Source organism: Salmo salar, chromosome ssa04 (genome assembly GCF_905237065.1).
Source record: "Salmo salar chromosome ssa04, Ssal_v3.1, whole genome shotgun sequence".
Classification (NCBI taxonomy): Eukaryota; Metazoa; Chordata; class Actinopteri; order Salmoniformes; family Salmonidae; genus Salmo; species Salmo salar.
The window spans coordinates 41,454,483-41,588,165 of NC_059445.1; the positions used below are offsets into that span (position 1 = coordinate 41,454,483).

Genomic DNA, 133,683 nt, shown 5'->3' on the forward strand with positions numbered 1-133,683 from the left:
CACGAGGGGAATGTAATAAACGGAGTGTGGACCCCACAACTCCACATTGCTCACATAAATTACCTCGAATTGCTGACAGCTGGCGGAGGCGTAGAAGCCCGACAAGCCGGCTGAGGTGTGGGAGCCTGGCGAGCCGGCTGAGGCATGGGAGCCTGACGATCCGGCTGAGGCGTGAAAGCCTGATGAGCCGGCTGAGGCGTGAAAGCCTGATGGGCCAGCTGAAGCATGACGTGGGGAGGGCGTCTGCCGAGCCAACCGGGGCAAGAAGACCTCTCAAGCCAGCTAAGGCGTGGAAGCCCAACGAGCTAGCTGAGGCATCCCCGGATCCATTGGCGACGGCACCTGGACCTGACGTCACCAACCAAAGCAAAACCCCAAAACTCCCTCATACTTCCTTTAGTGGTGAAAGTATTCTGTAAGGATCAGTGCTGGAGACGAGAAGTAGGTACAGGGAGTGAACATTTAATGAAACACGGACATGAAACCGAACAGGAACCGCATCTGGAAAGGGTGAAAATCACGACATCAATGCTGACACAGGGAACAAAGTGAGGAGCAGACAGATATAGAGGAGGTAATCAACAAAGTAATGGAGTCCAGGTGAGTCCAATATTGCGCAGCTGCGCGTAATGATGGTGACAGGGGTGTGCAATGAAGGGCAGCCTGGCGCCCTCGAGCGCCAGAGAGGTGTAGCGGGAGCACGCGTCACACACTGTATGGAAACAAGTGGTACATTTTTGAGAAGTGGTGTGACCAAAAATAGATAATTCCTTACAGTTTTAGGCTTTTTGCAAGACCTTATAACAGAGGGAAGACGATCTCCACTGTTAATGTCTATCTAGCCGCTATCTCAGCCTGTCCTAAAGGCTTCGACAATAACATGGTGGGAAAACACCCCTTGTTATGTCGTTTCATGAAGGGGTGCGTTGCTTACGTCTAGTTTCCAAGTCTTTAGTCCCATCATGGGATTTGTCTATTGCGATTGAGGCTATTTCACAGCAGTCTTTTGAGCTGCTGGAAATCATGGAGATTACATATCTCTCCTTTAAGACCTCTCCTTTAAGACCGCTTTACTGCAAAGCGAATGAGTTAGCTACATGCTCTGTCAGGTCACCATTGGTGCCTACAGTTTGCCCAGGTTTTTTTCAAGTTTTTATGTTGCCCAACCTTGCCTTTATGCCTAAGGTTAGCAGCAATTAAAATTGTCTCGCCTTGGAGCTTGTGGCTTTCCACCCGAGCCCTTCCCTTCTACTGAAGAAGAGCGGCTCCACCGTTTATGCCCAGTACGCGCGTTGTGCATACACTTGGATATAACGAAAGCTTTGCGCAAGCTCTACCAACTCTTTGTGTCCTGGGCACCTCCCTGCAAGAGGAGGCCCCTCTCTCGTCAACAGTTATCACATTGGATTGTGGAAGCTATTATTTTGGCCTATAATAGCAAGGATCTACAGCCTGCGGAGGGCCTGACAACTCATTCCACAAGAGGTATGGCTAACTCTTGAGCATTGTTCAAGGGCATCTCCTTACAGGAGATTTATTATGCGGTTTGTTGGGCATCCCCTCATACTTTTATGAAGTTCTACTGACTAGACGTCAATGCACCATACTGTCTCCGGTGTTTGGGCTTCTGAGGGTTGATACGTGGAGGCTGCATGTTGCAATACGGGAGTTGGCCATATCCACATATGAGATATCGGAACGAATAACTAAGGGAACTCAAGGTTAATTAAGTAACCCAGGTTCTCTGATATTATGAGTGCGATATCTCGCCACAATCCCCTACTCGCAAGAGTGTATGAAAGTTCGGCATGCTCGAGAATGACCAGAGGGCGGGCAAGTGGCTCCTTATAATGAGGGGATGGGCTCATTTACCACTCGACCTGTCTGTCTTCTTCGAGTTTCTGAGATTCAGGCGAATCCCACATGTGAAACATCTCACTCAAAATATCAGAGAACCTGGGTTACAGAAGTATAATGTATTCCATTCAATATGTGTGTGTGTGTGTGCTTTTATGTGGGTGTGTTTGTAGAGAGTAAATATTACATTTGGTTTACGACTTATATGTGTCATTGAGTGTCTGAGACAGAGGCCCGCTGACCTCATTCGATGCTTTATGTGTAATCTCTTTCATACCCATACACACTGACAGAGGATAGTTTGGTTCCCCTGCTAGTGAACATGGCTGCAGCATGGGTATCAGTCTCATGTGAGCGTGACAACATTGTCTGTTGCTGTACATGGGTAAGCCCAGACCACAATTTGGTGAGTTAATCTGTAGTGATAAAACAGTGTTAAAGCCTTAAAGACAAATCACTAAAATATCCACTTAACCCCCCTCTGGTTCTCCTCCATAATCCCTTGTATAGACTAGACTGGTAGCTCCAGCCCTGACTCCCACTGACCACACCGCACAGACCAGCTGCCCTGCATAGTATGACATCTACATATGGTATACAGTAGGTGTATAGAGTATGTGCATTATTATACTCAATACTATTACAGAGTTATTATACTATTTTGTCGACTTAAATAGTAGACATTTGATCTTTCTCTCACCCCAGCAACCCCCTCTCCTCCCAGATCTATGCTTCTGTCAGGCGTATATTTGGGTGAGTGGAGAAGTACTGTCATCAGTTGTCTTTTGAGAGCTTCTAATGATTGAGCCTAAAATGTTTGTGAGATGGAGGTAAATGTAGTTTTACTGTCACCAAACAACCCATTTACTCATCCTGGGTAAACACACTGAAATATAGATTTGTATGCTGCATATTCTCTGAGAATTGAGTCAAATCACACCGTGTAATTGATTATGTTTCCTGTCTCACCCAATTGACCATAGAATTACATATCAAATATGTTGATTTTGCTTGATCACATTGAGATGTTTATAGAATTCTGTTGTTATACTGTCTTCTACATATTACACTTCCATCTAGGCATTATACAGCCTCTGGCATGGATCCTACGAGGAAAAGGGGAGTGAGCCAGTTTTCCTAACCGTTCATTAGCTGTGTATGTCACCGTCTTGGAAATGAGCGGACCAAGGCGCAGCGGATGTTGAGTTCCACATATTTATTACAAAGTGAAACTTTAAGCAAAAGCAAATAAATCAATAAATGAACAACGAAACGTGACTACGTGGTGCACATGCAAAAACACAAAACAATATCCCACAATCACAGGTGGGAAAAATAGCTACTTAAATATGATCCCCAATTAGAGGCAACGATTACCAGCTGCCTCTAATTGGGAACCAAACCAAAACACCAACATAGAAATTTTAAACTAGAACACCCCCTCGTCACGCCCTGACCTACTACACCATAGAGAAACAAGGGCTCTCTATGGTCAGGGCGTGACAGTGTAAAGCATTTCAATGAAAGATTGAGAATGATCAAGGGTTTCAGTGATATCTAACCGGCCATGGTGAAAACACAGAACTCTACCCCACCTAAAGAGAGAAGAAGAAGCTTGTCTTTATTGTGTGAGGAAACTAGATTCCCTCCCATTCTCCCTATCATGCAAATACCTGGCCTCACCAGCCCTCCCCCTCCTCCTCCATCCCCGCATCCATGCAAATGAGGCAGGTTTTGGATTTAAGAGTGGCCTGCCCTGTGCAGCGGGAGAGCCTCAGACAATAGCCTTCCTCCATGCCACTGGGGAGTTAGTAGCAGTGTGGATGTGGCCCAGCCAGTAACGGCACAGTGTCCGTGTCTCATGGTTAAAACATGTAACTCTGTCAAAGAATTCCCCCTATCCTCCTGTTGGGCTGAGCTGACAGGCTGTAATGTTTGTAATCATATCAGTTTGAAGACACGTACACGCTTGACCTTTAGACCTGCAAGGGCCTGTAAGACCGATTTTTACCACGCATGTTGAATTTTTCACCGTTTGAATAATATGTACATAGCCGCTTATTCTGCAATACCACCATAGGTCCGGGTGTCAAAACCTTAACCTTTTTATCACACGTTTGTGTATTACGTATGTGTATAGTACTGATCATCTCTGTGACCGCACCTCTCTGACTCAGAGGGGTTGGGTTATTAAATGAGGAAGATACATTTCGGTTCAATGCATTCAATCAATGAAATGTATTTATAAAGCCATTTTTTAAAAAGGTATCTTTATTGGTGCAACTGACTAGTTCTCCCCTTTCTTTTATCTGAAATGGTCAATGTGCGAAAGTCTGTGTGGTGCAATCTGGGCAATGAGAAACCTATCCCTACATAGTAAGCCAACTTAAATAGAATAAATAATACATAATAATACAACAACAAAAAATGGATACAATTATTTTTGCACAAGAACTCAGCCTGGAAGATCTAAAAGTAAAACCAAGTAATTTTTTTTTTTTAAGTATGGGTAAAAAGGAACGTATGTGGTTTCTATAGGTAAGATGGTGACAGTGATTGAGAATGGGGTGAATAATGGGATATTCTTGATATGAACTTTCCTTGCAATTAATCTCAAATCGTTTTTGTCTTATGAAATCTAAATGGGATGTATTGTATTGATGCAAATTGTATCTTTTGATTTAAAAAAAATAGCTGAATATACAGGATATTGGAGAGAAAATATATAAAATAACCATATTAAGTATGGAATAAATATTTTTTTGCAAAACAACTGTCTGAAAGAGAAAAACAACTGAAAGACATGTATTTTATTTTAAAGGTAATTTTGTCAAAATAAATAAATATGCAAAGGGCATAGGCAGTAGATTATCCTACCCATTAAGCGGTAGATAGTAGTAGCCTGCATTAAACCCACTATGCTCTTTATTCATTTTACTTCCCATAATTCTCCTTGCCCGTAGAGGCTAAAATGAGGTCAGACACTCAGGACCTAATGGTCTGCTACCCTGCATTATTTCCCCATTACAAACTACTGCTACCGCTGCTACAAAATCATTCATTTCTATGGGACACGCCGATGACGCCGAGTATTATGTAGAAAAAAAACAACAGCTAAATATTGAATAACTCAACAACAGATTCATATTGTAGCCTATTGATACTAAATATAATATCACAATCATATTTTAATAGCTTTTCAGAATACTGTAATATTATTTTGGCCCAGCAAAGTAAATAATCCAGAGCGATTGCGTTTTACATCACTTAAGAAGGCTTTGATAGCATGGCTCCTCTTCCAGAATAACTCTGAAATAATTGAGTACCCCCCAGCGTGGGGTGATATTTTCAAACACACCATCGCAGAGCAGAGCAGGCTCTTCCCCAGACAGCTAAATATAGGCCCCAGTGGATCAGCAGGAGGCTATTACTTGGGGCAGAGGCAGTGGGAGTATAGTTCTGTAACACTGCAGTACCACAACAGTGCCCCGCTGTCCACCAGCAGCATATAACCAACATGACTGTGTCATTTACTGCAAATGACAGTTATTGCTCGTACAGTTATGTAGCAGTAACCCTGTACCACCTATTTAATAGTCTCGTCACAGTACAGGCTCTTGTACATTGGCAGGGGTGCAGTCAGTGCTACCCCAGCATCCACTATACTACATTACACTCTACTACAACCCTAGTGATGATAATATGGCCGCCTTGTGAGCAGAGGCAGCGGAGGGGTTACCATGACAACTTGCAGGATTCACTCTGGCTAGGTTGCAGGGGGGGGGTTAGTTAACAGTCTTCCTTAGCAGCGAATCAAGGAAATTCTGATGAGCGCGACAAAGTTAGAGGATATTTTTCAACGAAAATAGAGGACAGTAATGAACATACATACAGTATGAGGGCCAGGTTAGGTTGTCTCTTCCTCTCTGTAGTCCATCACCTCCACCAGGTAAGTTTGGTGGTGGTACACTTGCAATGGCTGCCTGGCATTGTGATGCAATAATTTCCATGGGAATGTAGAATGTTCATTCAAATGAGACTAACTGATGGGACTCATACAATGGAACGTATTTTTTGTTATAATAATAATAATAGTTTATTATATTTCTATAGCGCTTTTCATAGAATCTTGAAGCGCTTCAAGAGTAAAAAACAAACAAGCAACATATCATGAAAGGTCAACCAATAGAGGCCAAGTCTTTGAGTGCTGCATCCTCTGAAGATGGAGAGGGTCAGTTCATGGCTTGAGCAGAGAGAGTTGGTCATGTCAGTGGAGTTGATTCAACAAATCACAGCACAGATTGATGGGTCCACTTCCTGCTTTTACTTCCTGCCAGTCCACCCATTATGCCATTGTTGACTTGAATGGGGACGCCTGTTCTATTCATTCTATTTCTATGGTTGTTAGAGCTGTAGGTTTCTCCTCTGACTCCTCCTACATGGACTGTCACATGGTGGTGATCTAGTGACCCCCTCAGTGTTGTCATGATGTCATCCCTCATGCACTGTATCCTGGTGGCTGTGGTTCTGGCTGTTGGCAGTGTTCTGGCACTAGGTTTGAGGTGGAGGTGGTGTTTTGGCTCTGGTGTGAAGTACTTTAGGCTGTTGTGCCCTTGCTCTGGACTTGGATGTGGTACAGCTGATATAGATTTGGCTGCTGTGTGTCTGCTGTGTGTCTGCTGTGTGGCTGCTGTGTGGCTGATGGAGATTTGGAAGGTGTGTGGCTGCTGTGTGGCTGATGTAGATTTGGAAGGTGTGTGGCTGCTGTGTGGCTGATGGAGATTTCTTTGGCTGCTGTGTGGCTGATGGAGATTTGACTGCTGTGTGGCTGCTGTGTGGCTGATTGAGATGTGGCTGCTGTGTGGCTGCTGTAGATTTGGCTGTGGAGGTTGTGGAGGCTGCTGACAGAGGATGCCCTGGTGACTCGTAGATCTCGTAGAGCGGGCCAATTCCAGACAGCTGGTGCTCATTACTAAATGTCACCACAGAGGGAGATGGGCTCACTGAACTGTCTCATAGAGGATATTTATAGGTTTCATTGCATAAACCTGATCGGCAGCTCTGTGATGTGTGTGATGTGTGTTGCAGGCTGACCTGTCCTGACCACAGCTTTCACCACGCTCCTTCTCCAGACGCCGTGTCTCTAGTAGGGCTGGTCTTCTGCTCCGTCAGGTCCTCTGGGCTCACAGAGAGCCTGTGTGAAATATAATGAGAATTGTACAGCTCAATGGATGGGGCCTAATACAGTACAGCATATACACTGAGTGTACGAAACATTAGGAGCACCTTCCGAATATTGAGTTGCACTCCCTTTTGCCCTCAAAACAGCCTCAATTCATCAGGGCATGGACTCTAGAAGGTGCCGAAAGCGTTCCACAGGGATGCTGGCCCATGTTGACTCCAATGCTTCCGACAGTTGTGTCAAGTTGGCTGGATGTCCTTTGGGTGGTGGACCATTCTTGATGCACGCGGAAAACTATTGAGCGTGAAAAACCAAGTAGCTTTGCAGTTCTTGACACACTCAAACCGGTGTGCCTGGCACCTACTACCATACCCATTCAAAGGCACTTCAATCTTTTGTCTTGCCCATTTACCCTCTGAATGGCAGACATACACAATCCATGTCTCAATTGTCTCAAGGCCTAAAAATCCTTAAAAATCTCCTCCCTTTCAGCTACATTGTTTTGAAGTGGACTTAACAATCAAGGCGGAATAAGATGGTTGTGGACGGAATTGCAGAATCTCCACATGAGACCTTGACGGAGTCTGAGGACAAAGTGAGGGAAATGATTGTTGAGAAATTGAAGATAGTGTCACGACTTCCTCCGAAGTCGGTCCCTCTCCTTGTTCGGGCGGCATTCGGCGGTCGACGTCACCGGCCTTCTAGCCATCGCCGATCCATTTTTCATTTTCCATTTGTTTTGTCTTTGTTTTACACACCTGGTTTCAATTCCCCAATTACATGTTCATTATTTAACCCTCTGTTTTCCCCATGGTTTTTGTGCATGATTGTTTTATGTATGTTCGGTCCGTTATTGTGGGCTCGGTATTACGACATGTTATTGGAATATTTGAGTAAAGTTACTTGTGTTACTCATCTCTGCTATCCTGCGCCTGACTCCTCTGCACCAGCTACACCCAGACCACTACAGATGGACCACAGGAAGATTGAGGTGGAGCGTGCCCACTGGACTGGAAAACCCACCACTGGCCCAGGTGACAGGCCCAGGCTGATAGTGGTCAAGTTCCTGAGATTCAAGTACAAAGTAGCTGTTCTGGAAAGAGCCAAGAACTTGAGAGGAACGTACTGTATATCTTCCTTAACGAGGACTATCCTGAAGCTGTGCGCCAGAAGAGGAAAGAACTTCTCCCAGCCACGGAAGCTGCCAGAGCGCGTGGGGACATGCTTACATCCTCTATGACTCATTGTCCACCCTCCCTCCCAGAAGCCTGGAAGGGATGAGAGAGCCAAGCTTATGGGTTCATAGCTTCAACCCTGCAGCACACACCCACACACACACCAATTGATTAATGGACTGCTGAATGTATATATTCTTTTATCTTGCTTTGTTTTCTCTTTTCCATATTATGTATATCTCTGATAAACTACCCAGGAAAGGGCTGAAAATGGCCCATATTAATATATGTAGCCTTAGAAATAAGGTTCATGAAATCAATAACTTTATAACATACGATATATTAGTCATTTCTGAGACTCACTTAGATACTTCATTTGATGATACAGAAGTAGCAATATAACATCTATAGAAGAGACAGAAATGCTTATGGGGGAGGTGTTGCTATATATATTCAGAGCCATATCCCTGTAATGCTTAGAGAAGATCTTATGTCAAGTGTTATTGAAGTATTGTGGTTGCAGGTTCACTTGGCACATCTAAAGCCTTTTCTTTTGTGGTGTTGCTATAGGCCACCAAGTGCTAACAGTCAGTATCTAAATAATATGTGTGAAATGTTTGATAGTGTATGTGATGTAAACAGAGAGGTCTACTTTCTTGGGGACCTGAATATTGACTGGTTTTCATCAAGCTGTCCGCTCAAGAGGAAGCTTCTCACTGTAACCAGTGCCTGTAATCTGGTTCAGGTTATTAATCAATCTACCAGGGTGTTTACAAACATTACAGGAACAACATCATCCACATGTATCGATCACATTTTTACTAATACTATCGAACTTTGTTCTAAAGCTGTATCCGTACCCACTGGATGCAGTAATCACAATATAGTGGCTATATCCAGGAAAGTCAAAGTCCCAAAATCTGGGCCTAAAATAGTGTATAAGAGATCGTTCAAAATATTTTGCTGTGACTCTTATGTGGATGATGTTAAAAGTATTTGTTGGTGTTATGTCATTAATAAGGAGCATCCAGATGCTGCACTTGATGAATTTATGAAATTGCTTCTTCCAATCATTGATAAACATGCACCTGTTAAGAATCTGAATGTTCGAACTGTTAAGGCTCCATGGATTGATGAAGAATAGAAAAACTGTATGGTTGAAAGAGATGGATCAAAAGAAGTAGATAAAAAATCTGCCTGCACATCTGACTGGCTGACATACTGGAAATTGAGAAATTATGTGACTAAACTTAACAAAAAGAAGAAGAAACTGTATTATGAAGCAAAAATCAATGATATAAAGAATGATGGAAATCAACTTTATAGTGTTTAAATGAAATTATGGGCAGAAAGACAAATTCAACTCCATTTAATTGAATCAGATGGCTTATTCATCACAAAACCATTTGATGTTGGCAATTATTTGAATTATTACTTCATTGACAAAGTGGGCAAACTTAGGCAGGAAATGCCAACAATGAACAGTGATCCATCGTGCTCCTGCATAAAAAAAAAATAACGAAAGAAAAGAATTGCAAGTTTGAATTTTGTAAAGTTAGTGTGGGAGAGGTGGAAAAAGTTTTGTTATCAATCAATATTGACAAACATCCTGGCATTGACATCTTAGATGGAAAGCTACTGAGGATGGTAGCTGACTCTATCTTGAATCTGAGCCTAGAGGAAAGTCTTTGTCCTCAGGCCTGGAGGGAAGCCAAAGTCATTCTGCTACCCAAGAGTGGTAAACCAACCTTTACTGGTTCTAACAGCAGACCTATAAGCTTGCTGCCAGCTCTTAGCAAACTGCTGGAAAATATTGTCTTTGACCAAATACAATGCTATTTCTCTGTAATGAAATGAACAACAGACTTTCAGCATGCTTATAGAGAAGGGCACTCAACATGTACTGCACTGACACAAATGACTGATGATTGGTTGAAAGACATTGATAATAAGAAGATTGTGGGAGCTGTACTGTTAGATTTCAGTGCAGCCTTTGATATTATTGACCATAACCTGTTGTTGAGAAAACATGTGTCATCAAATCAAATGTATTTATATAGCCCTTCTTACATCAGCTGATATCTCAAAGTGCTGTACAGAAACCCAGCCTAAAACCCCAAAACAGCAAGCAATGCAGGTATAGAAGCATGGTGGCTGGGAAAAACTCCCTAGAAAGGCCAAAACCTAGGAAGAAACCTAGAGAGGAACCAGGCTATGAGGGGTGTCCGGTCCTCTTCTGGCTGTGCCGGGTGGAGATTATAACAGAACATGGCCAAGATGTTCAAATGTTCATAAATGACCAGCATGGTCAAATATTAATAATCACAGTGGTTGTAGAGGGTGAAACAGCACCTCAGGAGTAAATGTCAGTTGGCTTTTCATAGCCGATCATTGAGAGTATCTCTACCGCTCCTGCTGTCTCTAGAGAATTGAAAGCAACAGGTCAGGGTTCCATAGCCGCAGGCAGAACAGTTGAAACTGGAGCAGCAGCACGGCCAGGTGGACTGGGGACAGCAAGGAGTCATCATGCCAGGTAGTCCTGAGGCATGATCCTAGGGCTCAGGTCCTCCGAAAGAGAGAAAGAAAGAAAGAGAGAATTAGAGAGAGCATACATAAATTCACACAGGACACCGGATAAGACAGGATAAATACTCTAGATATTACAGACTGACCCTAGCCCCCCGACACATAAACAACTGCAGCATAAATACTGGAGGATGAGACAGGAGGGTCAGGAGACACTGTGGTCCCATCCGATGATACCCCCAGACAGGGCCAAACAGGCAGGATATAACCCCACCCACTTTGCCAAAGCACAGCCCCCACACCACTAGAGGGATATCTTCAACCACCAACTTACCATCCTGAGACAAGGCCGAGTATAGCCCACAAAGATCTCCGCCACGGCACAACCCAAGGGGAGGCGCCAACCCAGACAGGAAGACCACGTCAGTGACTCAACCCACTCAAGTGTCATGGCTTTTCAACCTCTGCCATATCGTGGATTCAGAGCTATCTATAGAACTCAACATTTTAAAAAATGGAAGCTTCTCTAATGTGAAACATGTAAAGTGTGGTGTAATGCAGGGAAACTCTCTAGGCCCTCTATTCTTTTCAATATTTACCAATGACCTGCCACTGGCATTAAACAAAGCATGTGTGTCCATGTATGCTGATGATTCAACCATATACTGTATGCATCAGCAACCACAGCTAATAAAGTCACTGAAACCCTTAACAAAGAGTTGCAGTCTGTTTTGGAAAGGGTGGCCAGTAATAAACTGGTCCTGAATATCTCTACATCTAAGATCATTGTATTTGGTACAAAACATTCCCTACTGTAAGTTCTACACCTCAGCTGAATCTGGTAGTGAATGGTGGGCTGTTGAACAATTTGAGGAGACTAAATTACTTGGTGTTACCTTAGATTGTAAACTGTCATGGCCAAAACATGTAGATTGAATGGTTGTAAAGATGGGGAGAGGTCTGTCCGTAATAAAGAGATGCTCTGCTTTTTGACACCACACTCCAAAAAGCAAGTCTTGCAGGCTTTAGTTTTGTCTTATCTTGATTATTGTCCAGTTGTGTGGTCAAGTGCTGCAAGGAAAGACCTAGTTAAGCTGCAGCTGGCCCAGAACAGAGCGGCATGTCTTGCTCTTCATTGTAATCAGAGGACTGATATAAATACTATGCATTCCAGTCTCTCTTGGCTAAGAGTTGAGGAGAGACTGACTGCATCACTTCTTTTTTTAAGAAACATGAATCTGTTGAAAATCCCAAGTTGTTTGCATAGTCAACTTAGACACAGCTCTGACACACACATTTACCCCACCAGACATGCCACCAGGGGTCTTTTCACAGTCCCCAAAAGCAGAACAAATTTAAGAAAGCATACAATATTATATAGAGCCATTATTGCATGGAACTTCGTTCCATCTCATATTGCTCAAGTGAACAGCAAACCTGGTTTAAAAAAACAGAAAAAGCAATACCTCCCGGCACAACGCCTCTCATCTTTTTGACCTAGATAGTTTGTGTGTATGAATTGATATGTAGGCTACGTGTGCCTTTTGTAATTAAAACATGGTATGTAGTTCTGTCCTTGAGCTGTTGTCTATTAATGTTCAGTATTATGTCATGTTTCATTGTTTTGTGTGGACCCCAGGAAGAGTAGCTGCTGCTTTTGCAACAGTTAATGGGGATCCTAATAAAATACCAAATACCCCAAAAAAGGATCATAGCTTTCACCTGGATTCACCTGGTCAGTCTTTGTCATGGAAAGGTGTTTGTCATGTTTTGTACATTCTGTTTATTTGGCAGAATAATGCTGAATCAGTTAGATCAGGGCTGTATTGGAATCGTTTAGTCATAGTGGGAAATCAGGTGAAAGGGCTGTGTCTGTGGAGGAGTGGAGGAACACTTGATTCAGTGTGTGTCCATCTGTAACATACAGTGCTTTGAGGAGGTCATCAGTCTTGCTGAAGGTCACCCAATTCTCTTTAGTCTCATATTCGGTCACTCCTGTCAAAGATGGGAAGAGGAAATTGGTTTGGTTTGAGTCACGACATCTCAGATAAATGTGATGTGAACAATACAGAATGTATCATACACAACCAAGAAATATAAAATGCATGTGTTTGTTTTTTTGTGTAATGATGTTATATGCTGCATATTTGGGTGACTGTCTTTCCCAGCACCAGGGGAGATGGTGTGATGTGCTGATAATTAGCTGTCAGTGTAGTGGTCTCATTCTCTGTAATGTGCCATGTTTTCACTGTTAGAGTAAAGAAGAGTCCTCATTTTGTGCACAGTGAGTTTTAGCCCCATGATACTTAGATAGAAATAGTTTTAGCACTTATTTTCTGGTAGCAAAAACATTCCCCAGAGCACGATATAAACAATTTATTCTTGTTATAGTCTTATTTCATCAGGAAAAACTCTTATTTTGTCTCCATGCTGTCTGCTGCTGAAAAACACCTGTGTTGTCTTTCATGGAATCAAGCTGGGAACTGTCTCGTCACCAGCCATCTCTCAAAGGTACCCAACTCCTCATACCACATACCATACTCTTTCCCCTATAGACTTAACCCTCTCTTACACCGTAAGTCAGTTAACCACATCTCACTTTTTGGAAAAACGGTTTTGGTCAAGATAATTGTAATGCACCGCAGTACTTACTGACTGTCTGTCTGTCTGTCTGTCTGTCTGTCTGTCTGTCTGTCTGTCTGTCTGTCTGTCTGTCTGTCTGTCTGTCTGTCTGTCTGTCTGTCTGTCTGTCTGTCTGTCTGTCTGTCTGTCTGTCTGTCTGTCTGTCTGTCTGTCTGTCTGTCTGTCTGTCTGTCTGTCTGTCTGTCTGTCTGTCTGTCTGTCTGTCTGTCTGTCTGTCTAGTGCTGGGTTTGGTTACAGCTGGCTATAGGAGGTGACCGTGTGGATAGAGGGTGATGAGAGCTTAATAATTGAATCAATGAGACAACCATTACTTTGGTGTCAGGCACAACCAACAGAGTGGGAGTCCTGCATATACCCTAATGAAAGTAAGTTTTGCTGTGTCTCAGTGTCATTTCTCTGGGAGTTGGATTGATTGATTGTATCAATGTTATTATAATTCACAAGGGTGGTACAGTTCACATCAGTAACCCCTGTCGCAACTCTATACGTATGAACAAAAATGCATAGTGGATGGGAGTTTCAGTTGTGTAGTTTTAGTTTGATCGTTTTAAAATAACCTTCGTTGAGACTGTACGGAGACAGACTAAATTCCCTTCATCTCTCTGCATCAGTGCACTAAAATAAGTGTCTGGATGTTACTGTTAAATATAAATCAAACATGGGGTCTGGAATTTTCTCTCTGCTGCTTAGATGAATCAGCTCTGTTTTTAGTCTTTTGAAATACTGTAGCTCGTTGTAAAACAGAACCTAGTCAGTTAGTTTATTATTAGGTAGCAACCTAACCAGGATATAAGCGATGCAAATGATGTCACCGGCGTTTTCACTATGTCTATGTATCTCATTGTTGTCAGGATGATTGGGCTTATTCTCCAAAGAAAGCTCTCAGCTAGTTGACTTAATTTTCTACGTAAATCAATCGCCAAGGCCATAGAAAAAAAGCAGACTTTGAAAATACATTTCCTTCTCAATATCTATATTTAGAATCCATTTTTGTAGGTATGGATTTAGTCTGCTGCAGCTTATGTGTGATGTCAGTTATATTCCAACCATGTGATGCCAAACATAAACCTCAGCCCATGCTGTTGTTGTTTTGTAGAATAAATCCTCAAAATGTTCTTCATTCATATAATTAAAACCATACTTTCTGGGATTCTGATTTCACAAAATCATCATTTCTCCTCCACGCCCACAATGATCAATATAAATGATAAGGCCATCATGGAGATATGTTCTATTATGTCACACTGGAGGAGGTTTCCATAAGGCATCAGAAGGAAGAGGGGTCCTCCTCAAAGGCACTGTCCTCCATTTGAGTGAATACTGTCACAGAACAGCCATATTATTCTAGAGGAGGTTTCCATAAGGCGTCAGATTGAAGAGGGGTCCTCCTCAAGGGCTCTGTCCTCCATTTGAGTGAACACTGTCACAGAACAGCCATATTATTCTTCAATGAGGAATCGACATTACACGGGTTGTCACGACAACCAGCTGTGATTCAGAGTGCCTGGGATAGGTCTCCACCTCCAGCAAGAAGCACTAGCCTTGAGATCTGAGCAGATGCTGAGCCAGCCAGCCAATCACAGGTGAGCAAGGGGAAAAAGATGACATCATAGGCAAATTAGGGCAAATGGAGTGAGTCTGTGGTTTGTCATCACCGCCCATCCAGGAAGTCAGAGAGGGAGAAATGATTATCTACCTAATTATTATGTAATTATTACCTGCTTCACTTGCTTTGGCAATGTTAACATATGTTTCCCATGCCAATAAAGCGCATTGAATTGAATTGATAAATAGCATCTATCAGACTGGTGAGGCTGCAAAGAGAGAAAGCACAGTCTACATTAGCTGCCTTCCTCTGTCTGGGGGACAACTACAGTCCACTATGGTTATAGACCGTAAGACTGGCAGGGTCCAGGAACTGTGAGGGAACTGTAAATCAAATAGTCAACACATTTATGCAGCATGATATTGATAGCATTTAAATGAAACCTGGTATTGTGAAACTATTTCCAACTGAGTGTTAATCGATGTAGGTCTAATTCTTGTAAGAAATAACACAGAAATAATTGTGAAGGTATACAGGTATTGTTACTGTATGTCTATATGTAATGTGCACACCTCTGGGAAGTAGCACATGTAAATAAAGTTATAACTAGCAAAATTAGGAGGAATATGTTTTAGCCATTCAGACTTGAGAGTGGTAGATAAAAAGAGATAGATGTAGAAATATAATCCACCCTTCCTCCTGTCTCTCGCTGAGCTAGTTTGGTCTATGAAACAAAATACCAACTGTGTCTGCCTCTCTCTCCCTGTCTCCTCCCCCAGAGCTGCTGCCTTCATTAATATGCCACCTCCCAGCCAATGGACTGAGCAAGGCGGATGACATCATGAGCTAGGGAACAGTGAGCAGCCAGTGAAGCATCCGCCTGCCGAACAAGCCTGAGTTTAGGGTCAGGAACCGGTCTGACAAGAGAATGGCAATCCTGCCTGTGAACTGTCAATAGGACTGTACAGTTAAGGATGAACCTACCAGAACACTGGATCCAAAGGCGACACACCGAACAAGAGAATGTCAAGACATATTTCAGGTAATCCCTTGTCTGTGTATGCGATAGGATATGTGGATATGAGAGGGAGGTGGACTGTGCATGTGGGGGGTGCTTTCTAGCCTTATTTCCTTCATCCCTGCATTCTGCCTTGCTGGAGAGGAGGAGGAGGAGAAGGCAGCTGTGTTTATCTACGTTGTGTCTTATCACAGAGAGAGAGGAAATGGATGCCTGCATCTGTGTGGATTGGCTTTCAATGCCATTACTGGCCAGCTCAATGTTATCAACCCGCCATCCCCTCCCTCTTTTCCTGGATTTTATGGACCCCCCCACCCTTGTGTTTCCAAAAAAGCATCTTTGTTGATGTGAGAGCCTGAATCAGTGGCATTTGTTAGAGCCGTGTGTGTGTGTGTGTGTGTGTGTGTGTGTGTGTGTGTGTGTGTGTGTGTGTGTGTGTGTGTGTGTGTGTGTGTGTGTGCCAGCCCTGTAGCAAAGCAGCAGCTGCAGTGGCAACACGGTAACAAAAAGAGGAAATGCTATTTTGGGTGCTAAGGTGCAAGACTGTTCGAGGCTTTGCGAAGCTGTGCGAAGCTGTGCGAAACTGTGCGAAGCTCGCGGATGGATCTGAGCAGTAGATGCTGTGGATGGGGATGGGGAGTGATGGATGGTTATTATGTGCAAAGGGATGGCCCTTTGTTATCTCTGGGCTGTTGCCTCTGGGCCCACTGTTTTAGAGAGAGATTTTTTTGAGATGATTGATTTTTTTCCTCTCTCCACACATAGACACAGAGAGCTGTGTGTGACGAGGCTCTGTCTGTCTCCTGGTTTAAACATGTATGTGTGGAGTTCTTTCATGGCGGCCCTGCCGGCTGTGGTGACACAGGGCGATATACAGCGTCTGGTCACCTGACAGCGATGGGGATGGGGGCGGGGGGCTGCTCCTGTGGGAGCCTAGCGATCCTGCCTCAGTGAGGGAGGGAGTGGGATTGGGTCAGTCAGTCATCTATCCATTCTATCCATCACAATCGGCTGCTGTTCATTTACACGCTGGTGTCAGGGCAAGATAGAGTAGGGCTGAGAGGACGGGTGAGAGATTCCACCTCTTCCTGGACGCACAGTCATCCCCATGTTTGTGTGAAGCACAACCTTCTGGGAAAGCTGTTCTCTTTTAAAAAAGGATGCTGGGAAGGCATCTGGGTGACGGTGGAGTGAGGAAGAGGAGGATGTGGGAATGGGTGCTAATCCATGTGTGTGTTGGGCTGTAGTGATGATGCAGACATCAGGAGTGTTACATCTATTCAATATCCACCCGAACACCTGCTCCATCTCTCTCTGCTCCTCACTGACAACAATTACACAGAACTAGCACAGCCTCTAGCCCTCACATACCCTCATTGTTGCTATCAGCATGGCCCATAAAATGAGGAACCACTTCAGCTATTAAGAGGAGCTCTTCTTTTTTTGTGTGTGTGAAAGGTGCAAGTTCTCTCACCGCAAGTAAACATAGATCCAGCAGGCCATTCTAATTCCCTCTGTTTTCTTTAACCTATTCATGTAGAGGCATATAAACACTATGATTATACCAGCTATTTATCTACAGTATTGTCTAGGGAAACTGAAGACCTCTTGTTACAGTTGTCCTTAGGTGGTTGCTGGGTGACAGACAGACAGACAGACAGACAGACAGACAGACAGACAGACAGACAGACAGACAGACAGACAGACAGACAGACAGACAGTGTTGTTGGTGTGTGACAGAGGGAGAACAGACCGGAGGGGAGGCTGTGTAATAGTCCTTCAGAGAGGTTGTGTGTGTGTGTGTCTGTATCCACACCTTCCACTGTAGTGTTGGTCTGGAGTCACAGGGTGTTTCTCAGTTTGCATGCTACCGTGCTCCACACGCTTATGCTCCTGGTACAGTCTCCGAGGACGTTCTCTTGTGGAGAACGCATAAAACAATACATTTGAGAAGCACTCGTATTCTCCCTACTGTATTATCTCACTCTGCAGCTCCCATTCACTGAACCTTCTTCCAGCCTGGACAATGGCAACAATAGAGACGAAACAAAATATGCACAAAGCAAACGTTTCACAGAATAATTTTCAGCTAGCTATATGTGAATCGTAATAATCTAGCTAGCTTGCTAGTTAAACAGGCTAAAATGACCTAAAACTAATGTTATGCAAGGTAAATGTCAATTCTTCATGGGTAGCTAGCTAGCTAACTGTCAAAGCTAGCCAGTTAGCCCTATTGACTTACTATGGCTTGCGATCTACGCTCACTACAGTGCGTATTGTAGGCAGGTAAACATGCCGAAATTAACACAGCATGTATTTATTACCGTATCAAGATAAAATATTGTAGTCAGGCAACCTATGACATGTGAATGAGAATCATTTAATTCCGAAGTCAAAGTTTATTTTCTCTCGGTTCAGCTCAAATATTGGCTACCATTGAATTCGAAGAAATGTAGCGTAATTCTTTTTACCTGGTTGCGTCATTTGTCCGTGCATACTTTCCAGTAAAGCTTTTGTTGATGCATGCTTAAAAATATGTACAAATGGAGAACACGTTCGCATACTTTGATTTGGACCCGTACTCTGACCCTCCCGTGCTCCAATTTGTGTGCTCAGAGCCCAGTAGTATGTATTTTGAGAAACTCCCACAGTGTCTGATCCCAGGGAAATGCTGTAAATTACATATGTATTTGTATTTTGAAAGATGAGACGTTGATGATTATAATAAATGGCGCTTTGATGTCATATAAGCAAGCCAAACACCCGCGAGTCTAAATGAGCACTTCACATTTTCATATGTAATATAGTGTCAACGTTTACGATCACTATGTTTAATGTACAGTTACAAGATGACATGGCGTCATACCCTAGGTTGTCCTGACCAGAATGAGACAATGTTTGTTCAATTGTGATGAAAATTTGCCATGGAACAAGCATCGGAATGCACTTATGACTCCATTCTATGCACACCAAAATTACAATCTGCTTCTCTGAATTGCCTTGTGAAAGCCTAACAATGTAAGATCATATTTTATAATTTAGCTAGTCATGTTGGCAATAGAACACGATTACAAATTATGCCCATCTGACTCAGATTGCGATTTATAATGGAACGTTTTTGGATTGAATAAAGAACAACAGTAATTGTGTAAAGGCAGGGATGTAGTGCTGTGTTCCAAACAGAACAACTGCAAGTGTGCTTGCTGTAGTTCCTCAACGGCACCGCTAGGAGAGCTAAAAAAATGCACCTTATACTTTTATAACTCTTCTTTCGTTTTAATTTATAGGATTCAGATAATATTCAATAAATATAGTACCCAACATCCTATTTGGACTAAACTTCTTCCTACCAATGAGTAAGACATGAGGAATCCCCCCACAAAAATGTCAAAAGCCACCCACTTACCCCTAACACCCCATGCCAATCCCACCCTAACAACCAGTATACAGTATCAGTTCTCTATATTTGACAAGCAGTATGAAGCTGTGGCTTGGAGTATTGCTTCTCCATACTATGTCATGTATTCCTTGTGAATCTGGTGATGTTTTTTCGCTTGCATTATTTGCCATGTAGTGTGAACGTACCAGGTATTGGCCACTAAATGCAGCTGTTCCTGCTATACCGTCACAATATTTGATCCGTTGTGCTGGTCTCTTGTCTTTATTAAATAGATCACATTTCCTTTGCAACCTTGGTTAGAAAAACAATAGATTTGTCTCATTATGAAAATAAATGGTATGGTCCTCCTCACAATTCAAGCTAGTCCTCCATGAAATGACATGGAATGTTTCACAAGCTCTAGTATGTCAATGCTTTATATTTTACCCTAGTGTGAATAAATCCAAAAGCCATGGCTAATAATAATTTGTTTGACTGGTGTAGATCTGAATAATCATGCAAGAGCATGGCTTTCCTTTGCAGAGTAGAAGGACAAACAGTGATGAGGGGAGAATTTGTGTGTGTGTGTGTGCACATGTGTGCACGTGTATGACAGAGAGGGCTGTCATTATTGAAGAGTAGGACTGTGCGTGGTGCTGCTGAGGCTTATCCCCACAGGAGGGAGGCTGTGTAAACGGGGGCTTGATGAGGAGCTGGGTGTAGAGGAGTACACTGACAGTTTCTGCTTTGTGCTCAAGCCCAGGCTAGTGATCACTGAGCAGCAGTGACTATTTCCATCCAAATAAACACAACTTCTCCTGACACTAGAATAACAAGGCCCAGTGTTGCAGCTGTACAAAAAAAGTCCACTCTCTGGCTCAGGATGCAACACCTGTGATTGGATAAGGAGGTTGCAGGACACCTGTGATTGGATGAGGAGGTGGCAGGACAAGAATGGTGGTGGTTAACCTCCTGGAGGCAGAAGAGAGGAGACTGGCTGTTCACTTCACTTCCCCCGTGCAGCTCAATGTGTCTCACCCTCATTGACCCCTCACACCTCCAGGCCTGACTGAACACATTAACCACGTACTGTATGCTCCTCGTGACTTAAGACACAATTAATTCAGTAGTCTCTCGGACCAACAGAGGCAACCAGATTTAGATCAGAACATATCAAATTTTTTAGGTCAGTTATACGAGTGAAATAAGAGATGAGATCAGAATAAGAGCCGTGTGTATACTAGTCTATTCATAAATAAACAGGCTTGTCCGACCTAGCCTACTGGTGGGCTGTGGCCTGGCTGCTTGTCCAATCAGGGTTGTGTTGTGTGTGTGTGTGCTGTATAGCGCTGTGTTCAGTTTGCTGTGCTACCTCAGGACAGGACAGTATGGGGGTTGGTCGGTGAATGTAACCCAACACATGGGGCTTCTCTTACATCACCTCAGCCAACTGCTAACAAAAGCTCCAGAAGACCCAGCGCCTTGTCTCTGCCTGCTGCCTGTCAGCTGGCCATCTGAAATGTGATATTACATACAAATAGGCCTACAACCGTCTGCTTAGGATAGTAACGCAAAGCCTTATAACACTCTGGTGCTGACGACTGTTGGGCAGTGGGCAAAGTGCTCTGCCAGAGTGGAGTAGGTTAGTAGCGCTTTGGGCAGAGTGTAGTAGTGAAATGGCCTAGTCTTAAGAAGTGTGCTGTGCTCCAGTGGTGTAGTATAGTGTGTTGTGCTCCAGTGGTGTAGTATAGTGTGCTGTGCTCCAGTGTTGTAGTATAGTGTGTTGTGCTCCAGTGTTGTAGTATAGTGTGCTGTGCCACCAGTGTTGTAGTATAGTGTGCTGTGCCCCCAGTGGTGTAGTATAGTGTGTTGTGCTCCAGTGTTGTAGTATAGTGTCTTGTGCTCCAGTGGTGTAGTATAGTGTGCTGTGCTCCAGTGTTGCAGTATAGTGTGCTGTGCTCCAGTGTTGCAGTATAGTGTGCTGTGCTCCAGTGTTGTAGTATAGTGTGCTGTGCTCCAGTGTTGCAGTGTAGTGTGCTGTGCTCCAGTGTTGCAGTATAGTGTGCTGTGCTCCAGTGTTGTAGTATAGTGTGCTTTGCCCCCAGTGTTGTAGTATAGTGTGCTTTGCCCCCAGTGGTGTAGTATAGGGTGCTGTGCCCCCAGTGGTGTAGTATAGTGTGCTGTGCTCCAGTGTTGTAGTATAGTGTGCTGTGCCCCAGTGTTGTAGTATAGTGTGCTGTGCTCCAGTGTTGTAGTATAGTGTGCTGTGCTCCAGTGTTGTAGTATAGTGTGCTGTGCCCCCAGTGGTGTAGTATAGTGTGCTGTGCTCCAGTGTTGTAGTATAGTGTGCTGTGCTCCAGTGTTGTAGTATAGTGTGTTGTGCTCCAGTGTTGTAGTATAGTGTGCTGTGCCACCAGTGTTGTAGTATAGTGTGCTGTGCCCCCAGTGGTGTAGTATAGTGTGTTGTGCTCCAGTGTTGTAGTATAGTGTCTTGTGCTCCAGTGGTGTAGTATAGTGTGCTGTGCTCCAGTGTTGCAGTATAGTGTGCTGTGCTCCAGTGTTGCAGTATAGTGTGCTGTGCTCCAGTGTTGTAGTATAGTGTGCTGTGCTCCAGTGTTGCAGTATAGTGTGCTGTGCTCCAGTGTTGCAGTATAGTGTGCTGTGCTCCAGTGTTGTAGTATAGTGTGCTTTGCCCCCAGTGTTGTAGTATAGTGTGCTTTGCCCCCAGTGGTGTAGTATAGGGTGCTGTGCCCCCAGTGGTGTAGTATAGTGTGCTGTGCTCCAGTGTTGTAGTATAGTGTGCTGTGCCCCAGTGTTGTAGTATAGTGTGCTGTGCTCCAGTGTTGTAGTATAGTGTGCTGTGCTCCAGTGTTGTAGTATAGTGTGCTGTGCCCCCAGTGGTGTAGTATAGTGTGCTGTGCTCCAGTGTTGTAGTATAGTGTGCTGTGCTCCAGTGTTGTAGTATAGTGTGCTGTGCTCCAGTGTTGTAGTATAGTGTGCTGTGCTCCAGTGGTGTAGTATAGTGTGCTGTGCCCCCAGTGGTGTAGTATAGTGTGCTGTGCTCCAGTGTTGTAGTATAGTGTGCTGTGCTCCAGTGTTGTAGTATAGTGTGCTGTGCCCCCAGTGGTGTAGTATAGTGTGCTGTGCTCCAGTGTTGTAGTATAGTGTGGTGTAGTATAGTGTGCTGTGCTCCAGTGGTGTAGTATAGTGTGCTGTGCTCCAGTGGTGTAGTATAGTGTGCTGTGCTCCAGTGTTGTAGTATAGTGTGCTGTGCTCCAGTGTTGTAGTATAGTGTGCTGTGCTCCAGTGGTGTAGTATAGTGTGCTGTGCTCCAGTGGTGTAGTATAGTGTGCTGTGCTCCAGTGTTGTAGTATAGTGTGCTGTGCCCCCAGTGGTGTAGTATAGTGTGCTGTGCCCCCAGTGGTGTAGTATAGTGTGCTGTGCCCCCAGTGGTGTAGTATAGTGTGCTGTGCCCCCAGTGGTGTAGTATAGTGTGCTGTGCTCCAGTGTTGTAGTATAGTGTGCTGTGCTCCAGTGTTGTAGTATAGTGTGATGTAGTATAGTGTGCTGTGCTCCAGTGGTGTAGTATAGTGTGTTGTGCCCCAGTGTTGTAGTATAGTGTGCTGTGCTCCAGTGTTGTAGTATAGTGTGTTGTGCTCCAGTGGTGTAGTATAGTGTGCTGTGCTCCAGTGGTGTAGTATAGTGTGCTGTGCTCCAGTGTTGTAGTATAGTGTGCTGTGCTCCAGTGTTGTAGTATAGTGTGCTGTGCTCCAGTGTTGTAGTATAGTGTGCTGTGCTCCAGTGTTGTAGTATAGTGTGCTGTGCTCCAGTGGTGTAGTATAGTGTGCTGTGCTCCAGTGGTGTAGTATAGTGTGCTGTGCCCCAGTGTTGTAGTATAGTGTGCTGTGCCCCCAGTGTTGTAGTATAGTGTGCTGTGCTCCAGTGGTGTATTATAGTGTGCTGTGCCCCCAGTGTTGTAGTATAGTGTGGTGTAGTATAGTGTGCTGTGCTCCAGTGTTGTAGTATAGTGTGCTGTGCTCCAGTGTTGTAGTATAGTGTGCTGTGCTCCAGTGTTGTAGTATAGTGTGCTGTGCCCCCAGTGTTGTAGTATAGTGTCCTGTGCTCCAGTGTTGTAGTATAGTGTGCTGTGCTCCAGTGTTGTAGTATAGGGTGCTGTGCTCCAGTGGTGTAGTATAGTGTGCTGTTCTCCAGTGTTGTAGTATAGTGTGCTGTGCTCCCAGTGTTGTAGTATAGTGTGCTGTGCTCCAGTGGTGTAGTATAGTGTGCTGTTCTCCAGTGTTGTAGTATAGGGTGCTGTGCTCCAGTGTTGCAGTGTAGTGTGCTGTGCTCCAGTGTTGTAGTATAGGGTGCTGTGCTCCAGTGGTGTAGTATAGTGTGCTGTGCTCCAGTGTTGTAGTATAGTGTGCTGTGCTCCCGGTGTTGTAGTATAGTGTGCTGTGCTCCCAGTGTTGTAGTATAGTGTGCTGTGCTCCAGTGTTGTAGTATAGTGTGCTGTGCTCCAGTGTTGTAGTATAGGGTGCTGTGCTCCAGTGGTGTAGTATAGTGTGCTGTTCTCCAGTGTTGTAGTATAGTGTGCTGTGCTCCCAGTGTTGTAGTATAGTGTGCTGTGCTCCAGTGTTGTAGTATAGTGTGCTGTGCTCCAGTGTTGTAGTATAGGGTGCTGTGCTCCAGTGGTGTAGTATAGTGTGCTGTGCTCCAGTGTTGTAGTATAGTGTGCTGTGCTCCCAGTGTTGTAGTATAGTGTGCTGTGCTCCAGTGTTGTAGTATAGTGTGCTGTGCTCCAGTGTTGTTGTATAGTGTGCTGTGCTCCAGTGTTGTAGTTTAGGGTGCTGTGCTCCAGTGTTGTAGTGTGTGGAGCTGTAGTGTTGTGGTGCTAGGTGATATCAAGGCCATGGTCTGTGTACTGGATTAGCATGGAGGATTGAGAGCCATCTGGCCATTTTGCCTGAGAGAAGTGGGGGTAGAGGGAGGGTGTAGGATGCACACTCACACATTGACCCCCCCCAATCTTCATGCTCTCTGTCTGTTGCTGGTGGTTGGTGTGTGTTCACGTGCATGTCTGGGTGTGTTTGTGGTTTGTTGTACATTCATCTACAGTACCTACCTGCCACCCCTCTTTGTGTCATGCAAAGATAGTGCCTACAGTCTATGGTGTCTTTGAGGACAGGGCATGTTTAGTAAAGATCAGTCATCGGCCGCCATGGGAACCTGTGCAGCTTTAACCAATATCACATTTTACCAAACCATATCGGCCACACTGTGGTCAGACTACAAGCCTGCGAGGAGAGGACCGTTTGCATAGCACCTCACAGATGTAACCATGCCACCACCAGACTACTAGCTAACCATGCTATTCCGAAGCTCCCTTTTCATTTAAAAAACTACAATGATTGTTTCCTCTCATCGTGGTATTATGGGGAGGACTGGTGGCAGAGAAAAGTGGTGCTGGCCAATGACAGTATGGGGTTAATGAAGGATCGGCCCCAATCTGTTCCTGTACTACAGCAGGCCAGGCTGCGCGTGTCTGTCTGATCCCGATGACTGACTGACTGACTGACTGACTACGACGGCTTATATGGCGAGAGAGGGAAAGACTCCCATTAGCTTTAGGTCCACTCCACAAGACTTACTTTCATCCACCGACTGCCATGCGATTATATATACTACTACCACTAATAATAGACACAGCAACACATAGCACTCAAAATACCACAACAGTACTACTTTTAGGGTAACTTCTGTTACTAATACTGACATAAGACATATTAACACCATTCAATTAAAATGTGATGTTTCTAAACCGTAGCTAGCTCGTTGGTTAAGTAACCGATAATCAACGAGGGGCTACGTGTTCTATGGAAAATAATGAACGGCGTGGACCACAACGCGCTAGTGGAGTGGAACTGACATTACACAAAGTTGCATTATTTTCCAGAGAACGCATAGAGCCCCGAGTTGATTATCCCTTTTATACCATGGCAATAATTTAACACATTTGCCACTAGGAATGTGTTCATTTGCCAGTAGAAATGTTCAACATCCACTGAAGTAGCAAGCTATTTTAATATAGCTACAGTAGTTGCCTTGGTAACCAAACAAACAGACATGTTAGTTTAGCTAGCTAACCAAACCATCAATCCTAGCTTGCTATTATGAGAATCTAATTCAACAATACCAATATTTTTTTCAATTCGACTTTTGCTTTCAAAAGCAGCTCAAAGAAAACATGTAAGAATTAACTATAGCCATTGAATTCTACTGTGCCGATATACTGTGCATTATAGCAAAAAATGTAATATTCTCACTTTATGGTCCTCTGTAGCTCAGTTGGTAGAGCATGGTGTTTGGAACGCCAGGATAGTAGATAAAAAAAAACAGGAACCTTCCCGCTAGCCATGATTAGCTGAGATAATGGATTAGCTGGACATGCCATGTAGCATGCTTCTGTCTATAACATGACCTGCTAAGTATGTGTGGATAATCCTGTCTACCGTGCCTTTTTTTGAAAGATATCATGAAGAACTGAAAAAGTTTGGCTACTGCTCTCAACATTGCTGCCCTGAAGTTAATAACGCTATCGACAAAGCTAAGTGGGAAAACGTTGTGATGGAATTCTTTCTGAAGGATGATCGTGCCATGCTGACTCTCTCTGACTATGAAAATGAATCAAAGAGGAAATCCCTGATTTAGGTAAAAATCATTTTCATTGAACCAGACATTGTTAGGGAAAAAACTGTGTCGTTGTCACAAAAGAAGTTGACCAAGTTTTGAAATCAGTGAAATGCCCAGTGGAAGCAGAGAGATGAATTCCAAATGCAGAAAGAGTTCTAAAAGAGAACACAAAAAGAAGACTACTGTATAAACCACATTTCTCTGGATAACATCTTCAAACTAAGGGCAACCATGGCATCCATGACAGAGGGAGAAGCGTTCATCCATATATACACGGGTAAGAGTCTAGCTACATTTTCAGATATTATAGTTTCTAATTTTGTCAGAAAGTTGTTTTCATTGGAAGTTAAAGCGTACTGTTAACTCGCTCGCTAGCTAACTTCAGCTTGTGGCTCTTTAGCTAATATAACTGTATCCTGTGCATGTGACATATACACTTTAGATTTTATGTGTGTTTACCATAGATGGTAATGTGAAGAACAACATGACCTGCACCAAAGTCAGATTAGGATATAGGACAAGATCAAGTTTATTTTTACTATTACTTTTTGCTAGTACTTTCACTCATTTTTGTCATGGAATCTTTGGTTGTTTACTACACTGTGAATCCTTAAAGAGATGGGTGGGGCTAAGGCTTAAGAGGGTGTAAATGATGCTGAATGTGTGTAAACAAACAAGAGCTCTCCAGTATGTGTACCAAAACATTCACGGGCCATTTTCTCAAAAGTTTATTAACTTTCAAAGCATAATTACTTTCTCATTGTTCCTCAACTGCAGTGTATGATATACCATTTTCTAGCTTGGAGTCGCTACTTTTATCCAATGTAAAAAACACAATTTCAAATTTTGCTACATAGCACCGAATCCCGGTGGTGGGTCACATATTAGATTGGCGGTCATTTACCAGCATTTCGATTAGAAATTCGACTTTACTGAATTGGCTGGGCTCCTAGTCAGACTCAGGAAGCATGAATACCATCTACCACTTCCGAGTATATCACTCGCTAATGTTCAGTCCCTGGAAAATAAAGTAGACGGGCTCAGGGCGAGGATCTCCTTCCAGAGAGACACCAGTGACTGTAACATACTCTTTTACGGAATCATGGCTCTCTCCAGATATACTGTCAGCCAGTGGGATTCACCGTCCAATGTGCGGACAGGATGAAATAACTCTACAGGGGAAAGGAAAGGTGGAGGTGTATGTTGCATGATTAACTACCCATGGTGTGGTTGTGATAATGTACAGAAATTCAAGTTATTTTGTTCTCCCGATCTGGAATACCTCACCATCAAATGCATTACCCCTCCAGGTGTTAGTACGAAGCCGAGGAAGTTTACCGAGGTTACATTGAAGGCACTCTTTTCAGTCTTCACATAAGGAGCTGTTGAAGAACCTTGTACACATGCTGTATGTGTTCCTTCAGGGAGTAGGAGTAGATCAGGATGTCATCAATATAGACTATGAGAAAGCAGTTGAACATATCCTGGAAAACATTGTTCATAAAGGATTGGAAGATGGCGGGGGCATTTGTAAGGCATGACGAGGTATTCGTAGTGCCCTCGAGCGGTGATACAGGCCGTCTTCCATTCGTCACCTTCACGTATACGGACAAGGTTATATGCACTTCGCAGGTCGAGTTTAGTATAGATGTTGGTGCGGCCCACTTGTTCAAGGGTCGCTGGAATCAGAGGAAAATGGTTCTTGACCGTGACGTCATTCAGGGAACGATAATCAATACATGGACAAAGACCACCATCCTTTTTTCCAATGAAGAAGAAGCTGGACGCAGCCGGGGAAGAAGAAGGACGAATGAAACCGTTTGAGTGATTCATCAATGTAGTTCTCCATTGCCTCATTTTCCATGATAGATAGGGGGTAAACACGGCCCTTCAGTGGGGACACTCCAGGGAGTAAGTCAATAGCACAGTCTCCTGGGCGATGTGGTAGCAGAGTGGAGGCCTTGATTTTGCAGAAGACATTGCTGTACTGGGCGTATTCAGATGGTATGGTGGGTGGCACTACCGAGGCAGAGTCCTCAATGGTGTTGGCTCTGCAGGGTAGGCTGAGACAACTGGAGAAGCAGGTAGAAGACCAGGACAGTAGTTCACCTTGTTGCCACGAGATGGCAGGGTCGTGACGACAAAGACAGGGGTGTCCGAGGATGAGTGGCTATTTGGGGGATGAGAGTTCCATGAGTTGAATGGTTTTGGTGTGGAAGACTCCAATCTGGAGGGTGATGCTCTGTGTCAGGTGCATGATGAAGCCCGTGGCCAATGGCTGCCAGTCCAGGGTGTTAATCCTTAACGGAGGGGTGACAGGCGTTAGATCAATGTCAAGCTCTTGTACTAGCTGGTGATCGATAAAATGACCTGCTGCTCCCGAATCTATCAAGCCTTCTATGTACTTGGTAACCCCCTTCACGGCTATCAATACTGGGATGGAGAATTACTTCTGGGAGATATTTAGAAATAAGGACACGCACCTGTATGGCAGCGGGGGGACCCTTCACATCTCTCCATGGGGGACGAACAGGGCAATGGCTGAGTAGATGATCTTTCCCTCCACAGTATAGCCAGAGCCATTCTTGGATCTGCTTTTGACGTTTGATACACAGGAGAAGAGCATGGCCCAACTGCATGGGCTCAGAAAGACTCGGACGGGATGACGGAATCATGGAAAGAGAAGGTTTCAGGTTCCTGGGTGGCAGAGTTCTTCGGCGATGAGGTGGTCGATGGAGATGGACATACGAATGTATTGATTTAAATCCTGAAGGTCACCTCTATAGGTCAGCTCCGCCTGAAGTTCCCTGTTGAGCCGTCTTTGGTAGACGGTAAGTAAAGCAGCCTCATTCAATCCACTCCCTGCAGCCATGGTGCGGAAGTCGAGGGCATACTCGGCAGCTGAATTGCATCCTTGTTGAAGTTCTATGAGGAGGTCTCCTATAGGACGACTGAAGGGAGAATGATCGAATACCTCTTTGAAGAGGGTGTGGAAATGGGTCTCGGATCCGAGTTCTGTGCTGTTGGCAGTCCATATGGCAGTGGCCCAATCCAGGGCTTTGCCTGTGAGTAGAGACACAACAAAATCCACCCTGCTCTAGTCGGTGGCTAAGTTAATGGGGTTGTGCTCAATGTATTTGCTGCATTGCATCATAAATCCCTGACATTTCCCAGGTGAACCGTCATATTTTCCAGGCATGGATATGAATGAAGGAGGGCTATGGGTTACAGTACCTGGCATCGGAGGAGTAGGAATAGGCTGGCAGAGAAGATGGGAAATTTCCTCCATAAGCTCCTCTTCCTGGGTTAGGCGCCGCTGTAGCTCCGCTGAATCCAATCCATTATTGGGTGAGGTATTCTGAAATGAATACTCGGGGAGAAAAAGGTGTAGATTCATGCGCAGAGCGCGGCAGATGTTTATTAACAGGGTCACAGGCAGGCAATGGTCAAACACAGGTAGGCAGTCAAAAACAAACAATACCTCACAACTATACAAACAGAAAGATCTGATCTAAATAGGGAGCTGATGAGACCAGGTGAGAAATGAACACAGGTGAAATAAATGAACAAAAATGAAAGACAGGGCTACGTTCCAGAACACAAAGAAACAGTGCTACGTTCAAGAACACAAAGAAAAATATCACAAGGTAGACTAAGAAAAGAAAAGCAGAAACTTACACAAACTGGAAACCGCATATCCTGAGGCTGCATTTATTGTAGCTTTTATAAAGGAAATCTAAGGAAAATGCTACCGAAGTTCTATCACATCTCCTGTGCTATTCGCTCATCGAGAATTCTGGACCATTGCTTCTCCATCTTACAGGATGGCTAAAAGGCCCTTCACACCCTCCCTTTGGCAAATCAGATCATGCCTCCATTTTGCTCCTCCCCTCCTATTGGCAGAAACTTAAGCAGGATGTACCCGTGGTAAGCAATGTTCAACATTGATCTGACCAATCAGAATCTATGCTTCAAGATTGTTTTGATCACATGGACTGGGAAATACACTGACTAAGGGATAAAGTTCATCAGGAAGTGTAAAGAGGATGTTATTCCCACTGTGACGATTAGAACTTATCCAAACCAAAGACCGTGGATAGATGGCCACAAACTGAAAGTGCGAACTACCACGGCAAGGTGACTGGGAACATGGACTTGAACAAACAGACCAGCTATGCCCTCCGTAAGGCAATCAAAGAGGCAAAGCGACAGTACAGGGACAAAGTGGAATCACAATTTAACGGCTCAGACAGGAGATGTATTTGGCAGGGACTTCAGACAATCACATATTATAAAGGGAAATCCATCCACGTCGCGGACACTGACGCCTCGCTCCTGGACAAGTTAAACACCTTATTTGTCCACTTTGAGGAAAACACAGAGCTACCGATGTGGGCCACTGACGCTAACAAAGACTCTGAGCTCTCGTTTTCTGTGGCCAACTTGAGTAAGACATTTAAGAGTGTTAACGCTTGCAAGGCTGCCGGCCTCCCAAGCTGCGTCCTCAGAGCATGTGCAGACCGACTGGCTGGAGTGTTTACGGACATATTCAATCTCTCCTTATCCCAGTCTGTTGTCCCCACTTGCTTAAGATACCTGGACTGCCACCAGTCCTCCCTAGGTAACTGAACTAAATTACTATTGCCCTGCAGCACTCACTTCTGTCATCATGAAACGCTTTGAGAGGCTAGTTAAGGATAATATCACCTCCACCTTACCCGACACCCTAGACCCACTACAATTTGCATACCACCCCAACAGATCCATGGATGACACAATTGCCATCGCACTGCACACTGCCCTATCCCATCTGGACAAGAGGAATACCTATGTGAGAATGCTGTTTATCGACTACAGCTCAGCCTCCAACACCATAGTGCCCTGCAAGCTCATCACTAAGCTCAGGGCCCTGGGTCTGAACCCCGGCCTGTGCAACTGGGTCCTGGACTTCCTGACGGGCCGACCCCAGATGGTGAAGGTAGGTAACAACATCTCTGCTACATTGATCCTCAAAACGGGGGCCCCACAAGGTTGCTTGCTTAGTCCCCTCCTGTACTTCCTGTTCACACATGACTGCGTGGCCACGCATGTCTCCAACTCAATCAAGTTTGCTGACGACACAACAGTGTTAGGCCTAATTACCATCAACGAAGAGACAGTGTACAGGGAGGAGGTGAGAGCCCTGTCGGAGTGGTGCCAGGAAAATAACCTGTCCCTCAACATCAACAAAGGGAAGGAGCTGATCGTGGACTACAGCAGACAGAAGATAGAGCTTGCCCCCATCCACATCGATGGGGCCGCAGTGGAGAGGGTTAAAAGCTTCAAGTTCCTCGGTGTGCACATCACTGACAACCTGAAATGGTCCATCCACACAGAGCGTGTGGTGAAGAAGGCGCAACATAGTCACTGACACTGATCAATTTTAATAATGTTTATATACTGTTTTACCCACTTCATATGTATTCTAGTATATATTCTGTATTCTAGTCAAGGATCATCCTATATAACTACTGCTGTACACACCTTTTCTATATGTATACTGTCCATACTGTCTATACACACCATTATATATATACACACCATTATATATATATATATATGCATATATATACTACCGTTCAGTGGTTTAGGGTCACTTATAAATGTCCTTGTTTTTGAGAGAAAAGCAATTTTTTTGTCAATTACAGTGAGGGAAAAAAGTATTTGATCCCCTGCTGATTTTGTACGTTTGCCCACTGACAAAGAAATTATCAGTCTATAATTTTAATGGTAGGTTTATTTGAACAGTGAGAGACAGAATAACAACAAAAAAATCCAGAAAAACGCATGTCAAAAATGTTATAAATTGATTTGCATATTAATGAGGGAAATAAGTATTTGACCCCCTCTCAATCAGAAAGATTTCTGGATCCCAGGTGTCTTTTATACAGGTAACGAGCTGAGATTAGGAGCGCACTCTTAAAGGGAGTGCTCCTAATCTCAGTTTGTTACCTGTATAAAAGACACCTGTCCACAGAAGCAATCAATCAATCAGATTCCAAACTCTCCACCATGGCCAAGACCAAAGAGCTCTCCAAGGATGTCAGGGACAAGATAGTAGACCTACACAAGGCTGGAATGAGCTACAAGACCATCGCCAAGCAGCTAGGTGAGAAGGTGACAACAGTTGGTGCGATTATTCGCAAATGGAAGAAAAACAAAATAACTGTCAATCTCCCTCGGCCTGGGGCTCCATGCAAGATCTCACCTCGTGGAGTTGCAATGATCATGAGAACGGTGAGGAATCAGCCCAGAACTACACGGGAGGATCTTGTCAATGATCTCAAGGTAGCTGGGACCATAGTCACCAAGAAAACAATTGGTTACACACTACGCCGTGAAGGACTGAAATCCTGCAGCGCCCGCAAGGTCCCCCTGCTCAAGAAAGCACATATACATGCCCGTCTGAAGTTTGCCAATGAACATCTGAATGATTCAGAGGACAACTGGGTGAAAGTGTTGTGGTCAGATGAGACCAAAATGGAGCTCTTTGGCATCAACTCAACTCGCCGTGTTTGGAGGAGGAGGAATGCTGCCTATGACCCCAAGAACACCATCCCCACTGTCAAACATGGAAGTGGAAACATTATGCTTTGGGGGTGTTTTTCTGCTAAGGGGACAGGACAACTTCACTGCATCAAAGGGACGATGGACGGGGCCATGTACCGTCAAATCTTGGGTGAGAACCTCCTTCCCTCAGCCAGGGCATTGAAAATGGGTCGTGGATGGGTATTCCAGCATGACAATGACCCAAAACACACGACCAAGGCAACAAAGGTGTGGCTCAAGAAGAAGCACATTAAGGTCCTGGAGTGGCCTAGCCAGTCTCCAGACCTTAATCCCATAGAAAATCTGTGGAGGGAGCTGAAGGTTTGAGTAGCCAAATGTCAGCCTCGAAAACCTTAATGACTTGGAGAAGATCTGCAAAGAGGAGTGGGACAAAATCCCTCCTGAGATGTGTGCAAACCTGGTGGCCAACTAAAAGAAACGTCTGACCTCTGTGATTGCCAACAAAGGTTTTGCCACCAAGTACTAAGTCATGTTTTGCAGAGGGGTCAAATACTTATTTTCCTCATTTAAAATGCAAATTAATTTATAACATTTTTGACATGCGTTTTTTCTGGATTTTTTTGTTGTTATTCTGTCTCTCACTGTTCAAATAAACCTACCATTAAAATTATAGACTGATAATTTCTTTTGTCAGTGGGAAAACGTACAAAATCAGCAGGGGATCAAATACTTTTTTCCCTCACTGTATACAAATATCAGATTGATCAGAAATACAGTATAGACATTGTTAATGTTGTAAATGACTATTGTAGCTGGAAATAGCAGATTTTTAATGGAACATCTACTAGGCGTACAGAAGCCCATTATCAGCAACCATCACTCCTTTGTTTCAATGGCACGTTGTGTTAGCTAATCCAAGTTTGTCATTTTAAAAGGCTAATTGATCATTACAAAACCCTTTTGCAATTATGTTAGCACAGCTGAAAATTGTTGTTCTAATTAAAGAAGCAATATAACAGGCCTTCTTTACACTAGTTGAGTATCTGGAGCATCAGCATTTGTCGGTTCGATTACAGGCTCACAATGGCCAGAAACAAAAAGCTTTCTTCTGAAACTCGTCAGTTTATTCTTGCTCTGAGAAATTAAGGCTATTCCATGTGAAGAATTGGCAAAAAAACTGAAGATCTCGTACAACGCTGTATACTACTCCCTTCACAGATCAGCGCAAACTGGCTCTAACCAGAGTAGAAGGAGGAGTGGGAGGCCCCGGTCCACAACAGAGCAAGAGGACAAGTACATTAGAGTGTATAGTTTGAGAAACAGACGCCTCACAAGTCCTCAACTGGCAACTTCATTAAATAGTACCCGCAAAACACCAGTGTCAATGTCAACAGTTTAATGAAGCTGCCAGTTGAGGACTTGTGAGGCATCTGTTTCTGAAACTAGACACTCTAATGTACTCTCACGTCACCCCGCTCCTCCGCACACTCCACTGGCTTCCAGTTGAAGCTCGCATCTGCTACAAGACCATGGTGCTTGCCTACGGAGCTGTGAGGGGAACGGCACCTCCGTACCTTCAGGCTCTGATCAGTCCCTACACCCAAACAAGGGCACTGCGTTAAACCACCTCTGGCCTGCTCGCCTCCCTACCTCTGCGGAAGCACAGTTCCCGCTCAGCCCAGTCAAAACTGTTCGCTGCTCTGGCACCCCAATGGTGGAACAAGCTCCCTCATGACGCTAGGACAGCGGAGTCAATCACCACCTTCCGGAGACACCTGAAACCCCACCTCTTTAAGGAATACCTCGGATAGGATTAAGTAATCCTTCTAACCCTCCCCCCCCTACCCTCCCCCCCCAAAAAAAATATATAGATGTACTATTGTAAAGTGGTTGTTCCACTGGATATCATAAGGTGAATGCACCAATTTGTAAGTCGCTCTGGATAAGAGCGTCTGCTAAATGACGTAAATGTAAATGTAAATGTACTTGTCCTCTTGCTCAGTTGTGCATTGGGGCCTCCCACTCCTCTTTCTATTCTGGTTAGAGCCAGTTTGCGCTGATCTATAAAGGGAGTAGTACACAGCGTTGTACGAGATCTTCAGTTTCTTGGCAATTTCTCGCATGTATAGCCTTCATTTCTCAGAACAAGAATAGACTGCGAGTTTCAGAAGAAAGTTATTTGTTGGTAGTATATATATATATATATATATATATATATATATATATATATATATATATATATATATGTGTGTGTGTGTGTGTGTGTGTGTGTGTGTGTGTGTGTGTGTGTGTGTGTGTGTGTGTGTGTATATATATTGTTTATTTATATCCAGACTTTTATTTTGGGGATTTGTGTGTATTGTTTTGTATTGTTAGGTATTACTGCACTGTTGGAGCTAGGAACATAAGCATTTTGCTACACCTGTGATAACATCTGCAAAATATGTGTATGCGACCAATACATTTTCATTTGATTTGATTGATTTAGTAGCCCCACAGCTCTCAGTTCGTGGTCTGTGAGCAGACAAGGGTTTGATACAAATCCCATATAGCTAGGTCTGTTCTATCAATCAACACGCACTACGAAAGTTGGGGTGGCTATATTGAAATGAGACCCCTGAAAGCTGTATTCTTTCAACACCATAGCCAATTGTATAGGCAACCTACCAAGTAGGTTCACAGTGTGCTAAGAACACTGAATAATGTGTAGGGTCTTTAGATAACCAAAGAATACCCCACTCCTCCAAGAGGTACCGTAGGACTGTAATCGCTCACTCACTCACTCACTCACTCACTCACTCACTCACTCACTCACTCACTCACTCACTCACTCACTCACTCACTCACTCACTCACTCACTCACTCACTCACTCACTCACTCACTCACTCACTCACTCACTCACTCACTCACTCACTCACTCACTCACTCTCATGCACGCACGAGGGAAGATGCCTCTATCAGGATGGATGCTAGTGGGATGTTGGTCAGAGGACAAAGCCTTCATGTGAATTCTGTCTATTTATGGAAATGCAGGGTTTTATTTTTATTTTATTTCACCTTTATTTAACGGTAGGCCAGTTGAGAACAAGTTCTCATTTACAACTGCGACCTGGCCAAGATAAAGCAAAGCAGTGCGACAAAAACAACAACACAGAGTTACACATAAACAAACGTACAGTCAATAGAAAAATCTATGTACAGTGTGTGCAAATGTAGAAGAGTAGGGAGGTAAGGCAATAAATAGGCCATAGAGGCGAAATAATAACAATTTAGCATTAACACTGGAGTGATAGACCTGCAGATGATGATGTGCAAGTAGAGATACTGGGGTGCAAAAGAGCAAGAGGATAAGTAATAATATGGGGATGAGGTAGTTTGGTGTGCTATTTACAGATTGGCTATGTACAGGTACAGTGATTGGCAAGCTGCTCTCACAGCTGATGTTTAATGTTAGAGAGGGAGATATAAGACTCCAGCTTCAGTGATTTTTGCAATTCATTCCAGTCATTGGCAGCAGAGAACTGGAAGGAAGGCGGCCAAAGTAAGTGTTGGCTTTGGGGATGACCAGTGAAATATACCTGCTGGAGCATGTGCTACGGGTGGGTGTTGCTATGGTGACCAGTGAGCTGAGATAAGGTGGGAATTTACCTAGCAAAGACTTATAGATGACCTGGAGCCAGTGGGTTTGGCAACGAATATGTAGCGAGGGCCAGCCAACGAGAGCATACAGGTCGCAGTGGTGGGTAGTATATGGGGCTTTGGTGACAAAATGGATGGCACTGTGATAGACTACATCCAGTTTGCTGAGTAGAGTGTTGGAGGCTATTTTGTAAATGACATCGCTGAAGTCAAGGATCGGCAGGATAGTCAGTTTTACGAGGGTATGTTTGGCAACATGAGTGAAGGAGGCTTTGTTGCAAAATAGGGAGCCGATTCTAGATTTAATTTTGGATTGGAGATGCTTAATGTGAGTCTGGAAGGAGAGTTTAGTCTAACCAGACACCTAGGTATTTGTAGTTGTCCACGTATTCTAAGTCAGAGCTGTCCAGTGTAGTGATGCTAGTCGGGCGGCGTGTGCGGGCAGCAATCGGCTAGCCAGGAGATGGGCCTAGCTCAAGGCTAGCTCCAGGCTAACTGGTGCTTGCTTCGGGACAGAGACGTTAGCCAGGAGTAGCCACTCGGATAGCAGCTAGCTAGCTGCGATGATCTGGTGTAAGGGTTCTTCCAGCTCTTACTAAATGAATCTCCTCTCTGTGAATACCTACTTCCTAAACAGCTGTGTGTTTGTGTGAATACCAGTATGACGAGTGTACAGTATTACCCATGGAAAGAGATCACTTTAACACAACTGACCCAGAAGAAATGGCAGGAATGATTTTCCTGTTATTTTTTTGTGAACAATTTGAGCGGTCATTGAGTATAGACACAATAGTTCTATGCCTTTTTAGTTCATTTTGCATCAGATGAGCAAGTGGAACACTTCTAGTTGGTCAGCTGGTTAGGGTTATCGCTAAGATGAATACTCCACTTGCTTTGTAGTGAATGACCTTGGGTTCACTGGGATCTCAGAGTAAAAAAAATTACACACACACACACACACACAAACACACACACACACCACATCCCACCTGCCACCTGTTCTGAGCTGCAGTTGAACTGTGGCTCATTGTGAATCTAATGGAGGTCTAGCGGCTGTATGCAAAGCAGGCCCAGTATCCCAGCAGCACCTAGAGGAGGGGGGACTCAGGAAGGAACTCTGGGAGGAGGTGGAGCTTCTAGAGAGAAAGACTGATATATCAGTCAGAGGAACAGAAAGACAGATTATACAGAATCAGAATCACATAGAGTCAATTATCTTTTACATTTCTAAGGGAATTGAATGAAAGAAGTTTAAATCTAAGAGCTTTCTTGTTCATGTACATTTCCCTCTGACATGATTATCTATACATTATGGACATGAGTTAGCATTTACTGTACAAAAATACAACTATAGCCTATAGTTTGTACCCAGTGGATCAGTGTGGACCTCAGAGAGTTTTGGAGCTCTCTACCCTGAGACTGGTCCCTCTATTGGCCGTGGCTCCATCAAAGAGAGCTGTTGTTGTCAGCTGAACCCAGGACTGTTTTCTCTCTGTCTGTTCAAGTGAAGTGGATGATAAAATAATCTTTTCATTCCTTCAATTACTTCTGCAGAACAAATGTTTCCGTGGTGACCTTGACAGGGAAATCACGCGAGAGGTGAGGGTTTGGGCTTTAAAGAGATGACATCTGCTGTGGTTTGGCCTGTGTGTGGTGGTCTGCTCTCCGCTGTGATCAGGGTCTGTGCTGTGCGCCCTCCCCTGTGCTGTGAGGAGAGAGCGTATGGAGAAAAAGGCTGTTGTTTTGACACGTCATTTTATAGGCTTTGAAGTAACGTGTGTCCAAATACAAATGTACAAAATTACAATAGGGATTTATTGTCGTCCAACATTTTCAGAACTACGTAAAGCAATCCGAAATACTCCAATCCTGCAGAAACATTCTGCACAGCTTGTCATCCTAGTCTCAAGAGGTGATGATTGGTTATCCTAACAGCTCCCCCCTGTAACAGAGCAGAACTGGATATGCCTCTTCAACGTCCACAACAGACCCATTCCCCAGTTGGTCTGTCCCCCCCTCCCCTCCACCAGCCCTAATGCTACATAGAGCCATGAGCCTGAGCCAGATCTAGAGGCTGAGCCTGCCTATCCTGCTCAGTGAGGCTCAACTTAGGCAGGCTCCTACAGCCAGCCCTCCCCCATCCTCATCCACATCACCGGGCCAGCTCTAAATCACAGTCCTTCTACAGCTCCTCCTGCTTTAGCCAGGGAAATTCAGCATTAATGTTTGATCAGAGCCAAAGAGCAGGGAAGATAACAGCTCTTCATGGATGTAGTGATAGTTGAATAGGAAACATCCCCAGTAATATCTCAGATAATGGTGGGCCATGTACTGTATAGGCAGTAGGAAGTTGTGTGTGTGTGTGCTGGCTCCCTGTGGCTTTTTTGACACGTGTACAGTCCTGTTTCTGTCAAGACGGCATATTCTAATGTGGCAACCGTAATGCAAGCCCCGCCGAGCAAGAAGAGGAAGGGCAATTTAAGGCACGTTAGCCTCATGTCCCCGTTGCTACTTTTCTGCCTTTTTTTCACAGCTTGTGGTCTTAAATTGGCATCACGGTATCATTTTGATGATGCTGCATATCCACAGATGAATAATCCAACAGAATACATTTTTTTTTTAAATTAAGTATTGCGCTATTTATTGATGAATCACAGAGAGAAGTGATTCATCAATAAAGAGAGAGCGATTCTGTTTTCCCTCCTGGGCAGTTGACATATTTAAGCATTACAAAAACCTCTTGTTATCTAACCCTACCGTCGTGTACATAGGAAAAAAGAGTTGTTTGTTGCTTGCTGGTGCTGTTGTTTTTTTAATGTTGGATGGGATCAGAGATGGAGAAACAGGAGATGCTCCTTTAGGGGCAGTGCACTCATACAGTAAAAAGTACACTAACTGCCTCCCTGCCTGTCAGCCTGCTGACATTGCCCAATAAATAGGTCAGTGAAGGATAAGGAATGTATGGGCGCCTGTGATATGTCCATCTTTAGCGTTCCCTGTGGACACTGACCACTCAGCAGTACTAAAGCATCCATTAGTCATGTGACTAGCCAGAGGGCCACACCCATGGGGGAGGGAAAGGAAGGGAACTTCCTGCAGTCAACCTGCTGATGACATCATACGTGTACAGCAGAGATATAGTTAACTAACAGTGCAAATCCTTTTACTTTCTATGTACTTATCCTTTCACTTCTAGTGCATTGATTCTAGCTCCCAGTGCTTACAGTATAGTGTATTGTGCGTTCCCTGATGAATAGATAGAGTACTCATTGAGTGTGCTTTATATTACAGACCACAATGCCTGCGGGCGTTAACACAAATCATCATGTTCATGAATATGCCCCGTGGCCTACACGCAGATGATGTTGTCCTTGTAGAGGACCATGAGTCAGAGGTGCCATCGATGAAGCCCTGTGCTGTGGCCCTGTGGTCCTGTCTGTCTGTGGAGGAATAGTGGGATGCGTTCGCAAGTGTTGTTTTAATGACCTGCGAGCGGAAGGCTTTGAACTTCCTTTCACTTTGATTGGCTGACCAGATAGGGACCTGATTTGGTCTGTGTTATTACAGTAATGGTCACATAAGGCCTGCGTCAGGGCTCTGGATATGAACTGCAGTACAACACTTCTCTATTATAGTGACCTAATGAAAAGCACAACTGTTTTACCACAAGGTAGTGTAGACGGTCTCTCAACATGGTGCCTGTTGTTACGTAACAAGGGCCATGACTGATGACATCATGCTAACCACAGGATTGATATCTTTCTCAGAGGTTGGCTATTGAGTCTAGCATGGAATATTTAATGCTTAACTGGACAGAGATACAGGCCCTAAGTTCCTCCAGGAACGAAGAGGATAATGTAAATAAGTTAGGTTAGAGACATTGGAAATCAGTTGATCTTTTCTGATCAAAGATACCGGCTAGCGTTAGCCGCTTGTGATCAATCTAACAGCGTTTCTTGGGGGGGACAAACTGTTCAATTAGCTTCAAAGCTTAATTTCAGTATTTCAGCTATACTCTAAGCTGTTCCCAGATAGTGTGCAGGGTAACCATACTGCAGGGCGGGAGACAGACAGTCCTCTATTCTGTAAAAGTGAAACTAACGACCTCTCACTCCTCGTGGGGAGAGTAACACAATCTAACAGAAGCCCTCATGTGCATTCAGGTATATCCAGAAAAACTGCTTCAGATGTGGAATATACTGTTGCGTGACTCACCACACCCAAACAAGTGTAGGAACTAGCTTTGTGTTGACTGTTTCAGTCCCACCCACATTAAAAAAGACTATTGTTTACTAAATAACAAACTATAGTATATACTATAGTATTCACTGCAGTGTTTTTACATTACTGTAGTATTTACTATAGTGTTTTTGTTTTACTATCTTTGACATAGAACTGGGGCTTCCTCCTTGAGGAAACCAACTGGACATACGTATACTAAAAGAGGACATTTTCCATAACCTGTGGGCATCACAATATATGGTCTATACTTGGCATGTAGGTTTCTCACTCATGGGGGGCACAAATTGGGTTATGGGGGAGAGAAATGGGTGGGGTATATGCAAATTAAATATTAGCATATCGACACAGTCTGTACTATAGTATTCTACAGTATACTACGCTGAGTACTACATTATCGAGGGTTACTACAGTGTGTAGTATAGTATGTTGCAGTTTACTACTGAATTCTACAGTAAGTTCTACACATGATCGAGGGATACTACATTGTGTAGTATAGTATTCTACAGTATACTACAATTTACTACAGGTTACTACATAATTCCACAGTAAGTACTACACATGATCGAGGGATACTACAGTGTGCAGTATAGTATACTACAATATACTACAATTTACAAAAGTTTTCTACAGAATTCTATAGTAAGTAATGCACATGATCGAGGGATACTATAGTGTGTAGTATACTACAGTTTACTACAGAATTCTATAGTAAATACTGTAGTATTCTATAGTAAACTGTAGTATTTTTTCATGTGGGCAGGGACACAGCTACTTTAGTGTCTTTTCTCTGAAAACACACCCTCTCTTTCATTCACTTACACACACATATACTGTACATACACACACTGCAGCACTTATCTGCTTTATGAGGTGGAGTCAGCCCATCTCCCCACACTGTGAGTGAACCACCTCTGTCTACCTTTCTGACAGACATAAATCAGCGGTTTCTCATGGGAATGATCTGATTTAAATCTAACAAACTGTTTTCCCATGCTGAGGCTTGATGATGTAACAAACTCTCCACAAACATTTAAATAAAGGCTTCTAATCCACAAACACTCAAGCGCTCATGTACGCACACTACAGTAGGGATGGGCGCGGTTAATTGAATATCCGGATATACGAACCCATTTTAGTGTTCAAATACTTGGGGGTGGCAGGTAGCCTAGTGTTTAGGGCATTAGACTAGTAACTGCAAGGTTGCTAGATCAAATCCCTGAGCTGACAAGGTAAAAATCTGTTGTTTTGCCTCTGAACAAGGCAGGGGCAGTTTACCCGCTGTTCCTAAATCGTCATCAGGACTATTTTAAGAACGCAAAACACTCACCTGTCACGTCCTGACCAGCAGATGGAGCTGTTGTAGTAGTTTGGGGGTCAGGACGTGGCAGTCTTGCGTGTGTGTTTGATTGTTCTGTGTGTCTTGTGACTCCTGATCAGGAACAGCTGGGGATCGTTGTTCCTGATTGGGAGTCATATATGTAGGAGTATGTTTGTCACTGGGGTTGTGGGTGGTTGTTTTTGCACTGCGTTTATAGCCTGCAGAACTGTCACATGTTTGTGTTATTAAGTGGATGCTTTACTCCTTAATTTTAATTAAAGATGAGTATTCACATACCTGCTGCGCCTTGGTCCATTTATGAAGACAGCTGTTACAGAACCACCCACCAAAGGACCAAGCAGCAGAAGAGGAGGAAGCCACAGGAGAGTAAAATGGACGAATGGACTTGGGAACAGATCCTGGACGGAGAGGGACCATGGACTCAGGCTGGGGATTATTGCCTCCCGCAGTGGGAGATTGAAGCGGCGAGAGCGGAGAGGCGCTATTACGAAGAGAGAGAGCGCAACGAGCGTGAGAGGCACCCCCAAGAAATTGTTTTGGGGGGGCACACGGGTAGCTTGGCCAGGCCAGGGAAGAGCCGTAAGCCAGCTACCCGTGACTACAGGGAGGTGCATATGAGGTGGAGGGTGCCATGTTACGCTGAGGTACGCACCATCTCGCCTATACGGACGCACAGCCCAGTTCGCCCAGTACCAGCGCCCCGCAGGTGCCAGGGCAAGGTGAGCATCGAGCCGGAAGGGGTGATGCCAACCCTGCAATCAAGACCGCCAGCGCGCCCTTTCGGTCCGGTGTTTCCCGCTAGACGCACTAGCATGGAGGTGCGTGTCTCCAGGCTGGCACGTCCAATACCAGCCCCACGCATCAGGAGTCTAGTGTGTCAGCCCAGCCTCGCCAGTCAACAGTCACCAGAGCTGCCCGCCAGTCACCAGAGCTGCCCGCCAGTCACCAGAGCTGCCCGCCAGTCACCAGAGCTGCCCGCCAGTCACCAGAGCTGCCCGCCAGTCAACAGTCACCAGACTGCCCTGAACTGCCCGAGTGGCCCTCCTGCCCTCCGGTCCAGCCCGAGTGGCCCTCCTGCCCTCCAGTCCAGCCCGAGTGGCCCGTCTGCCCGGCGCAGCTATCGGCGCCATCAAAGTGGGCGACGCCGAAGGTGGAGCGAGGTCCACGGCCTGCACCTGAGCCACCTCCAGGATAGGTGGGTTGGGGAGGGAGGGTGTAGCACAGTGCCGTCGGTGACGGCAGCCACCCTCCCTTCCCTCCCTTATTGTTTAAGGGTTAGTGTTTATGGGTTTTGTTGGGGATTTTGTTTGTTGGTGTTTTTTTTGTGGTTAGGTGCATTCCGGGGTCTGCACCTTGAGGGGGGGGGTACTGTCACGTCCTGACCAGCAGATGGAGCTGTTGTAGTAGTTTGGGGGTCAGGACGTGGCAGTCTTGTGTGTGTGTGTGTTTGATTGTTCTGTGTGTCTCGTGACTCCTGATCAGGAACAGCTGGGGATCGTTGTTCCTGATTGGGAGTCATATATGTAGGAGTATGTTTGTCACTGGGGTTGTGGGTGGTTGTTTTGCACAGCCTGCAGAACTGTCACTGTTGTCACCTTTTTGTGTTATTAAGTGGATGCTTTACTCCTTAATTTTAATTAAAGATGAGTATTCACATACCTGCTGCGCCTTGGTCCATTTATGAAGACAGCCGTTACATCACCAGAAAAACTTGTTACAGAATCAGTTCCATCATGGTGAAAATATTACTTCTCTTTCACTGTTGCTGTTAGCCAAACCACTGGAGAAAGGCAGCATGTCCTCTGTTTACCTCTGCCATTCATCGAGAGTCAATAGCAATTACTATCCGGATAACTTAAAAGATAATGATATTAGTCGAATAATCAAATTTAAAATCTGCATCCCTACCGCACACGCACACACACACACACACACTTCAGATGGGGAAACCTGGAACAAGATGGCGCCAACGATGGTCGCCCTGTTGCTAGCTCCCAACCAACGCTGCAGGCTTTTGTTTATTTTAGTGTTATTTTTTACTTTAATTGATCAGAAAGTTTCCAGTTATGTTCTATGACTGACAAGAACTTCTGGACATCAGATCGGAGAACTCACCACAAGTTTGAATTTCCGGAGCTGGATCTTTTGTCTGGATTACCCGAAGCAGTTCCTTTCTTCACTGGAGCCCTTTTTCCAAAAAGATGCAGCCGGAGAAGGGTAAGGGGAGCTGTAGTACTAGTCCAATTTAAGTTAAAAGGGTAAACCCTCCTCCGCTTCCTAGTATATTACTTGCTAATGTGCAGTCTCTGGAAAATAAACTTTGCAAGCTCAGAGTGCAGATTACCTACCAGATAAATACAAGAGACTAACGTAAACTGCCTCACATAGACTTGGATTTTGGGGGAGGTGCCTTGATCAGGCTATACAGCCATCAGGGTTTTCCAGACATCGCACGGACTAGGAAAAATTACTTTGCGGAAAAAACGAAGGCGGAGGAGTATGTTAAATTCAACAACTCATAGTGCGATTGTAGGAATGTACAAAACCCTTAAGAGTTTCTGTTCCCCTGACCTGGAATACCTCACGATCAAATGCCAATCCCATTATCTCATGAGAAAAGGCACCTGTGGTAAGGTTTGTACAACGCTGGTCTGACCAATCGGAATCCATGCTACAAGACTGTTTTGTTCATGTGGACAGGGATATGTTCCGGGCCGCCTCTGGGAATAACATCAACGAATACACTGACTCTGTCTCTGGGTTCATCAGAAAGTGCATAGAAGATATTGTTCCTATAATGACAATTAGAATATATCCAAACCAAAATCCGTGGATAGGTAGCAGCATTTGCACAAAACTGAAAGCGAGAATCAACGCATTTAACCACGGCAAGGTGACTGGAAACATGGACGGAGTACAAACAGACCACCTATGACCTCCGCAAGACAATCAAAGAGGCAAAAAGACAGTACAGGGAAAATGTGGAGTCGCAATTCAATGGCTGAGACACGAGACATATGTGGCAGGGACTTCAGAGTGTCATGGATTATAAAGGGAAAAACAGCACACCTTTTTCACCCGCTTAGAGGAAAACAACACAGAGCCGCCGACGTGGACCCCCGCTGCTCAAGAGGACTGCGGGCTCCCGATCTCTGTAGCTTACGTGAGTAGGACCTTCAAGTGTGTTAACCCTCGCAAGGCTGCTGGCCCAGACGGCATACCAAGCCACGCTCTCAGAGCTTGCGCAGACCAGCTGGCTGGAATGTTTACGGAAATGTTCAACCTCTCACTATCCCAGTCAGTCATTCCCACTTGCTTCAAGATGGCCACCATTGTTCCTATACCCAAGCAAGCTAAGGTAACTGAACTAAATGACTATCGCCCAGTAGCATTCACTTCTGTCATCATGAAGTGCTTTGAAAGGCTAATCAAGGACCATATCATCTCCACCTCCATTGAACCACTACAATTTGCATACCGCTCCAACAGATCCACGGACAACGCAATCGCCATTGCACTGCACACCGCCCTATCCCACCTGGATAAGAGGAATACCTTTGTGACAATCCTGTTGATAAACTATAGCTCAGCTTTTAACACCGTAGTGTTCTCTAAACTTGTCACTAAGCTTAGGGCCTTGGGTCTGAACTCCTCCCTGTGTAATTGGGTCCTAGATTTCCACGACTGCGTTGCCAAGCACGACTCCAACTCATCAAGTTTGCTAACGACACGTCAGTGTTAGGACTGATTAGCAACAACAATGAGACAGCCTACAGGGAGGAGGTCAGAGCCCTGGTGGATTGGTGCCAGGAAAATAACCTCTCCCTCAACATCAACAAAACAAAGGAGCTGACCGTGGACTTCAGGAGACAGAAGAGGAAGCATGCTCCCATCCTCATTGACGGGCCACAGTGGATAGGGTCAAAAGCTTCAAAGTTCCTCGGTGTGCGTATCACTGAGGACCTGGAATGGTCTCACCACACCGACACCGTGGTGAAGACAACAGCGCCCCTACAACTTCAGTCAGCTGAAGAAATTTGGCATGACCACTAAGACCTTCACGAGCTTCTACAGATTCTGTCGGGCTGCATCACTGCCTGATATGGCAACTGCACCGTCCTCAACCGCATGGCTCTGTGCGGTCAGCCCAACGTATCATCGGGGGCACGATGCCTGCCCTCCAGGACATTTACAGCACTCTGTGTCAAAGGAAGGCCCAAAAGATAATTAAGGACCTGAGCCACAGACGGTTTACTCCGCTACCGTCTGACAGACGGAGTCAGTACAGATGCATCAGTGCCAAGGCCGAGAGACAAAAAAACTGCTTCTATTACCAGGCCATCAGACTATTGAACAGCTTCTATTACCAGGCCATCAGACTGTTGAACAGCTTCTATTACCAGGCCATCAGACTGTTGAACAGCCATCACTAGCCGTCTACCAGGTGATACACACTCACTCACACAAAACACACACAAGCTATCACACACACCTCATACTCACAAACACACCCACATACACACTCACCCACTCACACACAGCAAACACTGCTGTCCCATGTCATAGAGACATTGAACCACTGGACACTTCCCGTTTCACAATGTTTCACAAAAACTGAATTCCTGCAACGCTTGTGATTGTTTTCACATTTCATTTATGCCCTTTCTTGCACTATGATTTTTTGGGCACCATGATGTTCTGATAAACATGTTTTTTTGCATTCAAGCCTCAGTTTTGGATTTATTCATTTTTCGACAGTGTGCAGGTCTCCATCTCTTTTCAATATTGTATTCCCGACATAGCTCTTTCTAATATTTCTACTACTGTACTTTGTATTTAGTTACACTGTTTTTACACACAGCATGTACTGGATTTTTGATATAGCTCACTCTAATATATCTACTAATGTACATATAATTCTTAGTATATCTGGTGTGAATTCATCCTCTGTATGTGCGTATAGATTGCATTTTGATTAATGTTACAGTGCTATCTGGTTTGTTAATTGGATTCGTCCCGACGTTCATTCTTCATTTCTTGTTGTACTTTTTAGTATTTTTTTTTTTTAACATTAAAATGATTTGTGAACTTGTTTGACGTTTTACTGTATTTTTAGGCGACAGTAACATAAGCATTTCGCCACACCAGCTATAACATCTGCTAAACTGTATACGCGACCAATAATCTTCGATTTGATTTGACACACAGACAGACATTTGCAAGTGGCCCGGGAGTGAATCCTGTGCTGCCTGGTGGCCTTTGTTCACTAATGTAGGTCTCCAGTCTAAGAGGCTGTGTGGCCCTGAGACTGTTTGACTGTAAATCACATGATGGGCCTCAGGGCGAGGCTGTGAAAAGAGCCTAAGATGGAGGATGGAAGGATTGAGGATGAGGGAGGGGATGAGTGATATGAACATGTAGCCCAGCTCTCACTCTCCATATCCCGGTTGCGATTTCACAGTCGAACAAAGTCATTGGACATCATTAGCACCATTCCAGCGCCAAACAGCTCATTAGCTCGCGTCCTTCTAACAGCCTGAGAAAAATGTGCTGTCACTTGAAGGCTGCGCTTCATTGACTTTCTCTTGTTTACATTGGGAGAGGGAATTACCCTAATTTAACTGAATCTGTAGCGGTTTCCCTCATCTCAAACTGTAGTCAACAGGGTTCAGGTTGACAATGAGTATACTGTCTTGAGCCTAACCTTAACTTGCACAGATGAATCCCCCATAGATTCTTCCAGATGGCTATCCCATCTTTATCCGGGAGCCCTCTCCACATTACCTAAATAGGCCAATGTTCCTGATGTAGTTGTAATCCCTAACTAGGGGCCTGTTCTACGGCAAGCTGCAGCTCTGTCTCACTGTCCTGTATGCTGCTGCCATTCCTAGAGGGCCTACTGTTTACTATGCAGAGCATGCTCCTGTCACTCTCATTATATTACCCTGGTCCTGATGCTCCAGGAGAGGGCTTCAAAAGCCCACAGCTGCAATAACAATGTAAGAGAGCAGCAGAGGAAAATAAGAAACTCAGTTGGAACCTCTGTTTCATATTATATTACTGCCCTAACCTTAGCTCCTACTCTAGGCCCTACCCTTACTGGGTCCCTACCCTTACTGGGCCCTACCCTTGCTGCAGCTGAGCAGCCATGCCCTATAACACACATTCTAAATCGCTGGCCCAAACGTCCGCCTCACATATTCACATTTAGGTACAGAGACGTCTGAGAGGATGTTGTGTGAAGTTGTGTGAAGTGTTACAGGCACAGCAATGTAATGGAACACAATGTGACATACACTGCAAAAGGTGAGATATGTTTCTGAAACGTTTCGTTGTGGGCCTACATAAACATTGATCGATTTGAATGTGAAGTGTGTTTTAATAACTGGGAGCGTCTGTTTGTACTGAGGCTTGGTTGAATCTCCGATTATCAGGTTACACATGGAAAATACTGTATAGGCTACAACTGCAGTAGTACAGTAGTCCAGGATTTTACATCAGGGATGTAACGGTTTGACTATGCTGAGGACTAAATAGTCTGTTTACAGATGCTTCCTAATGAAGTCAGATGTGTACGAGTGGATTTATCTCCCCCTAGATGAATGTAAGTCGATGGGCTGCAGTCTCCATACTACACACTTTCTTGTCAGTTTCTCTCCATCATCTCAGCAGACGATGATCTCAGCAAAGATCTGTAATCTACTTGGAGCTTCTGTTGAATGTATTAATTTAGATTTAAACATGGTTTTATAGCTAGATGTTTTCCAGTCTGTGAGTCTTGTGATTGGATTGTTTTTTCCTCCGGCACACGGCAGATCTAAAACATTAGTAGTTCGTGAACACAGAGGCCTTCCTTCAAGAAAAGGATTAGGAACCAGAGAGTGAAACTATGACAGGAAATTGTAGGTCTAAGTAAAGACAGATTATGGGATATTGTGCCCCCTTGGAGCACAGAGAGAGCCCTTCTTGGGACCCATGGAGATTTAAACACGCTGGCTTGAGGCTGCTCATGCCTCTACTGACAGCAAACATTACACAGTGAGGGGGAGACAGACAGCCATCCAAAGACTGTTACCTTGTAGAGTTTTGTTGAACTCCTGACAAAGTCTTACAGCATTTGTACTCAAGTTCAAAACCATTACAACATTCCTCACATTTCTTGATTCAGTTATTTGGAATGAAAAATACTTTTAAATGTGGGATGGATGTTGATCTGTTTAAAGCCTGCAGTGTGCAGAGGGAGTGGTGGATTTCGAGTATATTTTGATATCTCAGGGGAGAGCCTGTAGGCATGGCTCTCTTCTCTCTTTCCACTTTGATCCTAAGAATCCCTTACATATTTTCTATCATAGCCTCATGCTCTCTCTTGTTTTTTCCCTTCGTCCTAGGATACTGTGAGTGTTACTAAAGATGTCCGATAGTGTCGATATTGAAGAGAAACCGCCAGCCCCTCCCTTGAGAATGAACAGTAGTTCCCGAGACTCTTCATCAGTGAATCACGGCTCCAAACCTCTCCCAATGGCTCCTGAAGAGAAGAACAAGAAGGTTCGCCTGCGCTCCATCTTCCCTGGAGGAGACAAGAGTGAGTAGACATCTGCATCACCCTTTACTATAGTACAGAACTAGGGCCCTGAGTATGTCCTGACCACGTCACCTAAATATGAAAAACTAGGCCTGGAGTTCTTTTGGGTTTCCACGAAACCCGAGACATCCTCACTGGCTCACGAGGTCAAGTGAAAACAAGGAACCCGTTGATCAGTGATAGAGTAACATCACTGTTTTATTAGGGCTAGGAGCCCTCTCTGAGCTATGCAATTTGGGATATGGGTATTGTATTTATTTTTAGCTCTGCCCTCGGCAAAAAAGTGAAACAATCTCAGTTATATAAAAGTTGCTAGAGCCACACAATCCTTGTAAACACAGTTCTTATTCCAAAAATATTGAAAATCACTGTTCAAGAATAATGACACCGATTTTAACATACAGTGCATTCGGAAAGTATTCAGACCCCTTGACCATTTCCATATTTTGTTAGGTTACAGCCTTATTCTAAAATGTATTAAATTGTTTTTTCCTCAACAATCCACACACAATACCCCATAATGACAAAGCAAAAACAGTTTTTTATTAAAAATGTAAAACAAAAAAAATACATTTATATAGAGTACCAGTCAAAAGTTTGGAAACACTCATTCATACTCATTCAAGGGTTTTTCTTTATTTTTACTATTTTCTACATTGTAGAGTAATAGTTAAGACATCACAACTATGAAATAACGCATATGGAATCATGTAGTAACCAAAAAAGTATTAAACAAATCAAAATATATTTTATATTTGAGATTCTTCAAAGTAGCCACCAGCTTGGCACACTATTGGTATTCTCTCAACCAGATTCATGAGGTAGTCACCTGGAATACATTTCAATTAACAGGTGTGCCTTGTTAAAAGTTAATTTGTGGAATTTATTTCCTTCTTAATAAGTTTGAGCCAATCAGTTGTGTTGTGGCAAGGTAGGGGTGGTATACAGAAGATAGCCCTATTTGGTAGAAGGCCAAGTCCATATTATCTCAAATAAGAAAAGAGAAACGACAGTCCATCATTACTTTAAGACATGAAGGTCAGTCAATCCGGAAAATGTCAAGAACTTTGAACGTTTCTTCAATTGCAGTCGCAAAAACCATCAAGCGCAATGATGACACTAGCTCTCATGAGGACTGCCACAGGAAAGGAAGACCCAGAGTTACCTCTGCTGCAGAGGATAAGCTCATTTGAGTTACCAGCCTCAGAAATTGCAGCAAATAAATGCTTCACAGAGTTCAAGTAACAGACACATCTTAACATCAACTGTTCAGAGGAGACTGTGTGAATCAGGCCTTCATGGTGAAATTGCTGCAAAGAAACCACTACTAAAGGGCATCAATAATAAGAAGAGATTTGCTTGGGTCAAGAAACACGAGCAATAGACATTAGACCAGTGGAAATCTGTCCTTTGGTCTGATGAGTCCAAATGTGAGATTTTTGGTTCCAACCGCCGTGTCTTTGTGAGACGCAGAGTAGGTGATCAGATGATCTCTGCATGTGTGGTTCCCACTGTGAAGCATGGAGGAGAAGGAGGTGTGATGGTGTGGGGGTGCTTTGCTGGTGACACTGTCTGTGATTTATTTAGAATTCAAGGCACACTTAACCAGCATGGCTACCACAGCATTCTGCAGCGATATGCTATCCCATCTGGTTTGGGCTTAGTGGGACTATCATTTGTTTTTCAACAGGACAATGACCCAACACACTTCCAGGCTGTGTAAGGGCTATTTGACCAAGAAGGTGATGGAGTGCTGCATCAGATGACCTGGCCTCCACAATCACCCGACCTCAAACCAATTGAGATGGTTTGGGATGAGTTAAAATCTAACTTTTTGTCACATGCACCGAATACAGTGTAGACCTTACCGTGAAATGCTTACTTACAAGCCCTTAACCAACAGTGCAGTTCAAGAAGAGCTAAGAAAATATTTACCAAATAAACTAATGTAAAAAAAATTATAATTAAGAGTAACACAATTACGTAACAATAATGAGGCTATATACAGGGGGTACCGGTACCGAGTCAGTGTGCGGGGGTACAGGTTAGTTGAGGTAATTAGTACATGTAGGTAGGGGTGAAGTGACTATGTATAGATAATATACAGCGAGTAGCAGCAGTGTACAGTACAACAAACAAATGGAGGTGTGGGGGGGTCAATGTAATAGTCCGGTGGCCATTTGATTAATTGTTCAGCAGTCTTACGGCTTAGGGGTAGAAGCTGTTAAGGAGCCTTTTTGTTCTAGACTTGGCGCTCCGGTACCGCTTGCCATACGGTTGCAGAGAAAACAGACTATGACTTGGGTGACTGGAGTCTCTGACAATTTTATGGGCTTTCCGCTGACTATTATATAGGTCCTGGATGGCAGGAAGCCTGGCCCCAGTGATATACTGGGCCGTACGCACTACCCTCTGTAGCGCCTTAGGGTCAGATGCTGAGCAGTTGCCTTACCAGGCAGTGATGCAACCGGTCAAGATGCTCTCGATGGTGCAGCTGTAGAACTTTTTGAGGATCTGGGGACCCATACCAAATCTTTTCCGTCTCCTGAGGGGGGAAAGGTTTTGTCGTACCCTCTTCACAACTGTCTTGGTGTGTTTGGACCATGATAGTTTGTTGGTGATGTGGACACCAAGGAACTTCAAACTCTCGACCCGCTCCACTACATTCCCGTTGATGTTAATGGGGGCCAGTTCGGACTGCCTTTTCCTGTAGTCCACGATCAGCTCCTTTGTCTGGCTCACATTGAGGGAGAAGTTGTTGTCCTGGCACCACACAGCCAGTTCTCTGACCTCCTCCCTATAGGCTGTTTCATCGTTGTCAGTGTGAACACTTGTGTTGTCAGAAAACGTAATAATGGTGTTGGAGTCGTGTTTGGCCACGCAGTCGTGGGTGAACAGGGAGTACAGGAGGGGACTAAGTACACACCCCTGAGGGGCCCCAGTGTTGAGGATCAGCGTGGCAGACTTGTTGTTGCCTACCCTTACCACCTGGGGGCGGCCCGTCTGTAAGTTCAGGATCCAGTTGCAGAGGGAGGTGTTTAGTCTCAGGGTCCTTAGCTTAGTGATGAGCTTCGTGGGCACTATGGTGTTGAACGCTGAGCTGTAGTCAATGAACAGCATTCTCACATAGGTGTTCCTTTTGTCCAGGTGGGAAAGGGCAGTGTGGAGTGCGATTGAGATTGCGTCATCTGTGGATCTGTTGGGGCGGTATACGAATTCGAGTGGGTCTAGGTTATCCAGGAGGATGCTGTTGATGTGAGGCATGACCAGCCTATCAAAGCACTTCATGGCTACCGACGTGAGTGCTAAGGTTACCTTCGCTTCCTTGGGCACAGGGACTATGGTGGTCTGCTTGAAACATGTAGGTATTACATACTCAGTCAGGGAGAGGTTGAAAATGTCAGTGAAGACACTTGACATTTGGACCACAGAATGAAGGAAAAGCAGCCAACAAGTGTTCAGCATATGTGGGAACTCCTTCAATACTGTTGGAAAAGCATTCCATGTGAAACTGGTTGATAGAATGTCAAGAGTGTGTAAAGCTATCATCAAGGCAAAGGGTGGCTACTTTGAAGAATCTGAAATATAAAATATATTTTGATTTGATTAACACTTTTTTGGTTACGACATGATTCCATATGTGTTATGTCATAGTTTTGTTGTCTTCACAATTATTCTACAATGTAGAAAATAGTAAAAATAAAGAAAAACCCTTGAATGAGTAGGAGTGTCCAAACTTTTGACTGGTACTGTAAGTATTCAGACCCTTTACTCAGTACTTTGTTGAAGCAACTTTGGCAGCGATTACAGCCTTGAGTCTTCTTGGGTATGACGCTACAAGCTTACCTATATTTGGGGAGTTTCTCCCATTCTTCTCTGCAGATCCTCTCAAGCTCTGTCAAGTTGGATGGGGAGCGTTGCTGCACAGCTATAGTCAGGTCTCTCCAGAGATGTTCGATTGGGTTCAAGTCCGAGCTCGATCTGGGCCACTCAAGGGCATTCAGAGACTTGTTCAGAAGCAGCTCCTGCGTTGTCTTGGCTGTGTGCTTAGGGTCGTTGTCCTGTTGGAATGTGAACCTTTGCCCCCAGTTGGAGGTACTATGCGCTCTGGAGCAGATTTTCATCAAGGATTTTTCTGTACTTTGCTCCGTTCATCTTTGCTTTGGTCCTGACTAGTCTCCCAGTCCCTGCAGCTGAAAAACATTCCCACAGCATGATTGCCACCACCATGCTTCACCGTAGGGATGGTGCCAGGTTTCCTCCAGACCTGATGCTTGGCATTCAGGCCAAAGAGTTCAATCTTGATTTCATCAGACCAGAGAATCTTGTTTCTCATGGTCTGAGAGTCCTTTACGTGCCTTTTGGCAAATTCCAAGCAGGCTGTCATGTGTCTTTTACTGAGGAGTGGGTTCCGTCTGGCCACTTTACCATAAAGACCTGATTGGTGGAGTGCTGCGGAGATGGTTGTTCTTCTGGAAGGTTCTCCCATCTCCACAGAATAAACCCTAGAGTTCTATCAGAGTGACTATCGGGTTCTTGGTCACCTCCCTGACCAAGGCCCTTCTCGCCCGGTTGCTCAGTTTGGCCGGGCGGCCGGCTCTAGGAAGAGTCTTGGTGGTTTCAAACTTCTTCCATTTATAAATGATAGAGGCAACACTGTTCTTGGGGACCTTCAATGCTGCAGAAATGTTTTGGTACCCTTCCCCAGATCTGTGCCTCGACACATTCCTGTCTCGGAGCTATATAAACAATTCCTTCAACCTCATGGCTTGCTTTTTGCTCTGACATGCACTGTCAACTGTGGGACCTTATATAGACAGGTGTGTGCCTTTCCAAATAATGTCCAATCATTTGAATTTACCACAGGTGGACTCCAATCAAGTTGTAGAAACATCTCAAGGATGATCATTGGAAACAGGATGCACCTGAGCTCAATTTCGAGTCGCATAGCAATGGGTGTGTTTTTATTTTTTATAAATATGCAAACATTTCTAAAATCCTGTTTTTGCTTTGTCATTATGGGGCGATGTGTGTAGATTGCTGAGTATTTAACAAAAAATCTATTTTAGAATAAGGCTGTAATGTAACAAAATGTGGAAAAAGTCAAGGGGTCTGAATACTTTCCGAAGGCACTGTATACCTCTTTAAAATCCCTGTGTATGTATTAGAAATAGATCTGCATGTTCTTTTGTTCCTCCGTGCAGCAAACAAGAAGAAGGAGAAGGAGCGTCCTGAGATCTCCCTGCCTTCAGACTTTGAGCACACCATACATGTTGGTTTTGACGCTGTTACAGGGGAGTTCACTGTAAGTTTCAGTTTCAGTTTCAAATTATTTTAGTCGTATGTACAGGATACACGTGGTATACACCGTCTAATGAAATGCTTACTTGCAGGTTCCTTCTCGACAACGCAACAACAATAAGAACTAATAAAAGATAAGAATACGAACATGAAGTAAATGGCTTATTAGAATAGAATAAACATTTTAGCATAACTATATTACAGGAAGGCACAATTTATAGTCCAATAGTACATCTTTAAGTGACAGATCAAGGTATTTCCAGTGCATATATTGATACAGTACATCACAGACAAGGAAGGCATCTAGTAGTAGCTATTAGTACACCCTTATCACCCATATTACCACTACTTGTTAATTATAACCCAGACATGAAAAGGTGTGCAGTGGCGGTAGCAATGAGGTCAGAGTGCATCTAACCCCTGACCTATGACCTGTGACCTCTCTCCCCCAGGGCATCCCAGAGCAGTGGGCGCGCCTCCTTCAGACCTCCAACATCACCAAGCTGGAGCAGAAGAAGAACCCTCAGGCCGTGCTGGACGTGCTCAAGTTCTACGACTCCAAAGAGACGGTCAACAACCAGAAATACATGAGTTTCACCTCCGGAGGTGAGAACACACAAACACACCATGCCCGGATCATCTCTCTCTGTCTTACGTTTTCCGAATCAAAAAAAAAAAGTGCTACTGAGCAAAAGCTGACTATTTATTGGAGAGTCTACATGCGGATCTGTCAGCGTGTTGTCACTGTAAGAGAATTGGACGTGGGCCAATGATTCCTTTCTCTTTCAGACAAATCCGCGCATGGATACATAGCAGTCAACACTCTGGTAAGTGCTCATCCATTTCAAACGTTCCTTTCCTCTCAACAGCTAATTAGCCCACATTTATTGAACGAGAAACAAAATATGAGCGCGTTGTAGTATTCTCTCCTCAGACGTAGAGTGCTGTGGAGCTTTTGCAAGGACTGTAAGCAAAGACTGTCTATTATCATTTCCCTGACCTCACATGACTGTCTAAGAGTCTAAACGTCCCTTTGGAAATCAGCCTAATGACTCTCTCTGGGCTGCCACAATGGCTCAGTTTATTTTAATAATGAACCGTTCTGTCATATTTCATATATTTTGAAAACCATTGTCCCTATAGGCCCTTAATCGGTAGTTGTGTACGGGTAACTGTCTACACAAGTGATGGAACCAATCTCCTCACTGTATGATAGCTAGACTGGTAAGTTCTAGTCGGAACTAGAAGCACAAGCATTTCGCTACACTCGCATTAACATCTGCTAACCATATGTATGTGACCAATACAATTTCATTTGATTTGATTTGGGGGGAAAAGTTGCTATTGACTAAACATTCTTTGGACAGTGTCTCTGTCGGAGTAACGTTTCATTGGTGGACTGAGAAAGAAGACTCAGAGGTCATGTGCACTCGCCTGCATTTAGTCTTTCTGTCTGTTGGTACTTTACCTCTGGCTTGGGTGTGAGGAGTCTGAGCACGGGGCCACTTTTCTCTATTATGGTTTTGCTATATCTGGAGAAGGCTCCCAGCACTCTGAGGGTCCTGATGAAGTGTTGATAGAGCAGGTCCGTAAGGAGCCGGTTCCTGAGCCTGGCAGTGGGTACCACACCTCTCAATCGCTCAGCCCTCTGATATATGTAATAATATGGTGGTGTTAAGTTACAGTCCAGAAGCAAAAGGTTCTGCCACTAATATCACTGTAGTGATCACCTTGGCATCTCCACTCCCCAAAACATGATTTGTGTCTCTTCACCCATGAAAATCTCTCCTCAGTATGTGAGGATCCATTACTCTGTAGTTAGATGTTGATGATGTCATTTATTCCCCATTACTCCGTAGCGGTCCCCTGCCCTCTGCCCCCTGCCCTCTGCCCCCTGTCCCCTGCCCTCTGTCCTCTGCCCTCTGCCCCCTGTCCCCTGCCCTCTGCCCTCTGCCTCCTGTCCCCTGCCCTCTGTCCTCTGCCCTCTGCCCCCTGTCCCCTGCCCTCTGTCCTCTGCCCTCTGCCCCCTGTCCCCTGCCCTCTGTCCCCTGCCCTCTGTCCTCTGCCCCCCTCTCCCCTGTCCCCTGCCCTCTACCCCTGCCCTCTCTCCTCTGCCCTCTGCCCTCTATCCCCTGCCCTCTGCCCTCTGTCCCCTGCCCTCTGCCCTCTGCCCTCTGTCCCCTGCCCTCTGCCCTCTGTCCCCTGCACTCTGCCCACTGTCCCCTGCCCTCTGTCCTCTGCCCTCTGCCCTCTGCCCTCTGCCCTCTGTCCCCTGCCCTCTGCCCTCTGCCCTCTCCCATCCCGCTGTAGTCCAGTCCATAGCTCTGTAATGTTGTGTGGGTGTGTGTTCAGTAAATCCTCACATTTTCAACCTTCACATTCAGAACCGACTGCTGTCGTCTGGGCCTCCTGTCAGCCATAGAACCTGCAGCGCATTATTTGACAAGGTAACTCCTCCATATTACTTTCCACATACCTCTACATTGGCTATACTCTACATGGAACCATTTTGAACTCTTAATGTTGTTGATGCTAGATTTGCCCAGATATCCAGGCTCCATTGGATGAAAATGAACATGACTTACCAATGAACATGACTTGCCATCCCGCAAATGTTTGAGATTTTAGAGACATCGTCGTTCTCTATATTTAAATTGAATCTGGCTACATTTCGTAATGTAATGGCTGCATCTCCATTTCACCACTTGGCTGTAAGCATTTCCTTAACCAATTCCAAATGGCCCATCCTTTAACTGCCAGGGCTGTGAGGCGCATGCCTGAGAGGGCTGTGACGATACTCACATTCCTGCATGGCTGATCCCATGTTCACCACATAGCCAATATGTGCCTGCTTTAATAGTCCATCCGCTGTTCAGATCTGGCCACACGGCCCAGTAGAAACCTGCTAGCCTAGCGCTACTTATCACTAGCCAGCTGGCCTCTCATCTCCTCTGCCGCCTTCACCTCTATCTGTTCTGTCTCTGGGGCTCTTCTCAGAACTCTGACGCTTCTTATCCCCCCATGGCAGGGCTTAAACCAAACCACTGCTAAATGAAGGACTGCTGGCTTGCCACCATTGCATATAGCCTGCAGCTAGTCACCACTACTGCTATGCTGTGCTGCTTTGGCTATTCTTTGCCATCTTACATTGCATACTTAGGCTAGAGATGGATGAAGTCTATCCCACCTTACAGAACAGGTTCACCCAGATAATGGTGTTTATGATGGAGTACAGTACAGAGGTGAGAGACATTAGAAATCATTTATAGAGGAGCAAATATGATAGAGAGGGCCTTTGCATGGCTCTTTCACCACCGTCATAGTCGGTATTGTGGCCTACCGTACTGTAAGACTGGAGGATGTTTTTAGTGGCTCTGGTTGGAGTTGGAGTGTTGGGTCAGGGGTTGTTTTGCATGTTTGGTTCTCCAGGTCCAACTGTATGCTGTGTAATGCAGTTCTATGAGCTGACGCGGATATACGTCACGACAGAGATTATCCCTGTTAGCCTTGTTGTAGTATGTTTTCTCATTTGAACTGTTTTTAACTCTCATTTTAACTCTGTTTTTAACTCTCATTTTAACTCTGCTTTTAACTCTCATTTAACTCTGTTTTTAACTCTCATTTTAACTCTGTTTTTAACTCTAATTTTAACTCTGTTTTTAACTCTCATTTTAACTCTGTTTTTGCTGTAAAATGATTCACTCTCAAACCTCACCCTGTAACTACCCTACAACACCCAACCCCACCCAAATCCCATCCATGCGATCCCCCACTCTCTTGTCTTTTCTCTTTCTGGTACATACCTCAGCCCATCAGCCATTCTAGTAGCTATCCTCTCCAGGTTTAAGCAAGCTGATCATGTCAAATAGCTACATTCCTAATTACACATGTCAAATCCATTACAATCTTTTTGTTTTACCCTATCCTAGTTCACAGCCGGGCACCCTGTTGTAATAGAAGGTCTTTATTGTGAGCTTGGACATGCTTCATTACATGGAACATTAGGAGTCCCTGGACTAACCATTGACAGTAATGCAGGTGATGCAGTCTGTCCCAGCGGTGTCAGATTGTCACAGTCCAACGTACTACAGACCTCCTCACTGACCCCTTGTTTTACCCCTCAGGGTGCAAAGACATCCACAGAACCCCCGATTGCGCCCCCTGTGTCAGAGGAAGAGGAGGAGGAGGAGGAAGAAGAGGAGGAGGATGACGATGATGACAATGAGCTTCCACCCGTCATCGCACCTCGACCTGAGCACACTAAATCTGTGAGTCACACTGAGGTTATGAACGATGACTTAAAACCTTGTTACAGATCTAGACAGACTTACAGTCTTACCACCTCAACAACTCAACTCACTACAGAGCTGTAGAGTGTGCATGTTTTCCTACTCCTCTCTGACTGTGTCTGTGTCCTGCTCCTCTCTGACTGTGTCTGTGTCCTGCTCCTCTCTGACTGTGACTGTGTCCTGCTCCTCTCTGACTGTGACTGTGTCCTGCTCCTCCCTGACCGTGACTGTGTCCTGCTCTTCTCTGACTGTGGCAGTGTCCTGCTCCTCTGACCGTGACTGTGTTCTGCTCCTCTCTGACTGTGACTGTGTCCTGCTCCTCTCCGTACAGATATACACCCGCTCTGTCATCGAGCCCTTGGCGCCTCCCGCCCCTGTGAAGGAGGTCACAACCCCACCGGAGTCCCAGGTCCAGCCAGAGAACACGTCCAGCACTCTGTACCGCAACACCGACCGGCAGAAGAAGAAGTCCAAGATGACAGACGAGGAGATTCTGGAGCGACTGAGTATGTTGTCTCTCTGTGGACCTATGGAGCATGAAGAGTCCCATAGAGAGTGTGCTGTAACTGTACTGTGTTGTGTGTCTAGGCCTCCAAACCCATCCTACTGCAGTGATTAGTGTGGGCTGCTCAGTAAGCCAGAGATTACAGCCTTAGGATGGCCAAGCGCCCCTCCGTAGTCTGAGTGCTGCAGTGTCTGCCTGTGTCCCTGTCCAAAAACATCAGCAGTGCTCTACTGAGCAGGCCAACCTTTCAGCATGCAGCAGTGTATTTGGCTGCAGTACGATTCCCCACAGCGGGCCACATCCCTGAGTGGCGTGGGCAGAGGAGTGTGTGTGTAATGCAGGGTTGCCTTCTCCATGGTCGTGCTGTGTGTGTGTGTGTGTGTGTGTGTGTGTGTGTGTGTGTGTGTGTGTGTGTGTGTGTGTGTGTGTGTGTGTGTGTGTGTGTGTGTGTGTGTGTGTGTGTGTGTGTGTGTGTGTGTGTGTGTGTGTGTGTGTGTGTGTGTGTGTCTCAGCCTGACCTAGACCCCCTATTGTCATGCTCTCACACTCTCTACACTCTCCACTAATCACCTCTCTCTGTCCTCCCAGGGAGCATTGTGAGTGTGGGGGACCCTAAAAAGAAGTACACACGCTTTGAGAAAATAGGACAAGGGTAAGTCCACCTTCAATCCAAATCCACCAGCTACTTACTTTCTCTTATTGGACCAAAGTATTCTTTGGTAGTCAGCCCAGCGTCTTTGGTAGTCAGCCCAGCGTCTTCGGTAGTCAGCCCAGCTGAGAGAAATAAAGACGGAGTCTCACTCAGAAGTGACCAGAGTCAGAGAGGAGAGAAAGAACGAAGGGTCTGAGAGAGAATAGAGAGAAGTACAGAGGAAATCAGAACTGTATCTAGGCTTGGCTGCTGGCCCGATGAGCTCAGCCTGCGCTCTCTCTCTCTCTCTCTCTCTCTCTCTCTCTCTCTCTCTCTCTCTCTCTCTCTCCTTCTCTCTCGGAGAGAGCTGGAGTTTCGGGTGAGCTTAGCCCTGATATCACCACTCCCTCCACCTCAGTCCTGAACACAACAACAGCAGCTTCCAGCTCCCTCCAGCACTGCAGAGGCACTCTGTTTGTCTGTGCAGCCTCATCTAACACACCCCTAAGGGCTCCCCTGATCAATGTGGGTGGTGATGACAGACAACCTACACACACTGTCTATAAATGAAAACAGCTGTGCAACAAGATAAGAACACTACTCTGTGGTTACACACAGATTCCTCTGATTGAACCGGCAGGAAAATGTTATCTAAGGATGTGAGCTGTTAACAAACCTGGAGATAGATCACATGAGACTATTCCTGATTAGTATGGATTGGTTGTACAGCTACATAACAGACTATTTGTTACCTGGCTGGCTGCAGGGTGTCAGTGTCTGGGCCAGGGCCTGGGCTGGGCCTGGGCAGGGGCCAGGGCTGGGCCTGGGCTGGGCCTGGGCCTGGGCCTGGCCTGGGCTGGGCCTGGGCCAGGGCCTGGGCAGGGGCCAGGGCTGGGCCTGGGCTGGGCCTGCCTCCATGAGAGCTGACTGGACCAAACATGAACACTCTTTCATTATTCATACACTCTCACAATGCAATACACTGGTGTAGCGTGAGTCTCGGGGATAGATGGAGGGAGGGATGGAGGGAGGGAGAAGAGGGCAAGGAGAACAGAGTGAGAGAGAGAAGTGGGAGAGAGAGATGTGTAACTTGACTCAAGCTCTGACTTGTGACTTGTGAAATCAGTCTTCCACTTCATTCTGTCTAATAATAACTTAATAACATGAACTTTATTTGTATAGCACTCTTCAGTGCAGGTAACAAAGTGCTTCACATCATAAAATAATAATATAAAAGTACTAACAAAGACAGGAGGAAGGAGACAGAAAGAAGATTGCTAATTGAAATCATACATTAAAAGCACCTCTATAAAAGTTGAAACTTGATGAAAACTTCAGCAGGGATTTAAAGAGGCACTGAATCTGCAAGCCTGATCTCCTCTGGCATACCATTCCAAAGTCTAGGCACCCTAATGGCAGATGCCTTGTCTCCTTTCGTTTTCAATCTAAACTTTGGAATGGTCAACAGTGCCCTGCCAGAGGATCTGAGGCTGCGTCCTGGCTCGTAGGAAGATTAAAGATCAGAGATATAAGATGAGGCTAAACCGAGTCTAGCCTTAAACGTGATTAATAACATTTAATCTATTTTAAAAGTGACTGGTAGCCGGGGCACAGAAGCTAAAATAAGTGTGATATGGTTACATTTTCTGGTGCAGAACTGCAGCATTTTGAACTAACTGTAGACGATGGAGTGAGTTCTGACTGGGACATGTATACAAGGAGTTACAGTACTCTAGTTGGGAGGAAATAAAAGCATGTAGCTCAGATCAATGACTGAATAAAATACTTGACTTTAGCTATATTTCTTAGAGGATAAAAGCAGGACTGGATAACCTTTTTAACATTCAGTTTGAGGTTTAGGTAAAGGGTCAAAGAAGACGCCAAGGTTTTTGGCCATAGGCTTTACATTGGTAGACAAATAACCAAGGTTATTTACAATCTGGGTTCTAGCAAGGTGGGGGACAAATAAAACAACCTCTGATTTCTTATCATTGAGCTGGAGAAAATTGTCAGACATCAAACATTTGATGTCAGCAAGACACTTGTGAAGGGTAGCTACGCTAGCTTGGTCACTGGGTCTGATTAGTAAATAAAGCTATGTGCCATCCGCATAGCAGTGAAACGGAATGTTATAATTGCAGATTATGTCACCAAGTGAAAGCATGTACAGGGGAAAAACGATGGGGCCCAGAATTGAACCCTGGGGGACACCATAGTGAATAGGTTCTGGGGACGAGACTGAACCACCCATGCTCACTGAGAAATGTCTGCCTCATAGATATGACCTTAACCTGTCAAGGTCAATGCTGGAGATTCCCAACCACCTCTCCAGCCAACAAATATGAAAGAGCTAGAATGGAGCGTTCACTGGCATCGACAGCCCACACAAAGTCATTACTGACTGTCAATAAAGCAGTTTCTGTGCTGTGAAGTGAGCGGAAGCCTGTCTGGAATTTTTCAAATAAGTTGTTCATGCTCAAATAAGCCACCAATTGCTTGAAAGCAACATCTAAAATCTTGGATTAAAAAAATTTGTTTAGAGATGGGATTCTATAATTACTCAGTGAGGAGGGTTCTAGATTGGGCTTTTTAAGGAGAGGTTGGACCAGGGCAGTTTTTAAATAGGCTGGGAAGAAGCCAGAGGTCAGGGAGCTATTTACAATAGACAGAATGTTGGGGCCAACAGTAGGCATAACCTTTTTTAGTAGTCTAGGAGGGATCATGTCCAAGGGGCAGGAGGAGGTCTTCATGTGAGCTACAGTATCAAGGAGGGACTCAAAGGATATTTGCTCAAAGGAGCAAAAGGAAGCAGTAGACAGTCTCATAGTAGTTTCCTTAAGTGCCTCCTGACAGGAAATGATGGTATGGTGTCGGCTACTGTCATTCTGGGATGAATCTTAACCTCAATGGGCAAGGTGGGACGTTTGCGTCCCACCTAGTCAACAGCCAGTGGAATTGCGTGGCGCGAAATACAAATACCTCAAAAATGCTATAACTTCAATTTCTCAAACATATGACTATTTTACACCATTTTAAAGACAAGACTCTCGTTAATCTAACCACATTGTCCGATTTCAAAAAGGCTTTACAACAAAAGCAAAACATTAGATTATGTCAGGAGAGTACCCTGCCAAAAATAATCACACAGCCATTTTCAAAGCAAGCATATATGTCACAAAAACCAAAACCACAGCTAAATGCAGCACTAAGCTTTGATGATCTTCATCAGATGACACTCCTAGGACATTATGTTATACAATACATGCATGTTTTGTTCAACCAAGTTCATATTTATATCAAAAACCAGCTTTTTACATTAGCATGTGACGTTCAGAACTAGCAAACTTCCGGTGAATTTACTAAATTACTCACGATTAACGTTCACAAAATACATAACAATTATTTTAAGAATTATAGATACAGAACTCCTTTATGCAATCGCGGTGTCAGATTTTAAAATAGCTTTTCGGCGAAAGCACATTTTGCAATATTCTGAGTACATAGCCCGGCCATCACGGCTAGCTAATTTGACACCCACCAAGTTTGGCCCTCACCAAACTCAGATTTACTATAAGAAAAATTGGATTACCTTTGCTGTTCTTCATCAGAATGCACTCCCAGGACTTCTACTTCAACAACAAATGTTGTTTTGGTTCCAAATAATCCATAGTTATATTCAAATACCTCTGTTTTGTTCGTGCGTTCAGGTCAGTAATCGAAGGGTGACGCGCGAGCGCATTTCGTGACAAAAAAAATCAAAATATTCCATTACCGTACTTCGAAGCATGTCAAACGCTGTTTAACCTCTTACATCTAGACATTCCGCTAGCGGAACACCTGCTCCAATATCCAATGATAGGCGTGGCGCGAATTACAAATTCCTCAAAAATACAAAAACGTCAATTTTTCAAACATATGACTATTTCACAGCATTTTAAAGACAAGACTCTCCTTTATCTAACCACACTGTCCGATTTCAAAAAGGCTTTACAGCGAAAGCAAAACATTAGATTATGTCAGCAGAGTACCCAGCCAGAAATAATCAGACACCCATTTTTCAAGCTAGCATATAATGTCACAAAAAACAAAACCACAGCTAAATGCAGCACTAACCTTTGATGATCTTCATCAGATGACACACCTAGGACATTATGTTATACAATACATGCATGTTTTGTTCAATCAAGTTCATATTTATATCAAAAACCAGCTTTTTACATTAGCATGTGACGTTCAGAACTAGCATACCCCCCGCAAACCTCCGGTGAATTTACTAAATTACTCACGATAAACGTTCACAAAAAACATAACAATTATTTTAACAATTATAGATACAGAACTCCTTTGTGCAATCGAGGTGTCCGATTTTAAAATAGCTTTTCGGTGACAGCACATTTTGCAATATTCTGAGTAGATAGCCCAGCCATCACGGCTAGCTATTTAGACACCCACCAAGTTTAGCCCTGACCAAAGTCAGATTTACTATTAGAAAAGTTTGATTACCTTTGGTGTTCTTTGTCAGAATGCACTCCCAGGACTGCTACTTCAATAACAAATGTTGGTTTGGTTCAAAATAATCCATTGTTATATCCAAATAGCGGCGTTTTGTTCGTGCGTTCAAGACACTATCCGAAGTGTAAATAAGGGTCACGAGCATGGCGCATTTCGTGACAAAAGATTTCTAAATATTCCATTACCGTACTTCGAAGCATGTCAACCTCTGTTTAAAATCAATTTTTATGCCATTTTTCTCGTAAAAAAGCAATAATATTCCGACCGGGAATCTGCGTTTAGGTAAACAGACGAAAGAAAACAAAGCATGGGGTCGACTCGGGTACGCGCCTGAGTCTCACAGTACTGTGACCAGCCACTATCCAAACACGCTACTTTTTTTCAGCCAGAGCCTGCAAAGCCACGATTCAGCTTTTTGCTGCCTTCTGAGAGCCCATGGGAGCCGTAGGAAGTGTCACGTAACAGCAGAGATCCCCTGTAATGGATAGAGATAATCAAGAAGGCCAAGAAATTGTCAGACAGGGCACTTCCTGCATGGAATCTTCTCAGGTTTTGGCCTGCCAAATGAGTTCTGTTATACTCACAGACACCATTCAAACAGTTTTAGAAACTTTAGCGTGTTTTCTATCCAAAGCTAATAATTATATGCATATTCTAGTTTCTGGGCAGGTGTAATAATCAGATTAAATCGGGTACGTTTTTTATCCGGCCGTGAAAATACTGCCACCTAGCCATAACAGGTTAAAAACAATTTTTATGCTATTTTTCTCGTAAAATAGCGATAATATTCCAACCGGGCGACGTTGTATTCATTCAAAGGCTGAAAGAAAAACATGGAGAATTCACATGAACGCGCATCTCCAGTGTCACTGTTCTCAGCCTGACCACTCACAAAATATCCTGCTGTTTTTCGCCCAGAGACAGGAGAGATGTCATTCCACTTTCTGGCACCTTCTGAGAGCCAATGGAAGCCTTAGAAAATGTCACGTTACAGCAGAGATGCTGTATTTTCGATAGAGATGCCACAGAAGGAGAACAAATTGTCAGACAGGGCACTTCCTGTGTGGAATCTTCTCAGGTTTTGGCCTGCCATATGAGTTCTGTTATATGAGTTCTGTTACTCACAGACACCATTCAAAATTTTAGAGGCTATTTATACAAAAAAATATAACACCTATATAAACTGTATTTATAATTATATGACAATATTTTAGTTTGACAATATATTACACATATTCTGATATACCACATGCCACATGCCTATTTTTCTACATAAGTAAAGTCTGGATTATGCCTCTACCAATTAGACTGGTTTATATTCCTTCACCACGGGACTGTGTTTTATTCCTTCACCATGGGACTGTGTTTTATTCCTTCACCATGGGACTGTGTTTTATATCCTTCACCATGGGTCTGTGTTTTATATTCCTTCACCATGGGTCTGTGTTTTATATTCCTTCACCATGGGTCTGTGTTTTATATTCCTTCACCATGGGACTGTGTTTTATTCCTTCACCATGGGACTGTGTTTTATTCCTTCACCATGGGACTGTGTTTTATTCCTTCACCATGGGACTGTGTTTTATTCCTTCACCATGGGTCTGTGTTTTATATTCCTTCACCATGGGTCTGTGTTTTATATTCCTTCACCATGGGACTGTGTTTTATTCCTTCACCATGGGTCTGTGTTTTATATTCCTTCACCATGGGTCTGTGTTTTATATTCCTTCACCATGGGTCTGTGTTTTATTTCCTTCACCATGGGTCTGTGTTTTATTTCCTTCACCATGGGTCTGTGTTTTATATTCCTTCACCATGGGTCTGTGTTTTATATTCCTTCACCATGGGTCTGTGTTTTATATTCCTTCACCATGGGTCTGTGTTTTATATTCCTTCACCATGGGTCTGTGTTTTATATTCCTTCACCATGGGTCTGTGTTTTATATTCCTTCACCATGGGTCTGTGTTTTATATTCCTTCACCATGGGTCTGTGTTTTATTCCTTCACCATGGGACTGTGTTTTATTCCTTCACCATGGGTCTGTGTTTTATATTCCTTCACCATGGGTCTGTGTTTTATATTCCTTCACCATGGGTCTGTGTTTTATATTCCTTCACCATGGGTCTGTGTTTTATTCCTTCACCATGGGACTGTGTTTTATTCCTTCACCATGGGTCTGTGTTTTATATTCCTTCACCATGGGTCTGTGTTTTATATTCCTTCACCATGGGACTGTGTTTTATATTCCTTCACCATGGGTCTGTGTTTTATATTCCTTCACCATGGGTCTGTGTTTTATATTCCTTCACCATGGGTCTGTGTTTTATATTCCTTCACCATGGGTCTGTGTTTTATATTCCTTCACCATGGGTCTGTGTTTTATATTCCTTCACCATGGGTCTGTGTTTATATATTCCTTCACCATGGGTCTGTGTTTTATATTCCTTCACCATGGGTCTGTGTTTTATATTCCTTCACCATGGGTCTGTGTTTTATATTCCTTCACCATGGGTCTGTGTTTTATATTCCTTCACCATGGGTCTGTGTTTTATATTCCTTCACCATGGGTCTGTGTTTTATATTCCTTCACCATGGGTCTGTGTTTTATATTCCTTCACCATGGGTCTGTGTTTTATATTCCTTTACCATGGGTCTGTGTTTTATATTCCTTACCATGGGTCTGTGTTTTATATTCCTTCACCATGGGACTGTGTTTTATTCCTTCACCATGGGTCTGTGTTTTATTCCTTCACCATGGGTCTGTGTTTTATATTCCTTCACCATGGGACTGTGTTTTATTCCTTCACCATGGGACTGTGTTTTATTTCCTTCACCATGGGTCTGTGTTTTATTTCCTTCACCATGGGTCTGTGTTTTATATTCCTTCACCATGGGACTGTGTTTTATATTCCTTCACCATGGGACTGTGTTTTATATCCTTCACCATGGGTCTGTGTTTTATATTCCTTCACCATGGGTCTGTGTTTTTGATTCCTTCACCATGGGTCTGTGTTTTATATTCCTTCACAATGGGTCTGTGTTATATTCCTTCACCATGGGTCTGTGTTTTATATTCCTTCACCATGGGTCTGTGTTATATATTCCTTCACCATGGGTCTGTGTTTTATATTCCTTCACCATGGGTCTGTGTTTTATATTCCTCTACCATGGGTCTGTGTTTTATATTCCTTCACCATGGGTCTGTGTTTTATTCCTTCACCATGGGTCTGTGTTTTATATTCCTTCACCATGGGACTGTGTTTTATATTCCTTCACCATGGGTCTGTGTTTTATATTCCTTCACCATGGGTCTGTGTTTTATATTCCTTCACCATGGGTCTGTGTTTTATATTCCTTCACCATGGGTCTGTGTTTTATATTCCTTCACCATGGGTCTGTGTTTTATATTCCTTTACCATGGGACTGTGTTATATATTCCTTCACCATGGGACTGTGTTTTATTCCTTCACCATGGGACTGTGCAGTGGTGTAAAGTACTTAAGTAAAAATACTTTAATAGTACTATTTAAGTCGTTTTTTGGAGTATCTGTACTTTACTTTAATATTTATATTTTTGACCAAAACATTTACTTTTACTTCACAACATTACTAAAGAAAATATTTTACTTTTTACTCTATACATTTTCTCTGACAACCAAAAGTACCCGTTACATTTTAAATGCTTAACAGGACAGGAAAATTGTCATATTCACGCACTTATCAAGAGAACGCGTGGTCTTCCCTACTGTCTCTGGCCTGGCAGACTCACTAAACACAAACACATCTTTTGTAAATCATTTCTGAGTGTTGGAGTGTGCCCCTGGCTATCCGTAAATGTGAAAAACAACAAAATGGTGTTGTCTGCTTTGCTTAATATAGGGAATTTTAAATGATTTATACTTTTACTTTTATTTTTGATACTTAAGTATATGTTAGCAATTACATTTACTTTTGATACTTAAGTATATTTAAAATTAAATACTTTTAGACTTTTGCTCAAGTAGTTGACTGTCTGACTTTCTATTAAGGTATCTATACTTTTCCTCAAGTATGAAAATGGGGTACTTTTTCCACCCCTGGGACTGTGTTATATTCCTTCACCATGGGACTGTGTTATATTCCTTCACCATGGGACTGTGTTATATTCCTTCACCATGGGACTGTGTTATATTCCCTTGGAGCTGATTCAGAAATGGAAGCATCGTAAAAACATGGCTGTACCCAGGGAGGTGCCTGTGGTGTCTTGCCCCAGGGCAGAGTCCAGGGTGGTGGTTTACAGCAGCATGTCTCTGCCCTCCAGCACTCAGAGGGGTAAAATGTCAGGGCAGAGAGAGGTGCAGATTACTGTACCCGAGCCAGGGGTGCCAAACACACACAGCTTTTATCAGCTTACTGTAATCTTTGTCTGGCTAATTCAAAGGCTGCTCAGGCTACCATAGAGGGAATATCAAATCTGTGATTCCACTGGAGCCTCAATACCCCTGTGGCACAGGGATCAGAATAACACGTAATTTACGCACAATACATATACTTTATATGTTACAGGACATACACTTTGCAATGAATAATAATGTACATGTTAAAAGTGCACTTTAAATACACTGTACACTTGGCAGAGTAGGTTCATATGCTAGTCATGAACTGTATGCATTACAGAGTTGGTGAACATCGTAGAGGAATGGGCACTCCACACCAAGGTTATTATAGTAAACTAAAACAGAAACTAAAACAAAAACTAAGTTAATGAAAAAACTATTTAGTAAACTGAAATAAAAAAATGAACAAACTCAAATCAAATCAGTATTTAAAAATGTAATAAAATGTATGCACTCTACTGTAAGTCGCTCTGGATAAGAGCGTCTGCTAAATGACTAAAATGTAAATGTAAATGTAAATCAAATGTTATTGGTCACATACACGTGTTTAGCAGATGTTATTGCGGGTGTAACAAAATTAATGTTTTCCTAGCTCCAATAGTGTAGTACAAATACTGCTATACTGAAACTATTATACTTTCGCTTCTCCAAAACGATAGAAAATATAATGAAAACCATTGTGAATTATGTTCAGTTTTAGTTTTTTTTGTAACATTTTTGGGCAAAGATCTAATGGGATTTTCAATCTACTTAATCTGGTGGGCAATTGCAGCCAGATGATGGGGATGTTTCAAAAAGGCCTCGCTTGGGCATCGCTTTCACAAGCTATCACTAGCTAATGGGAAGAAATGGCTAAGTATCAAACTTGATTCTTCTTACATGTCCTACTAAAGTTACCCCTAGAGTTGATTGACGCACCCAATTAGCATAGAACAAAAATCCCCATCAAAGTCCATCTGTTTAAGCCAATGTTGGCCTTCAGCATCTGCGGTGGAAGGTGGCAGAGTTACAGCAGTGTCGGTCAGACCACGAAACATCCCGAAAATCGCTCCTCATGAAAACGTCTGCAGAATCTGAACGGTTTGGGATAGAAACGAATATAACCTAACCTGAGCTCTCAAGAACCCAATGCCATACAGCCATAGGGTTCTCCTTTGAACTGCTAATTATCAATGCAATACGGTTTTGGAAATTTCAGAAATTCTATACTGAACAAAAACAACATGCAATAATATCAACCATTTTTACTGAGTTACAGTTCATCTAAGGACATCAGACAATTTAAATAAATTCAGTAAGCCCTAATCTTTGGATTTCACATGACTGGGAATACAGATATGCATCTGTTGGTCACAGATACCTTCAAAAAAAAAGGTATGGGTGTGGATCAGAAAACCAGTCAGCATCTGGTGTGACCACCATTTTCCTCATGCAGCGCGACACATCTCTTTCGCATAGAGTTGATCAGGCTGTCGCCTGTGGAATGTTTTCCCAGTCCTCTTCAATGGCTGTGCAAAGTTGCTGGATATCGGCGGGAACTGGAACCCGCTGTCGTACACGTCTACCCAGTGCTTCTTTCACATGCTTTGCTTGCTGTTTGGGGTTTTAGGCTGGGTTTCTGTACAGCACTTTGAGAATATCAGCTGATGTACGAAGGGCTATATAAAAATAAATTTGATTTGATTTGAACATCCCAAACGTGCTCAGCGGGTGACATGTCTGGTGAGTTTGCAGGCCATGGAAGAACTGGGACATTTTTCAGCTTCCAGGAATTGTGTACAGATCTTTGCGACATGGGGCCGTGCATTATCATGCTGAAACATGAGGTGATGGCGGCTGATGAATGGAAAGATAATGGGCCTCAGGATCTTGTCACGGTATCTCTGTGCATTAATTGCCATCGATAAAATGCAATTGTGTTCTTGGTTCGTAGCTTATGCCTGCCCATATCATAACCCCACCGCCACCATGGGGCACTCTGTTCACAACGTTGACATCAGCAAACTACTCGCCAACACAACGCCATTCACATGGTCTGCAGTTGTGAGGCCGGTTGGACATACTGCCAGATTCTCACAAATTACGTTGGAAGAGGCTTATGGTAGAGAAATGAACATTACATTCTCTGTCAACAGCTCTGGTGGACATTAATGCAGTCAGCATGCCAATTGCACACCCCGCCACAACTTGAGACATATGTGGCATTGTGTTGTGTGACAAAACTGCACATTTTGTGGCCTTTTATTGTCCTCAGCACAAGGTGCACCTGTGTAACGATCATGCTGTTGAATCAGCTTCTTGATCTGCTACACCAGTCAGGTGGTTGGATTATCTTGGCAAAGGAAAAATGCTCACTAATAGGGATGTGCACAAAATTTGAGAGAAATTATATTTGTGTGCATACGGAAAATGTCTGGAATATTTTATGAAACATGGAGCCAACAGTTTACATACATATTTCAGTTCAGTAAACTTTCATACCCCCCAAAATGATTTAATAAATACAAAAGATGCACTTCCTGTGAGGCATTTTAGATTCTCACGGAGGTGTTTTGTGTTGCACTTCCCGACCTAATGGAAACTCAGGAGGGAACAAAAGAAAACATCTGCTCGAAGCTGTGTGACACAAAAAAACTCAGTGGAAATCTGTGGTAGAACAGCTAACAGGAAGTGCATCTTTTTTATATGTAAAGTTGATTTTGTATGATAACTTTTGTGTTCAAGTTTAGTGTTCAAGGTTTCCAAAACTGTATCTCAATCAAGGATAAATTGTTTGTCGAGCGTTTCACACTTGACCAAATCACCTCAGCTAATCAAAAGGGATGTGGAAGGACTGAGTCATGAGAAGGGCTAACCTAACCTATGACCTGACCCATCACCTTATGTATTACTGACCCCCAGTTGCAAGAAGCGACATCAAAACAATTATACAACCCAAATAGCTCCTAGCCTCCCACACATCCTTTCTGAAACTAAACAATATAAAAACGAAATATTTGTATTTAACCTTTATTTAACGAGGCGGCCTACCAAAAGGCAAAAGGCCTGCTGCGGGGACGGGGGCCTGGGATTAAAAATTAAACATTTATACAATATAAATATAGGACAAAACACACATCACAACAAGAGAGACAACACAACACTATATACAGAGAGACCTAAGATGACAACATAGCAAGGCAGCAACACATGGCAACACAGCATGGTAGCAACACAACATAACAACAACATGGTAGCAACACAAGATAGTAGCAGCACAAAACATGGTACAAACCTTATTGGGCACAGATAACAGCACAAAAGGCAAGAAGGTAGAGACAACAATACATCACACAAAGCAGCCACAACTGTCAGTGTCCATAATTGAGTCTTTGAATGAGGAGATTGAGATAAAACTGTCCAGTTTGAGTGTTTGTTGCTGCTCGTTCCAGTCGTTAGCTGCAGCGAACTGAAAAGACGAGTGACCTAGGGATGTGTGTGCTTTGGGGACCTTTAACAGAATGTGACTGGCAGAACGGGTGTTTTATGTAGAGGATGAGGGGTGCAGTAGATATCTCAGATAGGGGGGAGTGAGGTCTAAGAGGGTTTTATAAATAAGCATCAACCAGTGGGTCTTGCGACGGGTAAACAGAGATGACCAGTTTACAGAGGAGCATAGAGTGCAGTGATGTGTCCTATAAGGAGCATTGGTGGCAAATCTGATCGCCGAATGGTAAAGAACATCTAGCCGCTTGAGAGCACCCTTACCTGCCGATCTATAAATTATGTCTCCGTAATCTATCATGGGTAGGATGGTCATCTGAATCATGGTTAGTTTGGCAGCTGGGGTGAAAGAGGAGCTATTACGATAGAGGAAACCAAGTCTAGATTTAACTTCAGCCTGCAGCTTTGGTATGTGCTGAGAGTAGGACAGTGCACTGTCTAGCCATACTTCCAAGTACTTGTATGAGGTGACTATACAAGTATGAGGTAGTAATAACACCTGTGGGAGGAGGGGCATTCTTCTTACCAAACCACATGACCTTTGTTTTGGAGGTGTTCAGAACAAGGTTAAGGGCAGTGAAAGCTTGTTGGACCTAAGAAAGCTTTGTTGTAGAGCGTTTAACACAAAATACGGGGAGGGGCTAGCTGAGTATAAGACTGTATCATCTGCATATAAATGAATGAGAGAGCTTCCTACTGCCTGAGCTATGTTGTTGATGTAAATTGAGAAGAGCGTGGGGCCTAGGATTGAGCCTTGGGGTACTCCCTTGGTGACAGGCAGTGACTGAGACAGCAGATTTTCTGACTTTATACACTGCACTCTTTGAAGGAGGTAGTTAGCAAATATAAACAAATGTAAACTTGCAAACCAGGTCTGAAAACATACTGAAATTAAACTGAATTCTAAATAAAAATCCTAAAAATTAATAAAATAAAAAACTAAAATAACCTTGGTCCACACGCACTTCACATGCAACTCAGACCCACCACTCATAGCAGAATGAGCTCTTGACATTATCCAGATATGCAAGTGGTATAATGTGTACATTATATACTGTAGGGACATAACCCCTGCAAGACATTTATAGAAATCACAGAGGAAAGGTCACTTTATTGACAGGTTTATGACTCTTAGTTATTTATTACTGACCCAGAAGCATTAGTGTTGCCTTTTCACTGGCCAATCATCAATGCTGCCCTCTGGTGGTCAAATGAAATGGTACCAGATCATCTATGGAAAAAAGCAATTGAACTGCTTGCATTCAAAGACACTGTGTAATTGTTTTCTTTAAGATTCTTGTGTTAATAAAACAATAAGGAAGTGTCCTCCAGGCTCTGGAGAGTTGCATAACTCTAATATAATGGAGATAGATACCGTGGAGGGACATGTTTTGGAAGGATAGCTTGTGTGCACCATGATCTGTTCTAACTCCTTGCATGAGGACTTGTTTCTATGTGGAACTAATGCGTCGTTCTCTTGTTTCCTCAGGGCATCTGGCACTGTATACACAGCCATTGACATTGCTACTGGCCAGGAGGTAAACTAACTTTACTACCGCAGTCCCTTCAGAAAAACATCCACATCTTACGTGTCTATCTGTCACCCTGATTAGCCATCTCTTCTGGCTAATCACAGTAACTGTGTAATCTGTCGGAAGAGCACCGAAAACACTGTCTAATGTCTCTGTGGTTGTGCCTCTTTTAGGTGGCCATCAAGCAGATGAATCTCCAGCAGCAGCCCAAGAAGGAGCTCATCATCAATGAGATCCTGGTGATGAGGGAAAACAAAAACCCCAACATAGTCAACTACCTGGACAGGTGACCTTCATAGCCATGGTTACTGATGGGGAAAACAGCCAGTATAGCAGATACTGTAAATATGACCATTTTGTGCACTACTATACTTGAAGGTAGACTTAGCTATTGAGATGAGCGAGATTCACGACTTCACTCTCACACGGTCACACACATTATCTGCGCACGTGCACGGGTTCGCTTCACGCTGTCAGAGCGTGGTAGCCAGGGCACCAAAACAGAGAAGTTAAGCCTCAAGCTCCAGTGCTCTTAGTTGATGCGGACATTGATCCACTTTGCGGTTTACTTTCTGGATCCTACCTTTAATCTCTCTGTCCTCCTCTGTCTGCAGTTACCTGGTAGGGGATGAGCTGTGGGTGGTGATGGAGTACCTGGCTGGAGGCTCACTGACTGATGTCGTGACTGAGACCTGCATGGACGAGGGCCAGATCGCTGCAGTCTGCAGAGAGGTAAGAGACCAGCCCTCTACTATCAACAAATACCCCCTAGTGCCTTTAGCTGAGCCCCTTCTGACCACTAGCCTAGGCATTTCCTCTGATCCAGATGTGTGTCTGTGTCTCCACTCTCTACAGTGTCTGCAGGCTCTGGACTTCCTGCACTCCAACCAGGTGATTCACAGAGACATCAAGAGTGACAACATCCTGCTGGGCATGGACGGCTCGGTCAAGCTCAGTAAGTCATCTCACTAGTAAGGGACAGGCAGGAGGGACCAGGGTGGAATGATGGTCAATTGGATGTTGGGGTAGAGAGTCCTGTGGGGAGTGGTGGGGTTGAAGAAGCCGTGTCTGACGTGTTTCTCTCTCCCTGCAGCTGACTTCGGGTTCTGTGCCCAGATCACCCCAGAACAGAACAAGCGCAGCACCATGGTGGGCACGCCCTACTGGATGGCACCCGAGGTGGTGACCCGCAAGGCCTACGGGCCCAAGGTGGACATCTGGTCCCTGGGTATCATGGCCATAGAGATGGTGGAGGGAGAACCTCCCTACCTGAATGAGAACCCTCTCAGGGTAAGACACACTATCTATAGTTCACACACATCCAGGGATATACTGGAGCTATTTGATCAGTAAGGGCCAATAACTGATTGGCCCTCTCCACCCCTCTCTCCCATCCCCTCAGGCACTGTACCTTATCGCCACCAACGGGACTCCAGAGCTCCAGAACCCTGAGCGATTGACCTCCGTGTTCAGAGACTTCCTCAACCGTTGCCTGGAGATGGACGTGGACCGCAGAGGCTCAGCCAAGGAGCTCCTCCAGGTACTGACCACCATGTTAACCCCAACCTGACCATACTGACCACTAACATAACCCAAACCTTAACCTAACCACTCTAACATAACCCAAACTCTACCACACTGACCAGTCCACCCCTACATTACTAACATACCGTTCTAACCTTAAATCACGGGCTGTACACGCAGAGCATTCCCCTCATTACTGTTCTTCGCTTGTGTTCTTTGCAGCATTCGTTCCTGAAGTTAGCCAAGCCCCTGTCCAGCCTGAGCCCTCTGATTGTTGCAGCCAAGGAAGCCATCAAGAACAGCAGTCGTTAGGAGGCGCTGTGTGTCCACACACAGAGCTGGACCCTGCTCCATGGGGTTGTGAGACAGGCAGCACAGAGATAGACAGTAACCAACCCTCCTGCTGCCTCATACAGAGGATGGACAGCTGGCCCACATGGCCTCTTAGCGGCCGAAATGCTGCTGCTGAATCACCTTCCTGCCTCCTCTTTAAGTCCGCCAGCATTCTGTACATGTGGAGCAGTCCATCGGTACTGTGTGTGTGTGTGTGTGTGTGTGTGTGTGTGTGTGTGTGTGTGTGTGTGTGTGTGTGTGTGTGTGTGTGTGTGTGTGTGTGTGTGTGTGTGTGTGTGTGTGTGTGTGTGTGTGTGTGTGTGTGTGTGTCCTGTGAGGGGAGTAGATGCTCCTTAACAAAAACAAAAAAAAAGAGAAAATACAAAGAAAAAAACTTGTGCTCCTTTTCAAGAGGGAGAGATCCAGGAAGAGAAGCCGAACGTAACAGCACTGAGAGCTTGTGATTCCTTCCCTTTCTGTCCAGCGATCACCTTGGTTCTCTTTTCTTCTAGGTCTTTCCAATAAGGCCTCTCCTGCATTGAACATTTTACATGCGAGACAGACTCTGGGACTCGGGAACCAACATATGCCTGCATGACTTTGGCTCTGTGTAACCAACTTGCAACCTGCTCATCCTCTGCAGGTGTGTGTGTGTGTGTGTGTGTGTGTGTGTGTGTGTGTGTGTGTGTGTGTGTGTGTGTGTGTGTGTGTGTGTGTGTGTGTGTGTGTGTGTGTGTGTGTGTGTGTGTGTGTGTGTGTGTGTGTGTGTGTGTGTGTGTTGCAAGTAAAAAAAGGAGCGGCTGGAGAGAAGTGGCAACCATCCATCAAAGCCATTTGGCTTACTCCAGGACATAGCTGTAATTCCTTGGATACCCTAAACTTCCTAGATGTTCAGAGATCTCACATAGAGAATGGCTGGGCCAAGGCTGTAGAGGAGGCTGATTCAATCACTGCTGCCTCTCGGATGGGCCACAGTGTGTTCACGTTTCCAAAGTCAAAAGCTTTGAAAACATTTTCCAATTCTTCAAGTTCAAGTATGAAACCCGTGTTATGGGCTTAATACCTGTAGTTAGTTAAAATCGATTTAGTCAATTAATTTATTTGTAATTGTTTGTCCAGAGTCAATTTCCAGTCAGAACGTCTGAGACGCGTGGTCCGTTCGAAAGATTCTGAAGGTGTCACAGTCTATTGCAGGACGCTAGACTGGACAGACTAGACAGGACTGGACAGACTAGACTGGACAGGCTAGACTGGACAGACTAGACAGGACGCTAGACTGTATTACTGTCTATGTGGGGATAGCCTGCCAACAAAAATGAGCTTGAAAATATTTTTGGGGGGGTCAATTTGCCAATGTTACCATTTGTTTCACATCAGTGAGCCTTACATTTGCGTGCTTAACCTCTGATCTGTGAATTGACCTAGATGTATCTGAAGCGGAAGCCATTTGTTCAAATGAGCACAATCCCTGAGTTAGTGCACATGTTCATCTGTCTGTCTGTCTGTCTGTCTGTCTGTCTGTCTGTCTGTCTGTCTGTCTGTCTGTCTGTCTGTCTGTCTGTCTGTCTGTCTGTCTGTCTGTCTGTCTGTCTGTCTGTCTGTCTGTCTGTCTGTCTGTCTGTCTGTTTTTCTGTCTGTTTGTCTGTCTCTCTCTCTCTCTCTCTCTCTCTCTCTCTCTCTCTCTCTCTTGTCTTTATCCATCCAGAAGGTGTGTATATATCGTTTTTTTTAATGGGATGCCGTTCTTTAGCTTCCTCAGCGTGAGTTTAGACTCATTGCTCCAGTGTCTTGTTGCAGCTAAACTTTCCTAAGTACTGTGTGAGTTTGGATGTATCTGTTTCTATGCGTTTCTGTGAGTTTTGGCTGTGTGGCCGCAGATTGCTGGGTGTTATTTAATCATTTGTCCATGAAAAGGTTTTTGGATTGATGACTGAGTGCCATTCTATAATTGTAACCTGTCTTATGGACCATTGCAAACGAGAGGATCACATTCCCCTTTACTCTGCCATTCCTATCATCCCATAGCAGAGGCTACTGGACAAGTACTCTGAAAAGCTCTCTCTCTACATAAATATAGACTGTTCCTTGGTTCTTAATTCAATAGCTTACTTATAACCATCCCTGTGGCATTCTCTGCCTGGTCCATAGTAGCCACAGCATCCCTTAGGACTGTACTGAAGTCTAGACCTTGTCTTTGTGTTGTGTCTAAACCCTGAGCTCAAACTATATCCCTGGTAGATTGTGTGTGTGTGTGTGTGTGTGTGTGTGTGTGTGTGTGTGTGTGTGTGTGTGTGTGTGTGTGTGTGTGTGTGTGTGTGTGTGTGTGTGTGTGTGTGTGTGTGTGTGTGTGTGTGTGTGTGTGTGTGTGTGTGTGTGTGTGTGTGTGTGTGTGTGTGTGCGCATGTGTGTGCGCATGTGTGTGTGTGCATGTGTGTGTGTGCATGAGTGGCTGTGTGTACACACGTGTGTGTGAGCACGTGTGTGTGTTTGTAAGGGAGAGAGCTACCTCAGCACTAGATACCACTCCTGTTGTCCACCTTAACTCAGACGGTGAGGTGCAGGGTAGCTGCTCACTCGTACCACCACTGTAGGCTATACGTACTGTAGAAGTGCAGGAGAGCCATTGCAAGGAGGACATGGCCGATTTCATGCATGGGAAGCAACACATGTTAATTAATTTTCCAAGTAGGCTAACATTGTTAGGATATGTGTGTATGTATGTAAATAAGATGGAAAAAATGCAATGACAATATTCAGGTTGCTCTATAGTAGGCCTATGTATTTGTAAATGGTTTGCACCCTGAAAATTGAAGAAGAAAGTAAACATTGTCTCTACACTCCTGGATGGAACAATCCTGCTTGGGCTGTGTCAGACAGTACTCCACCTGGACACAGAGCCGTTGGACGCTGTCCCGTCTGTCTCCAGCACGCCCATGGAGCCTGTCTGTCTATCTATCCGGAGCACGACTGCTGAGTGTGCCTGTGGCTGAGAGTATTAAGACTATCTGCCCTGTGAACTTTGGTCTCACCTATGTACCTGAACTATGAGCACAAAGATGAACTCTGGGACAGCTAGCGGCCCCCCGGCCTGCCCCGCCGGCCCGCTCCTCTTCTGCGGTCGCTCCTGTACATTCCTCTCTTTTGAATGTGTAAACCTGTACACGTGGTGTGAAAATTCCTCTATAAATGTGTATCAAGAGAATGGAACAAAGACAAAAAAGCGTTTCTTTTTAAATTATTCCTATTATTATTCTACTATTATTATCATCTGGGTTTGTAAACTGCTGATCCATCTGGTAAACCTCAGCAGGCCCCATCTTTGGAAACAGACAGATGAGAAAAAGCGACAGGGGAAAACTAAGGTTTCGGATAAGCTATTTTAAATTGTGGTTAAAGCTATAGACTTTTTTAAATGATGAATTGTGCATGGCTGTGTCTTGAGTGTAAAACAACAAAATACTGCAGTTTGGGAACTGGACTGAAATAAAAAAAATAAATTAAAACATCATTGTAAATTAACATTTTGGTTTGAATAGATTTACTTTTATCTTTTAGTAGGGATTACCTGGCAAATCATTTTGAGCAAGCGAGTACGGTAGTTTAGACACATGCAGTATACCCTTTAGACATTTCAAGTTGCTCAGTGGAAGGATACAAATTGATGACCATAGTCCAAAACTTACACTGTAGATACTGTACATTCAGGTTATCCAAGACTTTACAATATTGTGTAGCAAAAACTGAAACCTTTTGTCTGTTTCTCAACAATATCAAAAGAGGCACATACATTTGTATATGATAACAAACATGTTATTAAAATGTATATGTTGCATCGTTTTGTGTACAGATACAATATGTGTGTCACTTCAATGGGCTATTGTGTTTCATAGTGTATAGTTTAGTATAAAATAATTGCATTTTGTCTTGCTTCATGCTGACTTTTTCACATTCATTCACCTTTCGAAAAGGCATAACTTGTCTCTTTACAAAACACAAAGTCATGCAATAACAGTAAGAAAAAAATGACTCCGGTCCTTAAAAGATTCCGAGCTCACATTCATAGTCATTCTGACAACCAAATGATGTCTTGTAGTGATAAGCTCCTGTCCAAAGTTTCCTTCTTGCATTGTTACCGCAAGGAAGAGGTGACAGAGTGTTGTATACATTGTCAATGTGACCCAGGTAGTAGTCAGCTGATCCAGGTCACATGTCTGTGAGCTCGGTGCAGGTGACGATGCGGAGGGTGATGGAGCCAGGCATCTCGTCGGCCATGGCTCTGCCTCTCTTCCTCAGCTGGAGCCTCTGGGGTTTGGTGGAGTCTTTTAATGAGCCTGTCAGAACCACCTGGCCCAGGAACTGGTCCTTCACAACGTTACTATTCCACACCTGGGGAAGAGGACAAGTAGGGAGGGGTAGACCAGGTAAGACCAAAGCATGAAAAATACACTAACACTAACTAAGGACATCAAATGTACCAATTCGTGAATCACTTCATCTTTCCTTCCCATTGGTATTTATGATATTTGACACCTCTATATCTTACCTCCACAGTGATTGGCTTCCTGGGCTTCTTTCTGTAGAAGATGGCTCTGGTCTCAAACACCGGGTCCAGGGTGTCTGCCTTAACTGTTGACCGGACTGAGCGGCCCTCACAGGACACGATCACATATGGATCTGCACCTGCACAATGACACAGTATGAGCCAGCCATAAGGTCATGCTGAGTAAACTCTTACAATGTCTATTTCTGACGTATGTTTCCCTGTAATGTATAGTATTCATTAGAGGTTGTGGAGCGTTCCCTAACCCCCTGTGCTGTCCTGGTTCTCCAGCCCCTCTGCTGCGTGGATGTAGATCTGGGACACAGCATGGGGGTAGCCAGTGAATGCACTCCAACACCTCATCCTGGGCTTGTGTTCTGTTAGCTCTCTGAGAGACGAAGAGAGATCATCATATACCTTTAAAGTAATGCTAAAAACTGCATGGACAGCATACTAAAGTGTGTCATTACATCTAAATAGGGCTCTTAGCTATGCCACAGGTCTAGTTCCAGTACCTGCATCCTGAGTCTACATCAGTATAAACGCGCAGCATGAACTCTCCCAGAATCTCCGGTTTTAAGGTGGAGGGGATGATGATGTAGCGACCCTTGGGGAGCGTGACCCTCGTGAACACCGTGCGGGCGTTGATGTACTTTGACATTTGCACGTTCATCTGGGTGATAATGTTATGCATGCGGTACTTTCTGTTCAGTTCCACCTTAAATCAGAAGAAACCATTTCTCACCATGACTGTTCCCCAATGTTTGTTATTTCAGCTTGAACAGATTGAAACTCTAAATCATTGGTAACACTTCATTTTAAGGGGTCCTTATTACAGTGTGCTTACATATGTAATTACACTGTAACAAGTATTGCAGTTAATTATAATAATTCATAGTTACACTGTAGTAACAACATGTATCTGGTGGTAATTGCAGTCTGTGATTACAGGGGTGTAACAACGAATGCTTTTTACCATAGCATCCCAATGCACCATATTTCAGCCTGCACAAACCACATGATAAACAGTATTTTAAATTGTTAAATAATTTAATTGTGCATTTGACAATGGGTCAAGAACACACTTCTCCAGCTTACCAGTGACAATTGAAGGTGAGCATTTGCCCAATGTATGGCATCATGTCAAAATTGTGAACATAGTGCCCCATGGTGACGGTGGGGTTATGGTATGGGCTGGCATAAGCTACGGACAACGAACACAATTGCATTTTATCGATGGCAATTTGAATGCACAAGATCCTGAGGCCCATTCTCGTGCCGTTCATCTGCCACCATCACCTCATGTTTCAGCATGATAATGCACGGCCTCATGTCGCAATGATCTTTACACAATTCCTGGAAGCTGAAAATGTCTCAGTTCTTCCATGGCCTCCATACTCACCAGACATGTCACCCATTGAGCAAGTTTTGGATGCTCTCGATTGACGTGTACGACAGCGTGTTCCAGTTCCGGCCAATATCCAGAAACTTCGCACAGGCATTGAAGAGTGGGACAACATTCCACAGGCCACAATCAACAGCCTGATCAACTCTATGTGAAGGAGATGTGTCGCGCTGCATGAAGCAAATGGTGGTCACACCAGATACTGACTGGTTTTCTGATCCATGCACCTATCTTTTTTTAAGGTACTGTACCTGTGACCAACAGATGCATATCTGTATTCCCAGTTATGTGAAATCCATAGATTAGAGCCTAATGAATTTATTTCAATTGACTGATTTCCTTATATGAACTGTAACTCAGTAAAATATTTTTAATTGTTGCATGTTGCATTTATATTATTGTTCAGTGAAGTTACCATGTACCGAATAGACTTTCCATGCAATCTGTAAATTTTTGGGGGATTAGCTAGCACACCACCGAATTGTCTATTCTTGACTAACTAGCTAGCTAACTACCTAAAGCTGGCAAATATACTATGATCACTACTTGCTAGCTAACTAGATAGCTAACATTAGCTGGGCTCGATGGTCTTATCTTCCCTGAACCTTGTCCTCAGGGTAGTCGTACCCTAAGGGTATTACGTGAGACACACCCAGCATGTTAACGTTAGCTTGCTGGCGAACTACTTGTGTCGACACAAGCACTATTATTGCTAGCTAGATAACACAACAACTAGCTAGGTAGCTAACTAGGCCTAACTAGCTACAGTGCCTTCAGAAGGTATTCATACCCCTTGACTTATTCCACATTTTGTTGTGTTACAGCCTGATTTCAAAATGTATTAACCATCTACACACAATACCCCGTAATGACGAAGTAAAAACATGTTTTTAGAATTTTTTGCAAATGTATTGAAAATGAAATACAGAAATATCTCATTTACATAAGTATTCACAGCCTAGTCAATACTTGTAGACACAGCTGTGTTTCTTTCTGGTTAAATCTCCAAGAGCTTTCCACACCTGGATTAATGATTGTTGAGCATTGCTAGACAACCATTTTCAGGTCTTGCCATAGATTTTCAAGTAGTTTTAAGTCAAAACTGTAACTCCGCCACTCAGGAATAGTCACTGTCTTCTTGGTAAGCAACTCGTGTAGATTTGGCCTTGTGTTTTAGGTTATTGTCCTGCTGAAAGGTGAATTCATCTTCCAGAGTCTGGTGGAAAGCAGACTGAACTAGGTTTTCTTCTAGGATTTTGCCTGTGCTTAGCTCCATTCTGTTTCTTTTTTACCCTGAAAAACACTCCCCAGTCCTTAACGAATACAAGCATACTCATAACATGATGCAGCCACCACTATGCTTGAAAATGTGTTTTATTGGATTTGTCCCAAACGTAACACTTTGTATTCAGGACAAAAAGTGAATTGCTTTGCCACATTTTTTGCAGTATTACTTTAGTTCCTTGTTGCTAACAGAATGCATGTTTTTTTTACATTTTATTCTGTACAAGCTTCCTTCTTTTCACTTTGTCATTTAGGTTAGTATTGTGGAGTAACTACAATGTTATTGATCCATCCTCAGTTTTCTCCTATCACAGCCATTAAGCTCTGTAACTGTTTTAAAGTCACCGTTGGCCTGCTAGTGAAATCCCTGAGTGGTTTCCTTCCTCTCCGGCAACTGAGATAGGAAGGACACCTGTATCTTTGTAGTGACTGGGTGTATTGAAGACCATCCAAAGTGTAATTAATAACCTCGCCATGCTCAAAGTGATATTCAATGTTTGCTTAAAATGTTTTACCCATCTACCAATAGTTGCCCTTTGTAAAGCATTGGAAAACCTCCCTGTGGTTGAATCTGTGTTTGAAATTCACTGCTCGACTGAGGAACCTTACAGATAATTGTAGCAAATTTATAAAAATGAAAAAATGAAATATCACATTTACATAAGTATTCAGACCCTTTACTCAGTACTTTGTTGAAGCATCTTTGTCAGTGATTACATCCTTGAGTCTTCTTGGGTATGACGCTACAAGCTTGGAACACCTGTATTTGGGGAGTTTCTCCCATTCTTCTCTGCAGATCCTCTCAAGCTCTGTCAGGTTGGATGGGGAGTGTCACTGCACAGCTATTTTCATGTCTCCCCAGATTGGATTCAGGTCCGGTCTCTGGCTGCGCCACTCAAGGACAATCAGAGACTTGTCCCAAAGCCACTCCTGCGTTGTCTTGTCTGTGTGCTTAGGGTCGTTGTCCTGTTGGAAGGTGAACCTTCGCCCCAGTCTGAGGTCTGTACTTTGCTCCGTTCATCTTTCCCTCGATCATGACTAGTCTCTCCCAGTCCCTGCCGCTGAAAAACATCCCCACAGCATGATGCTGCCACCACCATGCTTCACCGTAGGGATGGTGCCAGGTTTCCTCCAGACGTGACGCTTGGCATTCAGGCCAAATAGTTCAAACTTTGTTTCATCAGACCAGATAATCTCATAGACTGAAAGTCCTTTAGGTGCCTTTTGGCAAACTTCAAACAGGCAGTCATGTACCTTTTACTGAGGAGTGGCTTCCGTCTAGCCACTCTACCATAAAGGCCTGATTGGTGGAGTGCTGCAGAGACGGTTGTCCTTCTGGAAGGCTCTCCCATCTGCACAAAGGAACTCTGGAGCTCTGTCAGAGCGACCATCGGGTTCTTGGTCACCTCCCAAGATTGCTCAGTTTGGCCGGGCGGCCAGGTCTAGGAAGAGTCTTGGTGGTTCCAAACTTCTTCCATTTAAGAATGATGGAGGCCACTGTGTTCTTGGGAACCTTCAATACTGCAGAAATGTTTTGGTACCCTTCTCCACTTCTGTGCCTCGAGATAATCCTGTCTCGGAGCTCTACGGACAATTCCTTCAACCTCATGGCTTGGTTTTTGCTCTGACATGCACTGTCAACTGTGGGACCTTATATAGACAGGTGTATGCCTTTCCAAATCATGTCCAATCACTTGAATTTACAACAGGTGGCCTCCAATCGAGTTGTAGAAACATCAAGGATGATCAATGGAAACAGGATGCACCTGAGCTCAATACTGAGTCTCATAGCAAAGGATCTGAATACTTATGTAAATAGGGTATTCCTGTTTTTTTTGTATAAATTTGCAAATGTTTTTAAAAACCTGTTTTCGCTTTGTCGTTATGGGGTATTTTGTGGAGCTTGATGAGAGAACATTTATTTAATACATTTTAGAATAAAGTTGTAATGCAACAAAACGTTGAAAAAGGTCTGAATACTTTCCGAATGCACTGTGAGTAGACATTAACTACAAGATAACTACAAGTAGCTAAATCCTGTGTAATGTACATGTACATGTACTCTGTGGTGTACTTTTGGGTTTAGCTTCTCACTTGAATGGAATTTGCGGATCAGGTTGTCATAATGGGTAATGTACACAGTAATTATAAGTACTTTGTTTATTATAATCTGGGACGACACCTGTATGGTAGACCCCAGTAAGTGAGGTTGACCTATATCTTATCTGTTTTAGTAAACTCAATCAAGTTACAATTAACTGCAGTACTTGTTACAGTGTAATTACACATGTAATTACACTGTAATAAGGACCCCTTAAAATGAAGTGTTACCAAATCGTTTCGTGATTACAGGTCTCGTTGGAAGTTCTTGTCCCAGACATGAACTGGCCAATGTGGCCATTATAGGTAATGTCTACCCATTATTGTAAACACCCACTGGCTGATTTGCTGTTTGTTCAATAGATAAAGAGAGAAAAGGGAAATTCCATTGATTTAGCCAAATTCTTGTACAGATGGGGAAGCCAAACATGTAGCACAGAGAACTTCTCCCCTAAAATAAACTGCAGTTGGACCAACGCCCCACGCTCCAGACATACACCCTGTCCTTTGGACAAACCCTCACTGAGCCAGTCTCTCACCCCAGTCCCACTGCAGTCAATCTAAGATTGTGTTAATATGAACTACCTTGAAGACGGCGAAGCCGAGGGTGAGGTTCTCTCCTTGGCCGATACGTCTGTGGATCTTCATGTCTCTCTGCTGTAGGGAGATCAGAACCTCGTCCACCTCCTTGGTAATGTCAAACAGGTACTGGGGGTTCTGTAGGAAGGTCTGTTTGTAGTTCATGCAGCCGCCACAGCGGTTGTGCAGGGGGTCTGAATGCTTGGTCCAACTCCCGAAATGCACCACTTCGTGCCATGTCTTGTGGATGGTGAGCAGAGAGGTGTTGATGAGATGACACACGTCTGCATCCGTGAAGTACTTACACCAGTCTGTAAACGCCATCCTATGGAGATGACACACAGAGAGAGACACACACAAATTAAGATTGGTAGATACCATAAAACTTCAATTAAACGCAGTCTCAAATAGCCGCATGTCCCTTTTGATAGCTGGGCACACATTTCAGCAAATGAACACCGGTTTCAAATAAACGCTGGGTCTAAATTAATTGTTTACTAGGTTTCCATGAATTATCATGATTTTTTTTTTTAGGTTTAAGGTTTATTTGTTACAATAAATAATTCAGTAATAAATCAAAATAATTATGGAAATCTTCTGTTTTTACACAGATTATCCATTATATTGACCAGATACTCAAGTGGCCGCTCTAACAACGAAAATAAATGTCTTCAAACATGGAAGGCAGTCAGGAGGAGTCAAGATCAGGTGGGAGCATTCTAGCCAATGAGAGAGCAGATACGTGTGTGAACAACTAATCTAACGTAGAAAGCCTAAAAGTAACACATGAAGCCTAAAAGTAACAAACTGTTGAGGGAAGTTTTGTTCTGCACTGTTCAACCAATCCAGTAAATGTGGAGGAGTTAAGACGGAGTGTCGCATTGTTAACGTTCCAAAGTGGAAGTCGGGTCACAGTCTCTCTTTCCATTTCACCTGAAAACCGGAACATCCGGTTGTTGGGGACTCGGCAGAGGCTCGTGAACAACAGGCACAACTCCAATATAAAGTGTTTTTTCTCAGAGTTGTCGGTATGTCACTTGTCCTACATATATCAGTACACTCGTAACAACCTAAGCATTACAAACAGTGTAGCTACTCCGCAAGGCAATCAAACAAGCTAAGCGTCAGTATAGAGACAAAGTAGAGTCGCAATTCTCAGACACAAGAGGTATGTGGCAGGGTCTGCAGTCAATCACAGACTACAAAAAGAAAACCAGCCCTGTCACGGACCCCAATGTCTTGCTCCCAGACAAACTAAACAGCTTCTTTGCTCGCTTTGAGGACCATACAGTGCCACCAACACGGCCCGCTACCTAAACCTGCGGGCTCTCCTTCACCGCAGCCAACGTGAGTAAAACATTTAAACGTCTTAACCCTCGCAAGGCTGCCGGTCCAGACGGCATCCCTAGCCGCGTCCTCAGAGCATGTGCAGACCAGCTGGCTGTTGTGTTTACGGACATATTCAATCAATCCCTATCCCAGTCTGCTGTTCCCACATGCTTCAAGAGGGCCACCATTGTTCATGTTCCCAAGAAAGCTAAGGTGACTGAGCTAAACAACTATTGCCCAATAGCACTCACTTCCGTCATCATGAAGTGCTTTGAGAGACTAGTCAAGGATCATATCACCTCCACCCTACCTGACACCCTAGACCCACTTCAATTTGCTTACCGCCCCAATAGGTCCACAGATGACGCAATCGCAATCACACTGCACACTGCCCTAACCCATCTGTACAAGAGGAATACCTATGTAAGAATGCTGTTCATCGACTACAGCTAAGCATTTAACACCATAGTACCCTCCAAACTCGTCATTAATCTCGAGACCCTGGGTCTCGACCCCGCCCTGTGCAACTGGGTCCTGGACTTTCTGACGGGACGCCCCCAGGTGGTGAGGGTAGGAAGCAACATCTCCACCCCGCTGATCCTCAACACTGGGGCCCCACAAGGGTGCGTTCTCATCCCTCTCCTGCACTCCCTGTTCACCCATGACTGCGTGGCCATGCACGCCTCCAACTCAATCATCAAGTTTGCAGACGACACTACGACGACGAGACAGCCTACTGGGAGGAGGTGAGGGCCCTCAGAGTGTGGTGTCAGGAAAATAACCTCACACTTAACGTCAACAAAACAAAGGAGATGATCGTGGACTTCAGGAAACAGTAGAGGGAGTACCCCCCCTATCCACATCGACGGGACAGTAGTGAAGGTGTAAAGTTTTAAGTTCCTCGGCGTACCCATCACAGACAAACTGAAATGGTCCACCCACAGACAGCGAGGTGAAGAAGGCGCAACAGCGCCTCTTCAACCTCAGGCTGAAGAAATTTGGCTTGTCACCAAAAACACTCACAAACTTTTACAGATGCACAATCGAGAGCATCCTGTCGGGCTGTATCACCGCCTGGTACGGCAACTGCTCCGCCCACAACCGTAAGGCTCTCCAGAGGGTAGTGAGGTCTGCACAACGCATCACCAGGGGCAAACTACCTGCCCTCCAGGACACCTACACCACCCGATGTCACAGGAATGCCAAAAAGATTATCAAGGCCAACAACCACCCGAGCCACTGCCTGTTCACCCCGCTATCATCCAGAAGGTGAGGTCAGTACAGGTGCATCAAAGCTGGGACCGAGAGACTGAAAAACAGCTTCTATCTCAAGGCCATCAGACTGTTAAACAGCCATCACTAACATTGAGTGGCTCCTGCCAACATACTGACTCAAATCTCTAGCCACTTTAATAATTAAAAATTGGATGTAATAAATGTATCACTAGTCACTTTAAACAATGCCACTTTATAGAATGTTTACATACCCTACATTACTCATCTCATATGTATATACTGTACTCTATACCATCTACTGCATCTTGCCTATACCGTTCGGCCATCGCTCATCCATATATTTCTATGTACATATTTTTATTCATTCCTTTACACTTGTGTGTAAAAGGTAGTTGTTGTGAAATTGTTAGATTACTTGTTAGATATTACTGCACAGTCGGAACTAGAAGGACAAGCATTTCGCAACACTCGCATTAACATCTGCTAACCATGTGTATGTGACCAATAAAATTTGATTTGATTACTTCTGTTTGATCAAATAAGCCACATGTAGCAAATAAGGCATACAAAAACAAGCACAAGAACAGTCAACAACTTTGGTAGTACAGACCCTTTGAAATCGGCCAATCGCCATCTAGTGACAAAAGTAAGAACTGACGAAAAATCACAGAGAATTATTATTAAGGAAAATATATATTTTTTTTAAGAAATAGAGCCATACTGAGACCAAAAAACTTGATACAGTGTATAAATGATAACACATTAGTGCAGGAAATGAAGAATTTTTATAAAATGCTGGAAGTGAATGCTGGTATTAAACAATTAACTATGGCAAATGAGAAAAATCTGTGTGATTTAAGGAAATAGACGCCTGGCTCAAATAGAAGCCTGTCTATAAAAAGTGCCTGTTGTGTTGATTAAAGCAAATAAACTCCCCGGGCTATTAATTGAAATTTTACGGTAGATAAACCACTATCTCATGCGCTGAACAGAAGAGATAATAGTCTTTAATTGTTTTGTTTACACTCACCAGAATTCCCCATCGTTTTCTACTGTGATGCCAAGCTTAGCCCTCTCCATGCTGCCAACCCTTTCCCATTCTGCTGAGCTGAAGTGAGGAGGGGGAGAGACAACAGGAAAGAGGGAGAATGAAATAATGAGTTGATGTGTCCACTTGGGCACTGAAGTGTGGAGAGGTTGAACAGCACATGAGCGGGGAGGATAAAGGCTCCATGTCCTCCACACCTGTCACTCCAGGCTCCGTTCCACTCAGTCTTTCCCCAGGGGTTTCTCATGCGGATCAGGGGGATGGTCTTGTTCTGGAAGTAGGCCATCAGACCGTGGCCTAACTGTACCTTCTTCACTGCAGTCACTGAGTAGGCATGGCCCTTCACTAGCCCACACGCCATCCAAGCCTCGATTTCAGAAGGAGATGCCTAAGAGAGTGACAAACACATTAGTCAGTCACTTCCCACTGGGCACACACTGGTTGAATAAATGTTGTTTCAGCATAATTTGTCAACGTATTGTGACATGGAATCAATGTGGAAAATACATTGGATTAAAAAAAAAGTCATCCAGCAGTACGGTTTTTAATCTAATTTCAACCAGGCTTGTAAACATTGAAATTAGGGTACAACTTCAACTTCACCTGACTAACAGGTTGTTACAACAATCTAATTTCAACATAATTATCAGAACTATGTATTAGTTAAAATTGGGTTGAAATGTCTATGTCCTATATATTGAGTGGTTGAAATGATGTTGAATTCTTATTTGATTAGACACATTTTATTTGCCCTTGTTTCAATGTCGGTAGTAAAATGATATGTTTGAAGCAACTTTATTGTTTCAAAGTCATGCTATCAACCTAAACAAAGAGGTATATTGAAATAAAATGTGAAGCCACAGTCCAACTATTTCTGCCTGAACAGCGACTCCTACTGGTATATGAGGGGTAATGCAGTTAAAGTGAGAACAAGTCCACTATTCAGATGCCTAATTCTATGTACACTGCTTAGCTTTGGAAACAATCTATGCTCATTTCATCTGAGCTATCATGTCAAGACATTTAGATATTGATCAGGTTCCATACACTGTAAAAAGAAATCTAGTTGTTTCAACTAAATATTATTAAGTAACTGGCTCCTCAGACTTTTCGGGTCAAAGTGTTATGTGAACTTAACATTTTTAGTTGGCCCAAACTTAGCTCCAACAAAATGCAGTCAACTTAAAATGACGTGTTTGCTCAAATTGTCTCATATGTTCATTCAACTAACAATTATTATTTGGGAATCTTACCTAAAAAAAGGCTGTGGAACTAGGTACACACACTGCGTTTAACATACAATGTTTTCAACTGACATAAAATGTTAAGTTCAGGTAACACTTTGACCAAAAAGTTTAGTAAACATAAAAAAGTCGGTGGAACCAGTTACTTAATAATATTTAGTTGAAACAACTAGATTTATTTTAAAATTTCTGTAAAAATAAATCTAGTTGTTTCAACTAAATATTATTAAGTAATTGGTTCCACAGACTTTTGTTTCCTCAACTTTTCGGTCAAAGTGTTACCCGAACTTAACATTTTTAGTTGGCCCAAACTTAGTTCCAACATGAGAAAACGTAGGCAAAAATTCAATCAATGTAAAATGACGTGTTTTCTCAAATTGCCTATTTATGTTCATTCAACTATAAATTATTATTTGGGCATCTTACCTAAAAAAAGGCTGTGGAACTAGGTACACACACTGCTTTTTCATTTTTGTGCTTCAACACTTGGACCGAAAAGTTGAGTAAAAAAAAAAAGGCTGTGGAACCAGTTACTTAATAATAATAATTAGTTTAAATAACTATATTTGTGGGTGTTTTTAATTTACTTACTCTGTACTCATTTGCGTAGACTACTTAAATAACATTGAATAGTTGAAAGTAACTCCTCTAACTTTTCTTACACAAGCTGTATGTGAAAGTAAATTCGGAGTGAGGTTGTGTTTACGTAGACTATATTGACATCTGATTTGCCCAACAAAGGACACCATTTTTTCAACGTGTAAATAGGTACACTGGCTTGCGAAAGTATTCACCACCCTTGGAATTTTTCCTATTTTGTTGCCTTACAACCTGGAATTAAAATTGATTGTTTGGGGGTTTGTATCATTTGATTTACACAACATTCCTACCACTTTGAAGATGCAAAATATTTTTTCTTGTGAAACAAACAAGAAAAAAAGAAAAAAAAGAAAACTTGAGCGTGCATAACTATTCACCCCCTCAAAGTCAATACTTTGTAGAGCCACCTTTTGCAGCAATTACAGCTGCACGTTTCTTGGGGTATGTCTCTATAAGCTTGGCACATTTAGCGACTGGGTTTTTTGCCCATTCTTCAAGGCAGAACTGCTCCAGCTCCTTCAAGTTGGATGGGTTCTGTTGGTGTACAGCAATCTTTAAGTCATACCACAGATTCTCAATTGGATTGAGGTCTGGGCTTTGACTAGGCCATTCCAAGACATTAAAATGTTTCCCCTTAAACCACTCGAGTGTTGCTTTAGCAGTATGCTTAGGGTCATTGTCCTGCTGGAAGGTGAACCTCCAGCCCAGTCTCAAATCTCAGGAAGACTGAAACAGGTTTCCCTCAAGAATTTCCCTGTATTTAGCGCCATCCATCATTCCTTCAATTCTGACCAGTTTCCCATTCCCTGCCCATTAAAAACATCCCCACAGCATGATGCTGCCATCACCATGCTTCACTGTGGGGATGGTGTTCTCGTGGTGATGAGAGGTGTTGGGTTTGTGCCAGACATAGCGTATTCCTTGATGGCCAAAAAGCTCAATTTTAGTCTCATCTGACCAGAGTACCTTCTTCCATAAGTTTGGGGAGTCTCCCACATGCCTTTTGGCGAACAGCAAATGTGTTTGCTTATTTTTTTCTTTAAGCAATGGCTTTTTTCTGGCCACTCTTCCATAAAGCCCAGCTCTGTGGAGTGTACGGCTTAAAGTGGTCATATGGACAGATACTCAAATCTCCACTGTGGAGCTTTGCAGCTCCTTCGGGGTTATCTTTGGTCTCTTTGTTGCCTCTCTAATTAATGCCCTCCTTGCCTGGTCCATGAGTTTTGGTGGGCGGCCCTCTGGCAGGTTTGTTGTAGTGCCATATTCTTTCAATTTTTTAATAATGGATTTAATGGTGCTCCGTGGGATGTTCAAAGTTCTGATATTTTTTTATAACCCAACCCTGATCTGTACTTCTCCACAACTTTGTCCCTGACCTGTTTGGAGAGCTCCTTGGTCTTCATGATGCCGCTTGCTTGGTGGTGCCCCTTGCTTAGTGGTGTTGTAGATTCTGGGGCCTTTCAGAACAGGTGTATATATACTGAGATCGTGTGACAGATCATGTGACACTTAGATTGCACACAGGTGGGCTTTTTTTTAACAAAATAGGAAAAACGTCAAGCGGGATGAATACTTTTGCAAGGCACTGTATACACTCATTCATCCATGGTTGATTGGAGCTTTGGAAGTTTAGAAGTAGTTACCATTAGCCCTATAAATAGAATGCCATATTCACAATATTAATAATCCACTTTTTCAGTTTAAGGCAATGTATTTAAGTTGAAGTTTTACCATAATTTCAATGTTTACAACGCTGGTTGAAATGAGAAACTGTACTGGTTGCTGACTTTTTTCAAATCCAATGTATTTTCCACGTTGATTCCACTGTCACTTTCTGACCAGTAAAGGGGTCATTTGTTATTGTAGTTTGGTCAGGACGTGGCAGGGGGGTATTTGTTTTATGTGGTTCGGGGTGTGTGTTTATGTAGAGGGGTGTTTGGTTTGAGTATTCCGGGGTTTTTGGGTTATGTTCTATGTGTCGTATTCTAGGTTCTATCTATGTTGTGTATTTCTTTGTGTTGGCCTGGTATGGCTCTCAATCAGGAACAGCTGTACATCGTTGTTGCTGATTGAGAGTCATACTTAGGTAGCCTGTTTTCACCTGTCCCTTTGTGGGAAGTTGTATTCGTGCACTGCTATGTTTAGCCTGCAGAACTGTTAGCTGTCGTTCGTGTTTTCATTTTTAGTTTTTTTTGTGTGGAGTTCGTAATAAAATAAATATGAGCATTCACGTACCCGCTGCATTTTGGTCCACTTCCTACGACGGCCGTTACATCCACATCACAATACGTTGAAACAACATTGATTTAATCAGTGTTTGCCCAGTGTGTTCTGTCCCTGTTAAAGTTACCTGTGACTATATACAGTGTGCTGACCAATTGAAAACAATCAATTGAGAAGATAGACCTTGATGGAGCAGCTGATGATTCCACCCCTGTCGTAGACTTTGAGCAAGTCCTCAAACAGGTTGTCCATTTTCTCCTGGTCTTTGTGGAAAACTTCAGCCTCCAAGTTAATGGCTTCTGTCACGGCTCCACTGAAATCAACAACCGCATCACCAGTGTTGCCCCCGTCCAGCGACTCATAGCAGCCAGAGAGCCTGGAGACAAGAGGAGAGAGAGAGGAGAGACAGAAGAGGATACAGAGAGGTCAGATGGGAAAAAAAGGGGATTTGAAAGGAGGTTTGAGTAGTGTTTAGAGTATACTGACTTAGCATAGGCTTTTTCAAGCAGGGCACTCCAGAACTCGCTGTTGACTTTGGAGTGGCAGTAGATGAGCTCTCTGTTGATGGTGGGCAGGCGGTCATCCACCACCACATCCACCCACTCCCCAAACACCCAGAACTGGAAGTGGAAGATACCAGCATAGTTCTCCGGGTGCTGAGAGTCCCACTCCTGCTCCTTCCAGTCGGGGATGACCTGTCAACACACAGGGCTTCACAGTGAACCACATGTCTAGTAAAATGTTAATAGTTTTAAACTTGGGTGGGAATATTGGCGAGTGCTTATTTTCCTAGCCAGGTTCATTTGAATATAAGGAAAATATTAATGTTGCTGAGGGATAGTAGGGTAATTTAAGAAGGAAAGATGACACTGTTTTCCATTCAATGACATTTAAAAAGCCCCTCAGGTGAATTCATCACATCAACTATGTTAATTAAACTGTGAGTCAGGTATCAACAGTATGGAATGACATAGATGCCCATCCACATACTTCACATACATTATGTATGTGTTCCTGATAAAATCATTTATATGTTTAAAAGATAATGATGAAGTAATTCTACCCTGAAACGTAACTAATTAGTAATTAGTTGTTTATGTAGCATGTATATGTCACGTCCTGACCAGTAAAGGGGTCATTTGTCATTGTAGTATGGTCAGGGCGTGGCAGGGGGTGTTGTTTTTGTGTGTTTTGGGGTTGGTTTATTTAGAGGGGATTTGTTCTAGTTGTCATTTTCTATGTTCGTTTTCTATGTGTGGCCGAGTATGGTTTCCAATCAGAGGCAGGTGTCTTTCGTTGTCTCTGATTGGAAGCCATACTTAGGCTGCCTTTTTTTCCTTTGGGTTTGTGGGTGGTTGTTTTCTGTATAGCCGTGTGCCTTACGGAACTGTTTGGTCGTTTGTTTATTTTGTTTGAGTGTTCTCTCTAAATAAAGTAAGAAGATGAGCACTATACCCGCTGTGCCTTGGTCTGTCCCTTACGACGCGTATGACAGTATAATGCATAATTAAAGTATTAAACATAAGTCCAACTAGGTTGCACTGGGAGGGAGATAAATGTGTGTATATGTGTGCCGAAGAAAAGACCGAGAACAATTAAAACTGTGTTTGGCTCGACCTGGCTAGAACTCTGAGAAACTTATGATAGGACAGGGAGTACTTCTCAAGGTTTCTCAAATCTCGGGGGAATGGAACGGACAGGGCTGGGTAGCGATACATAGTGGTGAGAACTCTGGAGAAGCACACAACTCACCTACTGTTCGTGTGTATGTATGTGCGTAGGATATCTACTGTTTGTGTGGATATATGTGCGTAGGTAGAAAGTGAACTATAAAATGTATGTCTTTGTATAATGAACTTCAGAGTACCCTCGTGAATAAACATTTTGACTATTGTAAGATGGGACTCTCGTCTGTTTCATTCAACCAGAATCTTACAAACTCTGGGTTGCAGACTGAGTAGATGAATTTAAGTTCATGAACATTGATAGCGAAATTCACATAACAGTTCCTTCCCAAACAGCACCATGTATATCCCCATAAGGGGACTAAAGGAAACTAATTCACACGGAAATACACATTACAGTCTTCTCTTGCAACACTCATCTCAGACTGTGACCAGACAGGAGGAAACCAAACTCACCTTCTGCCAGAGGTCTGGTTTCAGTGCCAAGCAGGAGCACGCCGCCACAAACCAGCAGTTACCCACAAGGCCCTGGTTCAGGTCATGGGAGCTGATGCCCTCCACAAACAGATGAGGCTCGTCGCTGATTTCCTGTACCAACGAGAGGATTTGGAAAATGCAAATACTTCTTAGAAATGTGCTCAGTGATTATGCTTGTAACAATATTTTTTATTTACCAAATACTTCTGGCTTTGAACATGTTTTCTTTTAAAATGAGTTGGAACTCTCTTGAGGTGTTGTACTTTTGTGATAAATAAGAAATGGTACTTTCTCTTCTTGTCACTTGAGCTCTTGAGCAACATGCCATATAAAGCACAGATAAGGGAATACATGAATTAATCAGGAATACTATAACTCTGTCCCCCACCACTGAACAGAATGGCAGTGATACAACCATCGATCATTTTTTTCAGTATTGGAAACACATGTTCTGTCATATACTATATATCTCACACACTACGTAAAGTACACACTTCGAGACCATTCCCATTAACACCCTCACCCCAATTTCACACCACAGTTTGTTGTCTGTCACCACCATGACCACTGTGGATATGACATTCACCATGACATACATCGCCAAGGCCAGCATTGTTGTTCCTTCTGGACAACTTTTAACACAATCCTCAGAGACAACTACTCAAAAGGAATTAACCATTGAAGTACTCCATCACAAAATATTGTATGAGCAAACAACACCTTCCACAATACCTTTATATGGCTAAATATAACACAGTCATACTGTTTGTACATCAACGCCAGAGGTCTTGTAAAAGTCTTGTAAAAGCCAGAACATATGAAAGTTCAATCATAAACATGACATTGGTTTCAATATTGCACCAGAGGAAGACCATGATCTGGTCCCAGACAGCAGTCTATAGCACTCTGATAAGCTTTAATTTGACAAACATCAAAAATCAACCTATAAATTGGTGTTTTAAGCAATAACATTTCCCCCAAAACTACGAGGAAAAACATGAGCAATACAAATTGTGACATTCTATTTCCTGTTTGGTGTTTTTGCATGCAGACAGTGCATGCAGACTCTGATTTTGGTATTAAATATAAAAGAATAAAGCACAAAGGTTTATTTTTCTCTTGGTCAAATCTGCTCACAGGTGACTGCTCAGGTGACTGCTCAGGTGAATCAAAAATCAAATAGAAAAGTTTAGAATGAGTCAAGCGCTCGGTTTAGTCGTCTCAGTCACTCACCCTTGGTCTCTTCCACTCCACGATACCAGGAGGTGGTTTCCTGTAAAACAGGGATGCGTTGGTAACTGGAAACTCTGGATCCTCAAACAGTTTCTTGTCCTCCAGACATTCCTTCTTCAGCTCCGAGTAATGCTGGTTCTTGTATGAAGTGGCCGTGGAGAACATGGTTCCGACGCTGCAATCTCCAAACTGCAAACTGACCACAGAAGAAGACGTCATGTTACTTTATAGGCAGACTATCTGGAGAGTCCTTGTCAGCTGAGGGTGTATCATTGTTCACCTTTGACTCTGGGTGTCTGGACAAGAGCTCAGCATACCGTACACTAATACACCCCATAAATCCCAGAGTAGCTCTTTCTTGGAAAATGTTGTAATGGCATTTTTCCTTTGAATCATCGTAGTTTGGATATAGTCTCCAAGGCAAACTCCCACAGGGCAAACAATTGGTCTCAGGATAAATACATCCAATACCCAATATGCTAATAACTATTGTGCATATTTTAATAAATGGAAGTAAAAACAGTCTTCTACAAACAAGATCTACGAACAAATACTCTACATCACTTTCAAAGTTATGGTCAACCATACAGTATTTTACTGTACTCTGACCATTGACTCAAAAACAGCGGTAACACTTTATTTTAAGGGTCCATAAAAAAACATTTATAAGGCATTTATAAACCATTTATAAGGCATTTACAGTTTGCTCACCCTTTATTAATCAATACTCCATAATGTTTAACAGTTAGTAAGCTAGTTTTTCACAAATGTATACATATTTCCTTAAATGTTTTGTGTTGTGTGCTTATTCTTTTACCAGGTACTGCTGGAATGTCTAGCAATTTCATGCACATCTTTGTGTGAGAAATTACAGTGGTAACTCAAAACATTTATAAAGTATGTAAAAAGCATAAATAGCGCTCACTTTAGATTAAGGGCTGAAAAGGTGCTTTAGTAATGATTAGTAAATGATTTATACATGTGGGAGTAATGATTAATAAATGGTAAATACTTTCTAAATGCCTTGTAAATTATTTATTATGGACCCTTAAAAATAAGTGTTACCAAAACAGCAAAAGGCTCAACTTTTACTGGTTTTGTGATGGAAACATCCCATGTGTGCCAGGTTTTTAAACGAAAAACATCTGTTCAAAACATCTTCTGTCCGTTGGGAATATTATGATTTTCTAACTCTTTGACTGGTACAGCGCACTTTACCCCATCACCCTGACCCCTGACCACAGAGGTCAAACTCTTTATAAACAAGATTAGATCTGATATTGTGACTGTCTGCCACTGCCGTCACGTCCTTTTGCTGTCTGCCATGAATAACACAGACACAAATAATTCCATTTTGTGGTCACCGGAGCGCAATCAAGCTCTAAACTCCCAGTGAGTTGTCGGTAATTACGTTTCCCAAAAACATTACACAGTTTAGAAAATGCCTCTCAAAGCGAAGCCCATTAGTATCACAGTGAGATTCAGTACATGATAAGGCTGTCGTGAGGATGATGACAGTTCATTATCATCATGTCCAACATTCTGCTACCTTCAGTTTTCAGACAGAACATTAAGCAGAAAAGCCCCCACATTCAATACACTAGAATAATTAGTGGAATAAATTAGAATATTTGTATCTCTCTCTCCTTCCTTCACACTCAGAACAGCCACAATGTACATTTATTGCATGTATCTTCCTCAAACTAAGACAAAGAAAGCAAAGAGATACTTCAATATATGCAGGTTGCTTATTGTATTATTTATATTACAGACGTTTGTCATCATGAATCTTGCCCTAGAGGCAGAACTGAGCAATTTCCACTAGATGGGAAAGTCTAGGTTGTCTATATAGTAAAAATGTATGAAAACAAACCTTTTCTTTTTGATCTTAATCTAAGGTTAGGCATTAGGGTTAGCAGTGTAGTTAAGGTTAGGGTTAGGTTTAAAGTCAGATTTTATGACTTTGTGGCTGTGCCAGCTAGTGACCATGACATCTGACTAGATGCCTCCAGGGTAAGACGCATGACAATAAATGACAACCTGCTAAATAAATAATAATATACAGTTTTATCCAAAGCGACTTACAGTCATGGTGCACACATTTTACATATGTGTAGTACTATACCAATCATTCCCAATTGAAGTATCTTTAAAAGAAAGCTCAGCAAAACTACTGTCTACTGTACCTCACTCATAGAAATTGGTGGAATCCCTGTGGAACGTTTCCGACACCGTGTAGAATGCCCCAAAGAATTCAGGCCCGGTACTATATGGGTCTACCAAATAAACTGTCCGGTGAGTGTATGTCTGGCTGGCTAGTGGCTTGTGTGGATATTGTATATGGTGGTTAGCTTGAGTCTATACTACCTGTATTATCTGCTACATTTTGTAAATCGGGAGTTGCTGTAACAAACATTGAGCGCGAGAAGGGGGAGAACTGTGGAGCTCTGAGGTACAGGAACGCATGATATCTTTTTTAACTTTATAATAAAGCACTGTATGCATAGCATTGCATTTGCGTAGTGGCAAAGAGCAGTAGAGTAGAGGCACTTACCAGGGCTGTGCACAGACATTTTGAGGGGCATGTGGTCAACAACAACAAAAAGTGCACCCCAAAAAAGATTTCCCTGCACCCGGAGACACAGATTCTTTAAGCAATTATTACAATACGAGGGGAAAGCAGCACACTGATGAGTAAAGTATTTTGCTAAACTATTTTGAACTTTAATAAATTCTACACTTATTAACAACGACCAACACAATTCCAGTCAAAATAGAAGATATTTAAGAGATAATGTAGTCTACCATGACTATATCCAACCCAACTCCGTTTGTTGCCACTGTCATGTATTCCAGTGGTTTTCAAACATTTTGACCTGCAACCCTCAAAAAGGAGTCGTACAAAACATACAAACCCCACGCACATGAAAAACGAAATAATCTGCGTTTTACACCTGCATTTGGAGCTGAAAGCCAATATCAACTGGGGATATATCATGTCACTTCTCTGGAGTACAGGGGCCCTCATTTATCAATATTGTGTATAAACTATTCTAAAATACTGCTTACAAATGGAATTTAGAATGTTCTTATGCATAGAAAAAGTGTGATTTATCAAACAATCCTACGACCGTAATATGCACACCAGTAGGAGATAACCATTGACCATCTCAGGCTCAGATAACCATCTCAGGCTCAGATAACCATCTCAGGCTCAGATAACCATCTCAGGCTCAGATAACCATCTCAGCCTCAGATAACCATCTCAGGCTCAGATAACCATCTCAGCCTCAGATAACCATCTCAGCCTCAGATAACCATCTCAGCCTCAGATAACCATCTCAGGCTCAGATAACCATCTCAGGCTCAGATAACCATCTCAGGCTCAGATAACCATCTCAGGCTCAGAATCTCAGCTCAGATAACATCTCAGGCTCAGATAACCATCTCAGGCTCAGATAACCATCTCAGGCTCAGATAACCATCTCAGACTCAGACAACCATCTCAGGCTCAGACATTTTTTTCTTCCCTAGACTTAAATAGAGGTGCTAGTGTCAGAGATTGAGAACAACCAAAGGGTTATATTTGTCCTTTTGAACAATATCTAAATAAATGCTAGAGCCTGTGACCTCCCAAGAGTTGCAGGAGTCTAAGGCACTGCATCACAGTGTTGATCCCCGGCTATGTCACAACCCGCCGTGACCGGGAGTCCCATAGGGCAGTGCACAATTCGTACAGTGTTGTGTGGGTTAGGGGATGGCTTGGCCAGGGGGGCTTTACTTGGCTCATGGCGCTCTAGCAACTCCTTGTGGCGGGCTGGACACCTCTGACACATTGGTGCAGCTGGCTTCCAGGTTAAGCGAGTGGGTGTTCAGAAGCAGTGCGGCTTGGCGGGTCATGTTTTGGAAGACGCATGACTTGACCTTTGCCTCTCCCGAGCCTGTTGGGGAGTTGCAGCTATGAGACAAGATCGCAATTGGATATAAAAAATATAATGCTACGGCCCACGCTTCTATGCAAAATACGAATTGTTGTTCAATATTTTGTTTATTATTACATTATTTTGTTTATATCTCCTGCCTTGGTATAGGCTCTGAAATTAAATAGGCTACAATATGATGTCACGCTCCTAATCCTATTGCACAGCAGTACTATAGCCTACCCACACTGTCACATAGGCTACTGTCAAGGCTTCCGGTTTATTTACTTTAGGGCATGCTTGGCTATTGTAATGCTTTTCGTAGGAGAAGTATCGGATTCAGGCGCAGGACACAGGGATGAGTGCAAACAAAACGTTTTACTCAAAAAACAATAATCCAACTTCTCCCACAGTAATAAAACATGGCTGGGAGAAAACACCTCCAACAACTACAAAACAGGAAACAATCACGGACAAGACAAACATGAAAGCCAGAGGGTTAAATAATGAACATGATCAGGGAATAAGAAACAGGTGTGTATAATAAAGACAAAACCAAACGAACAGGGAAACATAGATCGGTGGTAACTAGTAAGCCGGTGACGTCGATCGCCGAACGCCGCCCGAACAAGGAGAGGGGCCGACTTCGGCGGAAGTCGTGACAGCTATTAAATTAGTGATTGATAAATGGTAGCCTACTACTTGTTGTGAAGCGGGAAATCATTTAAATCAGTCATGTCAGAAAAGGAGAGACGGCCTGCAATATGATTATGATTTAGGCCTATATAAGAAAGTAAAATAAAACATTATACGACATGCTGTTATGCGTTTATCTTCTTACCAACAGCAAATGTATTTGCTCTATCAGGCCTACGTTTAAATGTTTTTATTAGCCTGGCATTATTATAATTCCGGTGCATTAAACACCTCACATTTTCCCCAAACGAACAATAAGCCTATTTGCTTGCAGTAGTTGATCAACCTTCTAGAAGTTGTGCACATGGATGGTTTGAGATTTGCGTGGAGATATCGCACAAGCACTTTCCCGTCAAGTTCAAAATGTATAAATACCAAGAGTGTATTTTTTTGTGTGCACGCATGTTTGATAAATGAGGCCCCAGAGCAAGCATAATCAAATGGCCTACTTGTAGATGAGGCTGCAGAATCGGATAGAAAGCATGTTCTGTCTGCACCACACCATCACTTTGGAGGGAAGCCTTTCTGCACAACCTGGTCTCAGAGCATTTCATATTACTCTGTAGGTAAATCCGAGACACTCCATTTAGTACGATATGTTAGGTTCGTATGGCATGTATTAATTTGTGGATGTCCATCGCCCATTTTGTATGATATGCTACAAATTACAATTCCTATTATATGTTAGAATTTGCAAAACGTACAATATGTTACGTATCTGCTAAATGTATAATATGTTACGAATTCTAGCTAGGTGGCTAGGTGGCTAACGTTAGCTAGGCTAGGGGTTAGGGTTAGTGGTTAGGGTTAAGTTTAGGAATTAGGTTAAAGGGTTAATGTTAGGGTTAGTGTTAAGGGAAGGGTTAGCTAAAATGGTTAAGGTTAGGGTTAGGCGAAGGGTTAGCTAAGTAGTTGCAAAGTAGTAAGTAGTTGAAAAGTTGCTAATTAGCTCATGTTGTCCACAATGAGATTCAAACTCAGAACCTTTGGGTTGCTAGACGTGCGTGTTATACGCCCACCCACACCAAACCTAACATATCATACTAATCTGAGTGTCTCGGATTTACGTTTACTATATTAAGGTCTAGTCTATGAGACCAGGCTGGTCTGCAGGCTGCAGAGTGCTCATTGCCAGCCGGGTAGCAAGGGCTATGCACAGACATTTGTTCTCAAAATGAAAAAAGGCCATTACATTGTTTTTTAAATAAACATTACTTTCATAATTCATTTATAACACACCAAATTCCTCAGCAGGAGGCAGGCAGGTAGAGGTGTACATTGGGGTTCAATGTATTTACACAGCGCTGGTGATGATGGTGACAAATGTACAATTCAATTATATTTACAAAGTTCTAGATTTAAAAGTTTCTATTCAAAAGAAAAAATCTCTCAGGCAAAACCTGTACTAACCATACAAGGCACGGGTGGGGTCTACCAGGCTCAGCTCAGATACTGCCTCCCCTTGAGCTACCCAAAAGTGATCTGCCGAAACATTCCCAAACGGACACTTTATATGCAACAAGCCACACCTATTGCGGCACACACGCCAGGTACATGGGGTGGCAGGTAGCCTAGTGGTTAGAGCATTGGACTAGTAACTGAAAGGTTGCAAGATCAAATCCCTGAGCTGACAAGGTAAAAATCTGTTGTTCTGCCCCTGAGGGAAAAAAAGGTAAAAATCTGTTGTTCTGCCCCTGAGGGGAAAAAGGTAAAAATCTGTTGTTCTGCCCCAGTTAACCCACTGTTCCTAGGCTGTCATTGAAAATAAGAATTTTTTCTTAACTGACTTGCCTTGTTAAATAAAGATTAAAAAACATCTATGGGTGTTAAACAACATTGGACAAGATGGAGAAACTGGACACATGTTCTCCAAAGACAATTAAGGAAATGACAAAACTGGTAAATATAATTAAATAAACCAAGCTTATATAGCACAAGAGTCACACGGTATTTGAGCACTCCACACATTTCCACTAAAGGAATGAGAATGGTATGAATGTAATAATATATTGTTTGAATGAACAGAAATTACCATTAAACATCCAGTTTCCAAAGTGGCCTTTTGGGTGGTGGTCATTGTTGTTCCTCACAAATATCGTAATAAATTCAGCAGAATATGTTACATCTTTTTCCCATAATATTGAAGGCAGTGTGATGATACAGCTGCTTATCTTAAGACATATATCAAGTAGCCACCCGAACTTGGCCTATCTGAAATCTGAAGATTATCAATCAAATCGCACTGTCACTGTTCTACTTATCACGGTTGTTGTGTTTACTATGATAATGGTCTATTTTAGTGCATACTGATACAATAGTCATAGACTCGGTGTCACCAACAATCTACTAAAAAGCTGTGGCTGTTTAAATGATTTTGGTAAGTTCATAAGAATGCATTATCAAAGGTTTTGTTACTAATACAGTTAGGAAAAGAATGGTGGCAAAACTAAAAACTTAATTCACTGTCATAATGTCTGTATGATACATGTTGTAATTGGAATACTATAATCACTATCTAATGTATGTAGGCCAACACATCTAATTTGGTTTCAGTTTAACATAGCAGAGCTGCCCTAGATGCAAGTTGTTTCATGGAGGCTGTGATAGACAGCGTTCCGTTCCCTCTACAACTGCTACTGAAGAAATTGAGTGATACTGCTTCTGAAGGGGAGTACATGCTATGTAGCCCTCTTAAACAAGACAATTTGACAACTTCATACACAAGAAAAATGGCTCAAGTTAATGTCAAACCAAATGTAGGCCTAGTTCTCCACAGTGTTGTGGCTCTTACCTGTTCTTGTCCTCCTAAAATCCCAATGGGAATCCTAGAGTTCCTTACAGGGTTGTTAAGATGCCACCTCTGATACGCCTTGTCAAGTTCTACTGGGATGTTCCAACTACAGCCAAAGGGTTGTGTCCTATCTGTCCCCTCCCTATGAAAACATTCTGCATCATTTGACTCCTACTTACTAGCTCTTTGAGACCCACGGTAACGTCGGCACGTTTTAGTGACCCTTTTAAACACTGGTTTTGAGCTACAGATTTCTGCGTCTGCTGATACCAACCATTAGCCTGTGCAATTGACAGGGGCTGAGCTAGAGCAGTGTTTGTGAGACAATGGCAGATCCCCAAAACTGTACTTCTCACAAAAAAATGTCTGTAAAGTCTGAACAGTTAGAACTAGAAAAACTATTATGACTCCACTACGAAAAGCTGAGACTCACACAAACACGCATGTAATCTGTTTTGCTCTATGACACTCACGAGCCACACAAAAGTTGCCAGAAGGTAAGAGTTCGACATAGAAGATCATTGGACATCCCAGGAAATAGTGTCTGTAATACTAAAATAAGCTCACATAGTTGCTGTCATGAACTGACTAGTTTAATTTCCAACTGAGCAAACAATTTCTGTATTTACAGCAATCTTTTGAATTGATTTTCTATCAGGTTTTTGCTTGGCGGACAGGCCAGGATGACATGCCTGAGACGGCATTTTAAATCCATGGGGGGCACAACTAGAATTGTTTTAGAGCCCTAATAACACAAGTTAGATTGGTCCTATACTGTTCAAATGTGCAAATGTTTTATCTGAGATGTAGCCATACACAAACGTTGCTTTATATAATAATAACACAAGAAAGATAAATTATATATATATATACACATTAACTATTTTGATTAAAATTACACATATATTTATTAGTTCCAAACAGGACAATCAATAATTTCAGAAATGAAATGTTCTTGTTTTTCACACATACCACACCCCCAACCCTAAAATAGACAAAACCATAACCAAACATTAACAGAAAAAAACAAATTTCTAATACAAATAAATAAAAAGTATAATATGCAGTCACAGATAGTGCAGATTACGCTTCGACTATAGCCAATATTTACATAAAAAATAGAGAATATACAGATTTACAGTTACAATGCTTCTACAATATCACCGGTTTGCAAAAACTCAGATCCCAAATATCATGAAACTCTGGGGCATTTTTTTCACTATATAAGTACATTTTTCAAGAGCCAGGCTTGACGTTAATTCCTTTAACCAATGACCAAGTGAGGGAACTGACATACTTCCAGTGGAGAGCAATTGAACGTCTAGTTTGTAATAAACAGAGGTCAACCATTTCTTCTCTCTCCTATGTAAAGAGAAATTCTCTGGGTATAGATTTAGGATGCAAAGTTTAGGGATTAGTGGTATTGGGGTAGTCTCAGAGATAATGTCAGAGATATAGCGCAGTACTGAGATCCAAAACATTCCCACAGGCAATGATCTAAGGTGCCTAAATGTGTGTTACTATTAACACACAGGTCTGGGATATTAGGGTCAATTTTGTGGACCTTAACAGGGGTGAAACACACCACCGTTCAAAAGTTTGGGGTCACTTAGAAATGTCCTTGTTTTTTTGTCCATTAAAATAGATCAGAAATACAGTGTAGACATTGTTAATGTTGTAAATGACTATTGTAGCTGGAAACGGTAGATTTCTTATGGAATATCTACATAGGCGTACAGAGGCCCATTATCAGCACCCATCACGCCTGTGTAGGCAATGATGTCCATCTGTTGATGGATTTTGTTACACTCATAATCAGGTTTCAGGTAAGACCCAAGTGCAGACTGTGTAGAAGTAACAATGTTTATTGTATAAGGGAGAGGCAAACGACAGGTCAAGGCAGGCAGGGGTCGATAATCCAGGCTTGAACAAACAAGACAAACTGGCACAGACAGAACAGGTAAAAATACCCAGGGGATAAGTGGGTAAGATGGGCGACACCTGGAGGGGGTGGAGACAAGCACAGGTGAAACAGATAGTACGTGATAGTGTGATAGTACTCCCCCCCTCTAGGGACGCCACCTGGCGTCCTACCTGGGCAGATACCTGGTTGACTGGGGTGCCGGCGGTGAAAGGCGGCTGAGGGCTGGGTCCAGGATGTCTTTAGCGGGAACCCAGCACCTCTCCTCCGGGCCATACCCCTCCCAGTCAACCAGGTACTGGAAACCCCTGCCCGTGGTCAAACCCTCAGGAGGTGTCTCACAGTGTACGCTGGCTGGCCATCGAAGACACGGGGAGGGCTGGGCCTCGAAACAGAAGACAAGGGGCAGTCAGACACAGAAAAGGTAGGAAAAATATGGAGGGTACGGGGCAACAAAGGACGAACAGCAGAGGGGCTAATGATCTTGGAGCGGGGGGAAAAGGTCTCAGCTTCCGGGGGCGTAGCCGCGGCACTATAGCAGCATGCCAGCACCTCAGACTTGACCTTCTTGGATACCGGTCGGTGCTGTGGAAGCAAAGTGGCCCCTGAACCCCTCCCTGAGGTCCTGGTAGTCTGCGGAGCTGGCGGAGAGATGTCCCGGGGCAGGCAGAGCTGACTTCAGGCAATGAGTGTGGCAGGACGGGCTTCAGCTCACGATGGCACCAGTAGCCTAGTCAATGGAGGGATTGTGTCGCTGGAGCCAAGAGAATCCCAATACCACAGGAATCTGAGGATACTCAACCAGCAGGGATTTGATTGTCTCGCTGACGGGGGTGGTCTGGTGGGTGACCCGGCCTATAAAGCACCCGTCCAGTGCTCTAACACCCATGGGAATGGAGAGGGGTTGAGTGGGGTTGCCCAGCTCGGACGCCAGGGTAACGTCCATGAGACTCACATCGGCCCCCGAGTCGATGAGTACCTGCAGGATGGCATGGAGAGGGGGGCGAGTAAGGGGAGAAGAACAATTATCTTTAAGACCCACCGGTGTAGTCACTCAAACCAATGAGCTGGGTCTCTTGAAGGGACAGGTAGACAAAATGACCGGCAGTACCACAATACAGACAACTCTAGGTCTCAAGTCTGCGTACGCTGTCGGCTGGAGACAGCCTAGCTCTACCGAGCTGCATCGGCTCGGGAAGAGGTGAACCGGCAGTCTCCAGAGGTTCTTGGAGGGATAGAGGTAAGCTCGGATCCTCTCGGGGACGTAGACGCCGGGGACTTCATCAGATGCAAGGTGATATCCCTGAGTGAGCGATTGGGACCGCAATCGTACCTCTTCTCCCTCCTAAGTTCCATCGATCCGGATGGTTAAAGCGATGGGTGAGTCGAGATCCGTCAGTAGTTCTCGGGCTGCCAGCTCATCCTTTACCTCCTCCGATAATCCGTGCAGGAACATGTCGAACAGTGCTTCCAGGTTCCAGGTACCCTCTGCTGCTAGCGTGCGGAACTCCACCGCATAGTCTGCCACACTGAGGGTGTCCTACCGAAGCTGGAGTAACTTCCGGGCACCCTCTCTCCCAGACACCGGAGCCTCAAACTTCTCACCTCCGCCATGAATACCTCCAGACTGAGGCAGATGGTGGATTGTTGCTGTCACACCGCCGTGGCCTAGGCGAGTGCACTCCCGGACATCAGCGTAATAATGTACGCCATCGTTGAACGGTCCAAGGGGAACGAAGAATGCTGCAGCTCGAAAACGAGGGAGCACTGGGAGAGAAAGGCCCGGCAGGTTCGGGAATCTCCATCGTAGTGCTCCAGGGGAGGTAAGCAGGGTTCCCGGGAAACCAGGGTGATTGCGCTGCTACCAGCCATGTTACTGAGGGGCTGGGAGGTTACCGTTGTGGTAGGCTGCCTGGTAAGCAGCCCACGAAATTGCTCCCGCAATGCGTCCAATGCTAGGTTGTGATGTTCGGCCACGTCCTGGAACCCTTCCATCAGACCACGATGCAACTCCTCGTGTGTACTAATGGTGGCTCCTTGGGAGGAGATGGCATTGCGGAGCTGGTCCAAGTCTGCTGGGTCAGTCATGGCCAGTTCGTACCATCAGGTTTCAGGTAAGACCCAAGTGCAGACTGTGTAGAAGTAACAATGTTTATTGTAGCAACAGGGGCAGGCAAACGACAGGTCAAGGCAGGCAGGGGTTGGTAATCCAGAGTAGGGGCAAAGGTAGAGGATGCCAGGCAGGCTCAGGGCCAGGCAGAGCGGTCAGGCAGACGCAGCTTGGAGTCAGGACAGGCAGAGGTCAAAACCAGGAGGGCGAGAAAAGAGAGACTGGAAAAAGCAGGAGCTGAGACACAAAACATTGGTAGGCTTGAACAAACAAGACGAACTGGCACAGACAGACAGAAAACACAGGTATAAATACCAAGGGGATAAGTGGGGAAGATGGGCGACACCTGGAGGGGGTGGAGACAAGCACAAGGATAGGTGAAACAGATCAGGGTGTGACAACTCGTTACCATGGGTTCATAATTGGTTGAACTCAAGGAGCTAATTTCTGGTGTGATTTTAATACCAAGATATGTGAAACCTTGTTCTGTATTCACAAATGGATGCTGTACAACTGGATTCAGTCTCTTTTGCTTGTTGAGGAAAATAATGGAAGATTTGGTTTTATTAACTTTATACCCAGAAAACTGACCCAAGTTATTAATTAAATTGGAGAGGGAAGAGATAGAATTCTTTAGATCTATTATGAATAAGAGGGTATCATCGGCATACAGGGCTACTCGAAGTTCAAAATCTGATGTTTTAATTCCACTAATTTACGTGTGGGCCCTTACTGCAATGGCAAAGGATTCTATAGCTAAAATAAAGAGTCCTGGACTGGCATCCTTGTCTCGTGCCCCAAAAAAGCTTAAAAGGTTGTGAAATCAAGTTGTTAGTGGCGACTTCTGCAGTGGGGTCGGTATATAATATCTTATTCCATTTACAGAAGTAGTTCCCAAACCCAAATCTCTTAAGCACTTCAAATAAATAAGACCACTCAACTCTATCGAATGCCTTCTCTGCATCAAGTGAGAGTATGGCTGTATCAGGGGACCCTTCACACATGTTTAGTAACCTTGATGTTTTTCATGAAGACATTTTGGTCTTGGTGTATTAGATATGGGAGCATTCTATCCAATCTCCTGGCTAAGGTGTTAGCAATAATTTTTGAGTCGGAGTTCAGAAGAGAAATCGGTCTGTAACTCACATTTTGTTGGGGATTTATCAGGCTTCAGAATAAGAGTGATTAAAGCACTCCTTAGAGAGGGGGGGAAACAACCTTTCTGAAAGGATTCAGTATACATATCCAAAAGTTGACCTAGAAGTTTGTCCTTAAATATGTTATAAATATCTATTGGGAGCCCATCTGGACCTGCCACTTTACCTCCCTTCATAATGAAAATAGCAAAAGATATTTCAACACCATCCAGATGCAATTTTGTGTCTTCTGAAAAAGAGGGAAAATCAAGACCATCCAAAAAGGATGTCTGATTAGTTAAGTTCTCAGAAGATTCAGAGTTGTAAAGTGTGTTGTAGTAGGAAGCAAATGTTTGTTTTATTTCTACAGGATACATTGATAATTGTCCTTTAAATAATTAATTGCATCAATGGCTCTGTCTGAATGTAACTTCTTAATGCACCAGGTGAGCAATTTACCAGGTTTTTCACCTTGATCATAGAAGGACTGGTCCAGGCTGTTCGCAGCCTTTCAGGTGGAAAGTTCTTCATACTGATCTTAAGAGCAAATAATTCCTTTGTTTACTTCTACTGAGTTATCCAATATAACTTCCCTCTTCAATTCTCTGATTTTGCTGTCCATCTCACTCATTTTCAGATTTCATTGATTTGAAACTGGTAAAACATTTGCCACTTAATATATGCTTTGAAAGTCTCCCATCTGGTACTCGCTGACGTTTGGTCAGTGTTCAATGTAAAATAAACATATACAGTTGACGTTGGAAGTTTACATACACTTAGGTTAGAGTCATTAAAACTCGTTTTTCAACCACTCCACAAATTTCTTGATTACAAACTATAGTTCTGGAAAGTCGGTTAGGACATCTACTTTGTGCATGACACAAGTAATTTTTCCAACAATTGTTTACAGACAGATTATTTCACTTATAATTCACTGTATCACAATTCCAGTGGGTCAGAAGTTTACATATATATACTAAGTTGACTGTGTCTTGAAACAGCTTGGAAAATTATGTCATGGCTTTAGAAGCTTCTGATAGGCTAATTGACATCATTTGAGTCAATTGGAGGTGTACCTGTGGATGTATTTCAAGGCCTACCTTGTACCTCTACACGTCTGGTTCATCCTTGGGAGCAATTTCCAAACGCCTGAAGGTACCACGTTCATCTGTGCAAACAATAGTACGCATGTATAAACACCATGGGACCACACAGCCGCCATACTGCTCAGGAAAGAGACGCGTTCTGTCTCCTAGAGATGAACGTACTTTGGTGCGAAAAGTGCAAATCATTCCCAGAACAACAGCAAAGGACCTTGTGAAGATGTTGGGGGAAACAGGTACAAAAGTATTTATATCCACAGTAAAACAAGTCCTATATCGACATAACCTGAAAGGCTGCTCTGCAAGGAAGAAGCAACTGCTCCAAAACCGCCATAAAAAAGCCAGACTACGGTTTGCAACTGCACATCGGGACAAAGGTCGTACTTTTTGGAGAAATGTCCTCAGGTCTGATGAAACAAAAATATAACTGTTTGGCCATAATGACCATTGTTATGTTTGGAGGAAAAAGGGGGAGGCTTGTAAGCCGAAGAACACCATCCCAACCGTGAAGCATGGGGGTGGCAGCATCATGTTGTGGGGGTGCTTTGCTGCAGGAGGGACAGGTGCACTTCCCAAAATATATGGCATCATGAGGGAGGAAACTTATGTGGATATATTGAAGCAACATCTCAAGACATCAGTCAGGAAGTTAAAGCTTGGTCGCAAATGGGTCTTCCAAATAGACAATGACCCCAACCATACTTCCAAAGTTGTGGCAAAATGGCTTAAGGACAACAAAGTCAAGGTATTGGAGTGGCCATCGCAAAGCCCTGACCTCAATCCCACAGAACATTTGTGGGCAGAACTGAAAAAGTGTGTGCGAGCAAGGAGGCCTACAAACCTGACTCAGTTACCCCAGCTCTGTCAGGAGGAATGGCCCAAAATTCACCCAACTTGTTGTGGAAGGCTACCTGAAACGTTTGACCCAAGTTAAACAATTTAAAGGCAATGCTACCAAATACTAATTCAGTGTATGTAAACTTCTGACCCACTGGGAATGTGATGAAAGAAATAAAAGCTGAAATAAATCATTCTCTCTACTATTATTGACATTTCACGTTCTTAAAATAAAGTGCTGATCCTAACTGACATAAGACAGGGAATTTTTACTAGGATTAAATGTCAGGAATTGTGAAAAACTGAGTTTAAATGTATTTGGCTAAGGTGCATGTAAACTTCCGACTTCAACTGTATATGCACTCCAACGTAATGTAAAAAGTCTGGGTCCCATAACCATCTGCGAAGCAATCGCCATCTAGAGGATCCTTTTACTAGTCTTGTATCCCTATAGAATAATGGCACAGGGGAATGGTCACTCAGAACAATACTATCATATCCACTTCATGCTACATCGGGAAGCATTGAGCAAGAAACTAAAAAGCAGTCTATACGAGAATATTATTTAAATGTCGACGAGTAACATGAAAACTCCCTTTTACTCAGGTTCTGAGTCCTCCAAGGTTCACATAGATTTAAGTCCTTAATGAAATGCTGTAATTTCTTTCTACTCTGCAAGAGGGAAGTGTCTAAACCAGAAGAGTGATCTACAGTTGAAGTCAGAAGTTTACATACACCTTAGCCAAATAGATTTAAACTCAGTTTGCCACAATTCCTGACAATTTAATCCTAGTAAAAATTCCATGCTGATCAAAATTTAGCAAGCTATAATTATTCAGCATACCGCTACCAGAAGTTAACGAAGCTAGTAGTTGCTAGCTAGACTATTATTAGCTGTAGCTGTCTGCAAAAGTGAACACATTTCTTCCCTCTCTGTGCGAAAAAACGGTCAATTTGACCATGCCCTGGGTGAGATCCAATGAGCTTCCTAAACAAGGTAATGAAGGTGCTACCTTATGACAGTGTAGGTGCCCAATCAGAAGGTATTTTGGTATTTTGACATTACTATACCGTTACATTACTATACCATTCATATACCAACAGGGTGGCACAAATTCTATCCACCTCCCTAAGATCCATATTTTTTGATAGACATTTGTCATTAAAAGTCATTAATGCAAATTGTTTTGTGTTCTATTTGTAGCCCTAGCTGTCCTAATAATTAAATGGTAAAACATGTCAATGCAAGGTTAAATATGAGGGCAGAGCAGCCAGATTTATACAATTTGTGAATTTCAGGTTTTTCACCTAGGGATTGCCTGGGATACATCGCAGTGTTATGTTCCACTCCTAGGAGGATTGTATCCCCTCAACACATTCATACACACACACTGACTGAAAAAAGGTCTGACAAGTTTTTTGGGCAGTTGGCATCATGCAAAGTGCTGTCTCCCAGCCAAATTCCTGGCTAGTGAGGTAAAATGAGAGATATGTTATCAACTGCATGCCTGGGGCTGTTAGGCTCTCCAAGGTGCAGGGTGCTGAGAGGGGAAGTATTGAAAGAGCCAGGAGAGGAGTTGGGAGGAGAGCCTACTCCCACTCTGTTGGATTAAAGGGGTCAGGCCGTGCCCGTTCCCATCTCTTCTACTGATAGACCCATCCCCACAATAGTTAGCATACCTGTTAGCAGAGCTAACAGTCCCAGGATACACAACAGCTGTTTGGATGAAACCACAGAGATGTATCTAAGATCAGATATAGAACAGATATTGCCCTTGGTTCACTCCAGACCTGACTGCCCTCGACCAGCACAAAAACATCCTGTGGCGGACTGCACTAGCATCGAATAGTCCCCGTGATATGCAACTTTTCAGGGAAGTCAGGAACCAATACACGCAGTCAGTCAGGAAAGCAAAGGCTAGCTTTTTCAAACAGAAATTTACATCCTGTAGCTCTAACTCCAAAAAGTTTTGGGACACTGTGAAGTCCATGGAGAATAAGAGCACCTCCTTCCAGCTGCCCACTGCACTGAGGCTAGGAAACACTGTCACCACCGATAAATCCACGATAACCGAGAATCTCAATAAGCATTTCTCTACGGCTGGCCATGCTTTCCTCCTGGCTACCCCAACCGCGGCCAACAGCTCCGCACCCCCCGCAGCTACTTGCCCAAGCCTCCCCAGCTTCTCCTTCACCCAAATCCAGAGAGCAGATGTTCTGAAAGAGCTGCAAAACTTGGATCCCTACAAATCAGCTGGGCTAGACAATCTGGACCCTCTCTTTCTAAAACTATTCATCGCCATTGTTGCAACCCCTATTACCAGTCTGTTCAACCTCTCTTTCATATCGTCAGAGATCCCTAAAGATTGGAAAGCTGCCGCGGTCATCCCTCTCTTCAAAGGGGGTGACACTCTAGACCCAAACTGTTATAGACCTATATCCATCCTGCCCTGCCTTTCTAAAGTCTTCCAAAGCCAAGTTAATAAACAAATCACCAACCATTTCGAATCCCACTGTACCTTCTCCGCTGTGCAATCCGATTTCCGAGCTAGTCACAGGTGCACCTTAGCCACGCTCAAGGTACTAAACTATATCATAATCGACATCGATAAAAGACAGTACTGTGCATCCGTCTTCATCGACCTGGCCAAGGCTTTCGACTCTGTCAATCACCGTATTCTTATTGGCAGACTCAACAGCCTTGGTTTCTCAAATGACTGCCTTGCCTGGTTCACCAACTACTCAGATAGAGTTCAGTGTGTCAAATCGGACGGCCTGTTGTCCGGACCTCTGGCAGTCTCTATGGGGGTACCACAGGGTTCAATTCTCAGGCCGACTCTTTTCTCTTTATATATCAACGATGTCGCTCTTGCTGCGGGTGATTCCCTCTATTCCCTCTATTCCCTCCTCTCCCTCTACCTCTACGCAGACGACACCATTCTGTATACCTCCAGCCCTTCTTTGGACACTTTGTTAACAAACCTCCAAATGAGCTTCAATGCCATACAACACTCCTTCCGTGGCCTCCAACTGCTCTTAAACGCTAATAAAACCAAATGCATGCTATACCTAGGTGTCTGGCTAGACTATAAACTCTCCTTCCAGACTCATATTAAACATCTCCAATCCAAAATTAAATCTAGAATCGGCTTCCTATTTCGCAACAAAGCCTCCTTCACTCACGCCGCCAAACATACCCTCGTAAAACTGACTATCCTACCGATCCTCGACTTCGGCGATGTCATTTACAAAATAGCCTCCAACACTCTACTCAGCAAACTGGATGCAGTCTATCACAGTGCCATCCGTTTTGTCACCAAAGCCCCATATACTACCCACCACTGCAACCTGTATGCTCTAGTCAGCTGGCCCTTGCTACATACTCATCGCCAGACCCACTGGCTCCAGGTCATCTATAAGTCTATGCTAGGTAAAGCTCTGCCTTATCTCAGCTCACTGGTCACGATAACAACACCCACCCGTAGCACATGCTCCAGCAGGTATATCTCACTGGTCATCTCCAAAGCCAACACCCACTTTGGCCGCCTTTCCTTCCAGTTCTCTGCTGCCAATGACTGGAACGAATTGCAAAAAGCGCTGAAGCTGGAGACTTACATTTGCCTCACTAACTTTAAACATCAGCTATCTGAGCAGCTAACCGATCACTGCAGCTGTACATAACCCATCTGTAAATAGCCCATCCAATCTACCTACCTCATCCCCATATTGTTTTTATTTACTTTTCTGCTCTTTTGCACACCAGTATTTCTACTTGCACATCATCATCTGCACATCTATCACTCCAGTGTTAATTTGCTAAATTGTAATTACTTCACTACTATGGCCTATTTATTGCCTTACCTCCTCATGCCATTTGCACACACTGTATATAGACTTTCTATTGTGTTATTGACTGTACGCTTGTTTATTCCATGTGTAACTCTATGTTGTTGTTTGTTTCGCACTGCTTTGCTTTATCTTGGCCAGGTCGCAGTTGTAACTGACAACTAGCCTACCTGGTTAAATAAAGGTGAAATATATATATATTTTTAAATCTGCATGATTGCCTTTAGGGTTTTCTATTCAGATGTTATCTCCCCCCCCAAAAAATTGTGAGCACCGACAGAATTCCAGGAATACAGTCTGGTTCCCTTCAATGTTTCGTCATGCACCCGTTGTCTGTGAAGCTGACTGTTTATTGACGGCTGGTTGCTCAGTCTAATGAAGCGGAAACTCAGTGCCATATTAAAAGTTAATGGGCTGAAAATACAGCAAAATATTAGCTTAGTATACAGAGCCATGTACTGTCTTGATGAGGTAGCATTGGTAATGGGATAAGCTGTGTGGTCATCCACATAATGTAGTGGTCTGGTGGGACCTGTTTGACATGAGACAAGCTTTAGGAAGAGATTATGATAAGCATTTTTAGTATAAGAGTTGTTTGAAAAGGCCGTCTGAAATTTCAGCCTGTTTGCCGGGATAGAGTTTTGGCTTGCCTGGTGATCTCACCAGGCGATAAATTGGTTAATAGACCAATGAAAAAGAGAGTTCAAAAACTCTCTGCCAATAAGAGCTAATAAGAGCTAGTTTTTAGTTTTCCCCTCCCCACTCAGACCACTCCCAGACAGTCCTAGCAACAACAAAAATGAGAGACATGCCCTGCAATATGATTATGATTTAGGCCTACTGTATATAATAAAAGTAAAATAAGTATATGAGGCGACATGCTGCTAAGCAATCTTCTTACAAACGGCAAATGCATCTGTTTTATAATCAGGCCTATGTTTATATGTTTTTATTAACCTAACATTATTTTAATTCCAGTGCATCAAACACCTCCATTTCCCCTAAAAATAACAACATTTGCTTGCAATACAGTTGATCATGCACTAACAGTTCTGTGTACTGATGGTCTTAGATTTGCAAGGAGATAAGCACACTTTCCCATCAAGTTCAAAATGTATATATCAACCTTTGTGGGAAAACTGGAGCATGCAAGGTTTGGAGTCTTTTTTGTGTGCATGCACCTTTGATAAAACAAGGCCCCAGCAGACAGAGATACACAAACCCTGTCTGGCTGCCTGGCCTGGGCCAGGGGACAGTCACACAACTCTGAACATGGCTGCAGCAAATTAGGTCATATCCATGCTGGAGTGAAACACATGGCCTGAAGAGGTTCCCCAAATAAAGGGAACACAGCTGGATTAACAGAGAGGAGCAACAATGGACCATCTGAGCTGCTGCCTCTGAGGTCTCCTATGCAAAGTTCACAACATCAATATCACAATACTAATATACTGTAAGCGAAGCATGAACGAATAAGGATGCATGATGAACTTACTGTGCATGTAGTTTCTGCAGTCCAGCTTAACTCTCTCAAGGGTCCAGTTATAGATTGTGTAACCAGTGGTGTAAATTACTTAAGTGAGAATACTTTAAAGTACTACTTAAGTATTTTTTATGGGGGTATCCGTACTTTACTTTACTGTTTATATTATTGAAACTTTGACTTTTACTTCAGCACATTCCTAAAGAAAATGATGTACTTTTTACACCATACATTTTCCATGACACCCAAAAGTACTGTTTAAATGTTTTTATGCTTAGCAGGACAGGGAAATGGTCCAATTCAGGCACTTCAAGATAACATCCCTGGTCATCCCTACTGCCTCTGATCTGGTGGAATCACTAAACAAAAGTGCTTAGTTTGTAAATTATGTCTGAGTGTTGGAGTGTGCCCCTGGCTATCGTGCCATCTGGTTTGCTTAATTTAATGAATTTGAAATATTTTTTTTGATACTTTAGTATATTTTAGCAATTACATTTACTTTTGATACTTAAGAATATTTAAAACCAAATACTTTTAGACTTTTACTCTAGTAGTATTTTACTGGGTGACTTTCCCTTTTACTTGAGTTATTTTCTATGAAGGTATCCTCAAGTATGACAGTTGGGTATTTTTCCACCACTGTATGTAACGCAGCATGACTAGTACTCTCCATGCTGATGTGACGGCAGGGCACACTCTAGGGTACCCAGATATTTCCGAAAACCACACTGACTCACTCCAAAAACGTCATTCAAACTAATGACTATACTTACAAACAGAACTTCTTACACAACAACTCTCAAAAATGTCCCTTCCTTAACATTCTCACCATCAATTGCGTACACAAGGTCAAGGTCCTTGTGTAATCCATGAGAAAATGAATAGGAAGTCGCTGCATCATATAGTTGCGGATTCATTCCCAGACATCTTGTGGTGAATATAAAAGCTATCTCCTGTCATTCTGTGGAGCGTTGTGTTCAAAGGCAAACAACGCACAGCCCTCCACTTGTGTACTGGCAGAGATGTGTCCCATGAACGGCTATTTATATCTTAATCAGCCTGCGCCCTTTTCATCAGTCTGAAAACTCCCCATAACCTCTGTGTGTATTCCAGCTACAGAGACAACATTACATTAAAGCTGTATGAGAGAGAAGTCACTTTTTCTGTAGTTACTGCAGAGTTAACTGTTACTCCTCTATTGGTAACTTGTGTCTGGCCCTGCCTGTGCCGGTTAAATACAATAAGACACGATTGTTAGCTATAAACCCATTTCCCTTCTAAACACATGACTAGGGCAACCACAGCTGAAACCTATAATCAGCAGTTCACACAAAGCTAAATCATTGTACGTGTTTCAGTAATTGCAGTAATTATAGAGTCCAGACCTCGGGTCCTCATGCCAAGCTTTAAGTGGATTCATTTAGGTGGGAATTCCGACCTAAGGTAATATCCTGAGGGAAACTTCGGAGGGAACCAGCTACTAACTAGATTGTTCGATGAGTATTTCGCCACCCTATACCCAGGTCGGATGACCGATGTGCACGTCAGGACCACTACGGACCTCCACCAGAGTTTCCTCTGGCTTCGCCCTGCCCAGACATAGTTCATTAAGCGTGCGTAAATGGAACGTAATTCCATCTTTATGCACTTTTCTCTCTGCACGTATTCTGAATAGTATTCTATTCACCCGCTATTCGTTTGGGGGTGGAGATCAAATAAATGAAGGTGTGGCGAAGGCGTGTCTACAGATATACCGTATTCTGATCTTGACTTAATTCCCTCATTATTCCAACACCTTTATGCGAGATGAAACGATGAATAATGTCGAGCAACCTGTCGGTTTCATATTTTTTTTTACGATAGAAATAAAACCTTTCTCCATGCACTGTAATTTACAAATTGATAAGAGCTAGGTCAATTAGTAAGCCGTTTGGATAAGGGGATTGTAAATATAAATGACAATTGTTTCAGATCGATTTTATATTATGGTCGCTGGAAACAGATGTGAAACCAGTCATATGGCAGCAAACTGAATCCACTCTCACATAGGTACCTGGTTGCAAAGGGCATCAATATCTTAAGGGGGAGACTCTCCCAGAGACACCAGTGCGACAGCAGCTGGGTCTGGTGTACTTAGTTCATTGACTTTCATTGAAACAGAAAAAATGAGAGAGTGGGATGTTTCCCTTCCTCTTCCGTCTCTATTCGACTTCGTAATTGTAGTGTTGCGGCAGACAAAGGGCTATTTTCAGGTGTTGTGGTTTTGCTGTTGAGTCCCTGAGGGATGATGCCTCTGCCATCATTGTTTTACTGTCCTGTATGATTTGTGAGTTATTTTGTCTTCTCAGCTCTAGCTTGTGGAAGATAACTGCAGCTCCCTCTCCCTCTCTCTCTCGCCCCCTTTCCCTTTCCCCCTCCCTATCTCTCTACATAACAGTTTGGAAGCACACTATATGTGTGATGAATTGTCCAAAGTCAGGACAGGAGTGATTGTAGTCATTTTGTTATGGGGTTCACCGCAGAACGAAGCAAATAGAGAAAATGGGAACTGTTTATAACAGACATGAATAAGGTCTTAAGGGCCTGGGGCTGGAGTTCTACTAAGCTAGCCTATGGAATTGTTTTATGATGGTCATGCTAAGGATCATTTAGCTATTTTATTTTGAATTTTAGGACCCCTGTAGGTATCAAAAAAAGATATAAAAAAATTATTTGATGATACATTGAATTTGGCCTTACTGCTATTATCCCATAGAAATGCATTGAATAACAGATTCATACATGGAAAAACAGTTAGTCCAAAAATATATCAAAAGGAAGTATGTTTTAACAGGCAATTTGCCAAGGCAGGATACTCTGAGCGCAGCCCAATCCAGAAATCTGGCAGTGACATCTGATTAAATTCTATTTTCACAGAACCGCTTGTTGCAATTTCGATGAGGCTCTCTTGTTCAGATATCGGTAAGTGGACTGGAGCCAGGGCATGAAAGGAATAATGAATCCAGTTGTTTGTGTCATCCGTTTCGGGAAAGTACCTGCGTAATTGTGCACCCAACTCACTCAGGTGCTTCGCTATATCACATTTGACATTGTCCGTAAGCTTGAGTTCATTTTCACACAAAAAATCATACAATGATGGAAAGACCTGTGTGTTGTCGTTGTTAATGCAGACAGAGAAGAGCTCCAACTTCTTAATCGTAGCCTCAATTTTGTCCCGCACATTGAATATAGTTGCGGAGAGTCCCTGTAATCCTAGATTCAGATCATTCAGGTGAGAAAAAACATCACCCAGATAGGCCAGTCGTGTGAGAAACTCGTCATCATGCAAGCGGTCAGACAAGTGAAAATTATGGTCAGTAAAGAAAACTTTAAGCTCATCTCTCAATTCCAAAAAACGTGTCAATACCTTGCCCCTGATAACCAGCACACTTCTGTATGTTCTAAAAGCGTTACATGGTCGCTGCCCGTATCATTGCATAATGCAGAAAATACACAAGAGTTTAGGGGCCTTGCTTTAACAAAGTTAACCATTTTTACTGGTGTCCAAAATGTATTTCAAGCTGTCAGGCATTCCCTTGGCAGTACAAACCTCTCGGTGGATGCTGCAGTGTACCCAAGTGGCGTCGGGTGCAACTTCTTGCACGTGCGTTACCACTCCAGTGCGTCTCCCTCTCATGGTTTTTGCGCCATCAGTACAGATACCAACACATCTTGACCACCAAAGTTCATTTCATGTCGCAAGGCTGTCCAGTACTTAAAAAATATCTCCTGTTGTCCTGGTTTCCAGTGGTTTGCAGAATAGGATGTCTTCCTTAATTGACCCCCCACAAATGTAACGGACATATACCAGGAGCTGTGCCAGGCCTGCCAAGTCTGTTGACTCATTCAGCTGTAACGCATAGAATTTACTGGCTTGTATGCGAAGCAGTAATTGTTTCAAAACATCTCCAGCCATGTCACTGGTGCGTCGTGAAACAGTGTTGTTTGATGAAGACATTGTCTGTATAGTTTTTTTGGCCTTTTCCCCCAGCATTGTCCAAGCCGTATCTGGCTATTCCCTGTAGCTCAGTTGGTAGAGCATGGTGTTTGCAACGCCAGGGTTGTGGGTTCGATTCCCACGGGGGGCCAAGTACAAAAAGAAGAAAGAAAAAAAAAATTGTATGAAATGAAAATGAAATGTATGCATTCACTACTGTAAGTCGCTCTGGATAAGAGCGTCTGCTAAATGACTAAAATGTAAATGTATCTGTGGCAGCAGGAAGAATTAAGTCCTCCACAATGGTATGGGGCTTGCCTGTCCTTGCCACTCGGGAGCTCACCATATAAGACGCTTCCAGCCCATTCTTATTAATGGTATCTGTTGCTTTTATACATGTCTTACTACTCGAAAGTCATCTTAATGCTCGCTCCAAAAAACATATTTTTCAAAATGCCATGTTTTGTTTCTAAATGTCTGCCCAAGAGTGAAGATTTCAACGAGTTGTGAGATAGTACTTTTGCACATATAACACACTGTGGCTGAGGAAAGGCACTACTCCCAATATAAGGGAACCCCAAATCAATGTAGTTCTCATCATATTTGCGCCTCTTCGATGGTCCAACGTCCCTGTCTGTTCGGTGCTTTCCCGGGTAAGGGGGCAGTAGCTCTTCGGCTGCATCAGATTCACAACTGTCAGTGTCCATGCTACCTGGGCTAACAACAAATTTAGAATTACTGATGCTAGCATTGGATGTGCTCGTGGAAGCAGAACAACTTGTGTCGTCAACAGGTGCAGGTGTAGTACTGCTGGTAGTAGCAGTACTACCAGTAGAGCTGGTACTGTATGTGTCTCTATGGACGCGGGCCTTACTATTTTTAACCATTTATCCATTTTCGAGCAAATGGAATGAGCAGCAGCTATGTAACGGTTAATGTGATTGGCTGTTAATTATTTGACCAGGCTACCTGTATTTGACATTGTGTTGTTATTTCACTGAACACTAGATGGTTTCATTAGATTTTTGGCAGTAAAACGAGGCTGTGAAAATGTGAAGAAAAAAATTAAATAAAGTTTTTATTTTATTATAATTTAAAAAAAATGTGAATCACGTTTTTATTTGGCGTACCCCCGACGTCATTGCATGCACCCCAGTTTGGGAATACCTGGGCTAACATATTACAAGCTGTGCAATAATTTGGGACATGTAGCCTATTCGAATCATTATGGAAGGCAAACCAAACATAGCAGTTTAAATCTGGAGCCTGATGCATGGTTCACAATGACTGGACCGTTGTTATCACAGTTCCATGATTAGTGAGGATTATTAGTGTAGATTTATAGTACTACTGTTCAACCCCTATTGTACACATCTCACCCTCCAATATTTCATGGATTGAATATGGCAACTTTTAGGAAGATTCAAACCAACGCATTTTTTTATTCACCAATATATTTAGCACATAAAGGCTCTCCAAACCTGTTTTTTAAATGATTCATAAATACTTTCCTAACCCTAACCATAGCAGTAACCCTAATGTTAGGGAGGGAGTCAGTTCAACTTCCAATATAACACTAGGGAGAGGGTCAGTTCAACTTCCAATGTAACACTAGGGAGAGGGTCAGTTCAACTTCCAATGTAACACTAGGGAGAGGGTCAGTTCAACTTCCAATGCAGCACGATCTGGCTGTCAGTCTCCAGAGCCAAGAGTACCACGACATCCGGTCTATGGCTCATGCTGGGGTCTGTCGATGGCAGAACTTCAGTCCTGCAGCAGAGGGCACCAGAGCCACACATTCACGCCACATGGCCATCAGATCAGAGGGACATGGCCTAGGCTAGGGAGCACTCAGTGTTTTCCTCTATTTGATCTGTGTCTTGCGAGTCATGTGTTGTTGTGTATGAGTTGATCGTGATTATTCACAATAGTCCATGGCCTTAGAGGAGAAAACGTTACGAAGTGGATACAAGCATGAAATGTGGTAGAAACATTCCTCAGGATTATTAAAACATCCCAGAATGGGTGCCCACTTCAAAGTGAACCTGGAAACGAGTTATCAAAAAAATTGTAAATGGCTTCCATAATAGCTGGTATTTGACCATAAAAAACATTATGCAACAGATAAAAGCACGACATTTGGTAGAAACATTCCTCAGATTATATGAAAACATCTAAGAAGGGGTGTTCATTTCAATCCAGATCAAGGGGTTGGGGAGACAACCAACATCTTGATCTGCTGCCATTATCCAACCACCAACCCACAACTTGGTGGTTGGATAATCCTTGGTAAAATGGAAGAACAGCCCAGCAAGGAGGACAATGATGTCTATATCCAATGTTCAAATGATAATGGTTTGTGCACCCTTTTGAAGGGAATCTTTAAAACCTGTTGAGGATAGGGGGCAGTATTTTCACGGCCGGATGAAAAAACGTACCCAAATTAAACTGGTTACTACTCTTTCCCAGAAACTAGAATATGCATAGTATTATTAGATTTGGATAGAAAACACTCTGAAGTTTCTAAAACTGTTTGAATGGTGTCTGTGAGTATAACAGAACTCATATGGCAGGCAAAAACCTGAGAAATATTCAACCAGGAAGTGGAGGATCTGAGAATTTTAGTTCTTCTTTCTAGTCCCTTTCGAAACTACATTATCTGTGGGGTCACGTTGCACTTCCTAAGGCTTCCATTGGCTGTCAAAAACCTTCAGAAAGTTGTTTGAGCATTCTCCTGTCACTGGGCAGAGTATCAGTCACTGACTGGACTGCCTGGGGACAAAGAGATTGGATATGCGCGGTCCCACGAGCGCGCTGTTCCTTCTTTTTCTCCTTGAATGAATACGCTATTGTCCGGTTGGAATATTATTGCAATTTTACGTTAAAAATACCATAAAGATGGATTTTAAACAACGTTTGACATGCTTCTAAGTACGGTAATTGTAATGCTTTTCGTAGGAGAAGTATCGGAGTCAGGGGCAGGACACAGGGATGAGTGCAAACAAAACGTTTTACTCAAAAACAATAATCCAACTTCTCCCACAGTAATAAAACATGGCTGGGAGAAAACACCTCCAACAACTACAAAACAGGAAACAATCACGGACAAGACAAACATGAAAGCCAGAGGGTTAAATAATGAACATGATCAGGGAATAAGAAACAGGTGTGTATAATAAAGACAAAACCAAACGAACAGGGAAACATAGATCGGTGGTAACTAGTAAGCCGGTGACGTCGATCGCCAAACGCCGCCCGAACAAGGAGAGGGGCCAACCTCGGCGGAAGTCGTGACAGTAATGGAACATTTTGACATATTGCGTCTCGAATTGCGCTCACGCGGTATGCCTTTGGATAGTGACCTGAACGCACGAACAAAACGGAGATATTTGGACATAAATATGGATTATTTCGAACAAAAACAACATTTATTGTGGAAGTAGCAGTCCTGGGAGTGCATTCTGACGAAGATCAGCAAAGGTAAGAGAATATTTATAATACTAATTCTGAGTTTAGGTGACCCCGAACTTGGCGGGTGTCTGTATAGCTTGCTGTGATGGCGAGCTATGTACTCAGAATATTGAAAAATGTGCTTTCTCCTTAAAGCTATTTTAAAATCTGACACAGCGGTTGCATAAAGGAGTACTGTATCTCTAATTCTTAAAATAATTGTTATGTATTTTGTCATCGTTTATGATGAGTATTTTTGTAAATTCACCGGAAGTTTTTGGTGGGAATACATTTTCTGAACATCACGCGTCAATGTAAAATGCTGTTTTTGGATATAAATATGAACTTTATCGAACAAAGCATACATGTATTGTGTAACATGATGTCCTAGGAGTGTCATCTGATGAAGATCATCAAAGGTTAGTGCTTCATTTAGCTGTGTTTTGGGTTTTTGTGACATATATCCTTGCTTGGAAAATGGCTGTGTGGTTATTTTTGTCTATTTACTCCTAGCATAATCTAATGTTTTGCTTTCGCTGTAAAGCCTTTTTGAAATCGGACAATGTGGTTGGATTAAGGAGAAGTGTATCTTTAAAATGGTGTAAAATAGTCTATGTTTGAGAAATTGAAATTATTCGATTTTTGAGGTTTTGTATTTCGCGCCATGCTGTTCCATTGGATGTTGGCCAGGTGTTCCGCTAGCGGAACGTCTGTCCTCAACAGGTTTTAAGATGAAGGCATACTCTTCTATCTGCCTCTTCGTGGTCACATTCCGCCGTTGATGTCAGAGCGCCCTTTTTGTGACCACAGACTCATCAATTGTAGCATATATCTCTTTTCCATCTTCAAATTCATTGGCACACCTTCTGTGTCAACATTTTGAAAAGCTCCTGTTTGTTATTAGGATTTCTGAGAAAGTCAGAGAACTTACATGGAAGCTTGGTTGTCTTCCCAACTTTCTTTCAGATGCCTTTTCCTCGCTTCTCTCTTGTTGAGTCTTGTAGACTATCTTCTTTGTATGTGTCCCACTCAATATCGATTTCAGGGCACAGGTGGGTAGGAATCTACAAGGATCAGGCCTAGCATATCTGATTTTTCGCTTGGAAGGTGGAAAAACAAATCTAGGTTTCCATTTTTAAGCAGTGGTACATTATTCCTCTTAATGCTCTGATGGATAGATGTGTTCCTATCCACAATTACTTCCTTGTGATATGTTTTATATTGAGAAGTGCCTAGTTTCTCAATGAATTAATATTATGGACTCTGTTTTCATCTGGCGTTAAGGCAGAGCTAGTGTCAAACGCAAGTTAGTTTGCAATTTCGTCAAGTAAAGACAGTCGCACTGACATCTTCCAGCCCTAACGCCAGGTTTGGCAATTTACCTGTCTAACATCAGCACGCTTGCGCTCAGATGGGAGGGGTGGAAATATTTGAGTCGTGTCCTTAAAAACATGATTCAAAGTGCTAATTTCAGGCAACGCTGGTAGGGATATTTAAGACCAACCAAAAATTGGTTTTAGTGGTGACGCAGTTGGTTATTGCATGGATTTTGACAGCGAAAACGCAGCCTTCCAGCCGTTACGCACACTGCCCATATGCGCATAGAACAATATGTGATTTGGTGCCTGTATACTTCGTATTTAGAAACATAAAACACTAATGTTCTTTCCCCATTTTGTTTTATTTGTTTTAAAACCAAGTATAGCCCCCCTCCTCTCAATTAAGTGTTTTTTCTTTTTGTCCTGCCTAATGTAGCTAATCAAGTACTGTCACGTCCTGACCAGTATAAGGGTTATTTGTTATTGTAGTTTGGTCAGGACGTGGCAGAGGGTATTTTGTTTTTGTGTTTCGGGGTGGTGTTTTATGTAGTAGGGTGTTTGATTTATTATTTCCGGGTTTTTGGGGTTATGTTCTAGGTTTGTATTTTCTATGTGGTCTCTAGTCTTTTGTATTTCTATGTCTAGTTTATTGGGGTTGGATTCTCAATTGGAGGCAGGTGTTTTCTAGTTGCCTCTGATTGAGAGTCCTATATATGGGTATGTGTTTGGTTAAGTGTTTGTGGGAGATTGTTTCTTGTTTTGCCTGTGTGAGCATGACAAGACTGTTTTGTTGTTCGTGAGTTCTTCGGTTTTTTGTTATTTTGGTGTTCTCTTTATTTTAAAATAAATACAAGATGAGCATCCACATACCTGCTGCGTTTTGGTCCTCCATTCCCGACGACAACCGTTACAGAATCTCCCACCACAACAAGACCAAGCAACGGAAGAAGGAGAGGAGGAACGCTGAGAAAATGGACTTTGATATGGACGATCGTGAGAAGTGGACGTGGGAGGAGATTATGGCCGGAGAAGGTCCATGGAGGAAGTGGAGCGATGACAGGGAACGCTACAGGGCAACACGACTGGCGTTTAAGCCCGAGAGGCAGCCCCAATAATTTTTTTGCCGGGGGCACACGGGTAGTTTGGCTGGGCGAGGATTGAGCCCCAGGCCAAATCCCCGTACCTTTTTTGGGCAACCAGTGACTGGACAGGTCCCGTGCTTCGAGGTAATGGGTACTGTGGCGAGGCCAAGTATTTTTAGGCCGGTACGCGCAATACCAGCGCCCCGCATTTGCCAGGGGGAAGTGGGCATCCAGCCAGTAAGAGCGATGCCAGTTCTGCGCTCGAGACCGCCAGTACGCCTCTACGGTCCAGTGCGTCAGCCCCTTCCGACTCGTCCTGTTCCCGCTCCCCGCACTAGCCCTGAGGTGCGTGTTCCCAGGCTGATACCTCCAGTACCAGCACCACGCATCAGGCTTCCAGTGCGTCAACCCAGTCCGACTCGGCCTGTTTGTAGGCGGGTGTACATTATTTTAGCCATGCTTTGGACGTGAGTAAAACTCCCTCCATGATGTAGGCTACATGTGTCCATGCCCATCATGAAACGAGAGATGAGAACCTCTGTGAATAAATCAAATCACATTTTATTTGTCACATGTGCTGAATACAACAGTGAAATGCTTTCTTACAAGCCCTTAAACAACAATGCAGTTTTAAGAAAATGGTGAATAAAATATTTACTAAATAAACAAAAGTAAAACATTTAAAGTAACACAATAAAATAACAATCATGAGGGTGAACCTCGTATTTAGAAGTTATTTTCCTGTAATAATTGTTTGTTTCATATTTGTAAAAACTAAGCCCTCCGTAGGCCACCCTTTCCCTAGGCCTACTATAACGAAAAGCTGGCTCAACAGCAATGGAGATTTTATGATATCAATACATTTTACATGTATTTATTGTTGTTGAAAAAAAACAAACAGATTGCTTGTTTTTCATTGAATTTAATTATACCCAAACCTATTAGAATGATTCACTGTCCAATGCAACTTCTGGAGAAGTGTGAATGCGATCTGTAAAATGGTTCCAATATGTATATAAAACATATTTGGGAGCAGTATAACGGTGAGTGGACATTCTCCCTTTCTCTTTATATTGGATCTTTGTCCAACTACTGTGAAAAGTTTGGATGTGTGTAAAACCCTCCATGGCTTGTGTTGTTTTGATATTATATGCCCACAGGAAGCTCATAAGTATGGTGCCTGTAAGTGTTACTGTAGAAAAGGCCTATTTAAAAGAAGTTGTTGTTTTGCTTTGAATTTGCTTTGAATTATTCGCTCTCTTTTTAGGGTTTGTCAATAATGAATTTAATCTTGCTTATAGACAACATTTGGCATATCCACGCTCAGCCATAATGCAATTTACAGTGGGCCTAGCCCCTATATCAAGGTGAATGCTATGTATATATTTCCACATTGAAGCCATGCAGTTACTTAGAACAATGTGGACTGCAGACAGGTTCAAGTTAACGTATTTAGCAAAGGTTACATTTAGCTATTTTGTTTCTGTAAGCTGTTTAACAAACTATAATGGACTAACATTGGAATTGGAGTAGATTCCAAGGCAATACATCATAGACTATAAATACAGAACTTGAAGCAACCACATATATAGCCATGGAGCACCTTCAGATTGGCCAGTGAGGAGCCAAGCCTCGACACACCCACAACTTGTTTGTTCATCAAAACCCAGCCCTTTCACGCCAACGCCAGCAACTGTGCCGATATTTGTGGTTGTGAAAATAGCAAAAATATTTCTGACACATCCCCCAAACCTATAGCGTTACCGCCAGCGCTTAGATTAATCATAACGTTAGGTTTGTTAAAATGGAGCTTTCTATGCTGACTGTTGTTAGCCATGGTCTCAATAAATTAACTGCATAATGTAACTCCTAGGGTGTTGCCAATTTTTAAGCTTGATAACATGATGTTTTTAAGGTGATTCATGTAGTAGTTCAACAAAATGATGAAATATAATGGCATATTGTTGAAGACTGGTCCACTACTCACAAATACGCAAGATTTTGATTATATATGGCAACAAAAATTCAACAGCAATTTCCCCCCCCAAAAATCTGATTCTATATTGGAGGCTATATTGGATTATGTAAAAAAGGAAATTGGGGTGCCATGCCCCAATTTTTCGGCACCCCTTCTAATATCATGTAATACATCTCAAAGATAATCTCTACCAAATTTGATGCTTGAAAAACACCATGTTATCAAGTAAAAAAATTGCCATCACATCCTAGGAGTTACATTATGTAGCTAATTTATTGAGAACACGGTTAATTTACTCTGAATATAACCTAAAACTGGGGATGGTTGTTCTAACAAAGGCTTTTACCCTAACGGTTTCATATCAAGGTGACATTAGAAAATTGCAGCGTAATGTAAAAGCCTATGTTAGAATGGCCATCTCCAGTTTAACGTCACATTCAGAGTAAATTACCCAATTGCCCCAAAATTTGGGCACCCCTTCTAATATCAATGAATACATCCCAAAGAGAAGCTCTACCAAATGTCACGCTTGTATCCGCTGCGTAACAGTTTCATTACTTTTTGATGCTACCAACTGGGCACACACAGTTTCGATGTAATTTCAATGAAATTACACTGAACAAAAATATCAACGCAACATGTAAAGTGTTGGTCCCATGTTTCATGAGCTGAAATAAAAGACCACCAATGTTCCATATGCACAAAAAGCTTATCTAAAAGAAATTGCACAATTTTGTTTAAATCCGTTAGTGAGCCTTTTTCCTTTGCCAAGATAATCCATCCAATATTACACAGGTGCAGCTTGTGCAGGGGACAATAAAAGGCCACTCTAAAATGTGTGGTTTTGTCACGCACCACAATGCAACAGATGTCTGAAATTTTGAGGGAGAGAGAATTTGGCATGCTGATTTTTGATTTAATGTTAATTTCTTTACAATAAACCGCCTCGAAAGTCATTTTTGAGAATTTGGGAGTACGTCCAACCGGCCTCACATCCGCAGACCACGAGGCCCATTGTCGTGCCTTTCATCCGCCGCCATCATCTCATGTTTCAGCACGATAATGCACGGCCCCATGTCACAAGGATCTGTACACAATTCCTGGAAGCTGAAAATGTCAGAGTTCTTCCATGGCCTGCATACTCACCAGACGTGTGACCCATTGAGCATGTGTGGGATGCTCTGGTTCGACATGTACGACTGCGTGTTCCAGTTCCAGTAAAATCTTAGAAATTGTTGCATGTTGCGTTTATATTTTTGTTCAGTGGGTAAGGCCCTGGACTAGAAACTTGTAATGCATTGTGTGGATTTATTATTGTGTGGATGTATTATATTTCCATGTAGGCTACTTGTTTACAGAAATAACAAATGTAAAAGGGGTGACAGCATTCACCAGGGAAACATTCCAGGGACACAGACAAAGCAGATTGTGTTTTCATGTAATCAAATTTATTTGTTGTTGATCTTTTTTATATGACAGCAATGTTCACAAAAATGATAGCTTTGTATTTTAATTTCACTCAGTTTTGATCTTTACATTGTACAGTTGTGTAAGGACCATAGAAAACCCAATCGACCTCAATATTGGTACAATGTAGTCTACTCATGGGATTTAAAGCATGCAATCTGACTTAAAAAGGTTTCATTTTACAAAGATAAGTTATTTTTTGGAGACAAAACTCACATATGAGAAACTAAAGGAACATACGTCATCTCAGCAAGCCACACGTCTAATTCTATAATTTTGCAAACTATCCTCTAAACTACAGAAAGTTTGTTTCTTTTCCTTCTAAAGTCGATAACAGTAGAAAATATCCACGAGTAAAAGGAATTTCTCACAAAAGAAACATTCATGTAAACAAAGGCAAAAAAGAGGGCATGACAGAGTATCGTACACATGGACAGCTTAACCACCAAATGAGATGATCAGACAATCATGATTGTTTTGTTCTTTACTGGAACGTGAACTATATGAAGGCAGTTTGGGCCGTCTGTTGACTAACGTGCTGTAAATATTCAGTGTTTATCAGTCATTGTTATCAGTAATAATGTTCAGTAATGACCACAGATGAATAGCTTTATGATCCATGGCTGATAGGGGATGACTTATGGCTGTTCATTCTGTTGTGGACTAGCCTTCTAAGGTAAACCGTCCTTCGGGTTGTTCCAAATAATACACGAAAACAATGTTAGTTTCTTAGCTACATTATCGAACAAATGAACTATTTTATCAATCTGTTTATTATTGTTGAGTAATATTGTAGTGAGGAACATTTCTTTACAACCCCATTGATGATAGTATTGGTTATTCATGAAAACATCACCCCTGCATACAGTATTGTATAAAGGTTTGAATGGTCTCTTAAATTGACTCTATCCGGGGATTCCTAGCACCATGGTAGAATGTTGAGTATGGTAAGATACTATTTTACAGATATGTCCAAAAGCACTGTCCAATTCGAATCAACTTTGTCATATGGTGTGTACAGTATGTCTGTGTATGAGTGTGTGTGTGTGTGTTTGTGTGTGTGCAAGCATGTGTGAATTTACAGAACCAGTAAAAAGTTTGGACCCAACTACTCATTCAAGGGTTTTTCTTTATTTTTTACTATTTTACACATTGTAAAATAATAGTGAAAACGTCAACAATATGAAATAACACTTATGGAATAATGTAGTAACCAACAGTGTTAAACAAATCAAAATATATTTTATATTTGAGATTCTTCAAAGTAGCCACCCTTTGCCTTGATGACAGATTCGCACACTCTTGGCATTCTCTCAACCAGCTTCATGAGGTAGTCACCTGGAATGCATTTCAATTAACAGGTGTGCCTTGTTAATTGTTAATTGTAAATTGTTAATTGTAAATTTGTGGAATTTCTTTCCTTCTTACTGCATTTGAGCCAATCAGTTGTGTTGTGACAAGGTAGGAGTGGTATACAGAAGATAGCCCTATTTCGTAAAAGACCAAGTCCATTTATGGCAAGAACAGCTCAAATAAACAAAGAGAAACGACAGTCCATCATGACATGAAGGTCAGTCAATACAGACATTTTCAAGAACTTTGAAAGTTTCTTCAAGTGCAGTTGCAAAAACCATCAAGTGTTATGATGAAACTGGCTCTCATGAGGACTGCCACAGGAAAGGAAGACCCAGAGTTACCTCTGCTGCAGAGGATAAGTTCATTAGAGTTACCAGCCTCAGAAATGAGTCCTGACGAGTCCAAATTTGAGATTATTGGTTCCAACCACCGTGTCTTTGTGAGACGCAGAGTAGGTGAACAGATGATCTCCGCATGTGTGGTTCCCACCGTGAAGCATGGAGGAGGTGTGATGGTGCTTTGCTGGTGACACTGTCTGTGATTTATTTAGAATTCAAGGCACACTTAACCAGCATGGCTATCACAGCATTCTGCAGTGATACACCATCCCATCTGGTTTGCGCTTAGTGGGACTATCATTTGTTTTTCAACAGGACAATGACCCAACACAGCTCCAGGCTGTGTAAGGGCTTTTTGACCAAGAAGGAGAGTGATGGAGTGCTGCATCAGATGACCTGGCCTCCGCAATCACTCAACCTCAATCCAACTAAGATGGTTTGGGATGAGTTGGACCGCAGAGTGAAGGAAAAGCAGCCAACAAGTGCTCAGCATATGTGGGAACTCCTTCAAGACTGTTGGAAAAGCATTCCAGGTGAAACTGCTTGAGAGAATGCCAAGAGTGGGCAAAGCTGTCATCAAGGCAAAGGGTGGCTACTTTGAAGAATCTAAAATATATTTTGATTTGTTGAACACTTTTGGGGTTACCACATGATTCCATATGTGTTATTTCATAGTTTTGATGTCTTCACTATTATTCTACAATGTTGAAAATAGTAAAAATAAAGAAAAATCCTTGAATGAGTAGGTGTGTCCAAACTTTTGACTGGTACTGTATGTTGAGAGTGTGCGCATAATTGCATAAGGTAGTCATTAGGGTTGACCATCTCTCTGCCGGTGTGCTGGGGTTTATGAGGACCAATTGGTTTTTGCACCAAGTTAGAGGAATGCCTGAGTTTATATAACTGTAGGATGTCATATCCAAGTGGATGAATTACATGCATCTGTATTGAATAGTGTAAGGTACACAGTTATTGTGGATGTATTTAGCCCGTACAGGTGGTTAAGAACATGTGTTGATAAATGTTTTTTTCTTAGGATTGTCTTACTGCAGTTTTAGGGCTCTATTCAATCCGTATGGCGGAAGTTCAGCGTTACAGCGTGATTGAAATTTAAAGGCAACGTTCCCGCGTTCGCGGAGACTGCATTCACGGTGAATATGTCGGCTCAATCGGAAATGACTATAACATTTCTATTGCGCAATCTGTAACTCCTCAGCGAATCAGATCAAATAGACCCCTTAGTTACGCTTGCATTCAGATCTTGGTAAATCATGACTAACATTTAAGATATACTGTAGTAAATGATATGATGGATTTAGACAGCTTTTGTCTGTCTATAGATGTATTTACTACTTGGAAATAATTGACATGCTATTCTGTCTTTATGACTTGTCTTGGACACATGCTCTTTGGTGAGACAGAATGTCTTCCAGACGTCTGGTTAGGTTTTACCAGAGGAAACAGTACAGAACAGCAGTAGCAGTGGTTCAGTGCTCGGCAGTAGCTCCGGCAGGTCTACTAAAGTGCCACTGTCTCAGCTGCATTGAAAGCAGTGTAAACGTGGGGAGCAGTCCCCAGTAGTGTACAGTGCATTTCATTTCCCAGACACCCCCTGTTTAAACTGGAGATTAACGTTTACTGTTGAGAGAGACTCCCAGTTACCATGGTGATTGAGACGGCCAAAATGGTGATCATGAACAGAATAGTAATACCATGCTTTTCACACAGCGTCTGCTCTTTTCTACCTCTTGACGTCTCATCCAGACTTCCCCCTACCAAGAACACACGCGCACGCATGCACGCACGCACGCACGCACGCACACACACACACACAGAGAATAAAATACACTCACATGGACACCGTCAAATACACCCCCAAAACCTGTATTGTGTTACCATGGTAACGTATCACAGTTGTTTCCCTTGCTATTTTTAAAGGGTGATATGATCACTTAAAATTCCTTCTACATTCAGCGACGGTTGCATGTCTTCAGAATACAGCTAAGAGGAACTGCTGCAAATATTACACAGT

At 43.1% G+C, this 133,683-nt stretch overlaps 2 protein-coding genes across 4 annotated transcripts; one reads left to right on the top strand and one right to left on the bottom strand.

The window, feature by feature from the left end:
- Nucleotides 1-15,746: 15,746 nt before the first annotated feature.
- On the top strand, nucleotides 15,747-76,104 carry LOC106603108 (serine/threonine-protein kinase PAK 3). Of its 2 annotated transcripts, XM_014196337.2 has the most exons (16): nucleotides 15,747-15,972; nucleotides 49,179-49,372; nucleotides 54,577-54,677; nucleotides 55,126-55,279; nucleotides 55,463-55,500; nucleotides 57,058-57,120; nucleotides 58,798-58,941; nucleotides 59,294-59,468; nucleotides 60,056-60,119; nucleotides 73,960-74,008; nucleotides 74,176-74,288; nucleotides 74,617-74,734; nucleotides 74,858-74,957; nucleotides 75,096-75,292; nucleotides 75,405-75,542; nucleotides 75,749-76,104. In XM_014196337.2, the coding sequence occupies exons 2-16, from the start codon at nucleotides 49,201-49,203 to the stop codon at nucleotides 75,836-75,838; spliced, it is 1,716 nt and encodes a 571-aa protein (XP_014051812.1). In that variant the 5' UTR covers nucleotides 15,747-15,972; nucleotides 49,179-49,200; the 3' UTR covers nucleotides 75,839-76,104. The 2 variants fall into 2 exon arrangements, with proteins under 2 accessions (XP_014051812.1, XP_014051813.1); XM_014196338.2 differs by lacking the exons at nucleotides 15,747-15,972; nucleotides 49,179-49,372 and adding an exon at nucleotides 54,278-54,328.
- Nucleotides 76,105-79,367: 3,263 nt separating this feature from the next.
- LOC106603107 (calpain-5) lies at nucleotides 79,368-117,816 on the bottom strand. 2 transcript variants are annotated; one of them, XM_014196334.2, is made up of 12 exons: nucleotides 117,515-117,816; nucleotides 96,843-97,038; nucleotides 95,589-95,720; nucleotides 93,934-94,142; nucleotides 93,631-93,823; nucleotides 89,578-89,768; nucleotides 89,363-89,440; nucleotides 85,774-86,092; nucleotides 80,915-81,117; nucleotides 80,666-80,787; nucleotides 80,403-80,539; nucleotides 79,368-80,245 (listed from the first exon to the last, which is right to left on the bottom strand). In XM_014196334.2, exons 2-12 carry the CDS (start codon nucleotides 97,005-97,007, stop codon nucleotides 80,063-80,065), a joined length of 1,932 nt encoding a protein of 643 aa, XP_014051809.2. In that variant the 5' UTR covers nucleotides 97,008-97,038; nucleotides 117,515-117,816; the 3' UTR covers nucleotides 79,368-80,062. The 2 variants fall into 2 exon arrangements, with proteins under 2 accessions (XP_014051809.2, XP_045572895.1); XM_045716939.1 differs by lacking the exon at nucleotides 117,515-117,816 and adding an exon at nucleotides 104,250-104,378.
- Nucleotides 117,817-133,683: the final 15,867 nt, after the last annotated feature.

Bases quoted from the DNA above. Each gene is read 5' to 3' on its own strand.
- LOC106603108 (XM_014196337.2), top strand. From the start codon at position 49,201: ATGTCCGATAGTGTCGATATTGAAGAGAAACCGCCAGCCCCTCCCTTG. The intron at 54,678-55,125 runs GTAAGTTTCAGT...TCTCTCCCCCAG, and splicing joins CTGTTACAGGGGAGTTCACT to GGCATCCCAGAGCAGTGGGC. The intron at 74,009-74,175 runs GTAAACTAACTT...TGCCTCTTTTAG, and splicing joins ACATTGCTACTGGCCAGGAG to GTGGCCATCAAGCAGATGAA.
- LOC106603107 (XM_014196334.2), bottom strand. From the start codon at position 97,007: ATGTTCTCCACGGCCACTTCATACAAGAACCAGCATTACTCGGAGCTG. The intron at 80,788-80,914 runs GTACTGGAACTA...TTCGTCTCTCAG, and splicing joins GATGTAGACTCAGGATGCAG to AGAGCTAACAGAACACAAGC. The intron at 80,540-80,665 runs GTTAGGGAACGC...GTCATTGTGCAG, and splicing joins GAACCAGGACAGCACAGGGG to GTGCAGATCCATATGTGATC.